Source organism: Carassius carassius, chromosome 12 (genome assembly GCF_963082965.1).
Source record: "Carassius carassius chromosome 12, fCarCar2.1, whole genome shotgun sequence".
NCBI classification, from domain to species: Eukaryota; Metazoa; Chordata; class Actinopteri; order Cypriniformes; family Cyprinidae; genus Carassius; species Carassius carassius.
Genome location: NC_081766.1, coordinates 4,810,417 through 4,928,992, shown reverse-complemented (window position 1 = coordinate 4,928,992; position 118,576 = coordinate 4,810,417). Strand labels below are relative to the sequence as shown.

At 36.9% G+C, this 118,576-nt stretch overlaps 8 protein-coding genes and 3 non-coding genes across 16 annotated transcripts; 4 read left to right on the top strand and 7 right to left on the bottom strand.

The window, feature by feature from the left end:
• Positions 1-6,657: 6,657 nt before the first annotated feature.
• On the bottom strand, positions 6,658-6,731 carry trnai-aau (transfer RNA isoleucine (anticodon AAU)). The gene has a single exon. It is a non-coding gene; the product is annotated as a tRNA-Ile (tRNA).
• A 198-nt stretch (positions 6,732-6,929) lies between these two features.
• trnaw-cca (transfer RNA tryptophan (anticodon CCA)) lies at positions 6,930-7,001 on the top strand. Its single transcript has one exon. It is a non-coding gene; the product is annotated as a tRNA-Trp (tRNA).
• Positions 7,002-7,413: 412 nt separating this feature from the next.
• trnap-agg (transfer RNA proline (anticodon AGG)) lies at positions 7,414-7,485 on the bottom strand. The gene has a single exon. It is a non-coding gene; the product is annotated as a tRNA-Pro (tRNA).
• A 2,139-nt stretch (positions 7,486-9,624) lies between these two features.
• LOC132154564 (protein SNORC-like) lies at positions 9,625-15,888 on the bottom strand. The gene is made up of 3 exons (XM_059563178.1): positions 15,642-15,888; positions 10,427-10,600; positions 9,625-10,312 (listed from the first exon to the last, which is right to left on the bottom strand). The coding sequence occupies exons 1-3, from the start codon at positions 15,724-15,726 to the stop codon at positions 10,203-10,205; spliced, it is 369 nt and encodes a 122-aa protein (XP_059419161.1). The 5' UTR covers positions 15,727-15,888; the 3' UTR covers positions 9,625-10,202.
• Positions 15,889-17,358: 1,470 nt separating this feature from the next.
• LOC132154527 (GRB10-interacting GYF protein 2-like) lies at positions 17,359-41,276 on the bottom strand. Of its 3 annotated transcripts, none has more exons than XM_059563113.1 (29): positions 41,142-41,276; positions 39,092-39,142; positions 37,994-38,132; positions 34,627-34,722; positions 34,238-34,346; positions 33,873-33,981; positions 32,107-32,147; positions 30,072-30,104; positions 29,313-29,489; positions 28,996-29,222; positions 28,733-28,886; positions 27,915-28,166; positions 27,597-27,793; positions 27,299-27,449; positions 26,247-26,413; positions 26,050-26,141; positions 25,474-25,572; positions 25,168-25,307; positions 23,626-23,723; positions 23,188-23,328; positions 22,730-22,888; positions 22,121-22,360; positions 21,755-21,883; positions 21,352-21,588; positions 20,681-20,868; positions 20,408-20,556; positions 19,837-20,018; positions 19,621-19,750; positions 17,359-18,092 (listed from the first exon to the last, which is right to left on the bottom strand). In XM_059563113.1, the coding sequence occupies exons 2-29, from the start codon at positions 39,127-39,129 to the stop codon at positions 18,025-18,027; spliced, it is 3,942 nt and encodes a 1,313-aa protein (XP_059419096.1). In that variant the 5' UTR covers positions 39,130-39,142; positions 41,142-41,276; the 3' UTR covers positions 17,359-18,024. The 3 variants fall into 3 exon arrangements, with proteins under 3 accessions (XP_059419096.1, XP_059419097.1, XP_059419098.1); XM_059563114.1 differs by having other exon boundaries at positions 27,915-28,163; XM_059563115.1 differs by having other exon boundaries at positions 29,011-29,222.
• A 2,188-nt stretch (positions 41,277-43,464) lies between these two features.
• On the top strand, positions 43,465-46,331 carry LOC132154555 (G-protein coupled receptor 55-like). Its single transcript, XM_059563168.1, has 3 exons — positions 43,465-43,588; positions 44,335-44,413; positions 45,303-46,331. Exon 3 carries the CDS (start codon positions 45,310-45,312, stop codon positions 46,237-46,239), a length of 930 nt encoding a protein of 309 aa, XP_059419151.1. The 5' UTR covers positions 43,465-43,588; positions 44,335-44,413; positions 45,303-45,309; the 3' UTR covers positions 46,240-46,331.
• A 6,054-nt stretch (positions 46,332-52,385) lies between these two features.
• LOC132154552 (lysophosphatidic acid receptor 6-like) lies at positions 52,386-54,655 on the top strand. 3 transcript variants are annotated; one of them, XM_059563166.1, is made up of 3 exons: positions 52,386-53,071; positions 53,165-53,263; positions 53,410-54,655. In XM_059563166.1, the coding sequence occupies exons 1-3, from the start codon at positions 52,585-52,587 to the stop codon at positions 53,502-53,504; spliced, it is 681 nt and encodes a 226-aa protein (XP_059419149.1). In that variant the 5' UTR covers positions 52,386-52,584; the 3' UTR covers positions 53,505-54,655. The 3 variants fall into 3 exon arrangements, with proteins under 3 accessions (XP_059419149.1, XP_059419148.1, XP_059419147.1); XM_059563165.1 differs by having other exon boundaries at positions 52,400-53,263; XM_059563164.1 differs by having other exon boundaries at positions 52,408-53,071; positions 53,165-54,655.
• On the bottom strand, positions 54,430-62,206 carry LOC132154556 (integral membrane protein 2C-like). Of its 2 annotated transcripts, none has more exons than XM_059563169.1 (6): positions 61,676-62,206; positions 59,191-59,331; positions 58,823-59,011; positions 57,963-58,073; positions 57,342-57,492; positions 54,430-55,692 (listed from the first exon to the last, which is right to left on the bottom strand). In XM_059563169.1, exons 1-6 carry the CDS (start codon positions 61,766-61,768, stop codon positions 55,595-55,597), a joined length of 783 nt encoding a protein of 260 aa, XP_059419152.1. In that variant the 5' UTR covers positions 61,769-62,206; the 3' UTR covers positions 54,430-55,594. The 2 variants fall into 2 exon arrangements, with proteins under 2 accessions (XP_059419152.1, XP_059419153.1); XM_059563170.1 differs by having other exon boundaries at positions 59,191-59,328.
• Positions 62,207-63,837: 1,631 nt separating this feature from the next.
• On the top strand, positions 63,838-65,533 carry LOC132154560 (transcription cofactor HES-6-like). Its single transcript, XM_059563174.1, has 4 exons — positions 63,838-64,154; positions 64,237-64,323; positions 64,398-64,479; positions 64,585-65,533. The coding sequence occupies exons 1-4, from the start codon at positions 64,092-64,094 to the stop codon at positions 65,031-65,033; spliced, it is 681 nt and encodes a 226-aa protein (XP_059419157.1). The 5' UTR covers positions 63,838-64,091; the 3' UTR covers positions 65,034-65,533.
• A 3,773-nt stretch (positions 65,534-69,306) lies between these two features.
• Positions 69,307-101,928, bottom strand: LOC132154565 (period circadian protein homolog 2-like). The gene is made up of 23 exons (XM_059563179.1): positions 101,720-101,928; positions 91,952-92,431; positions 83,839-83,931; positions 83,322-83,485; positions 82,679-82,800; positions 82,332-82,533; positions 81,752-81,803; positions 79,894-80,036; positions 79,506-79,584; positions 79,227-79,333; positions 78,890-79,040; positions 78,364-78,472; positions 78,064-78,204; positions 77,867-77,942; positions 77,223-77,388; positions 76,515-76,621; positions 75,857-76,042; positions 74,570-74,824; positions 72,694-73,598; positions 71,268-71,445; positions 70,661-70,865; positions 69,999-70,149; positions 69,307-69,644 (listed from the first exon to the last, which is right to left on the bottom strand). Exons 2-23 carry the CDS (start codon positions 92,335-92,337, stop codon positions 69,480-69,482), a joined length of 4,143 nt encoding a protein of 1,380 aa, XP_059419162.1. The 5' UTR covers positions 92,338-92,431; positions 101,720-101,928; the 3' UTR covers positions 69,307-69,479.
• A 10,512-nt stretch (positions 101,929-112,440) lies between these two features.
• On the bottom strand, positions 112,441-113,878 carry LOC132154562 (lectin-like). The gene is made up of 3 exons (XM_059563175.1): positions 113,102-113,878; positions 112,878-112,978; positions 112,441-112,670 (listed from the first exon to the last, which is right to left on the bottom strand). Exons 1-3 carry the CDS (start codon positions 113,463-113,465, stop codon positions 112,536-112,538), a joined length of 600 nt encoding a protein of 199 aa, XP_059419158.1. The 5' UTR covers positions 113,466-113,878; the 3' UTR covers positions 112,441-112,535.
• Positions 113,879-118,576: the final 4,698 nt, after the last annotated feature.

Below are 118,576 nucleotides of genomic sequence, written 5' to 3'. Positions count from 1 at the left end.
GATGGTCATCAATTGCATTTTTTACAGTTTTTATTTCTGTTTTCATTTCTTGAACTTCGTTGAAGAGAAACTCTGATGATTCCTTTAAAGCTTCGATGGTGACCGCATTTTTTTTATCAGGCCTGCAAGATTGTCTGCGTTTTCTTTTCTTTTTTCAGCTACAAGCCTCACAATGTTATCTTGCAATTCGGAGAGTGTAGGTTCCACTTTGCCTTTTTTTGCGTTTGGAGTGCACAGAGTTGACTCGGGAAGAGGGACAACACCTCTGTCGGAATTATTGTAGGTATGTATATCACCTATTTTGACAACTTCCATGACTTCCTCAGTCTCATACCTGTTCTCAGTGGTGAATGAAAGAGTCTTGTTTGTCTTTTTACCTTGATCTCTTGGCCTTTTGTCTGTCATCTTTTCTTTCTTTTTTTCAGCTATGCTAACTTAGATGGTCTGTTTAAATTAACTCACGCTTAAAAAAAATTGCTCAAATCGTCCTCTTGTTAAGACAACAATATAAAGATATATTTCCAGTTGTCTGCACTTAACGAATTTAACGTTTAAGGTGAGAAAATCATTTATCTTTCCTTAGCCTTGAATATCGCCAACTGCCTCGGTCGCCATCTTGCCCCACCAACCCCCAACCGTGGCATCTTCAAATAAATAATTGATTATGATGGTGAATGACGTCAAATTGACCCTTCCAATATGGCAGACGGCTAACGTATAGCGGCCCATATAAACAGTCGCTAACAAGGCATCTATGTATATATATCTATGATGATATATGACTAAAAATAGAAAGTGGTGGTCCTAGTGGTCAGCTCTCACTGTATGCAGCAAGAGTCCTGCTGTTCAGCTTCCTTTGATAATCTCAAGACTCACGACTTCATGTTCTTTCTGAGGCCTCTTTCCCAGTCCATAAATCAGCCCTGCCATAAAACATCTTGAAAGCTTTGAAAGAGAGAATGACTTGTTCATGAAAAAGGGAGACTGAAAGCTTTAGGGACGTAAGTGTGTGTGGATGTGTGCGCTGTTTTTATCCTTATCAGGCCTAACTCTGTTTCTCAGTCTGCTTAAGGGAGGGACGTCTGTCTACAGCACAAAGCACTACTGACCAGCTCATAAAGCACTGAGATAAAGTGCAAGAGCGAGTGCAGCATGACATGCCTGACAGTTGCCGTAGGTCAGACTGTGACAGTTATCATAATGTCAAGTACAAATAGGCCAGAGTACGTGCTGTACATGCTCTTTTCTCAAAACATCCTGTTGAAAAGCTATGTGTCCTTAAGCTTCAAGGTGCCAAGCATGTGCTTCACCCCTCTTGGCTTGTTAATTTACGATTAACTTCTAGCTCCACCCCCCTGATCTCAAGCCAATTAGGACACTATAAATTGCACCTGTGCCCACAGCACCTTCATTCTGGTGCACATGTATGCACTGTGCAGAGGACTGAGTTCTTTTTCCTTTGTTTTTCCCCCTGTGTGTGTATTTGACCATGTACGTGCTTTTGTTTGACACTTAACTATTATTCTGTATTTCTTAAGTTTGTCCTAAGTGTGTTTATTTTGCTGTATTTCCTGCTTAAGCATGTTCCTTAGTTATTTAGATATGTATTTGAGATTTATAGTATGAGTAGATGGCCTTATGCATTGTTTAAATTACGTTATCTCCTGTGAATTCAATGTTATGTTTATTGTTAAATAAATCATTGTAATTCTGTAGAAACCACACGCTCCCACACATACACCCCTGCATACACACCCATACCTTATACCTGATTTGGAAGGAAAATAAAGACCTTAACATCAGAGTGACTAGACTGGACCTGTTCTTATTGACCGCCCCATTGGCTTCAAGCTAGCTACCTAAGCATCCTCCTACTCCTTTTCATGGTCCTTCGAGCCGGAACTCATTGATGATCAGTGGATATGTCTAGTCACTCCCTGCCGTCATTGTCTCCACATGAGCGCCCACGTCGCCAGGCTCAGCTCCCCACACATTATGATGATTTCATCCTACAACATCATCAGCGGTCGCAACCTACAGCAGAATCACCAGAACAACAACTGCTCCATCCTGCAGATATTCCTGGTACTGGTCCTCATTATCAACCCTGGAAAGAGGATGAGTCTGAGGAAGAGCCAGAGGAGTTGGAATTGCCCATGGAGGGAGACATTCAGGAGGACATTCCACAACCTCACTTGCTTGTCAGATCTGAGAGAGTGCAAACCCCTGATGTTGAGCACCCACATACCCCTCCAATAGCTCCCATTCCTGATGCTCAAACTGCACTCCTACAACAATTAGTAGAAGAATTAAGAAATCAGGGTAGACTAATCCAGCAGTGTATGCTTGGAAGCAGCACTCATTCCTCACGGTCTCGCTTGCCATCCCCTTGCCCTGATAATCTTAACCTTTAATCAGCAGCATTTCCACAAGCCCATACAGAGGACCATAGGCCCCCTCCTCTCCTACTTCAGCCACAGCTTCCATCTCCTTTGCCTCCTGTAAGTCGTGCCCCTCCTACCCAACCTATGCCACAGTCATTGCAGAGCACGCATCCTCTTGGCTGTGTTCAGTTTCCTGCCACTTATCAAGCACCAGCCTCCTATAACCCCATGCACCCAGCCTATACACTGCCAAACCAACCTTTGCCTGGTGTTTTGTCCTATTCTGTTCAGCCGGCATATCAGTCTCTCAATGTGCAGCCCCACCACCTGACATCGGCTGCCCCTTTAAACCAACTAGTTCCTCCTAGTTGCCCCCTGCAGTTAAACCATTGGAGGGTAGAAGGTCCTTCTTTCCCTGATCTCACGAGGGAAGATGAATGTCAGTACATGATGTTAAAGATGGCCCTATCCAACTTGTTAGATCCAAGAGAATCAGAGCAATATAAATACCACATCCTGTTGGATCATCTAAAGGTAGACCAGGCGAGGAGACTTGCTTTGGCTTATGTTTATGCCCCAGATCCTTACACTCAAGCTATACGAGCCCTAGATGAGCGTTATGGTCAACCTAGACAGCTTGCTTTGAAGGAGCTCCGGACCATCATGGAGATGCCTGTTATTCGTACAGGTGATGGTAGAGGCTTAGACCAATTTTCGCTTCGAGTGCAGGCATTATTGGGCCTCCTTCAGTCCATGGGCCCTGAAGGTCTATCTGAGCTTACCTGTGGCTCACATGTTGAGCGACTTTTAGAGAAGCTTCCCCATGAGCAGTCCTGCCAGTTTAAGAGATGGATATGTTTGAGTAGACCAGGTTCCCTGTCTTATAACCTCGTAGATTTTTCCAACTGGCTACAACAAGAAGCCGCTGCCAGCCTAGGAGAGAAAGGACATTTCAGCCTATCCAGCAGAGGCCTCCACCTCCTCACCCATTAAGAAGTACAACCATACTCCATGGTATTAAAACCTCCTCTCACATGACCTCCTCTAAAGCCCAAATTCCCTCACCGAAAGTTATTCAGCCTCCTAACAACCTGGCTAAATCCTATCCAGTGTGCGCTTACTGCAATTCTACCGAACATCATGTCAGTAAGTGTGGTGATTTCATCCAGCTCACCAAAACCCAGATAACTAACTGGATCAAGGAACAGAGACGTTGTTGGCGATGTTTACGAGATCACTTTACAACCCAATGTGACCTGAAGGGACGCTGCAGCCAGTGTAATGGGGAAACACCTACACATCCTATGCAACGTAAACCAGAGGCAAGTGCAAAATCTATATCTTGACCACCCTAGTGACTGCAATAAAGTACTACTGAAGGTAGTTGAAGTGACCCTGCGCAATGGAGACCGATCCTTAGACACTTATGCCATACTGGATGATGGGTCCAAAAGCACAATCCTCCTTCACCCTGCTGCCCAAACACTTCAGCTAAAAGGTAAATCTGAGAGTCTACAGCTGAGAACTGTGAGACAGGATGTTCAGACTCTTAATGGAGCTTCTGTATCCTTCACCCTTATTCCTAAAGTGCATCCTAGTAAGTCCTATGTGATCAGTCAAGCCTTCACTGCTGAACAGCTATCATTGTCAGAACATTCTCACCAGGTGAAATTCCTCCAGCGGCGCTACTCACACCTCCCCATCAGCTCCCTATCAAACAGCTTAATAGAGTAAGGCCACTTCTCCTTATAGGGGCTGATCATACACACCTTATCATCCCAACACAACCTGTCAAATTAGGCACTCCTGGAACCCCTGTAGCAATCAAGACCCGGCTTGGCTGGACACTGCAAGGTCCTGCAAGAGATCTTTCTAGCTTACCTTCTACTTGTTCTCATTATATCTCCTTTAAATGCCCACCTGATGACATCCACCATAATGTTCAGAAACTATGGCAGATTGATGCATTACCACAGAGAAGCATGAAAGCAGTGGTTCGGTCCAAACAGGATCAAGAGGCAATACACCAGCTTGAGACCCAAACTATCAGAACACCTGTTGACTGTGTCCTACAATATGCAGCAGCCCTCCTCCGTGTAGACCCCTGGCCCCCTCTGAAGGCCCCCAAGGAAGCAGTAATGTCCCGTCTCCGCAGCTGTGAAAGGCGACTCCTTCAAAATCCACAACAGGCAGAGAACTATACTGACGAGATCCAGAAATTAGTTAATGCTGGGTATGTAAAGAAGTTGTCATCCTCTAATCTAGAAGATACTCCTGAGTCCTGGTTCATACCTCACCACAATGTGCATCACAATGGTAAAGATCGCATTGTGTTTGATTGTTCCTTCTACCGAAATCAGTGTTTGAATTCACAGTTACTTCCTGGACCAATCCTCAGGCCTTCCCTCCTTGGAGTTTTGCTCCATTTTAGGCAGCACAAGATTGCAATCAGTGGAGACATTAAATCAATGTTTCACCAGGTGCGCCTATTGCCCCAGGATAAACCTCTCCTGCGATTCCTCTGGCGTGACCTGGACTGTAAAGCTCCCCCAACTGTGTATGAATGGCAAGTCCTCCCCTTTGGCACAACCTCAAGCCCTTGCTGTGCTATTTACATCCTCCAGAGGATCATTAAAGATGCTCAGGCAGATGAGTGCATTCACCATTCCATACTCAGTAACTTCTATGTGGATAACTGTTTACAGAGTTTCCCTACCCCAGAGGAAGCCAGAGATCTCCTTCATAGTCTGCGCACTACCCTCTCCTCTGGTGGCTTCGAAATCAGACAATGGGCCAGTAATGATCCTCAGGTCATCTCAGTAATGATCCTTAGGTCATCTGTATTTGAGATTTATAGTATGAGTAGATGGCCTTATGTATTGTTTAAATTACGTTATCTCCTGTGAATTCAATATTCAATGTTATGTTTATTGTTAACTAAATCATTGTAATTCTGTCCTTTTGTAGAAACCACACGCTCCCACACATATACCCCTGTATACACACCCATACCTAATACCTGATTTGGAAGGAAAATAAAGCCCTTAACATCAGAGTGACCAGACTGGACTTGTTCTTATTGACAGCCTCATTGGCTTCAAGCTAGCTACCTAAGCATCCTCCTACTCCTTTTCACATCCCCCTGACAGGATTTCTAAATTGCCTTTTTCTATTGACATGACATGCTCTCTACAGTCCTCATGCATTATAGAGTATATATGCGTATTTTTATTGCTTTGACTGGTCTCTTTAGATCGCAAATGGCATGATTGGTCAATTATGTACAATGCCTGCATGATATTGGTCAAACTACTGTTCAATCATGACCTTCATGAGCACAGAAAGTACAGAAAATTTACTTAAGTTCTTTTATATAACGATAAACGCTTTTCTAAATCCTAAAACTACAATGTAATGTGAACTCTTGGTGGATTTAACTATTTGCTTAACATTTGACTGTAAAGCGCAAGTTTGTATTTTAATTTGCCCAAAAGATCGGCTATGCTTACCTTTCACACTTTCTTTGCACACGTTGAAATATCTTAAGATTGATATTCATTACAGAAATTCTGGTCCCTGTTGAGTGAAACAACAAGCAGCAAATAAATCACTTCATATCTCTCGGACGTATTAACATGATTGACAATATTAATATCATGATAGTTTTTCAAAATAAAAGTCTATACAACTGTACATTCAGTAATGACCATTTGAGACTCCATGCCATTACTTTGTTGGAATTCTGCAGAAACTGGCCTCTGGTCTTCCGTGCCATTTTGGGACATTAAGGGTCCTAGAGCACTGCTTTCTTTACTGGTCCTCGACTTATTCAAGCATTCCAGTTATTGTATTATCACTCACACAAAAGAAAATATCTTACATCATGAATAATCATAGACATAGGATTTAAATAGGAAGCAGTATATTTGGAACCTAGCAGATTTTTTAATGTAATTTTTGTTATTTTTTTTTTGTATCAGAGCAGTGCACAATAAATCTACAATAAAATGATGTTTTGCTTTAAATATGCATTTTGCTGATTTTTTTGTAATATAAGAGCAGTGTACAATACATTTACAATAAAATTTTGTTTTGATTTAAATATATGCATTTTACATTTGTTTATTTATTTATTTTAATTTGTTTTTGCTCTCTAGCAATGGTCTATAATCACCACATTTGATCATTAAAATTTTTTAAACCTTATTTATTAAAGTTATTTATTTGCCACTCGAAAAACTATGGCATTTGAACAATCTATCCAAAACACAACTGGCCAGTACGGGGATCGAACCCGCGACCTTGGCGTTATTAGCACCACGCTCTAACCAACTGAGCTAACCGGCCACGGTTGCATATCGTTGGTACCCACCTAGAGATTTTTCATAGAGATGGTGAGTTGGCATGTTAGCATGATATGTAAATGCATTTCCACCGCTTTCTTACGCCTTCATTTACATCCTAAAACGTAAATCCATCAAAAAATAAATTACTATGCATAGTGGCGTAGTGACATAGCGTAGTAAAGAACATAGTCTTTACACCGACCTCGTGGCGCAACGGTAGCGCGTCTGACTCCAGATCAGAAGGTTGCGTGTTCAAATCACGTCGGGGTCATACGTTTTTTGCATCTGCATAGTTGGCTTCTTTTTGCAGATTCTACTTCAAAGGATAAGAACAAGTGATTCATTACTTATTACAAGAGCTTATATATATATATTCAAAAAAAAACGAGAAACGACTATAAAACTTTTTTTCTCTCGAAATCTACATTATTTGTCAGTATACCTTTCTGAAAGTATTTATTTGTCAACTACTGACAATATTAAATGGACCTTGCATTTAGTTTTAAGCACATAGTGGCGCTGTAAGCACATGAAAGCAAGGGTGTTGACACCGAACGCTAAAGAACCGTAAGCTTTATTAAATCTCCCACATTTTTTTCAAGAAAACTCGGAGGAACAGCCCACATTTCAATACTGCGTATATCAAAAAGTAATTAAAAATAAAATAAGATTAAAAAACATTTGGGCTCGTCCGGGATTTGAACCCGGGACCTCTCGCACCCTAAGCGAGAATCATACCCCTAGACCAACGAGCCGACAATCAAAAATCTCATATAACACTACAACTCCTTCACCAAAATACTACAATGGTTTAAAAGGATTGACTTCTTTTTTTATAGGCTTAATTGTGTGTTTATGGGGTGCAGTCTAACATGTTAATGCTTCGTTTTTTAATAACACCGCAAGCACTCGTCGGTAATGTAACGGCCCTTTCCATAATCGTGAGCTTCGTCTTTCAAAATACGTTACATGTAACGTTAAAGACAGTTAATAATGTCCTTAGTTTTACCATCAGTTCAAGACCCAAAGCGGAACAGAGTCGTGTGACAGAGACAGTGATGAAGCTCATATGTGTTTGCTGTACACAAGCCACATAGGGCAAAGACAGCTGACTCCTCTGTGTGACTCTCTCTCTCTCTATCACACGCACACACACGCGCTCGCGACGAGCATAACTCCGCATTTGGGATTGATCACATGTAATAATTCAACGTAAATAGTGTCCTTCATGAAGTTAAAAAGTGTAACAGTAATCAATTTAAGGCAAATATAAAAAAATATGCTGAGTAATACCTCAAAGTAATACCTGATAGCAGGGGCGTCATGCATTCATGATTTTTGAGGGGGCACATTTTTTTGGCGGGGGGGGGGGGGGGGGTGGTCGGGGGTATAAGTCATTTTACGAAAGCACTGTATAACTGATATAGGCTTATTTTTTTTATTTTTTTTTTCCTTTTTATTCAAAACAATTCCAAACATGCTTAATATATCAGGAAATATCTCGTTTCTCAAATATGTGGTAAACGCGTTTTGCACCTTTATAGATTGCTATTTGATCAATATATGGAAATGTAGTGTAATCTATTAACTACACATAAAAACCTGACTTTTTACTTAAGTGCCATATCATGCCATAAAATATTTTTAATACGACTGAATTTGCATTTAATGTAAATTTTAATAACAATATTGTAAGATACTTATTTTAACACTTTCATTTTACAGAGAGTAAAGAACATTTACATTCAGTCTAGCCAGAGTTCAGGCACTCTCAAAAACTCCCATTAAAATCACTGAAGCACTTTACATTATGAAACGACTATCTTACTTACATTCGTACGCACATCTGCACTTTTTGTTATTTCTGATGAGAGAATTCGCTAAATAATTCAGTCAGCGAGCAAGTGAACAAAACACTGCGTCTCAGTGATGACTCTTCTGGACGTCTCTGATGTTTATTATAATAAATATTATTCTGCAATTTTTTTTTCGTTTGGAAGCTGCATTTAAAATCCACTTGGGTCAGAAATCTGAGGGGGCACGTGCCCCCTCACTTCTAATGGGCACGACGCCTCTGCCTGATAGAACACTGACGAGACTGCTTCAGAATAAATTATATTTGTGCCAAAAAAAAAAAAAATCTCCCAGGTGAATGATTGATTTACTTGGTCAAGGAAAAGCTCATGTCAAAGCTTAATGTTGAGCCCTGCTTAAACTAATAACAAAACATACTTACAGTATCTGATTCAGAAGCGCCAGATTATCGTAGCAAAATCAGAATTACCTTCTCTCATAGGTTCACGAAATGGTCGTCCATAAAATGCGTTGCTGTTCTGTTGTAAGTTAATCTTGAAGATTCCTAAATGCATCTACATTCGGAAGGCCAAATAAAGTGCTTTTGCTAAATTCGGTTACTGAAATCACACATACATTTTTTTTTGTGTGAATATTTGGGTGGCATTACAAATATTTCCACACCCTGACGAAGACATGTGGGGGCGTGTTTGAATGAGCTGTTTTAGGGGGGCGTGGCAGAGTCTTAAATTTGATAAAGAATATCTCTTTGGATTTGAGACTTTAGTCTTTGTTACTTTACAGATGTTCTTGATGCACCAATAGCTTGTAAAACTCCAAAGAGAAAGGAAAAATTTAAATCTCATCATATGACCCCGTATTTTGTTGAGGGAGGCCTACATTTCAGCTCCATTCTGTTAAGTTTTTTTAAGGACTGTCTCCTCTGCAGCTGACCATAAAGAGAATATAAATAATAAACTAATGGCAAAGCATTATAAAATAAATAAATTAATAATAATGAATAATATATATATATATATATATATATATATATATATATACACACACACACACAATTTCAGTGAAAGAAACAAATTAAACATGGTCTCTTTATCTGTTCAGTGACCAATCACAAGGTGACAGTTTCATCAGTTTATGTATAAAAGTTCAATTAAATCACTCACTCTTAGACTACTTTGATTTCGCTCAATACATACTGTACACACACATGCACACACTTTATCTTAAACTCTAAAGGACAAGAAAATTGGTATATATTACAATACAGTATCATACAATACAGTATCAGTATGAAAAAAAAAACTAGTTGCACATGGATGGTATTAAACTATATCTTAAAATGTGTCTTTAATATAATAATTCTGCCTTTCAACATTTAAGTCTAAACCTTATTACAAGAGGATATTGATTATACGGTCACCAAACAAATGAACCCATGATTTCTCTTGATTGCAGTTACTTTTTTGTTCAGCCTAATTCTGTTTTTCTCTGTCTTCAGTTTTATAGGAGTAAGAAATCACAAAACAGGTCTCAGCAAAGAGCATTCATTTCACGAAGGACCTGCCACCAATGAGACACTTGAAAATACAGTTCAGAGGAAAGTAAAAAGAAAAGATGGGTTTGAGGAAGGGAGGAAATGAAAACACTTAAATGTCCCTTAAGAGGCAGTGAACTTTCTGAGCATGATCACAATGAGAGCGAGAAGAACAGAGGCTCCGAGGAACACGGCGATGACGATAGCTGTGATGGCACCTGGCCCCAACACAACTGAAACCAGAAATAACACAGCTGTCATTACACACCCTAAAATGCATAAAAACATCAAATATAAAAGATATCTTCATCATCCACATTTCAGTGGTAATTCAGTGGTAACTTTACCTTCTTCCTCATCCAGAGTTATTGAGTATGTTCCATCCTCATAATCATAGGTGCGGGTGCTCTCCGTGGGGTCTTCTTGAAAAGGTATTTTTGTTGTCACATCGAAGCTTCCAGCACCGGATAGTGTGTCCTGATTATCATACTGCAGTGTAGGGGAGGAATCAGCGACTGTTTCTGATGGGAAGAAGAAGAAGAAGAAAAAGAAAAAAAAGAAAAAAAAGAAAACTTTAGTCAGAATCAAAGTATATTAAACAATACATATTGTCAGAGAACATTTTTGTGCAAATCATTCCACAGACAAAATATATATATATGTATTTACAAGAAAAATACACTGAACAAAATTATAAACGCAACACTTTTGGGTTTTTTTTATCTCGCAAAGAAGAAGGACTCAATAACACAGATTTTGACAGATTTGTGAACACTATTTGAGAGAAATAGGCCTTTTGTTTTGTTTAGTTCAGCTCATGAAAAATGGGGGCAAAAACAAATGTTTTGCATTTATAATTTTGTTCAATATACATATAAAACACAAACACCCACACACACACACACACACACACACACACACACATACACACACACACACACACACATATATATATATATATATATATATATATATATATATATATAGCTATAAGAGTACAAAATAAATAAATTTACAAAACATGATATATTTAGCCAAATAATAGCCACAACTAAGAATAGTAAATAAACAAAACAAACAAAAATAGTACATATTTAAATAACTTAATAGTTGCAAGTAAAAGTTATAAAAAATAAAATAACTTGGGATGATATATGTAAATATCTACATAATACAATACTACAAATAAGAAAATAATAAATTAGGAGTAAACACAAAATAAATACAAATTATCAAATAATATGTTTATATAGCTAAATTATAGCTACAAGAATACTAAATAAAAATAATCTAATATGATATATTTTTAAATAACTAAATAATATTTACAAATGAGAATACTAAATAAATAAATAAAAAGATCAATCAATCATTAAATCCGTTCACAGCCAGCAGGTGCCAAACGGGGAAAAAAGTTCTTAAGGATTTTAATTAATAAATAGATAAAGTTGCTGAATTTAAGGTGCTGAAAAAACAACTTTAATGTTAGGATAATACAAAAATGTTAGTATTTGCTAAGGTGAGCTCCAAAAGGTAATTTTTTTTCTTCCCCTGAAATTAAGCACAGGGAATGCATAGGTCTAGAGAGTGGCAAATGTTAGTCACATTCTGTACGACTCAATGAGTGTCTCAACTGCATGTTTCCTCCTCTCTTCTTCTCCTCGCATCTCTCACTAACATTCCACATCTCCTGCAGGCATGGAACAGCCATGCGACTTTTCTCACCTACACCACACTCACCAAGCCCAAAGCTGATTTCCTATGCTACAGCTTTCCCAAAGTTCCCAGAGGGCACCTTATGGACAAAGGTTCTGACCCCAAAATGAAGGGATAAAGACAGACAGAGTGAACATGGACAAACAGTGGGATACCTAGCCTGACCCTACTCGAAAAACCTAATGGCATGGGTCAAAAATTTGCTAAAATCAAACTGACAAACATAACAGAGCACTAGTTTGTTCACTGAAATGTTCAAAAATACAAGTATTTACATGCAGTGGCCACTTATACCACCTTTCAATGCAACTAAACACTAAAATGCTCATATTCCATCACAAATCTTAAAATTAAAAGTTAATATTTGGAGTCACACAATCAAGAATAGCCAGCATACGTATTTTTGGTAATAGTCTGTTTGCTTAGCAAGACACACACTTTCCTAACTTGAAGCAGGCAGTAGGTAAGGAACACCGGGGTGCAAAGCCAGGAATGCATCAATGAGCCCTTCACTTGAGGGTACAAAAGGGCGCTTGTATGGTCAGAGAGGACGGCTTGAGGCTGAGGAATCAACGGCCGAAACACAGCCAGTACACTGCAAGTCAAAGAAGCTTGTTTATGAAGCCAGTCTGTGGAAAAGCATGCATCTCGGCATCAGTGTACGTAATCTGTTGATTTGGAAAAAACACACTTTTTTGTGTTTCTCACTTCATGACCTGCTTAAATATTTATTAAGTACTGCTTAAACATTTGGCGAGAGGACAAGGCCAAGAACGTTGTTTCGTTTCTTGTATTTTAACACAGAACTGTGAGATGAAAACATGTAGACAGGTGTATGTGAATGACACAATCCTCAGCCACTGTGCCTGTGTCCTCATCTCACCTCACACCCGCCGGTCGGTCAGGCCGGGAATCATCACACTCGGAAAAATAACAGAAATGCATTAAGTTAATTTTATGAAACTTAATATTCACTAATATTATCAATTTGACTGCAGTGACACTATCAGAGAACAAACCTTAAACTGAACTGAGCGGGATGATGACACAATCGTCTTCTGTAGCGGCTTTAGCTGAATCGAATTAGTTTCACAACTGTTGAATTTTGCAACATCGGCACGATTACTGAACTGGATTGAATTAACACTGAACTGACTCGAGCTGAATAACTACTTGTGTAGAGCTGCTGAACTAAACAAACTAATTTCATAATTTCATAATTGATGTGAACCAGAAATGAATAATGACACCATTATAAAGCTGCTTTATCACACAATTTGAATTTGCTTCATATTTGAAGCTTGTATCATTGATAGGTTATTGTTGTTACCATTTATTACTGTGCATCTGTATGACAAGCTATATAAATAAATGTGAATGGACTTGAATAGGACTAGTCAACGCTGTTACAGAATTTGTTGTCTTCATCAATGTTTTTTTACCCAATAAATTATCAAAAATAAATTAATTTTAAAAAAAGTTATACCGACAAGAAGTATTAAGAGAAATCAAGAAAATTATCACGCATTAAAAATTCCCTCACACCTGAATTCACAGTCAAGTTTTTTTTTTTAAGTAAAAAAAAAAAAAAAAAATCTTTAGTGTGTTAATATCTGCATAAAAAAAGTTCTTCAACATACAATCTAAAAAATAACGTTTTTTGCAGCAACTAAACAGTTCTTATAATATTTTTTCTTAGTGTAAAGAACACTTAAAAATTTAAAGAACCTTTTTATCTGTATAAAGCACCTTTTGTGGAATGGAAACTATCCATGGATGTTAAAGGTTCTTCATGGAACCAAATGCCAAAACCTTTATTTTTAAAAGGGTGTTGTAATGCAATGTGATTATGCGGTTTAAGGTTAAAAAACAACACATTATTTTCCCACATACTGTACATTATTGTTGCTCCTCTATACCCTGCCTTTCTGAAACACGTAGATTTTTACAAAGCACATCAGTCTGAAAAGCGAGGTGTGCTCTGATTTGCCAGCTATCCAGTGCAATGTGATTGACCGAATACCTCAAGCGTGTGATGGAAACGTAATGCCAATTACCATACTGTGATGTCGTCTTCCTGCACGACCAGACAAAACCAAAAAAAAATAAAAAATCCATTACAAACAAGGCATTTGTTGCATCCAGTGGAGACATAATTACTTGATTATATTGACTTATACTGTCTTTTTACACGTTGCACGTATTGGGTCACGTAAACATAAAACCATTTTTCTGCATTTGTGATCGGAGAAACGACAAACAACAAGCGCTACTCTACACTGCCCAAAACTCATGTTTTTTTATTTTATTATTTGCATTCATCAGTGGCGAACTCTTTTAAATATGAAAACATATTTACAGGTTGTAAGTCAGAACAGCTGGCATTGTAGGTTCAGTAAACAGTCCTCCGTTAAATGCATTACACACACACACAAATATTTGGGTTGAACTGTTCTGGAACTGTGTTGTAAATACAACTTAACCACTGATTTCTAGTTGGGTCCTCTTTTGGAAGACCAAACAAAGTAGTTTTGCTTTCACAGCGAAACACACAGCGTCTCCATGACATGGCGGCGGCAGCAACAATACTACAATGAGAATCAAGAAATTCCTTCTTTTTTTGCGTGAACATTTGGGCATGTTATGTAAATCTTCCCATACAGTGACCTAGACATGTTGGGGTGTGTTTAAACGAGGCGTTTTAGTAAGGCGTGTCTTAACTTTTATAAAGAATATCTCTTTGGGTTTAAGACTTCAGTCTTTGCAACTTTAGGGATTTATGTATGCACAAATTGGCTTATAACACTCTAAAGAGAAAAGAAAACTTGAAATCGCATCATATTACCCCTATAAGAGTGTATGCAATTTATTAAAACAGACTGTGACATCATGATCAGATTTTAGAACCATTTATGATGCCATGATATCAATATAAGTGCATTCACATGAGAAATATCAACTGTGCCATCACTACTTCCTTTGGACCTTGAATGTACATGACCTCGTGTATTCTGGCGGGAAAGTCTGAGATTGCCTTGAAGAGTCATTTTATCCAACTTTATGAGCAGGTTTCTGCATTTCAATACATCTTTTGGAACCATTTTATTCAGTACTAAGAGATTAAGGTCATAAATGGCAACTGTTTTGCAATTCTGATTTTTAAAAATGGTGCTTTTTGTAGCTGTAAAAATTAACTTTGTGCTCTTTGTGCATTTGTATACATCTTGTTTTTCCCAGAGTGTAACAAACTATCTCTTTGTCCTTGTTCACACTGAACCCAAGACTAAATTCAGGTTCAACACCTAGTTGTGAAAAAGAGAACATCTGAGTTGATGAAGTCCTGCACTTATGCCACTATAAAGATACTTGGTTCTGGCATAAGTTCAAGTGTCTTGAGCAACAAAAAAAAAGCACTTTTTTATTTTTACACTGAATCTATTAACACATTTTTTTTTGTCATTTTAATTTTGTAGCCCAAAGCAACAATAATGCAACAAAAGTCGTTTTGCAAATGTTCATTAAACAAGTTTTTACTTTTTAGCTGTGCGCGTGCGTCCCTCTTTCATTCTCAGGCTATTCATGGCACTGAAAAGGGTCTTGCCAGACCATGATTGTGAAAATTTTTAGATATCATGTTTTTTTTGGACATTCTTCAACATGGCCACAAAATAATAAACTGATCGACACCTCACACATCAATACAAGCCACAAAATTCTTCTCACTGACCAAAACTCAATTTCTCACCCATAGCTGCCAATAAATCAGCACCCACTGAATCTTTCCTAAGAACTCCACACATCTATGAAAAGTCCATCACTGGGCAGATGGGAAGGAGGTGATGTTACCTGACTGCACAAAAGCCATGCAGATGGCCAGAGCGCCAATGAAGATAAGCCTAGATAGACCGCTGTAACTGCTTCTGATGCCCATGGTTCCTGGCCGGACACTTCTGCAAACTGCTCCTAGATGGGTACGTTAATGAAGCACACAGAGGACAAGTGAGGGACTACGCGAGGGAGGCAGGGGTAGCTGGGTTTAGGTGGGAGGACTCTGTATAGACAGTGCAGACTTTTGTCAACTCTTCTGGTAACTGCCCACCCTCGTCACAGTCTTTCCAATCCTGGAGCATGATGCCTTCATGTCCATCAGAGGCCTAGGCACCTTTTCTGTTGGATTTCTCATCATAGAGGAGGGTCATGTAAATGACAGTTCAATTTTATTACACCTGATACAATTAAGCTATGTGAAGCATCAGGAAAGTATGTTAATGATTCAGTATGATTATTCTGGTATGATTCATAATTACACTGAAGGGTATGGAATTTTGACCCAAAAACCATGCAAAACGTGCCAGCCTCATTAGCTGTATTTCGGTTATGCAATTATAACACTTTGGATATTACAAAAGTCCTAATAATCAATTATTAGGATTATTAGTGTATTGACAGCTATGACCAATACAATTGCATAATTTGTAACCATTTACATGTTTCTGCAAATTGGTAGCAAATTCATACAAATCACATTTATACGTTTTCTGGTTTCACTGAAGCGTAACACAAATAAATTAATAAATAAAAGCAAATACAGTCACGGGTGATGGGCTCTTTCTTAAACTCTTCAAGAATGTTTTACTGCAAGACATTCTTGCACCCTGCCACCAAACTCGAAAGTTATGAAGATATCAACTGATTATACAGTACATAATATTATTTTTAGATGCTGAGCCCCCTTGATAAACACCAGACAGGAACAAACTGCACGGAACAGCTTCTGAAGGGTCTCTTTGGGCATGACGAGACCAGATTAATCAGTCATTGAATCTGCCCGCTTTACGCACTATATATATATATATATATATATATATATATATATATATATATATATATATATGTGGGATTAAGTCCAGTTATAAACTACAAACTCTCAGACAATTAACTGTTGTCAGGAGAGCAAGTTAAAAACTAGATAAACTGAAAAAAAAAAAAAAAAAAACTTGCATTTGACGCTAGAATATTAATAAAATTATGTCTTGGAGCTATACTAAAAAAAAAAAAAAAAATGTACATTTAAATGTTTATTCGGTTTTAATGCACTTAAATTTTAACCGATTTAGTGTAAAGGACTGCATTCTTTTTAGATATTAATGCACTAAAATATTTTCTGTGGTAATTAGTAACATTTTGATTTTACCGTTTGTTTTTAGGAATTAAACAAGAATCTGAACCCAAGTAACAGGTTAAACTTAGAGACAGGGTAGCTATTAATTTCATGATTTTTTTTGTCATTCATAGCTACTGAAAATCAATTGACTGCACACAAAGAGGCACTGATAGCTAATGAAATACTTTAAAGTAGAGCATAACTTGCAGGCATTTCCAAATAATAATGGTAGAACTCCCTGAAATTTCCAGGTTTTCCATAACCGTGGGAATCTGCAATATGCATAAACATTTGCACCACCCTGCTTTGTTCATTACAGGCAAAAGCGTGCAGAACAGCCCACACAAAAGGCTGTTTGAATTATCTACTGCAATAAAAAAAAAAGTACGACTCAACTGGTTCATCATTTCCATATATTATAATACAGATGCAGAATTTAAAGTTTATTCTTTAAACAGCCTAATATTTTACAAAGAAATGGATAACGGTCTGGAACTTTCAAACATGTCCTTAAAACAGGACACTGTTGATTACATTTCCTCGAGTCCTACGTTGTTATCGACGTCCATCAACAGCGAAGTGGGAGAGGAGAGAAGGGAAGAAAATGGAAAGCACTAAAAGAATGAGGGGAGGAACAAATAAATTAAAAAAGGAAGTTGTAATGGGGATAATACAGTTTTTTTCCTCTGAACTCCGCACTTTATTCACACTTAAAGAAACATCAGTTGGGAGATGAGCATGATCATGAGCAGACACTCCATCTCAGTGGAGCATCACAGTGAAATCGGTTGGCTCCTCTCCTGCAGAAGCAAGGCTCTCTCTTTCTTTTCTCAGGGCTTTACGTTTTTGGTTCTTTTCGTGGCCGCGGGGCAGTGCTGTTATTGCAACTGTGGTTTCCTCTGGGAGGAAAAAAAAACTTGCTCCCCCGTATCTACTCCAAACTGAAGAATTGAGGATAAAAAATAAAAAAAACAAGAGAAAGGAGGACAAGGTTTGAGAGAGAATATGAGGGACACTGTTGAGAAGGGAAACAGTCAGTAGGGGGAGCTTGTTCATCAGCAGGCCTCAAATGTCTTCCACTGTCTCAATCTCACCCATGTTGAGTCTCTCAGACGAGGCATTGACAGAAAAACCTGCAGAGACATGTAAAAAGGCCATTACAGAGGAAAAAAAAATATATATATATATTATAGATGATTTTTAAATTGGCCACAGGCTTTAGGACAATTTTTTTGCATTGTAATAAATTAACCTCTGGTGGACATTATACATTTTTGCATTTTTGTAATGAGAATTTTACAAATTATTGGACCCAATAAAAACAAACAAAAAAAAACTTTAAACACACACACACACACACACACACACACACATATATATATATATATATATTATATATATATATTAGGGCTGTCACTTTTAGTTCGAAAATCGATTGCACAATTGATCGGACCAACCAAAATAAAGAATTCCGAAAGTGCAGTATGCGTTGCGAAAGCTAGACAGAAAATACCAGCAATTTTACGCGTCTATAAGATACAGTGACGTCGAAAGCGACCTCTTATGCTGCGTTCACACCAAATGCGAATAGAGCGTCTGGAAGGAATTATTGCAAATTGTTAAGTCAATGTAAAGACGCGTTTACGCACGTATGGATGTTTTGCGGCGCAGTAGACGCAAATTCGTCTCATTCACGCATCTAGTTACAGGAGATTCTGAGTTATGAAAAGGAACATTGCAAGCTGACAGCGACCGGCTTTGTGGAGGAAAATTGACCCCCACCTTGCACAGCTGTACCTGAGTGTCCGTGGGACATCAGTGCGGTCGGAGCGCATCTTCTCAACAGCTGGACATATAGTGAATAAAAAACGCTCTGCTCTGGACCGCGAAAATGTTGATCAACTTGTTTTCTTGTCCAATAAATTTGTAAATGCCCTAGCCTTTTTGCACATTTGATAATGCCTGCCTAGTGCCGCCTAGCCTAAGTGTCGGTTACGTTCAATAAAAAAAAAAAAACACACATGGCCTGTTCTCAAGTCCATTTAAAGTTTAATTTTTTGAACAGTTGTTTGAAATGGATTGAATCATTATTTAAAATAATCTTGGAGATTTTTGAATTGCCTAAATCATAAATGCAGCCGGGTTGAAGCCTGCAGTGATGTTTTTCTTTTATGGCAGCCGTCCCCTCTGCACATATATTTTTTTCGAGAATGTTGCACTCCTGTTGCTGTTTGTTATTCTGCACGAAACTTCATGCCAATAAATAAGAAATATTGCTGACTTGTGCGTTTCCAGCGCTCTCTTTATTTGATATTGATAATAATGACTGACAATTTTGAAAACTATGTTTTTTTTCACATTGTAATGTATTTCAACTAAAGGTTCTTTCAAGTAATTTTTTTTGTATGGTTTTTGACTTAGTTTTAATTATAGTCGAAAATACCAGTCAAAAATAAAGGTCAATCCAAATCTTACTTATATGTGTTTTAAATTCAAATCTACTTGCATTATTTAAGTCAAATCAAATTGTTTTGTCGGTCAACATGATTATCTTATCTGTGGCTCAATCATTTTCTTTAAGGTTCCCCGGAACTTCACTTCATAGGAATCTGAACCACTGAGTAATTTCTTTATAGATAATATCAAGTTTTGAAACCTCACCTAGAAGGCTCGGGTCGGCTCGTACCATCTTCTGTTTCTTCTTCTTCTTGCCTGAGGTGACCGTCTCAAACCGCTGCTGCTGTTGGTGCAGTACTGACGGTGACACATGGCTCAATCCCCACACAGAGTCCTGAGACACAAACGCAGCGATTTCGGTGATGTTGTCATTCATTTACATGCATATGCACATACTAGTGCAGAGGCACACAAACGCACCTGCTGTTTTAGCGGCTGGTTCTGCTGAGGTTTTTGCTGGTTAGCGTTCTGTTTGGCACGGCGCTCCAGAAACTGCTTGGCAAAGTCCTTGGCCTGTGGAGTGTCGCCCAGGTAGGCTCTCACATAGTCGTGTACCTCGTACGGTGAATCCACTTCCTTCAGGAATGATGCAAATGTGGGGACTGCGTGAAGAGGGAAAGACTGATGACTTTCAGAAACCTTTACATAACACTTTTTTCAAGAGGTTATGTATATCATATCTGTGGTTGCTACTTCATTACGTTACAGTCATCATGTTACAGGCCAAATTTCTGAACACTAAAGCTATGCTGATATTCAAAAGACTACCACTAGATGTTTTCTGAAACAAAACCTTTTAATGTCAAAAAAACAATAAACTAATCAAGATAAAAAAAGCGATGAAACATCAGAGAGGGAAGTGGTTTGTGGGAAGAAGTTTGCACATTGTATGACAAACAAATGCAAATAAGCATGATAGTTGAGGGTGAGAAACACGTGTGTGTGTGTGTGTGTGTGAGTGTGTGTGTGTGTGTGTGTGTCAGAAACTCACCGTCAAAGTTACTGGCTGTGTTGAGGGTGTGTAGAGTCTGTTCACACCACTGCATAAAGTCGTCCTGGTTCTTATTGGCTCCCTGGAAAAGTTTCAGTAGCTTCTCTTCCTCTTCCACCTTTTTACTGGCTTTACCACTGCTGCTGTTACTGTACAAGACAAAATACAGTATGGAAATGGATCAAAAAGCTTTTTTTTTTATTTTGTTTTTTTGCAAGAGGTTTTATTGCACTGCTTATAACAATACAGACACTAATATGTGAAATGGTTCACCTGAGGTTAGCGTTGCCCTTGTTCTTCTGATTGTGGCTCTTTCGTGTGGCCTGAGGTGGGGCGGCCTCCTTTACTGCTTCATCCCAGAAGCCAATATTAGAGTTCTGAGCATCACCCCAAATACTGCTGTCCATCATCCAGTTAGAGCCGACATTACTAACAGAAGCCCACACTGATGAATTGAGGGCCTAGACAGAGACAGAGAGAGATCATGCAATCTACTGTACTATGACTAATGCACTCAGATATTTTCAGGGTTTTACATATTTTCAGCTGCAAAACAGGGTAAAAGCAGGTTTGAATACTCACGTTTTATTCAATATATACCCATGCATTCAAACTGCACTAAAATATTAGCACATACAAATTAGAAGTCAGTCGATATTGGACTTTGCTGAAACTATGATAATGTGTTTAAAGAACAGCAATAAAATTGTTATTGTGCCGATACCATTGGATTTAATGATTTCAATCTTTCCTTCCTGTGACACAGTGGCCCAGAAATCTAACACCTAAAAGAGTTAAGACTTTTGTTATGCCATTTAAGATATTTAAAAATTAGGACCTTAAAATGACATTAAGAATTAAGGTTATGTGGGAAAACAATGTTCTTCTGACACCCACTTCTGAGGGTACTAGAACTATAGGCTGCGTGGGTTTTCACCACTCACCACTCGGTTCTGTGTGCGGTTCTGCTGGGTAATGGTTGAGTTTTGTTGCTGCTGCGGTTGTTGCTGCGGTTGTTGCTGCTGCTCCTTCCGTTGTTTCACCTGTTGCGCTTCCTCTCTCTGGATTTCCAGCAGAGACTTGGTGGCTGCTGGCTGCTTGGCCACATTGCCCCAGCCTGAGAGCTTCGCCTGAGGTTGCTGCTGCTGGATCCTCTGGAACTCTTGCTGCTGTCGTCTTTGCTGCAGGGACAAAGAACAGAAGAAAAGCCCTAAGGATGAGGTTTATCATCTGCTAAGTGTTCTTATACATCCATGAAATAGTTTTTGGCTCCTGTTTGGTCACATGGGAAACTGTTGCAATTTACAAGAGAAAGTATAAGCTGGGAAAGAATAATCCGTGGCATACCTCTTCCTGTGTCTGTCGTTCTCTCTCTTCCTCCAGTTTCTGGATTTCAGCGAGCGACAGCGCATTTTGAGACTGTGAGAGGGTGTTTGCTGTGGTCGACTGCTGACCCCACTTAGAGGATGATGGGAGCTGGGAACATACACATGAAAAACCAAAATACAATAACTGGTCATTCAAAGTTACCATCATAAATCCCATTTTGTTGTAAAATAATTCATAATGACTATACAGTACAATAGTAATAATAACTTGTAATTATTATGGTTATTATATTTATGAGAATTATATCAAATTAATCAATAATTACATTTACTATAACACTATTGCACTGTAAAAAACAAAAACATCCTCTGCAGGATGTGTCACCTTCATCTGTGCGAGCTGCTGTTGTTGCTGCTGCTGCTGCAGTCGACGGAGCGCCTCCTGTTGTTGCTGCCGCTGTCTCTGTAACTCCTGCTGTCTCTGAGCCTCCTGCTCTCTCCTCTTCTGCTCCTCCTGCTGTTGCCTCTCCAATGCAGCAGCTGCAGCCTCCTCTTCTAGCCTCTTCTCTTCCTCAAGCCGCCTCTGAGCTTCCAGTTGTTCCTGTTTCCTCCGCTCCTCTTCCTGCTGGAAAATATTAAACAAAAAAAGACCAGTAAGCGCACAAAACCATAACAAATGTTATTCCATAGGCCACACATTAGTGATTTTACAATGGTTAAGGGGTGTTCTTATTTCTGAAACAAAGCTTTTAGAAAACATCATCAACTGCTTGTAAATGATCCACTAAAGACTGACAGAGTAACAATAATAGGCCCAGATGAAATTACACTTTGACAAGTCTTGGAAATATTTTCATATCCAATTTAAACTTTTTGCCTACATAATCTTTGGTAATTGCCCAATAACTTATTTTACAACGTTTTTGAACGTGGCTCAAAAAATTTGACTTTAAATCCGTTTTATAGCAAAAGTTAATGGTCAGGTCAGTCTTACAAGCTTGCGGAGGAATTCTTCCCTTTGTCTCCTCTCTTCCTCTTCTCTTCTCCTTTCCTCCAGCCGACGGAGGGCCTCCTCTTGAGCTAACCTTTCCTCCTCCTCTTTCTTCCGCCGCTGGGCCTCCTCCTGCTCCCGCTGCCTCTGGAGAGCCTCCTCCTAAAGAGACACAAATGATGCATTAATGCCACTAAACATCAAAGAACCATCCACTTAGAAATCAGACTAGTAAAGTGAATAGTTTAGCTGTGTGAATATCACATGAATATGCTAATTACCTCTCTATGCAAGTACATTAAGAACAGTTTCCACAACAAAAAGTGCAGTGAGTGCTTGTATGACAAACTTATGCTAAGAGTAATAACTCTCATTCCTCTATATGGTAGCAGTTTTTTTCTAACGTAAAGCATTGTATTTGAGCCTTGATGTGCATTGCACCAGTTCTCTTCTCTCCTCACCTGTTTGCGCCGTGCCAGCTCTTCTTCCTCCAAACGTTTCCGTTCCTCCTCTTGTCTAGCACGCAGTGCCTCTTCCAGTCGCTTCCTCTCCTCCTCATCCCTTTTAGTACGAAGCTCTGCCTCTCGTCTCTCCATCTCAAGCTTTACAGTAGAAGAGAAATCATTTACAAAATGCCATTTGCATCTGTGTTAATACTATTACAATTTTGATTAAGATTTTGAATTTAAGTTTTCCTTTTAATGCAAGTTGCATTTTTAGTAATTTTGCGATTTGATCTTTTGTTTTTATAGTTCACTAATATTTGTTTTAGTCCATCAGGTTAAACTAAATGAAAACAAATAATGTTGCCTTGGCACAAGTTTATAAATCTGATTTCAATTAAATGTTTATAACAAGTAAAGCCATAAAATGACACTTATATATCAAATCTTTCCTACCTTCAAAGCTTTGGCTTTCTCCATCTGCATCTGTTCAATGGAAGACGCTTGAGGCATGGAGTCTAGTGGCAGATCCCATACGCTACTTCCTTCCCAAGCTAAAAAGACACAAAGCAAGCTTATACTTTGATTTTACAATTTAACCATTTAATGAATATGCCTTTAAACAGATGGTTCACCCAAAGATGAAAATAAACCCCATGATTTATTCACCCTCAAGCCATCCTAGTTGTATATGACTTCCTTCTTTCAGACGAATACAATCAGAGTTAAATTAAGAAAATGCCCTGGCTCTTCCAAGCTTTACAATGGCAGTGAATGGGTGATGTTCAATATTTCACTTGCCTTTAATCTTGTTTAAACTGTTTTTTGCTGTAGTATGTGAAAAAATACTAAAGTACACTTTAATAAACAAAGCAAAGTTACATTGATATAAAATAAGTTTTTTTTTTTTTCCCAAACTGTTGTTAAAATTACATTTTCTGATTTGTGACAACTTTCTGAGGTTATAGTGATGCTTTCTTTTCCAAGAAAAAATATGTTATTGGTTATATAATTTAAATTTTTTAATATTTTAAAGTATAATTTCAATTGATTTTACACACTTAAGTCAATATTATCTGATTTCAAATCGCATTATTGAACAAGGTATCGCATATCGCATTTTTCTTCAGTATCGCACAGGCCTACTATCCATTTTTCCAGCTAAAAGTAAAAACTGTGCTGACAAATGTCATGTTTCTGTTCTGCTTATGTGGCCTCCATTCAGCTGAGTCAAATCACTTGGAACAGGGTTATACCACGAGACAAAAATGAGTCATATTCAAAACTAAACAAGTTGTGTTACTGTAAGTGAGACTAGAAAACAAGCACACCAGACATACAATACAAGCACTGCAGGAAGACCAAAGCACTTTTTTCCATTTAAATCTATTGGGACACTATGACTCAAGTATGCCACCCCCGAAAGTATTTCAAGTGAGTTTGCTGCATGGTGAAAGAAAAGTAGCTATACATATTTGTTTACCGACGGGAAAAAAAAAAAAAAAAAAAAAAAATCAACCCAGTGTCTTAAAACTAGCCCGATTCCAACCCTGCATCCAACACAAGCTTGACTGATCACATGTTGAAAGTAGGATAGAGATGGCTAACAGACCATGCTGGAATAAATGCTGCTCAGTTTCACTGAAAAATATCAGATCTTTTAAAACTAAGATGTGCTCCTTTACAAAGAGTGTGCGTGAACACGGAATCGATAGTTAGCAACGAGCGCACATTCCAAGGATATTTCCAAATATTTGCATCTTAAAGGGATAGTTCACCCCAAATTATGTCTAAACAGTTGATGGTACCATTTTTTTTTCACATACCATGGAAGTAAATGGTTAACGTCAACTGTTTGGTTACTTATCTGCTTTCCAGAAATATCTGGTTTGGAACAACTTGAGGGTGTGTAAATGACAATTTTACATTTTGGGTGAACTATCCTTTATTGTACAGTAGGAAACAAATACATTTCCAGATCTAAATGTTCAGACGTACTGCTGGGAGTAGAGGGCTGCATGTTTGGAGAACAGGATGCCTGAGTGGAAGGGTTCTGCATTTCCCAAACAGATCCCGAGTCTGGAACTGACATGGAGCGTGTGACAGGAGGTAAGAGGCTCTGTTGTGGCTCTGGGGTTCTGCGGGGGCACACATATCAAACCATGAAATTGTGTCACAGAAGCTCAACCGCAATACCAGTGCAATGAAACACACCACCCACACTTTGCTGAATATACAGTCCTCTATTTGCGCTGATGAGTGATTGTGACAGGAAAACTGAAAACAAATGTAATTTAAACGCACCTGATCTTAAGTGCCTGATGGAGGAGGAGATTGAGCTGCTGCTGTTGTGGAGGAGGTGCAGAGCTTAAAACTTTCTGCTGAGCCAGAGCATATTGTTGCCTACAGAAAAAAAAGGTGTCTTAGCATCTTTCATTTTATTCTGAGTTAAGTAATAAAAGTTCACAAATTTGCACTCTTTAAGAAATTAGAACATATTCAGAAAGGATGCATTCAATTGATCAAAAGTGACAATAAATACTAGTATACTATTACAAAAGATTTCAATTTCATAGAAATGCTGTTCTAACACCTACATGAAAGAAAGGCTTCTTCTAAAATGTTCTTATAACAGTATGTATATTTAAAGGTGGAGTGTGAAGTTCTGTGTAATTAGAAATGATTACACTAAATGCAATCATTATCTACATGGCAGCCGAACTGGGCTGAAAATAATGGTTCAACGAATGGTGCAAGCTCAAGGTATAGCAATGGAAGATGGAAGAGTGAAATTAAGTTTTTGAACACATCATTTTTGGCTGTTCTTTCTGGCAATTCTGTTAGCACTGCAAAAAATAAACACTTCACTGTCTATCATACCTGAGTAAGTATTGATATTGCAACTGCTGTAGCTGATACATATTTAGAACATTCATCTGCTGTTGTCTCTTCATCCTCTCTTGATCATCTCCCTATATAAAAACAAAACAAACAAATCATAACCTTTAGGATGCTGAAAACCTGGAGAAGAAGTCCTGGATCTGGCATTTCACAGAGATACATGAGAGTCTTATTACCAGTATGGGAGGTAGTGTGGGGCCGGCTGTAAACGGCACTCGCCCCCACAACTTCATCATCTCTCCCAGGGGCTGGAACATCTCATCACAGCCTCGCTTCACCTGCAAGGTCATGGTGAAATAGCCTGCCTGAAACCACTCGGACATCTCCTGGTTATTAAATGGTCCTGTGAAAAGACAGACAGAATGGGGTCACTGAATGTGGCTATTTAGAGCAGCACAGTGACATTTTGAGTTCTTTGAGGGTTTGAGAGGCTTCATCGCAGGCAAGAGGCAAAAGCTATATGCTCTTTGAAAAGGTTTTTCATAAGATGCATGTCTTAAAATACAAGGAAAGGTTTAGTCTGGCACCCAGTTATTTTGTACTTGGGAACTTTGACAGAAAGTAATCAATTTGCTGAAAATTCTAATGTTTAAAACTTTAGAAAACATTTCGACTTCGACTTTTCACGACTTTTTTTCTTTAATTACAATGTAACACCATGAATAAAAGCTTATGCTTTAATACAAATTGAATGGAGAATATGCTTTAATAAAAACATTTAAAACTGTCTAGTAAATGCTCACTTCAAGCAAAAAGTTAATCAAATAAGTCAAATAAATGCTGTTCACTTGAACTTTCTTTTCATCAAAGAATCCTTAAAAAATTCAGTTTCAACAAAAAATATTAAGCAGCACAACCATTTTCAGCTGTGTTTAGAAATGTTTCTTGAACACCAAATCAGCATATTAGAATGATTTCTGAAGGATTATGAAGACTGGAGTAATGACTACTGAAAATGTTGCTTTGTCATCACAGGATTAAATTACATTTTAATATATATTTAAAAAGGAAATGGTTATTTTAAATTGAAATGACATTTTACATTATTTTGTTTAACAATATTTTTTATCAACTAAATTGCAGCTTTGGAAAGCATGAGTCACTTAAACAAAAAAAAAAAACACCCCTTACTTTTCACTGGTAGTGTACTTAATCTAACCAATGTTTTTGCTGAAAAACAGCTTTCAAAATGCAGTGCTAAAATTACTTTGGATACTGAATTTCCTACCTTGGATCTCTCCCTGCGGATCTTTGTAAAACCATTTGAATGCAGCCTCATGGGTAATGGGAAGAGCTGTGGGTTTGTGACCAATCTTAGTTGCCAAACGCTCATCATCCACACCGCCATCCTGCAGGTAGGCCACCATTTTCTCAGCTTCCTGTTCAAGTAAGGAGAAAGAGGATGTGAAATTCTACTTTAACATAGTTTTTCTGTGCCTTTCTAATTTTTTTTTCCACTTCTAATTTAGGAACCAGCTTAATATTCAGATTGCAAGCTCTGCTGTACAGTAAACAGCCATTCAAACCTGCTCAAAGTGCTTAAGTCCCTCATCCTCATCCATGTCAGAAGGCAGGACAGAGGGCCGGCTTAAAGAGCCCACAATGCCCATGGAGTGGGGGAGAACAGGAGCCACAGCCACTGGCATCTCCAAAGGCTTTATCTGCTGGGTTTGAGTGGGCACCGACTGAATGGGGAGCACTGAAGGTGTCGGGACCGGAAGATCTGGAAGCAGAAGCAGGTTTAACTAGAAATTCCTCAACTGAATGCTGCAGAATTTTATTTCCCAAAATATCCTCATAACTAAGAACTTGAATCAGTAAATATTTCTTCATGTGATCATTACCTGGGAGTGTGTTTGTGACATGTGGTACGGAAATAGCCTCCATAATGCTGTTTGGTAGAGTTGTGTGTAGTGGTGCTTTACTGAGTTCAGGTCTGAGTTCTGTTACTGTCGTTCGCTCCAATGCTCTCTCACTTTCTACAGCTGGTTCCGGGTGCACAGATGGAAGGGGAGTCGGGGTCACAGCCTTGGGAGGCGTCACCACTGCTGGAAACGGTACAGCAACTGGAGAGGACTCTTCCGATTTACTGCCTTCTGGAAACCAAACATAACATTTGATTTAACAATTGACAATAATTTTCATAATTTTAAGTAATGATGAAATGTTATCTGAAAATGTATAAGATTGAAGATTTAAAAATGGGGAAAAAAACTATAGTACCATACAAAAGTTTAAGGTCCCGTAAGATTTTTAAAAAGTAAAAGAAATTAATACTTTTATTCAGCAAGAATGGAATAAATTATTCCATTGCGACTAGACTTCTACATCATTACAATTCTATTCCACGATCCCTGAAAAATAATCAATTTCTAAAAAATAAAAAGCAGCTTTCAAATTTAATAATAATTTGTTTAATTTTGTTTGGAAATGTTTCTTGAGCAGCAAATCAACATATTAGAATGATTTCTTAAGAATCATGTGACACCGAAGACTGGAGTTTTGATACTGAAAATTCAGATCAGATTTTCCATCAAAGGAATAAATTAAATAGAAAAATATATTCAAAGTAGATTTAATGTTTTAACTAGATTTAATATTTCACAATTATACTGTTTTTGCATAAGTGACTACTTATATCCCAATGAGACTGCCTTCTCACCTTCATTTCTATCACTCTCGCGTCTACTACTTTCTGTGTCAGTATCTTTGGTTTGTTCTGATTCACTGTTATGCTTTTCTGTGCATTCTTCATTCTCTTCCAGTGGCCGGAAGTCCAGCTCCGCCTCTTCAAGGATCGGCTCCTTAGGAGCTTTCTAAATGAGCATTGTGGAAAAATCACCCATCAAAACACATTAATCTAGAAACACATCCTTCTTTACTACTCAATAATATAGATTAAAAGATCAAAGTTCAAGAACTCACTTCCAACCACCTCACCTTGAGTGAGAGGAAGGCCCCAGAGGAGTCAAATGTCCCTGTTTCCTCCTCTGCATCTTCCAGACACCATTCTGGCAAACTGTCTCTCTCCTCTTCCACACTCCCGCTGCCTGACCGAGGTCTACGGTAACCACCATCTTCACCCCTTGAGTCGAAAGGGAAGCGCCGACGTTGATCCGGGTGTTCCCGCCACCCTGCTGATCGTGGGCCATCTGCAAATGCGGAATTTGTTTGGATCACAATATTTTCAAATTAGTTACAAATACAAAGTTCCTGAGGAACAAAAAGGGTGTACAACAAACCTGGACTCGGAGGACACCATCGTTCATTATCCCGACGAGAACCCGCAAGCCTCCAGCCCCCATCATCATCCTCTCCATTTTGCTCATCTCGAGACATGCGCCAGTTGTCACTTTCTGAGCGAATGAACTCAAGCTTTCGAGCGTTCGCTGCACCAGCATCCTCATAGTTTGCCCGTACTTTTAGGAAGAAAAAAAAAAAGTCCATGAAAAAAATAAAAAATGTGTATGATAGACTCAAGGTTCAAGAAGAATGCCATGCATCTATTAAACACCACTGCTGAAATGTTTGGGCTCAGTATAGATTTTTTGTTTGAGCAAAAACTCATGCTCACCAAGTCTTCAATCATTTGATCAAAAATACAGTAAAAATAGTAATATTCTGAAATTTCAGTTTTCGGCAGCCATTACTCCTACTCCAGTGAACCCTCAAAATAATTCTAATACACTTTTTTTGTTGTGTTAAGAAACATTTTGCATCATCATCAAACTTAAAAAACAGTTGAGCTGTTCAATATATTCATGGAACCAGTGATTCATTTTTTTTTTGATGAATAGAAAGTAAAAAAAGAATAACATTCATTTAAAACAGAAATATTTTGTCTATATAAAAATCTTTTATATAGACATTACGGACATTTTTTTTTAATCAATTTAATGCATAATTGCTGAATAAAAGTATTAACTTCCAAACTTTAAGACCACAAACTTTTAAAGGGTAATGTATATTTTATAGGTCTGTTAGCAAAGAGAAGCACTTACTGTGATTGAGTGGAAAATGGGCTGGTGCTCCATCTATGGACAAAGAGATTCAGTTGGTTCAGTGACGACATAAAATGTGATGCATTACATCATGTGTCACACTTTATTTGAAGTCATCTGATACTTTTTAATCCCACAACCCATTAAGTGCAAACTATGCATGTAGAAAGTGCTTAAAGGGGTCATATGATGCTGCTAAAAAGAACATTATTTTGTGTATATGATGTAATGCAATGTGTTTATGCGGTTTAAGGTTCAAAAAACACATTTCCCAAATAATGTACATTATTGTTTCTCCTCTATGCCTCGCCTTCTGAAACACGTTGATTTTACAAGGCTCATTATTCTGTGCTCTGACTGCCCAGCTATCCAGTGCATTGTGATTGGCTGAATGCCTCAAGCGTGTAACGGAAATGTTACGCCCCTTAACATATGCTGTCTCCCAGGCCAGCAGTCTCTTTTAGCAGTTCAATCAATGTACTGTTTGGAGTAACTGAATAATTTGGGATATTGGTTTATTTCACATCAGAGGGAGTGTAAGGCATGTTTATAAACCAAATAAATGACTGCGTACTGGAAAGCGAACAGTTTCAAACGATTCAGTTCGATTTGGTGAACTGGTTCAACTGGTTCACTAAGGAGATCCAGTTAAATAGAAAGATTTGTTCACAATCTGGACATCAGACGAGACAAAACCAATAAAACCCATTACAAATGAGGCATTTGTTGCATCCAGCGTAATCACACAGCATAAACCATGTGTGCATTTGTGATTGGAGAAATGAAAACAACAAGCTACTCTACACTCCTCAAAACTTGTGCTGGAATCATCAGTGGCAAATTCTTTAAATATGAAAACATACTTAAAGCCTGTGAGTCAGAACCGCCAAACTGTCCTTGTGAAGTTGGAATTGCCCCACTTTATAGAAACAACCTCTGTGCAATGTGCACAGACGGCATTGTACGCTACTCTCCCAGGTTCAGGAAGCAGTGCTCCGTAAAATGCGCTGCGCACATCTGAATATTTGAACTGTTCTGGAACAGTGTTGTAAATGCAACTTAACTGATTTCTAGTTGTGTCCTCGTTTGGAAGGCCAAAGTAGTTTCGCTTTCGCAACAAAACACACAGCATCTCCACAACATGGTGGCAGGGGCAGCAACAATAATTTATAATTTTTTCAGACGCCATAATAGTCTCTCTCCCGCTTTCTGTATTTTTATTTTTTTTAATGGTGGGTGTTTACGGAGTTGACTAGAGCAATTCTGATTAGGGAGAAAAGAGGTGTGCTCACTCTACTGGTTAGTAAGACTGCCACTCAAGGCTGCCAGTTATGCGTATGCTCTGGAACAGCATAATATCGTGTCCACATCGCAGGCTTTTGCGATTAGCAAACCGTAACACGATTCGATTTCAATTAATCACACAGTCCTAGCTAAGAATGCTTACAATGTAGAAGCAAAAGCCGAATCCTGGACATTTTGGGTGATTTAAAAATCCCAGCCAGATGCATTTTTAAAAGTTAAAAAAGAGGACATGTCTAGGAAAAAGAGGATATACAGTCACCCTAACATACACGCATCTGGCAGTTAAATGTTTTTTTAAAAACAAGATTGGAGCGAGTGGAGTTTCTTCAAGCAAAGCCCATATTCCCTTTTTTAATGGACTTGCCGATGAGTGACACATCCGAGCTTTCCTCCAAAAGCAGCCTTTTTTACAAGGCTAATATCCCCCTCTCCCGCCACCACACATGCACACTTCTGACCAATCAGAAGTGACTGTGTGGTTAGGAGCCAGCTGTTCAGGGAAATGACTGAATATAATTGAATAGGTGAGCCGGGAGAACAACAACGCATTACATGATTCTTTTCTCCTAATTTTTTCCAATTGATGGAAATCCTTCGTAGCGATGGAAAACTTTTAACCCCGTTTTTTTCTTGCAATTTCTCAAATCACAGGCAGCTGTATATGGCCCTTTGACAAAATTAAGAATCTGATCCCCCTTTCACTCATGTCTTAAAAACCTTGCTTACTAACCTGGATCTTTTCGACCTGGCTTTTCAAACCTTCTGTCTCCCCTGGGCAGGACAGAGAAAAATGAGTTATGTTAGCCCCAACCAAAATGTAAAAACAACAGAAAACGAATAAACTTAATTTGTCACTTTCCACTGTTTAATCAATATCTAGGCTATTATAAACATTTGCTTACAATATAATTAAAATAAAATTAAAGAAACAGGTAATGTGATGTAATCTCAAACAAAATCTAAGGTTTGCATGAAGTTCATTCTGAGATGTCGAAACGGCCTGTCGAGGCAAACGGCTCTGCCTTCTTTGACATGGAAATCTCCAGTTCATTTTTATTCTGTTCAGTCGATTTAGGTCATACAGGAGTTAAACATGAACACTAGAGTGCTGCTTTATAGCAGAAATGTGAATATCAAAAATGACTCTGGCACTTTTTCACGTTTAATATTGTAATACTGCTTAAAAGCAATTTATTGAATGAAGTGCCATATAAATAAATGTGATTTGACTGGAGTGCTCATGCAAACATATACACATCACTATGGCCGGATGCTTTCTTTACTGCTGTTTTCTCATCACTGTCTTTTTTGTTGTGTTTTTATTTTGTTACTGAGAGGACAGGCTGCATCAAGACATTCGCTGACAGTATACTACTGGAAAGGTATTTAAACAATATTTACCCATAACCATAGAACTAAAAAATAACTTGGCCAATAGCGTATAGGCATCTTTAAGCCTTTTCACACTGAATGCAAAAATTTGCCGTGAATGTTTGGTGCAATGACAATTTTTAATTGAGACAACAGATCCCAATGGGGCTATTCACACCAGGCAAAAACAAGTTTTTTTTCTTTCCTGTGTGTCAAATTTTCTCATCGCTCTGCAATTAAACAGGCCGTCCAATTAGATCTGAGCATAGAAGAACACATGCCTGGAGCAGCTGCTGTTGCACAAAAGGGCAATAGTGGTGGTGCGGTTCCGAAAACCAGTGCAAACATACACTGCTTTTCATGGTATTTTTATAACAATTAAGGATGTTTATGACAAATCTTAAACAGGTTTAGTGTTCAATCCAACAGCTGGGGCTGCACCAATATACCTAAAATCGCTAGTTGAAACTAGACCTTCAGAAGTTGCATTCCGCAAGTGAACGATGACTTGTGGTGCCATCCCAAAGAGGGACAAAATCACCATCACAGACCTTTTGCTGGACTGTGACCACCTGGTGGAATGACTTTGAAGTCTTTGGCCATTTTCAAGAAACATCTAAAAGACACATCTTTTACTATAGCACCTGACAAAACTAATACTAGCACTTAGCTATTCTATTGCATTCTATAAAAAGAAAAAAAAAAACCTGTGTACTGTGCTAGACTAACTGAGACTTGTCACAGCACTTGTATACTGTTGCGCTTTCGTTTGTCTGATTGCTTCTATTGTTCTCCTCAGTTGTAAGTCAATTTGGATAAAAGCGTTTGCTAAATGATTAAATGTAAATGTAAAAAAAAAGTATAAAATTTACAAAGGGTATATGTCTGCCTATTATAGAATTGAAAACCGCAATCGGAAATTATTACAAGCACATGATTGATGGTGGTTTAAAGTGTGCACTCGTTCTGAAGGCACCTTTCGCCAACGATTCGTCTCAAATTTTTAGCGTTGCGTACAGTGTGAAATGGCCTTTAGTCTGCATGTTACCTTTAACATACCGCATGCCATAGATATGCAATTGCTCACAAACAGTTTGTGCTGCAGATGCAAATAATTTTGAATACCTCTCCTCCCAACTCTGGGAGCGATGCATCTCTTTGACTCCATGGCCAAAACCTCCCTCCACATCATCAAAACTTCTTTGGTAAAAACCTCCGTCTCCTCTGCCCCTCCCTGTCATGCAAACAAAAAAAGGGCTCATGAGCACATGCACTAGTCTAACCTTTGCTCATCTTAATTCTGCATGACAAATTTGGTGTGTACAGACACAAGAACTACATAGGAAGGAAAATGTTTCACAAGGTGACAAAAGTCTGCACTCTGCTCTGGTTTAACAGAATGTGCAGTATTTCCGCTGTTAGAAATGTATTTTACTGCACGTATTTTGAGAGAAAAAAAAAGGAAAGTCTGCGGTTGCAACACAGCTAACCTCGCCCCCGTGAAGAACTTCGCCCTCTGGGTGCCCCTGCTACTGGCCCTCCACCTCTTCCTGTCAGACGGAGTACTGCTGCACTGTTTACAGACATGGAGAAATTTCTCTGTGGAGATAGAAAAACATGCCGAGCAATGTATGGGACAATAGCTGCAAACTCAGCAATAGGTTGCGTGAGAGCAAGACTGCAAGTGGGCGTCCATTTCTTTTCCGTTTCAACCACAGCATGTGCCAAAACGAGAAAATCACATATACAGAAAAAACTACTTGAGTATCTAGTCAAAGCTTTTCATTGAAGTTTAACCCAACTTCAGTTTCATAGACAAGAGAGAGCTGCTAGAAAAATTAATGTGCAAGTCTTCTGAGTGAACAGGTCCAATTCTCACCTGTTCCTCCTCTGTAAATGGGACTAATGCCAATGGTGGCAGGGGCTCCTCTTGTAAAATAGGTAGAAATTCCTTATCATGAAGATCTACAGGAATCTAAAGAGGAAAAAAGTTTGGAAACATTTAAAACTGAAATTCAAAATTAAGAGCTCCAACAAAAGTTCAGTGTGAAAACTGAACAGAGAAAAAAAGTCAGTGAATTGAGGAATTTGGAAGCTAGACAAATTGGAATACTTATAACATCAATATTTTCTATGACAGTAATAGTCATATATTGTATAATAATTGCACTGTAAAATATTTATTTATAAAGAAATTTCAATACTTTTGGCCTACTTCTACACTTGCAAGCAGGGCCTAACAATGTATACAGTACATACAACTTTTTGCCTAACAATGGCCAGTGATATTATTACAGATATTTTTCCCCTGTCATGAATCTGCAAAAACATATTTAATAAACAAATAAAATATCTGTAGCCATTTTAAATTAGAGCCAACCCCTGCATTTTAATCATGGTACAAAGAAAGATGATACACATCTGTACCATGAGCAGTTTTTGATTTAAATTTGATGGCATAATTTTGAAAACCTTAAAAACAAAAACCGAATGTTCTGATTTTAGCTTTGTGAAAATATGCTACATAATAAAACACACGGGTGTGCGATATCATAATTTTTGATTGTGGACGATTAAAATTTCCACAACCTACTTTTAAAGAAATATCGTAGTATCACGCTACTGTGCATTCTTTTAATTTTAATTCTTTTCGATTCTTTCAAATTCTGGTGCCTCCATCTCAATTCTGTACAACACCACTATATTCACATAAAATGTTAACTCAGTGGTAGAGTTACACTCATGGGACACTGCACTTATTCACAATCATTTTTTGTCAGCATTTCAGAACAAGCTCATGATTAGGCATTATACACAACAATGTTCTACAACAAGGTTACGTTATATCTCAAGATTTTCTTTTAGTTGAAATCGTTTGTAAACCAACAAAACTTTTTTATATAATATTATATATAAAATTATATAAGAGGTGGGCGATGACCAAAATCTTATTTCATGGTACGATAAATTTTATTTCACGATAACGATATATATCTTGATAAATCTTTTTTTTTTTATAACTAAAAATAAGAAAAACAAGCTAATTTCAATACAATAACACAAATATAAAGTAAACTTAATTTATTCAGCTAAATTAGGCTAATTTAACATATAGTAAGACATTTTATAGAAATTAAATTAAGTGTATAAATAAAACACTGCATAGTCTTCACTGCCTCAATCAAACATGAACTGATTTTTATTAAAGATCCAAAAGTGATTCATGCAAGTGCAGTGAGTGGCAGTCAGCGGCAGGTAAATAAGGCTGCTGTCCCTTTAAGACCAACTGCATGGATCCAATATACTGAAACACATCTGGTTTTCACCCAAATATTTACGTTTAACACATAACAGACTGTGTTTACGTGAATACTCCTCACAACGGGCATTTTGACATACTTGTGTGTATTTGACCATTCAAGCACGAAAGATCTGTTTTTGCAATCACATGCTGTCTGAGAACGGGGCTTTCAGAGTGAATGAGTTCTTTTTCACTGCTAATTGTACTTAACTATAAAGTACGTCCCACTCTTTATTTTCAAAATCTTGCATGTTTCCTTGTCACTCCAAGGTGTATATTACTTTTAAGTAGTACTATATTACACAGATATATTTGCATACATCGGAATACACAATATAGCAAAATCTCTAATGATAGACACTTTATTCTGCACATGTATGTATGCATGTATGTATGTGTGTATATATATATGTATGTATGTGTGTATATATATATATATATATGTATGTATGTATGTGTGTATATATATATATATATATGTATGTATGTGTGTGTATATATATATATATATATATATATATATATATATATATATATATATATATATATATATGTCATGTCGCACCACAACAGCGAAAAAGTCTGTCTACACTACACACCACCATAGAAAATCATTTGAAATTTGGGGCATTTTAATTTGTTTCCACTGATGTCCTGAAGCGCACTTCAGCTTTCACTCTCCACATAAACGATTGGCTATGCGCCTATTAGCACACATTTATCTAGGTTAAATGTTTAAACTAACATTGTGATATGCTTAAAAGTATTTTATATCTATAGATTACATTTTTCGGCAAGTCGTAATTACAACATAGTATGACATTGTCTCAAATTATGCTCATAAGTTTCTTCATATTGCGCTAGTATCTGATAACACCAAACACCAAATCAGTAAAAGAATAAAAAATTGCACCATGAAAGGTCTCCATGATAAGCCTGTTTTTGCACTTCCTGTTTTCCCTGCTTGAGAATTTCTGTACAATAAATGGATGACCTTAGCACACGTGTAGTTTTGTTTAGAATGTCTGGTTCACTTGCAAAAAGAGCAGTGTGAAGGCAAACCGCATCACGGATGACTGCAGTCGTGATGAACAGCTATCTTTCCTTAGTCAACTGGTGTTTGGGTTTCATGTGATTACTCACTGTGGTTGTGATATTATGATAACTCAGTTTCAAGTTTAAGATAATCTTTATCAAATTCCAAACCTTGAGAGGCAAATCAACTTTTTAACACGCTATTTGTGCACACCCCTAATCACAAAGGTACATTACTTGCATGTGCTTTAAAAGCCTTGACTGTTAAACATTTAATTTGCGTGCTGTTGTCCACTTCAGCCTAAATGACTACCATTCTTTTTTATTTTATATTTTCTTTCTATTGACAGAAACTGCAGTTGAGCTTTTATTTTAGCGGAAAACTCCATCTACTATGAAGACAGGCTTACAAACGTGTTTATTTAAATGTTGTCATTAAAATGATGGAAATTATATGAATGTGAAAAGGTGTAACTGGTGTCCATTGCGTTCCCAGTTGCATGCTAAACTCACAGCACATGCAGAAATGGAGTTCACTTGCATTCACTGCATCCAAACTGAGAAGGGAAAAAACACCAGATCTTGAGCTGATCATGTGAGCAAAATGTGTATTTTGCTTTGAAACATGCAGCGCAAACCGACTTGTTAAGTGGATTAAGCCATATAGCGCTTTTGCTCTTAGCTTGTTTGATAGATACTTTATGTTAAAGACCTTTTACTTTATAATGAGAAGCATAAATATATTTTCAGTTTATTATGAATCTGTGGTGGGCCACCACAGTCTAATAATAAATGGGAAATACTGACATTCAAACTGCACAAGACACTTAAAATATAATACCAAAATGCAGTAAGAAAAATGCTACTGACAAAAAATTCAGTCAGCAAAAGCTCTCACCGGTGTCCTTACCATGTTATCTTTTACATAAAGTGCTAGCATCTCTTCTCTCCCGTAGCGATAGTCTGCAAGTTTATACTTTGGCAATGCAGGTGAGAGTGGAGGGGAGGCCACAGTGCTGCTACCCACTCCACCAGACAGGGCGCGGAGCCTGGGACACAGCCGAGAGAAAACATGCTACTACATCATATCATTACATGCCACAAATTATGAGTATTTTTATCATAAGGAACAATTTATTTTATTAATGAATTATTTTCTGTACCTAATTGCAATTAATCACACAATTCACACCTAACATTAAAATTTGTAATCAAATATCTTTTTCACATTGAATTTCCAAATTAATGTAGAAACGACAAAGACAGCATATTTTTTTTATTTCTTCAATGGGTAAATATAGCCATTAAACAGTACGGCAAAATTGGTGCTATCATTTTTAACATTTAAAAGACCTAAAGTGTTAAATTATTACAATTATTACTTTTAATTTAAATTAACTTAAAACAATGTTCACAATGAGAGCTGTGAGTATATAAATTGACCAGTAGAGTTTAAAAGCAGAAATTTGAAGCTTGTACTTTTGTTAAAGCATTTACATAAACTCTTAAATCAATGAAGATGTGCTGATGCATTCTGTGAACAAATCTAGGGTTGTCAAAAGTACCAACTTTAGTACTGAAATGTAAAAAATGTGATGATACCAGCATTTCCCGCTAGCATTTTGAGCGGATTCTTAAACAGATCTGATTGTCTATTGAACTTAGTACTTTTTTCCAGACATGGAGATGTAATCCTCCAGTTTTAGTGTGTGAAACCCCTAAACACTTAACTTGTCAATCTAATCAAAAAATCAGTGGCAATACCCTGTATACCTGTTCCTTGAGTTAAAACTATTTTCTGTGTAATTGACAGCATGCCACAGATGACGTCCATAGAGCTTAAGTTTCATTTTGCATAATCACTAAACTTCCCATAACAGATAAGGCAGACTCTTAGAAGCAATCCTGACTAAGTCTGTGTACATAATAAGACTGAACATTTATGACATCATTAAACAACTATTTACAATGCTACATCAGACCCTGATGCTTCAGCGACAACACTCACCATTCTGGTCCGAAGTTAAGTGTTTGGGTTTCTGCCATTTTCCTTGAAAGTCTGAAGAAAAGGAGAGACACACTATTAATAGCTCAGCACAAAAAAATATGAATGGACATAAGTAAAAAGGACGGAACATTTAAATAATGAGTAAACAAAAAACACTGAAAATGCCATTTATGTGCAAAGATGCTTATCAACAGAGGATTGCACATTTAACTACCGGTGCAGGTCTAAAAAGTGAAAGTCAAATTACTTAGAATTAAATGCATGCAATTTACCAAATATCTACATATACTTCAGACCTATTTACAACCAACATGTAAAACTATCTTTTTGTGTGAGAGAAGAGTTCATGATGTGAAAATACCCCTACACGCATACAAAAACGAATACACAAGGCATCCATGCTGAACTCTGCACTGGTACATCTCAACGTGTCTTAAAATATCATGTACATATCTTAATTTATGGGGCATCCCCTTTGATTTGAGAAATATATAAGCCCAATGCAAATATTCTATAATGAAAACACACAGGCGGAGCAATTCCTAACACCTTCTCAAAGCATGTGCATGTTTTATTCAGTTTTTAAGTCCCAGATAAGTATAATTATGTATACAAAATGTGACAATTATACTAACAAGCTTTCTTATGTCTATACAGTGGTGACTTTGGCAGTAATGCATTTTTTCCAGCATATTCTAGAGGTGACCCCCATATGTTCGACACATTGATGTACCCCCTTACTGTGGCAAAAGCTATTTTAGGAACTCTCCCAATTAGGAAGGGCATTCTCAGACATCTGTGCAACCCACGACTTTGCCCACTATGTAAGGCAACTAACTTTTTTCAACCTTGATTTGAACTGATAACATATGCATAAGGCACATTGCAGAGGCATCTTGTCAGACCAGTCAAACAAGACCCATTTAACCTTAAGGGGAAAAAAAGATATCTTTACATTTTATTTGCATCTTATTACTATACATTCTAAATTTAGTATGAAGCTATACACAGAATGTAGATTACATAATGTCTATGCAAAACAAACAGGAGTGACCTGCTGCTGCTGGGATTTAAACCACGTGTGAAACCAAATGAAGCAATCCGATCCAGTTTACACATGCTCCCATCAACAACTAACCAAATACATATTTACATACATATAAAAAAGCCCTTTGATCGGATTAGCATAGTTATCGATTTCCACCGCTGTTATATGGGTAGAACAAGTCATTTTTTGTATTTTAAAGGCTAACAGAAGGTCAGAAAAGACACTCGTAGGTAACGTTAACGATAAAATATTAATATCATAAGTAGTTTGAGGAGTCAAGAAGGTTAGTTTAAGTGACCATGTGGAATTGCTCTCCGTCAAGACTTGACATGTTTTTATTTCCGCAACCTCAAAAGTAAATAATGATTCAATAATAATAATGATCATGTTTCAGTGAGGTTTTAATGATGACGTCCCTGTCGTCCATGCCTTCATACAGCCTGTAAAGCACTGCAGTCCACAAGCCAGATCAGGAAAACACGAATAAATCCGTTTAGATGTAACGTGAACTATTGAATTGACAGCTGCAGATGTCACGTAACGTTAACCGTTTAAAGAGGCGTTTTAATAAAGGCGAAATATCCTAGACTGTCTATCGCTGGACATCTCACTTTCTGAATTCTAACTCCTACCAACTTTAAATCAACCCACACACCGCCATGAAAATGTACGAACTGTCAAATAGTTTAGGAATAAATGCGGAGCGCAGACGCATATCGAGGTTAAGGTGTGAGTGAGTTGACACGAGTTTTAATCCACGCGGCCTGTGCTCACAGGCTCCAGCCACACCGCGTTCCACTACAGCTGCCTGTGGACAGCTGATAGCATCATCAGCGGCAGGCCGGTCTAATCGAGCCAGGTTCTTCCAGGCCTAACAACCATGCGGACTACAATAGCGCCGGTCCGCTACGTTGGGGCGGGTCTATGTTACTGACAGTTAGCGTAGGAAAAGTTAAGTTTTATTTTAGAGCAAAACCATGTACGCCGGGCCCGCTGTCTTACCTCTGCTTTTACTGACAGCGCTGAGTTTGTGTGCGAGTTGCGTCCGGTTGCGTCTCTCGTTTCGTATCCACAAGATGGCTGAATCAGAGTCACATGACAACACGTATGCTGAAAATTGCCCGGATGAGAGCGAGCGTGCTGACAGCAGCAGTTCTTCTCAAGAGCGAGCGCGCGCACGCACGCATACATACCTACGCACGTGCTGCAGATTGTAGTCTGCTTTACAATTATACTGTCAGTCATTACATTTGCCGTTTTCGCAAGTATTTTATTTTCAATTACTGTATTACATTAGCACTGTATTATACATTAACATTAGTCTTCTCAAATAATTGATTTCAATAATTACAATAAAAACAAACAAACAAAAAACTATAGGGGAATGATACAGCTAAATATTCTGACAATTTGAATAATCTATGGTGTGTGTATTTGTATTTATGTAATGTTCTTTGCTATTTGTTCGCTTAATTTTTATTAGCCTACATTTTTTTTTATTATATTTTCATATTAATAGCCTAATGTTCCTATTTTTAGTTCTGTTTTTTTCTTAAAAAGCCTACTAACCTAAAAGAATAAAACCTCAATGCTAGCCCTAATCCCAAATAACTAGTTTTGGCTTTTTATAATTAAAAAAATATATATTATTTATTTATTTATTGAAGTAAATTGTATATGATTACCTGTTACAAAGGAGGTTTTTTGGAACTTAAACAAACTTCTGGTGGCAGTTTGTTCCCTAAAAGTAGGCTTGTTGCTAGGTTATCAAATTCATAATGTAAAGTGAAGTTGTCTTGTTTACATCTATTTCTACACCGTTACTGAGCTATATTCTAAAGGTGTATAAAATCCCCTGCTGAAATGCAATTTGCAAAACTCATTTCTTTGATCAACTTAATCATTAAATGGATAATACAATTAACAAAACAATTACATTTGTCCTTTTTCTATTACAAATATTTTGTTTAATGCTATTCTATGCATTTAATATACTAAACATGATTTATCTTTGTCTGCAAAACAAGAAAAGTGTGTAATATTATGTTAAATCTTGACTGATTATTTAATCAGTAATCATCATAATTATCTTTCTCACTTCTTCTAGCATCGATGAATGTAAATATCACCTGCACTCTAATCTTCACGCTATATCTCTGAATGCAAGCAAGAACATGAACAGATAAACACTGTGTCACGCAGCAATGTAATTCTGAGAAATGACACTAGAATATTGCATTTTAAAGTTCAGTATCTATTTACTGAGTAAGGGTTATGTGGTGCCACTGAAACTATGTGCCACTGAACTATTTCCTCTGAATTATAATGTGATCCTCTTTGTCTCCCATGCAAGACTTGTGAACACAACTGATTCCTTTTTTCATTGTTTATATGTTGCCTGAAAATTGCCTGTAAATCCATATTACTTTTCAGCTTTTATTTATTTTATTTACTTTCGGTAAACTTATTTTAACACAACATTATTTATAAAACAAAGATGTGGCAGTGAACATGTCAAATAAAAAAGAAAAGAAAAGAAGAAAGATAACCAGAAAGTTGTGTATGATCCAATTGAGATTTTGATATTGTCAAATAAAGTTTTTTAGGCTATTTTATTTATATATATATACTGTATAAGGAAAGTGTACACTGAAAAAAAAAGTCTTCTTAGTGACTTTTTAATAAAAAAAATATATATATATCTAAATATTCTTAAAACGTGCTTGAGAAACAACACTTTATAAGGGATTTAGAATTATTTATTGAGTATTTTGTCTTAATGCACTGGCAGAGGTTTTCAGTTTCTATAAACTTGTTACTTAAAACAAAGTTCTACCGATGCGTAAGACAAAATACACTTAAATTCAAGACACAGTCAATGAAAACAAGCCTTGGTATCTAATGCAATACTGATTTTTAAGTACATTAGTATTTTTTTTAAGATTTTTCCGATTTTTAATTGGTAAATAAGACTCATTAAAAACTTGTATTTGTTTGTTTGTGCCGTGTATATTCTGTAACTGGTCACCTTTTTGTATTTATTTCACCATTTTAATCATGTCTTCATTTTAAATGCTCCTGTTAGTGTATTATACATTTTAAAAGTGCAAAACACCTTACATTTAATAGGAGCTCACAATAGCCACATCCATACATGTAAATTAACAAGTAAAATGTTGTTTAAAATAGATCAGGATGAAGTAAAGCATGTCACATTGCAGGGTGTGTTAACTTCCCAAAACTATGCATATGATCTGTGATTATACTGACTAAGACAAAACGAAGTAGCCTACTTAACAGGCCAACAGGAAGATATCAGAAAGTACCAAAGGCATGTTTCTGTTAGCAAGGATGTGGTCACAGGCAAAACCTCTGAAAACAGAAGTACGACTATCTACAGTTTTCTTCATTAAAAGGAAAGTATCTCTTATGAGACAATTGTCATCCTGGTAAGCACAGACACCCCTTATTTCATTTAACTTTTTTTTTCAGGTCATAACAACCTCTGTTTTGAAGTCAGTTTAGAAATTGCACAGAGACATAGTTTCAGTAAATGAATTCTCTCTTCCAGTAAGATTCGGTGTTAGAAAATTGCTTGCAGGTTCATTTAAATGTTGTGTGGAATTTTTTTTTATAGCGGTATGATATATGCAATATAACTAGAATGTAAATACTACACTTATGCTTTGTTGTATACAGGTGGGACAAAACTTCATTATTTCGTTCATGAGATTAATGGTGATTTTTGTACACCAGACATGCTTTCGTGAGAGATGCAGCCCACATGTCTGAAAAAGGGAAAGACTGTGGTTTATTGACATGCATGTCAGACTAAGATGTAAAAGTAGACGAAATGTCAAAGAGGTTTAACGTTCAGCGTAAGATGAGGGTCTTGCATACTCGCTGTATTACATAGATAATACAGGAAGGAAAAATACATCTGCCAGTTTGTCCTGCATAATTCCCTTTCAACGGATTTTGCTCTTGTGGTTTATCGGCTTAAACTAATTTTGCTGACCTTTGGCAGCAGAGGTACGACATTTACAGCTATGCTAATTTCTATGCGTGTTGTAAGATGAACGCAGTTTGTTGTTGTGTGTCTGTGCCCAGAATTGGGGGTATTTGGTAATTTCATTGTTACACAGTCACCATTTCCTTGCCATTTTTTTAACTGTCATATTTTGTTTCTTAAAAGATTTACTTCATGAGTGTATGTACCACGGAAGACTACCACCATCATTTTCATAAATTATACTTTGAAGTGATCAGCGAAGGTAAGAATATCTACTAATGAACTAAAGGGTGGCAGAAATTATATATAGAACTATCGAATGAATTACAAAAAACTGTCAATCTTAACATTTATAATTTTCTCATATTTTTCTTTCAAATAACTGTATTTTTAAACAATAAACGAATGATCACATTATAGCCTTCTCAATAATTTTTACATCAATATATATTACTCAATTTAAATACAGCAACTGTGCAAAATTGCACCAATTATACATTTTAGACTGTAATGATAAAAGCATAATATTCAGACAATTTTAATAATCTGCGGTGCAAAATGCTTAAAGCAACTGATTGTAGTAACTTATATATATTAATCTTGCTAATATTTGAAATCTATGTGAAACAAGAGTGAAGTTTTTTTTTTTTTTTTTTACATAAATTTTATCTCTCTCTTGTTTTGGCAGCTGGAAAGATCTGGAAGAATTATACAAAAAAATGAAGGGTTTATCATACAGTGTAAATAAATGTTGATCATCAGCAAATTGACATCATGTTCATTTTTATAGAAGTGGAAACTTGTTCAAAATGAAAACAAAAACAGAAATTTTAAGCCCTGTAAAATGTCTGATGTCGGAAGTAGTATGAAAGTTTGCAGCTCTTTGTGTGAAACGTCTAAGCAAGGCCATTTTAAAGCATTTAGAAAACAAATAAAGAGCAATAAGCATTTTGCATTCAGAACATCGACAATTTTTTAAAAAGTTGCTCTTTTTTTAAATCTGAAATAAATAAACCGTTGCATCAACAAGTGAAAAAATGAAACCATGACATTGATGAGTGTGCATATGATGTAAACATTTCAGTTGTGAAAGTTAGAAATTTCATGAAGATGTATGTGATGTATTACACACCTCTTCTCACCCCTGCCAGTTTCACTATGACGAACTGCTCAACTAAAGAAGTGGACACTTTAACGAAGAAGCTGGACTTGATCATTTACGTGCCCGTCTTGGTGTTCGGCTTGGCATTAAACATTGCAGCACTGTTGGTGTTCTGTCGGCTGCTCAGAAAATGGACAGAGTCCTCCATCTACATGACCAACCTGGCTCTGATGGACCTTCTGTTGCTGCTGCAGCTGCCCTTCAAAATGCACGCAGCACACCACGAGTGGGCAGAAGACAAGAAAATACTTTGCTCCTTCCTGGAAAGTCTTTACTTTGTTGCTATGTATGGTAGCATCTACACAATTGTGTGCATAGCCATAGACCGATACATTGCAATAAACCACCCATTTCGAGCCAAGCAGATGCGTTCGAAAAAAAACGCCTTGATTGTTTGCATTTCCATCTGGGTGTTCGTTACGGCAGCGACTTCACCCATCTACACCTTCCGGGAATGGGAGAGAACGGGGGAGCATTTCAAATGTTTCCATGGCTTCTCTAAGAAGGGTTGGAGCACTGCAATAATTGTGTGCCTGGAGGTCTTTGGTTTCCTGTTACCTGCTGCGGTACTGGTGGTGTGTTCCATTCAGAGCGTCCGTACTCTCAAAGCCTCAAAGAACAGTGACCACAAGAGGCAAGCAGGTGTGAGAATCATCTACAGCAGCCTAGCGGCCTTCCTAGTGCCCTTCACCCCCTGTCACGTGGCCATATTGCTGCAGTATCTTGTCCGTAATGAAATCATTTTAGACTGCAAACAGCAAAAGAACATCGCCCTGTTTATACAGGTGTCGATAAACATTGCAAACGTGACCTGTTGCTTGGATGCACTGTGTTATTATTTCATTGCAAAGGAAGTACGATCCACCAAGGACACGCTTAGACTGTCCATCAGCAGAGCAAGAACCACCAGCTCCTCAGATGTTTGAGAGGGCGAATTAAGTTTATTAGACTTTCACAATGTGTGTTAATGGCTTTCAAGTGGAAGCAAAGTTGTGGTCACACTATTGAAATATTAACATTGAAAAAAGTCTACTGTCAACAGAGTGGCAACTGAGAAACACAGCTCAAAAAAAAAAAAAAAAGTATCTTTTCGTTTCAAAGTAAAAAGCTTTCTGTTGGTCAGTTGAGCCAATTCACATGCTTAAGCCTAATGCAGAATCTTTCACCCTGACACAAAATTAAAATTTGTGTGGATTCCAAGTGAAATAACTGGATTTCACCCATGAAAATATACCAAACGGTAAATGTGAAAAAACATTCTGGACTTGGTTCTTGAGGTCAATGCATGATTTAATGGACAAATTATTACTTCTCTCATTCTAGTCTTAGGTATATTCACCCAAAAATGAAAATGCTGTCATCATTTGGTCAATAATGTCATTGCAAAACCGTATGAGTTTGTTTCTTTTTGAACATAAAAGCAGATATTTTGAGAGATCAGAAATTTGAAAGTCAGTGGGCTCCAATGATTTTTGATTCCCAACAGTCTTCAAAATATCATCTCTTGTGTAACAGTGTTGGGGGTAACGCATTACAAGTAGGCCTATCACAAGTTATGTAATCAGATTACTTTTTTTAACTAGTAAAGTAACACATTACTTTTGAATTTACAAGAAAATATGTGAGCTACTTTTTCAAATACACAATGCCAGTTACCGTTTTCCCATTTATTGTCTGACAGCTCTCCTGTCCCCATGTTAAGAGAAATCGTGAGTAAGTGCAGAAACGTTGTGTGCACTGTGTAAACATGATTGTTACTATAGTTCTAGACTAAATGTGAACATGCATTAACTTATCTCACTTGTAACACAGATATCCTTTATGTATTTAATCCCATTTTATTGACTAATGTCTTTGCTGCTGACCTTTGAGGATCCAATTCAACCATATTAATAAGCAAAAATGACTTTGGATAAACATAACATTTGTGTTTGTAACACTATAGCATTTGCTTGTACAGAGGTGAATTTACATTTCCTTCAACCTGAGGCTTATTAATTTCCTTTTTGTTGTGAAATGGTTTTTTACATTTCCCAAAATTAACTTTTTATATTAAAGCCAACTGAGCAAGCTCAGCTGAGATTTAAAAAACTAATTCAAAAGTAATGTAACACACTACGTTCCATGAAAAGTTATTTTTTTAGGGAGTAATGCAATATTGTAATGCATTACTTTAAAAGTAACGTTCCCAACACTGTTTGAGTTCTGCAAGAGAAAGAAACTCAGACATTTTTTTGGGTGGACTGTCCATTTATTTTACAAAGTGTGACAAATATGTGAAGAAAATGGGAATAGAACAGAATATTTACCCTGATCTTCAGAACTGCACAGTCTGAACTGCAAAATTGGTCTGGATTGGAGTTTAAGATCAGGATTACCCATTTGTGAAACGTAAGTCTAATTTCCACAAAACTTTAGCCACTAAATTAGATGAAACACAACCCTGAAACCCTGCCCTCCAAAGCCATGACAGCAAACACCCACACAAAATGATAGCATCTGAGAGCAGTGGCCTGCACAGACCTCTGGCGGAGTACACTGTGAGTGAGTACACTGTTATATTTTTAAAGCGTTAATATGTCTTGAAAAAAGCAGTTGGATAACAATAGTGGTCCGGGACATTAAATGCCATCACGTCAAACAGGTAAACTTATCTACACAATAGTCTGCTTTTACAGGCTCATAGGAAAGGAAAATGTTTTAACTAATGAAAGAGTTGTCAGATGTTTTGTGACTGTGAAGCTGATGTCAGGCAACATGTAATTTATTTATAACCTTTTACTTCCAGACTTCCAAATTCATAGAAGTTGTTTGTTTGTCACAATGATTATGATGAACAAAACATGTAAGCTCTTGGCTAGTAAGCTTTTGTTGGGTCACAGAGCTTCTTTTCTGCATCGATCCAGAAGTCAATGGAAAAAAATCGTAATGGGTTTTTGTTGAGGAAACAATGTGAATGTGAACTTCCGAACTGGCCTACAAAAATATGTCATCACTGCGGCTCTCTATTTAATGTTATTTTCTTTTGAAATTATAATGTGAAATTATAATAATACATTTACGATGAATTCATGATCCTGAGATAAGGATTTTGACCCCAAAGTTTCTTTATTTGTCTTTATCTCATGCTAACACTGTCAACATGAAAAACCTGAGATCTTCATGCTCACACGCGACGGTCGTCTGACAAACCATCCTGAAACCTTCGCAATGACTCATAAAAGTTTCTGATGCAACATTTGGTATAGCATTACACACTTCACACTTACCTCTTCAGTTCTGCATTTTGCCTCATAAATCGGTATATTAAACGATTTGTGTAGACTTTTTTTGCCTGTTTTGTGATGAATATTAATAAAACTGTAAAATGTGAACAGGTTCCCTTTGAGCAAGAGTATGGCACTGATTTCCACAAGTTGTGGGTAAGAATGTTTGGGTACAGAACCATGTGCCAGTAGTTTCACTTAGTCATATAGTGAGTGTCCTCTCAAATCTGGAATTCAGCAGTCTGTTTATATGATATATGAAGCGAGGTAACAAGCCCTCTTCAAACTAAAGTAAAATGAGAAGCTTGAAAGGAACATTAGACAGTTTTTGTAGATCTATGCAAATGATTGTGTTATATTTTATTCCAATTTTGTATCGTATATTATCATAATGCTTTGGCCGTGTGCTTCTTCCTTCTTTTTTCGGTGTACAGTATAATGAACCTTTTCCGCCAATGACCAGCAGATGGCGCCAGAATAACATCGTATATAACATCTAACAGTGAGGAAAGACAGAGTAAAGTACTGGTGCATCTCAACAAATCAGTATATGGTGACATGCCAATCAGCTAATCAACTCAAAACACCGGCAAAGGTTTCCCGAGCCTTCAAAATGGTCACTCAGTTTGGTTCACTAGGCTACACAATCATAAGGAAGACTGCTGATCTGACAGTTGTCCAGAAGACAATCATTGACACCCTTCACAAGGAGGGTAAGCCACAAACATTTATTACCAAAGAAGCTGGCTGTTCACAGAGTGCTGTATCCAAGCATGTTAACAGAAAGTTGAGTGGAAGGAAAAAAATAGGAACAACCAACTGAGAAAACTGCAGCCTTTTGAGGATTGTCAAGCAAAATCGATTCAAGAATTGAATGCCATTCAAGGGTGCAATGCCATCTGCTGGAGTTGGTCCATTGTGTTTTTTGAAAACCAAAGTCACTGAACCCGTTTACCAAGCAATTTTGGAGCACTTCATACTTCCTTCTGCTGACCAGCTTTTTGAAGATGCTGATTTCATTTTCCAGCTGAAGATCAAAAAGATGAGCTGAAGGCCATTGTCAAAGAAACCTGGGCTTCCTTACCACCTCAGCAGTGCCACAAACTGATCACCTCCATGCCACGCCAGATTGAGGCAGTAATTAAAGCAAAAGGAGCACACAAAGTTAAGCGGGATATATACTTTCCCCTGTCTCTGCAGACTGTGAGTACACCTGCCCAAACCGACTAGGCGTTTATACTTTATGCGTTCGCCATTGTAATTCTTTGAAACGACAGGGGAGCGACGAGGAGTAATTGTCCTCTAAAACCGTCGGAATCACCAGTGAGAAGTAATTTGCCATTAGGCCTACAAGTGTTGTGATTAATAAGTTGATGAATTCATAATTTATTTTTCTACAAACTTAAAACAATATTAAACTATTGCCTGTATTTTGCATCGAACACTAGTATTACAGATGATAAATGGTGAAAAGTTTCCCAATAAGTTAGACATAATAAATATTTTATTAATATTTATTAAAATCCCCTTAAATTTCAACGTTAAAGTATGTATGTTATATATATATATATATATATATATATATATATATATATAGCCTGTTGAGGAAGAAAAGGATACTACACAGCTCAACATTCAGTATGAACACATAGCCTAATGGTACACAACTTATAAAGTATCATGTTTTAATTAATTTGATATATATTTATTTTTTAATGTAGCCTATGTGTACGTTAAAAGTACCAATCTGGCAGTGGGAACTAAATTAAGGTTAATGTTTTGGCATATCATGTTTATTTTACCAATCAGATAAGAGTCACTGGAGAGTCAGCGAGAGCCTCATGTGATTGGCTACAAGAAGGTGGTGGACCCACCCTCTCCTTGCAAAACTCAGTCATTGAGAGAATCATGCCAAAATTGTAATCGCAGAGAAAAGAAAGACGGAGGTATACATATCGGTTTATTTCAGGAACTTTTTGCTACACGTGCACAACATGTCATTTAGACGTTTGCAGCAGTAAGTTTTTTCACAAACACAGACTGATTCTATGCAGCTGATCCGTTTCGCAGTTCTTTAAACTGTTGTTTTCACTTCCAAATCACTTTTCATGCTTGCAAATCCTAGCTTGGAAATCACTGTTCACAGGCTTCCAGCACTTTTGACCGTATTTTAGCGAAAACAACGTGCCAAAAGTGCAAAAGTGTAAGAGCAGAAAAATGGAAGTCAGAAGAATGCAGATCATATTTATTTTGCTTTAGCATGAAGCTGCAGTTTCTCAATACTTGAATTACACTTATGAGTAACAGTAAAATGCTGCAAATCATTTTTTCTTACGCATGAAACGCTATTTACACCTTCACAAAGCTAATCTTGCGTATGCAAATTTAAATTACGCTTACAGTTTTATGTACACTTCCACATTTCCTACTCTGCGTATGCAATTTATTTGGCATTAATATACCTTCATAGAGAAACCGCGCCAAAAGGACTCCGCGCGCAACTTAGTCCGAGTGAGGCCGACAAACCTGTGAAACACCGACCTCCAGATGGCGCCACGACACTAAAGCTTTTCCTACAACTGGGTAGGTTACATGAAATGTGACATACTATACATCTAAAACAATAAAAGGTAATATTTAAATAATATTTATAATATTATATTTTATAATATTTATAATATTATATTTATATAATTAATATTATAATATTTATAATTTATATTTTATAGAATAGAATTCTTTATTAAATGTGATAAACATAAAAAAACATTACCGTTAGAATAAATGTTCTAAATAATAATTACATACATGCAGCTACATTACATATCCTACATGCAGCTACATAGATATAAAGTTTAACTTAAAAATATTGATTCCGAAATAACAAAATGTTTTTTTTTGTCAACAAACGTGCAATACGTTCATCCTGTTTGCACTTAGCGTCTCCACAACCTCTCCACCCACAGGGCTTTCGAAAGGCAGTTGTGTCTGTGCATGTGGTGCTGAACTGACCTTTTTACGTCAAGACAGTATCAGTGAGACTGTGGTAAGGCAAGCCAGTTAGATAGATGTTTATCGCTCTTTTCTGAAAGCAGATGTTAGATTGTCAGTTTGCTGCCATTTTTATTATATTTACTGCATGTACTGTTTATCGTTTTACAGTTAAACAACTCAAAGAAGCACTACAGGCTTGAACTAAATAATCTACGTTTATAGCAGAAATACATTATTTCCTATATTTTGCAAATAGTTTGCATTCATGGTGACCATGCTGACTTAAGCATAGGCCTACTGCAGATTGTTTTTAATGATTTTTTTTGCTTGAGTGATTTTTGTGTGATTAGAGCGTGTGGGTATGCTGTTATTATCTGCAACGCTATCAGAGAAGTTCACACGCTGAGATGTTTACTATTTCTATCAATACATGAAGGGAAAGATTTAATAAATAATTAATTTTTGAATGCTTTTGAATTATCTTAAAGGTAACATGGACATGATTTTTTTGTTTCCACAGTTTCAGATTAAAGGTTCAAAGCTTTCACTGAGGCGGTGCAATTAGGAACAAAAGCTATAATGTACCTTTTTACTCTTATTTCCCCTTGAATGCTAAATTACTACTTTAAAAGTACATGTACCAAAAGTGTACATATTAGTACCTTTTGAAAGGGCAGCATCCCAGTGATAGTTTGGAATTTCTACCAAAATAGTTTTTTTTGAGACAAGAGGTTGTAACAAACAAGCGCAAACTTTGAAGTTTGCATCTAACCTGATCTAATTAAACTGGTTTGCACTGGACTACACGTCAAAACATCAACCCCCCAAAGTAGAATTTGCTCCTCTTAAATATCTGCTTGTAAATGCAGTTCACTTACTAACACCTCCCACTATTTCCTGTCACCAACAAGTGGAACTAAAAAAAGGTACCACACAGGAAAATAATCGTTACAGAGCCATTTCACATTTCGGCAAAGCAGTTCTCTTCAATTCGCCTGTATCTTTGGAAAAATGGCACCCATCAACACAGATAACTGCAGCACATCTCATTTCAGATATCCACTTTTCACTTCCACCTACAGCATTGTGTTGCTGTTCGGATTCCCTTTGAACTCGGTGTCTCTTTGGGTACTGGTTTGTCGGAATGGCTTGAGGAAATCTGTTCCGGTGATTTACATGGCCAACCTGGCTTTATCGGACCTCCTTTTCATTCTTTCCCTGCCCTTTCGGATCATCTACTTCGCCACAGGTGAATGGAAGCTGGGAAACACTCTGTGCATGATTCCAGGGACCCTCTTTGCCGTCAACATCTACTCCAGCTCCTTGTTCATCACACTCATCAGCGTGGACAGGATGCTGGCCGTGGTGTATCCACTGCGATCGAGACAACTACGAACGGTACCGATGGCCTGGGTGTTTTGTGCGGTGGTGTGGCTGATCATCGCTGGATTGGCAGTGCCAACAGCCTTAAACCACCCTGAAAACAAGGACGAGACCTGTAATGTTACACGCTGTTTTGAGAAATACTCTGAAGACAACTGGAAGTATGGTTTCATAATCCTCTGCTTTACCACTTTCTTTGGTATTTTAGTACCTTTCTGCATTATTTTGGGCTGTACAGTGTCAGTCGTGCGGCAGCTGAAAGGTTACAGTATGGCGACTTCCTCGTGCAGCACCGAGCTGAGCAAAAGTAAGATTGTTAAGCTGTTTCTGTCTAACTTGCTCATCTATGCCATTTGTTTTATCCCATTTCACGTTGCTTTTATCCTCTTCGGCCTGAGTAAACGTCATTACTTGAATGGAGATAAATCTCTTGAAGTTTACTTTAACTTACAGACTGTTACCATGTGCATGGCCAGCACAAACAGCTGTCTGGACCCTTTGATCTACTATTTCAGCACAAAGAATATTCATGGCAGAAGCAGATGTGATTCTTCATCCAGAACCATTGGTCTCGGCCTGGTTCAGAGCATGAGTTGGAACGGACAGTAAAGCAACAAATCATCACAACTGCTTATGTTGTTGAGGTAAACAAGCTCTTTGTCTCAAAGGAAATGGTTATGTAAAAAACCAAAGTCTTAAACCAAAAGCTGACTCACGCAAGAGAGAATGGCATGTCTCTGCTCAAGTGCATCACATGCAACTCTTGTTTACCCATCATGTGCGTCTGAAAGTGGGTGAAAAGGGAACAAGTCACCAAAAGTTGAGCCATTTTGCTTCAGTACCTGCCAATGTGATATAAATACTTTAATTTGTTCTGCATTGTTGTTCTTGCATTGTTGCATATCATCAACTAAGCTATCTATATTTGCTTGTCACCTAGAACCAAGGGCTGTAGCTACTGTGAAAACTTTTGGCCCCTCTGGTTGTATATTAAAATGTTTTGCCGCATTAGCTGTATTTCTACCAGCATTACCATTGAAAACCTGTTAAGTTTGTCTTTTTTTCTGTGTTTTTGTGTCATTGAAGAATACTTTTGAACTGCATCTCTTTTTCCCCCGAGGTTGCACTGAAGTTATGCAGAGTAATACGTCTGCACTTTTACTTTTGTGTCATGCATTATGTTGGTAGAAATAAAACAAACGTTTCTCTTCTCAGTTAAGATCTGCATAGTGATGATTCATTTGACTTCAACTGATGTGTGAAAAAATTAGAAACATTTCACATGGTTGCACAAAGCTTACAGGCTGGCAGAAGGAAGTGAAAATTTCGAATCAACAGCTTTCAAGTCCACACCCTCTCCTGTTGTTTCACATGAGAGATGTTTTTTTATGTTGTGGTTTGTGGGCCAAGTGTGCTGAAAGGTCTCTTGCATGCTATCACATACTGTATCTTTAATGATCAACAGAGCGAGAGTAGGGTTTCAGCAGTTTATTGATGGATTTTACAATTTACAAAGCAGCATCAAACCAAATGCCTCATTTATTCCAGACAAAACCAGTTGTTGCTACACCAGTATGTGGAAGATGAACAAATACATTTAAATGGTACAATTAGAAAAAGTGCAAGCAATATGAAATGATCCCACCTCACATGAGGTCTAAAGATCTACCATTATTCATGGATGGACCATACATAAAAAGAGGAATAGGAACAGCAAGGAAGAGATTTCTGCACATCTGTGCCTAAGAAAATTCATCTTTAACTTAAAAAACAGCCCGTTCTTATCAGTATAGACGGACTGCATTTAGAGATGATGAAACATTTCAAACCAACATCCAGTGGCTAGTTTTTCACATTTTTTCTACAAACTTTATTCACACGTATTAAAGAGCAACACACAGAATATTTGAACATGATAAATTGCTCCGATGACCAACATCACTACAAAGAAATGGATGTCAAGTTAGGAAATCCAAGATAAGAAAACTTATATTGCTTATATCATGTTCAAAAACTCACACTATGACTTAAAAATCAAGCTTAAAGTCATACATTTCTAAAATATGAGGTATACATCTTTTGGCATTGAAGACAATTTTCTAATACTGGATTTCTTAGCTAACAGAAAGAAGGTGAACAAAATGTTTGAATAAATGAAACTCCACGAAAACCAACGGTCTACACAAACCGAGGCTTTACAGAGAAAGAAAAAAAAAGAAAATGCAAATCATTCATCAGTGCATGCCAGACGTCTGAGAATAATCTCACAGTTATATTTGAGGAAACCCCACTGAAAAAAAACAAACAAACAAAAAAAAACACCTACAACCTGAGAGTGAAATAAAACTACGATCTAGACAATGTGCTTCAGAATATGCAAATCAAAAATTCTCTAAATCTAATTTAGACAAAGACAAAAAAGAAGAAGAAAGAAAAAAAAAAAAAACTAGTTGGGTGAAACCAAAAACAAAATGTAATTAGTTTATTCTTGGAAAAACTGAACCAAGAAAACACAAATATGACATTATCTAACATTATGTACAGGCTTATCATTCTGATAAAGTGCTGTTAAGCTGGACAGATGGGGACGGGTCAGTTTTGGGTTGTGCTCAGTAGAGTTGAGGAGAAGGGAGGGAAACTACAGCAGGAGTCGGTCGCAAATCTTGGTCTCTACGACAAACGTGTTTTCAAAGTGCCGGATGCTGTGACAGTTCCTGGTCTCTCGCTTATCGACGCCTGAGGAAGAAACAGATTCGAGTTGAGTAATTTATTCCTGAAAGGCTAAATTTTCAGCATCATTACTCCAGTCTTCATGGTCTCTTGATCCTTCAGAAATCATTCTAATATGCTAATTTGGAAAGAGTTTAATTATTAGCAATGTTAAAAGCAGTTGTGCTGCTTAATATATTAGTGGAAATGGTAATACATTTAATACAAGATTATTTGATGAATAGAAAGTTCTAAAGAATAAAATTTATTTGAAATAATGTCTTAACTGTCATTTTTTTTTTATCAGTTTAATGCATCCTTTCGGATTTCTTTCAAAAAAAAAATTCACATTAACCCCAAACCTTTGAATAGAATTAGTTTCTACAATTTAACTACTAGGTAATTTGGTTACCCGAATACATAAATAGCAACCCATTTAATACCTACCCTTGTCTTTTTATTTCTAATTTACAAATATTTTTTAGTTTCAAATTGAAAATGTTTTACAGTTTGATTCATCTCGGAGTTGGTCATTTGGTCAGACATTCTCTAAGTGAAAAACACATTGAGAAGTTGAACTCAGTGGTCACCCTCTAGGTGTGGGACAAATGTTGCAAGACAAGTTCTATTTCCTGTGGTTTGAGACACCATTTGCGGAAGGATGAGTGAGAGGAAGTCCTTAAGGAACCAAACTCCCACTCCCACACCGCATGACTTCCCACACCACAGAGAGATGCCCTCTGATCCAAACAACAGCTCCCACAATGCATCAGTGCCTGACGTGCATCACATCCCCCTCTGTGTGGTTTCCTAACTAGAGATGTTCTCTACAATCGTGAGTCACGCTTACACACCTACGTGCGCACACATTAATCAGGATGAAGATCGGTGTCAATGTGCCATGCGCAAAAAAACAAAGCACACAGCACATACCCAGATCAACCTGAATGCAACATTTAATGTTAGATTAAAGCAGTCTGACTCATTAAAAAGAGGAAGACACTTGTTATCAGCAACAGATACTGTGTCGGATATACGCAAGATAACTGGGTGGATAAAAATTAGAAAAAATAAAATTAATAAATGCTGACAGACAACCACAGATACATATCTTGTAGATTCAAGTAATAAACATGTAAAAAGATAGAAGGCGAAGATAAAAACTATTACATGTTCTCTACGGTTTAAAATTATTGTTTTCTGTTTGAGTATATTTTAAAATGTATTTTTTTCCTGTAACGAGTTTTTAGCATCATTACCAGTCTTCAGTGTCTCTTCAGAAATCATTCAGATTCTGATTTGATACTCAAGAAACATTTATCATCATCCATGTTGAAAACAGTTTTGCTGCTTCATGTTCTTGTGAAAACTGATAAACTACTATTCAAAAGGTTTAAATACTTCTATTCAACAAGAATTTTTTAATGGATTAAAAGTCATATAAAAGTGACATTTAGAAATGTTACAAAAAATTTCAAATAAATACTGTTCTTCGAATTTCTGATTAAAGAATAAAAAAAAACAACAACAACCACAGTAACAGTTTCTAGCCTAGGTGAGTCTTCTTCCAAACACATTAAAAATTTATTTGAAAAGTATTTAAAAGTATTTATTTGAATCTTATGTAATACTAATAATAATAATAATAATATTCATCAAGATGTCAAGAAACTCACGTCTTTGGCTGCTCCGGCGTCTCAGTCTGTAGGTTTCTTTTCCATAACAGAGCCGGTGGATGAAGGGTCCCAGCTGACGCATGTTCCTAATGCGCCCCGTCACCACCATATCTTCCTGAATGATGTAGGTCTGGGGCAAATACATCCCCCGCTGTCAAAACACGGAGGCATACAAACGGTCACATGGGGCTACAGGCTTCATTCCATCAACACTGACACACTGATGAATCAAACAGATTAGAAATCTGTGTGTCACCTCTGCTAGGGAAGTGACAAACTCCTTTTAGGGTTTGCACGTATTGACTTTCACATTGATTTTTGTATCCATTTTTGTATTGAATTAATAAAAAATAATGATTTTGTAAATAATTTTACTAGAATAAATGTTTCTGTTTTTATTTATTAAAAATAAATATAAAATTCTACACTAAATAAGTTTTATACACTAATTTTAATTGCACTATAAAAATAAATCATAATCATCTTTTTTATTAACAATTGATTTCTGAAGATACAGTTTACCCTTCAGAAATCATTCATGAAATACTTCAATATTTGACATCAAACACAAACTGAGGCCTTTTGTTTGTGTGTTACATAACACTTTATGCAATCTGTTACCTTGACATTGACAAGCATCTCCCACAGGTTCCTGGGTGCCATGACGATAGTCGTGTTGAGCTCAATAACGTAGCACTTATCCAGAGCGATGTCGTAATAAGCTGTGAGTCCCTGTGTTAACGAGAAACAACAACACCTCCGTTAATAACGACTCTAGAATCAACTGAAAAAATGATTTGAGAGATACATACATTCATCACGGTTTAAAAGTTTGAACAAGTTTAAATTAATATTTTTTCTCAGCAAGGATGCATTAAATTGATCAAAAGTGACAGTAACAAGATTTTGATTTCAAATAAATGCTGTTCTTTCAAATTGTCTATGCATCTATGAAAACATTTATCAGGGTTTCTATAGAAATATTAAGAAATAAAACAAATCAGCATATTAGAATGATTCCTGAAGGATCACGTGACACTGAAGACTGGAGTAATGATGCTGAACATTCAGCTTTGCATCACAGGAATAAATTACATTTTACAATATGGTCACATAGAAAACAAGTCTTAAATTAAATTAAAATTTCACAATATTACTGTTTCTAATGCACTTTGGGTCAATTAAATAGAGCTGGAAGAACAAAATGTTCTGCTTTTTTACCAGACTGACATTCTCGTGGATTTACAGCTTCTGGGGAACTTGGAAACGTGGCTTTCACAGAAACGTTTGCATGTACTCCTGAGACTGGCACATTGCGCTGAATATTAAACAATGATTTCAGCAGACAAAAGGTTCACAGTCCATCTGGGGGAGCCGTGATGACTAACACAGTCTTTTGTACAGCCAGAGAACTAGAAGAAACTGTACCAGAGCTAAATGTTCAGAACTTCACTTCAAGTGCTTCCAGGAAAGATCCTCACCCTGTGGAAGTCGTGAATGATGTCAGCCGGGTCGCTGCTTCCGAAGTCGGGCACGGGCACGCTGATCTGCTCGTAGTTGTCATCCAGGTAGATGCCGACGTTCTCCTCTAGCTCCTGCCTTCCGAGTAATGGGGCGAACAGGGGGTCCTCGTACATCACCCGACAGTGGAACAAACTGTCCTCTGGGATCTGGGAGGAAAGCAGAGGGCTTCAAAAGAGGGCACTTGAACCAGTTTAGTTAAATGAAGACTGAGTAAAAGATCCAGCAAGGTGTTGCTATGGTGATCGCTATGGCAATGAACTTGAATAGGCTTGTTTGTGATAGAGTAAAAGATGATTAACAGATGCAGTGATGTCTGGCGTCTCACCTGGGGGATGAAGTAGTAGCGGTACAGGCATACAGACGCCAGGATCAAGCCTGACAGGAAGATCACCAAGCCAGGCACGATGCACCAAAGGCCTCTAAAGGAAGACTTCTTAGATTTAACCGGGAGCACCAACTCCTCCTGCTGGGAAATAAAACAACTTCATTTAATTTGAGATTTAAATGGATAGTCTATTCCTCTTTTGTTGTTCCAAACCTGTATGGCTTATATTAGTATTAATTTTTTTTACGAAAGTTGGTAACCAAATCATTTCGGGTCACACTGATTTACATTGTAATGACAAAAAAGAAAAAAAGGACATCAGTGGGACCCAAACTGCTTGGTTCACAACATTCTTCAAAATTTCTCCCTTTGTGCTCCACAGAAGGAAAAAAAATAAAAATAAAATAAAATCTTGCATTCATGTTTGGACTGACATGATTTTTCATTTTGGATGGTTTTGTTTTCCAGTCCAAATATCTAAACATTCACAAATCATTCAAGATACATTTACATGAAAAAAGAATGAGATTATTTTTCATAACCTATTAACAAATATTTGTTCTTGTTTTAGGCATTATTTGACACTTCCCAGAAATCAAGTCATTTTCAGTTATCTGTAACAAAAACACTAAGAAAATTCTTATCCCACTGACATATACATTTTTTCCTTTTAAGCATAAATTCACTTAATTTTATTAAATTTTTCAATAAAAGGAGACTTTTTAATCGAAGCAATCTTCATATTTCAAGTTAATATATATAATATTCTTGATTCGATTTTACGATTCGATTACGCGAGATACGCGTAATAATAAACAAGACAAAAATACCAAGCAAGAAAATAATTTTTTTTGCAGTGCATTACTTCCAGCACCTAACTGCGGCAAGAAATTAGTCATGGCAGCATCTCAAGACGTCAGGTGGCGTGAGCAATCCATCCGCCTCCAGTCTCTCAGAGACGCTGGTGCCGAGGACACCGGCTCGGATCGGCCCACGCAGGCTCTGGATCATCGTGAATCAAACAGACTTGCTGACAGAGCTACTATCTCCGCCTGGCAGAGTGATATTTTTAGACATGCACTGTACTTCCACTCTCCTTATTTGTACAGGAGTTCCTATCTACGTAGGGAGGACACACAGCAGCAGCGGGTAGGAGACGGTGTGTGGGAACCAGGCTGAAAATAACCGCACTAATAAGATTGGATGAATCCACGTCATTTACACTCTACTAGGGAAGATTAATGCAGGCACATGAATTTGAATGAATTAAAAATGTGACGCACTAGAGAAGGGAACGTTCTGAGTCGCCCACAAATGTCCTACATAATAAATGATTGTAGATTTCGGTTGAATTCTAATAAATAGACTTTATTTAGCTTTTTAATTAAAATACTACAGATCTGGTGCACTTTAACAGCTTCCAGTGACTCTAAACTGATGCATTCTCAGAAATGAGAAAAATTGTTAAATCTGCTGTCTGCATCATATTCCTCTTTAGCCAATTACAACACTCAGATAAAAAGACTGATGTCAGGCATCCATTTTGTGAAGGCAAAGATCCTATTTCACCCCGGCTGGCAGGATCAAGCATGTGTCTGTTCGGGTTGGAGAGAGTACTGAGCGTTCCAGGCACATCAGAACAAAAGGCTGCGGTCATCTGCACTGTTACAGTGCAAGTCAAGTGATGATAAAAGGTTTTGCAGTTGAATAGCTACTATCATGGGAACAAACAGTAAGTGTCCATGTAGAGGACACACAGACACAAATGCAGCTCAAGCTGATTTGTTCGGCACTAATCTGCAGTGAGGGATGATGTGATGTCATCCTGCTGTGCATCTCAATACTGGCTCGTATCTATCAGCTGAGCCTGCCAACATGTATAACATGTACTTTAATATTAATACATTTATAAAAGTCTGTGTTGTTCAGTTATGACATTAGACATCGGATATTTATCATTCTGTAACAGGCAAATAAAGCCAGAAACTGATGCATTGACAGAAATAAGAAAATTGGGAAATCTGCTGTCACCATCATTTTTTTTCTGTCAATTCCAATGGATGTTTTCCTGTGCATCTAAAAGCTGCATCACATCTATAATGCACAATCCATTTTTACATTATGTTTTACTTCAAACATGCACAAGCCTGCCAAAGTGAATAATATTTAATGGAATAACAATAATAATAATTTTCATCATTAATGATTATTTTTGTTATACAATAATATTATATTTAGATACTATAGATTAGATCAGTTTTGTCTTTTAATAGCCTAATTCGTTTAGAGACATAATGGCAAAGTCAAACTATTAAAATGTTGTTTTTCCTTAAGCAGAAGTTTAACATAAATATGAATTGAAATAAAATTTGCTTTTTTACATTTTGGATTTGTTTTTGCACGGAGGAACGAGACAAAACAAAGGATGGTTTCACAGCAGGCAACAAAACAATAGACATTAATTAAATAGGAAGCTGTAACTCACGTGAGAGTAGGGCATGTGAATTTCCTCTTTGTCTCCATCGTTCTCCTTTTCAGGCTTCTGTGCAGTTACTTGCTGAAAAGATATCTTCACCATTTTGACGCTGCTTCCTAGTTTTTTGCGGTTAGGAGGACGTCCAGTAGTGATTGTACCACAAAGGACGCTTCTGAGCTGTGAATGAAGCGCTCAACAGAGGGCGGGCGAACTTAAAGCGGATTCCGTCGCTTCCGGTGGACTTCAAAGTAAGAGTGCACCAATCGGCGTCTGCTTTCTAAAATTAGTATCAATTACAATTTTGACAGTATAAAAAAGGTCTCGTCTATTAACCCGTTCAGATTCGAATTATGTTCCAAAGGACAAAATGACAACGCTTCATTCTTACTCCAAATACAACCATACATAATAATCATTCGGGGAAAATCACTTTTAAATCAGCACAAGAATAATCAATCCATCTATACATTCATTCTTTAAGATTTTCAATCTACAATCCTTCCCATTACATTTTTCCTGAGATAAAATTTTTAAGTTTTTAACATACAGAATTTTAGTATATCCTACACAATGCCTATTTTGCTTAAAATGTTAAAGAAAAACCATCCTGCATAATAAATGTAACCTTTCAACATGGTATTATTGGTGCAATTTAAAGATTTAAATTATGATGTTTTGCATTATTACGCATTGATATACATAACATTATTGGTGCATAGTTAAAATATAAATCTAATCTAATAATATTTTCCATAACAATGATTGCGAGAAACCTTAATGGGCCAAGTTCATTTGTCAAATTAATAATCTTGAATGATATATCAAAAGATTATCTCGCCATGGATGTGATAAACAAACAGAAACAGAAAATATACAATTTAATAACTTGCACATATTTAAAATCATTTTTAAATTGTACTTGGATTTATATATAAAATGTATGTGTATATATATATATATACACATACATACCACCGATTTTTCTAAATCAGGCATTCATCTCCACCTGGTCCCTTCTTGGACTTTTATTGTAGAATGTTTCCCACAAATGGACGTGCATTCCGGTTCTATTTTAGCCGTTTACGGAGCTCTACTACGCGTTCTGATTTGCATCAGACTGCCGGAAGTCAATAAATAACTTGACACTGATTAATGCTTTTTATGGCTCTGATGCAGGTTATAATCTATAAATTATAATCCACCAACAGCGCAAATTAAGCACTATCAAAAAAAAAAAAAAAAAAATTCAGGTTATGAAACAGAAAATAATTTTGAATTTCATGTTTTATCATAGCACTGTGGGACTGTCGATTTAATAGTTTTAATTTGTGACCTTCGAATATGCTGAGACTTAGAATTAGACAAAAGTGTATATATGGCCCCCACACAAGCTAGGCTCAATATATTCAGTAACTGTAATAAAATAAACATAACTCATTTGCTTTCTTGTGTTCACTAAAACAATGCGATTCAATGACGTAAATATTGAGCCTTTATAAATATTCTGAATGTAAACAATTGTTTCTGACTTAAATGTTTAGTTTTAAGTAATCTTACATGGATGCTACATTTCAGCAGTACAATGTGCATAATAAAGCACTGATGATGATGTCACACATACGCACACTGACACGGCGCGCGCTGAAACCAGATCAACTCTGTGCGCGTGAACTGAATTCCTGTAGCGGGCGCACTTTTGTTCTGTTTAATAAAATACATCTTGTAATTGTCATTTTGGGGGTAAATTTATTATATTATTATGTAATGCATAGAAACTACCAATCTCTGGTTGCTTGCTATTCAGATTATGTTTTTGCCATTTATTTTTGACCCCCCCTAAAATCTAAACTCGAAAACCTCCATCTGTTGGATTTTAAATTACAAATATATGAATAAATGGAGATTTTTTATGACCACTTTGGAAATTAATTCAAAGAAATCTGAGCTGAAAAACTATCATATGGAATTGAAGTTTTATCACTTTGTTCTAAGTTTAATGTCAAGATAATGTTTTTCTCTGAATAAATTATTGACTTATGGAGTATGATATTGTCTGTTCTATCTATCTATCTATCTATCTATCTATCTATCTATCTATCTATCTATCTATCTATCTATCTATCTATCTATCCTACTTAGTGTAGTTGTAGGCTACTTAATTTTGTTCACTAGACGGTCCTCTGGTCTATCTACAGGTTCACAGGACGGGTAGGTTTAAAGTGCCAAGAAAAAGGCAAGGCTGTTGATTGGTTACCAGTCAGTACATTCACATGTAAATCAGCCCTCATAAATGTCCCCCTTCAATAGCCCACTTTGAACAGTATATGTAGTACTTGTTAGCACAGACTTTTGTCTTGAATTGGACCCGCCGACCATCTGCCCCCCATTCAGACGTCCTTTCAGCGGTGTCTAATACTGCAGCAATATGGCCCCTGCGTCCCGCAGTAACAGAGAAGAGGAGGATTTTTACGGAATAAAAGACAGAAAGGTACGCAACGCGTCTTTTAATCGTAAAAGCAAATTTATCGAAATTTTCCATAAGTTAAACGCATTTCTCTCTCCCTCTTCAGACGAGGAAGCCGCTGGTGGAGAAAAAGAGACGCGCCCGCATCAATGAAAGTTTACAGGAGCTGAGGCTACTGCTAGCCGACCCGGATGTAAGTTTATTCATCGCTTCTTCAAACATATGAATCCCACACCAACATAAACGTTATTTATTTATTTGTTTTAGGCGCAGGGTAAAATTGAGAATGCAGAGGTGTTGGAAATGACCGTGAAGCGCGTGGAAAGTATCCTGCAGAACAAAGCGAAGGGTAAGGAGAGCTGTTATCAAGTTTCATACAGGCCTGCCGCATGTATAAACACCCCGAGGCGTGTGTATTTGGGTCGTGACGTCACGCCGCTTCTCTCTTCCGCAGAAGTTGACAGTGTGAACCGCGAAGCTAAAGAGCGGTTCGCCGCGGGCTACATCCAGTGCATGCACGAGGTGCACACCTTCGTGTCCAGCTGTCCGGGAATCGACGCGACCATCGCCGCCGACCTGCTCAACCACCTCCTGGAGTGCATGCCTCTGAAAGACGAGGATCGCTTTCAGCACACACTGTCAGATCTCGTGTTGGACTCTAGTAATTGTGGCACTTGGCCTGGCGAGGCGAACTATGCTGCGTTGTCGCCCGGTGACAGGAGCGTGGTCAGCAGCGGCTCCTCAGCCTTGTCCCCGGCCCCCTCCAGCACCTCCAGCGACGACCTTTGCTCGGACCTGGATGACACGGACACGGAGCACAGCCGAGTCTCGGTGGATGCCGGGGATCAAGCGCCAAGCGTGCCAACCGTGCATCTGTCCAAGTCCATGTGGAGACCGTGGTAGACAAATCAAAGTCGATTCATGAACGGTGTATTTTTAGTTTAGAGCTTTTAAAACATGCAATAGTCTAGGAGTAACTTAACTTTATGATAAGACCACGGACAGTTCTACATAGGAATAGGGCAGCTGCAACAATTTTTTTTTGTCATCGACCTGTGGTTAACTTACCCCTCAGAAGCTCTTCTTGGTGCAACAATGTGCATTTCAGTCCAGTCTTACGCAAAAAAAGCATGTTTATTTAATTTTGTATAACACTTTAAGGATAAATAATGTCCAGGGAGTATTTTCCCATCTCTAATTATTGTAGACTAGGATGTAAATATTTCAATGTCGTGGATATAGATAGATCTCTTGACATTTAAAAAAAAGATGTATGTTATCATTACGATGAAGTAGACTAATTTTGAAATAAAAAATGGAAATGTCAGATGTTATGACATTTAATGAGTTTTATATGTGATTTGTGATTTCAATAAAACATTTTGATTTCCTCACTGTAAAAAGTGTCATGTTCAGTTAAGGTCATGCGAATTTGAGGCTTTTCTCGGAATTGAGCAGATGTAATGCAGTTTTTATACAGATGTTATTGCTTTACTAAAAAGTGTGAATGTCCGCTTTGGCTCTTCAGACGTGTAAAACATAAGTGACTGACGATTAATCAGCTGCGCGACAGAACTGACTGACACTATAGGTGTCATGTGGTGCTAAAGATCATGACTACGTGTTACAGGTCAAGTCTGTCATCAAAAATAGGTGTTTGTAGATTAGATGTATTTAATAATAAGCGGTAACTATGGTTGTAATGTTGCAAGGGAAAGATCATAAAACCTGCATCCAACGTTATAGGCCTGTAAGTCCGTTTACGTCGCTCACGGTTTCCCGTTTGACCGATTAATATTGTAACCACTTTTCAGCCTTATCATAAAAACAAATACAAAGTAAAAGTCCATGCAATTGGCACACTAACAAAGGCAAACGTTACAACAGATAGACCAAGTTTGTTATAAGCCTAGGTTTTCGCGCGGATTCTGTTTGAATTAGACGTAAACAAAAAAATTTAAATAGTACATTATTCACATTACATTGTTTTAAATTCGCAAATCACACGCATATCTTAATACCACAAAACAATTTAAAGGTTTAATTTTAAAAGGGTTAATTGACGGTTAGGCTAGCTCAGTGGTTCCCAATCCTGGTCCTGGAGAGCCCCAACACTGCATGGTTTTGGTGTCTCTCTTATCTGACAAACACACTTTTGAGGTCTTGGAGTCTACACTGATGAGCTGATGAGTTGAATCAGGTGTGTTTGATCAGGGAGACATATCAAATATGCAGTGTTGGGGTTCTCCAGGACCAGGATTGGGAGCCACTGGGCTAGCTGTAGCTACTAGGCCTGCGTGACCAAGCCAATGATAGCGCCTGACAAAAAAAAAACAAATAAAAAACAACAACACTGAATCGTGTCTGATTAAAGAATCCAGACTAAGTTTGGATAACCAGTAACGTTAGTTTTAAGTCACGTTCAGTGTCTTAGTTAATATAAATCATTAGTTTTCCACAACCAGAGCACTTTAACGCCTTTAAATCCACATGTTCTCAGAATGATGACAGGTTATAGCCTATTACGTCACTGCGTTCATCGGATCAGGGCTTGGGTTTTCGCTGTCTGAAGTTTGTTGTCTTGGTAGGAGGCCTGAAGGAGCCATTCACACCTTCTACTCAAATTATGGCAGGTGTGAAAGAGAGGAACTAGCGCGTCTTTCATGTAGAGTCTGATCACATGAAGGGAAGCTGTGCATCGGATGTGCGCTGTAAAAAAAAAAAAAAAACTATGTAACGGTTGTCTGACTTTGAACATATGGCTCAGAAAGGGCCCCTCTGTTCCAACAGTCCAGGGGAAGTCGTGGCCTAATGGTTAGAGAGTTGGACTCCCAATCGAAAGGTTGTGAGTTCGAGTCCCGGGCCGGCAGGAATTGTGGGTGGGGGGAGTGCATGTACAGTTCTCTCTCCACCTTCAGCCACCACCATAAATGGCTGCCCACTGCTCCGTGTGTGTGTGTGTGTGTGTGTGTGTGTGTTCACTGCTCTGTGTGTGTGCATTTCGGATGGGTTAAATGCAGAGCACAAATTCTGAGTATGGGTCACCATACTTGGCTGAATGTCACGTCACTTTCATTTGGGCAGGACTGTGTTGTAGGCTACACTAAAATGCAAATACATTTTATAGGCTACACAAAAGTAAATCTTTTATTCTTTTGATTTGTATTTATTATATTTGTTCTCAGTTTCTTTCTTTTTTTTCATAGTCAACTATTTATTTAGTTTGTTTTTATTGCCATACTAGTATCTTTGGCTATTTTTATGGCAATATCTATGTATTTTAAGACTCAAAAGTAACATTTGTACTAAGATGATTCTCAACTGTTATGAAAGATATAACAGCATATACTACTGTACTTTATGGAATATTTCTGTAAAATGCCCATAAATTGGTATTCCCATTCTCTACATATCTACACATTGCATCTAATTTGCATATTAATGTGTTCTCGGGGGCAAACCATAATGAAAAAAGAAGTGTAATCATGGGAATAACTAGCTTACTTGACAACATTTTCATAAGAATATCTAATTTCATAGGAATATTGATCTATAATTTCTTTCCCTATTGGTTTGTGTCACCTCAAAGTGGCTGATTAATATGCCATTTGTCCTGGTGTACTGTACAGAAAACATGTATGAAAATTATGCCGTTTTGTAACAAAAAGTAATATTTTCATGAGGTTTATGACAGTTTGAAAATTAGCAAGACTTAAATGACAATTACAAAATATGATCATATGAGTGCTAAGAGTGCTGAATTTGATCATCTTGTTAATATCAGTCATATTAAAAGAACAAGAAGAAGGTGTTTGATCAAACCTCCGAACATTTGATAGCTCTAAAAAGCCCTGAATGAGTTCCGTACAGGACATCCAGATTTAAAACTGTGGCATGGGTCTCATAGAAATACACTAAAATATAATGTCTTCTACAGAGGACAAAAGTCTAAGGTTCCAGGAGGATATAACAAACACATATTTCAATATATTGTTTAAACAATTAAGATTATTCCTGAAACATCCATCAGAGAACTTTCGGATGATATAATGATATAAATCATGATCATGATCATAATACATGTGGAAAAATGCGGTGGTACATTTAATATTTGACTTATTCATATAAAACAATGCATATAAATTTAAATGTTGATCTAAATAATAATTTACCAAAAAGTGGTTAAATTCATCCACCCTCACAAACTGTTTTAAATACAGTACGAAAAAAAACACATTAACAAGAGTAATTTGTAAAAAATAGACTTTAATTCAAATACACTTCAGCATGAAGAAACACCATATATTCACAAATTTGTAAGTGAACGAATGCAAGCACATTCATTCACAATGTGGCCATTAAAACCTTAATGCCAAGTTGACCTCCACAATAGTGTTTTAGTTTTTTCAAAACAGAGACATTTGAACCTGATATTGAAATCTACCCATATGTCCGTAATGCTGGGGATTTATGGTCATTGTGGTCGTACAGCAGGTTTTCACAGGTTTAGGTAGGGACATGGGTAAGTAGATTCAGTCTAGGGCTTATAATAGAGGAGAAATTTAACACTGAGGTTGTACATCGCAACAGACCATCAGACAGTCAATCTGAACAAGACAGCAGCACCTTAAACTCTTTAGCTTGAAATACTTCTCACATACATTAAACTAATGCTACTAATGCTACTAATGCATTGTATTAAGCTCTCAACACATTCACTATCTGAACAAATAAGCTGCAAGTGCTAAAGCAAAGTGATGCAAGTTATCATGGTTTGTGCCAATATTGTAGAGCACTTTCCAACAGTCCTAGTTTAATAAATAATAATCCAGCTCATAAACTACAAATCCTCAGTGTTAAATTGTGAATTTGAAAGGATATTGGAAAGATATCCAACAACACAACTATCAAACACCAGAATAATTGTTACAAGAGCTTATACATGATTTAGAAGAAAAACATAAAATTGTAAAAAAAAAAAAAATATATATATATATATATATATATGTTAGAAAGTAGAAATAAGTTAGTTCGTGTATATGCACATTAAGTGAAAAAAAAAACATTGAAAAGGAAATATTAATATTACAATCTAACAGTAATGGTCATTGAACAGCACAATCTGGCTTAAAAGACAGTTTAGATTGTCTGGAAATAATTCATTCACTCTGATTCATTCTCTCACTCATTCATTTATTCACACTTCAGTACACACTCACACAAACAAGCAACAGAACGAGTCTTCATGAAGGTCTGTGGCAGCGGCAGAAGCATTTATCTATGCTAAAATGTTCGCTTTGTCCGATCAGACGAGGTTTGTATTTTCACAGGTGGAAAGAGGGGTTCAGTTCAAGTGACAGGACCGGGACAGCCATGTGTTTCTGAGTGTGTAGAGGCTTCACTGTTATTGGCCGGAGGCACCGTGACATCACTGCTTTCCGTTTCTCCCATGTGCAGATCTGGTGGATCCTCTTCTGTCAGGGTTTCACTCATCTCTTCACAGCCGACACACACCTGCAGATAAACACTGACATTAGTCTGCATAGAACTTGCAACCCATTTGACTTCTTTAATGTATGTATTCTACTATTAAGAAAATGTTGATTTCATCCATCTGGAATTGACTAGATTGTGAAATGTGGTAAAAGTTACTACTTTTTGATTAAAGTTACAAGACAAGATCTAAACTATTCATAATGTTTGTGTACAGAAATATTTCTCAAGCAGCAAATCAGTATATCAGAATGATTTCTGAAGGATCATGTGACACTGAAGACTGGAGCAATGGTGCTTAAAATTCAGCTTAACATTATTTAAATGTCTCATTTGCTTAATTTTAATATCAGTTAAATATCAGTGTATACAGACCTTGACGTCGATGGCTTTGGGCAGCCCACCTCTTCTCATCCAGGGATGCACCTCCGCCAGCTCTCTCTTCTGCTCTTCTGTAAAGCGCGGCTGACTTTTCTGCATCTGCCGCAACTTCTCCCTGTCCTCCCTCAGAACCTTCTCGATGTCACTGCAAGAGGGAAAAAGATGTTTGTAATTTATTGTCAAGCCTGCGTCCATGAAAACCTGTAAAAAAAAAACAACAACAACAAAAAAACAATAAAAGTTTAAAAGCTACATACGCTTCAAACCGAATGTTTGCTTATGATTTTAAAAGTGAAAGGCGAATAAAAGGCAAACACACACACTTAATCACTTATCTTTCTACCACACCCTATTGGCAGATCTTTAACTTCCTGTTGTTTAAAAACGTGTTACACATTTTGTGTTGTGGGTCAGATTGACATGTTTTAGTGTTTGGCATTCTGAAATTCTTGAAATTCTGCATGCACATTCACTAGGTGAGAAATATTCACAATTTTCAAGAAGAATTATGTTAAGTATTTCAAGCAGTTTAAAAACTGAGTGTGGTCAAACTGACAGGAAGATAAAAGACATCCTGTTCCTCTTCTAGATTCTATCGTTCTGTTCATATGGGGGGGGGGGGGGGGGGGCTATTTCTCCTCTCTCCGCCCACTCACCGAGATGGTAACTGGTATGACATCATAACATCTTCATTCACGTTAGCCATGAGCAGCCACAGTGGGTCCTGCAGGGCATACTTGATCAGTGTTTCACTCCCATCCAGTGTCAGTGCCCCAGAGCCAGAGCCTTGCCCCTTGGCCTTATGGGATTTCTGGGAAGAATCCACACTGCCGAAGTAGTTACTGCTGTTGTTGCTGCTTCCTGAAGATGTCAAAAAAAAAAAAAAAAAAAACCGAGTAGAAAGGAGTGATGAGAGAAGTGGACCTTTTGAATATCACAGTTTTAACATGGAAAGCATGTATTTGTGAAACCAAACAGAATAGAAAATAATTTAGAGGAAGTGGGGCAAAACGTTTATTGTGGGCTAAGAATATGAGGTTCTTCCTCTTTCGGGATTGCACTTATGTGCTTATATATAAGGTTGTCAAACTATATAAGAGTACAGTATTTTTACAGTAGGTGTAGTACCGGTTTGACTTTAACTGTAATACATTTATAATGAAGTATTAATAACACAGTCGGTTATGTTTAAAGTAATCATAAAGAGGTAAAACAAGACACAAGTGTTGTATCAGATCTATCACTATATTCCCCCAAACATACCAGTTCTGCTGGCAGATCCGCCGCTTGCAGACGTTCCACAGCCGTTAGATCCAGAGCCCATGGAGCCCGAGGTGGCAGAGCCGGTGCCCGAGCGAGAGTCCTCTGGGAGAATATCCAGCAGGTCACTAGATGATGAGAACGCATCACTATGCTGACCGTCGACAGGTGCCCCTTCATACTAAAAACCAACACAAATATAAAATGTAACAAAATCCATAACGGAAATTTTTTTTTATCCATTAATTTTTTTATATTTAGTATTTATTTTATTAAAAAAAGTACAGAACATCATATCCCGTCAGATAATCCTAAATAATTTTGCATGCTTAAAGCCTAATGTGAAGAATACAACTTGCTTAAAGTTATTTTTAAAAGGTTTAATACTGGCACCTGCTGGTCAAGATAACGTTTTGCATTTGAGTTCTGCTTTGTGCAGGTGTCTCCAAACTCAGTCCTGGAGGGCAGGTGTCTTCAGAGTTTAGCTCCAACCCTAATTAAACACACCTGAACTTACTAGAAGCCAGAAATACTAGAAAGTGAAATTGTATCTTTTGTTCTTTGAAAGAATTTAATGACAGATGGCACAGCTATATTCAGCTGCTGTCTCTTTAAGACCGACTGCATGGATCCAATGTACTGATACACAACAACTGCTTACATTCACTTCAGACAAAAGCAAGGGTACTCAGCAAGATGGACATTTTGATATAATTTTGTGAGTATTTGGCTGCTTAAGTGCAATTTTATAAAAATAAAAAATAAAAATACAAAATTTGGTAAAGGTGTTTGAGGCGGCTGTATGTGCGTGCGCTTTGGATCTGACTGTGAGGGTCTTTGGTGCGTGCAAGTCCCAAATGGTTTAAAAAGACTTAAAAGAATGTGCAAATAATACTGTTTTGTTACGACCCCACAGTGACCCAATTAGGCAAGTGATACTCTATCAACTGTCCCAAAACATGCAGCAGTTCTCTTGTAGAGACGGCGAGATGCACTGATGTGAAGCCGTTTTAAGAGAGTGAAAGAGAGAAGACGAGATACCTCTGAATCACTTATGCTGTTTTCATATAAATCATTTTCAAATTTCATTTGATCCAATATTCTGTGTAGATTAATTTACATCTAACCCACATGCTATATTAAATAAATGTTTGCGGGAATTCAGGACCCAATTAAAATATATATTCTATTACACAGAGATTTGAGAAATACATTTCCATGACTTTTCCAGGATTTTCCATGACTGTACCGAACCCTGCAAAGTTGGAACTAAACTCTGCAGGACACCAGCACTCCAGGACTGAGTCTGGACACCCCTGATTTTGTTTCAGAGATTAAGAAAAGTATTTAAAAAGAACACAATGGTCAAATATGCACTGTATAATGACAGTAATGGTAAGTCACAGAAAAAGAGATTACGTTTCCCAACCTGTGGCACATCCTTTTCAGTTTTGGTTTGCCCGGTTGCACCTCCTGCTTTCTCCACACTACTGCTGCAGCTTGCCTGCGGTACAACAGATGGCGCTGTCCACTCCTGTCTCTCAGCAGAGCGTTGAGTCTCCTCTAACTGCAGCAGGTTGAGCTGCAAAGGCGAGCTGCAGCGTGACTGGAACAAAGGCGGGGACGGCGGCCCGCCTCCACCCACAGACTGAGGGGTGGGGCTTCGTGAAGGCTCCTCCCTCAGCTCAGGTGGTTTTGGCGGTTCCTCGGGACACGCGAATGGAAATGGTGTCTGTGGAGTAAAGGGGTTCTGGGGGGCGAACTGGGTCTGTATGGTGAATGTGGACTGTTGAGGGAACGGTGTCTGTGCAGCAAAACTAGGCTGAGGTGGAAAGGTAGGCTGTGAGGGGAAAGTTCCCTGCTTGGGGTAGAATGGCTGCCGTGGAGCACCGCCGATCTGTGGGAACATATAGTTGGGCAGTACCAGAGCCACCATGGGCGTGACCAGAGGAGCTGAGAATGGCGTTTGGATAGGCTGCATCGGGATGCGTGGATCCTGGCTGCACTGACTCTCCCCAAAGCCTGACAGTGGAGCATCTACCCTGGGCTGCACGCCGCCGGCTCCCGGGTACATCTGCAGCGGGTACCCGGGCATCACAGCCGGATAAGCGATGGGGAATGTAGATTGGGATGTGTCTGAGGGAGACCAGGAGGTCTGGTTGAGGCCCTGCAGCTGAGGTTTGAGTGGTGGTCTACGTCCTGAAGGTGTGCTGTCAGATGACTCGTTCGGCTTAATTCGTTTGGTCTTGGTTTTCTTGTTGCGACCCCGGCGGGTTCCACTGGTCTCAGGTGCACCACCACCACCCTGCTTAGACGAACGAGCAGCGGGAACAGCTGGAAAGAGAGACAGGAAGCAGTTATCGACTTATATCATTATACCATTTATTAATTCATATCATGTAAAGACTACTTTGATTCAGTTCTTTTTGGACTTTTACAATCAAAGAAAAAAAATTGTGATTGGAAATAAATAAAATAAGCATGGCTATCACATGTTATTATATCATAATATATAATATAATAATTGATATAGTAATAATAGCAATAAATGTTATGTTTAAAATAATAATAATAATAATCATTATTATGGTGAGTTGCTTTATTATTATTATTATTATTATATAAAAATATGAAACAAAATAAAATTGCTGCTTTATTTATTAATGTTTTTTTTTTACATTTCCCTGTAAAAAAAAAAGAGTATTATAATAATGTTATATTATTATTATTATTACTATTATAAAATACAAATATTAAATGAAATAAACTATGTGCACCTTTATTTTACTTTTGTAATAAAATCATAATATCATCTCATAACATCATACATTCATTTCATGTAAAGACTTTTTTTTGGACATTTACAATCAAAGAAAAAAATCTGTGATTTGAAAAATATTATTTAAATAATAATAAAATGAAATCAATAATATAGTAACAATAACAATCAATGTTATGTTTAATAAATAATTAATTGAAGTTATTAAATGAATTTTTGTTTATCATAGAAAAATATTAAACAAAATATTAATATTAATAATATTTATGGCTTGTCTTAATTTTTTTTTTGTAATTATCAGTTTATAGGGATTGTACATTACATGTTTGGGATGATGGTAGGTGCACACTGCATTTCCAAATGCATGTTATAAACAACACATTATAAACTACAAGCACATATGCAGAGATGTTTTGGTGTGGACTCAGGAGCTCTGAGACACTGAAAACACTGGATCATGAGCTGTTCACGTGTAATAGAAGTGCTGTGCAGACTCTAAAAAATTCAGACTCAAGTCTTTCCTTACCCTCAGATGTAACTCCTTTCTGTCTCTCCAGATAGAGGGAGCAGTCGGCATTAAAAGCGTGCACACCTCGCAGCTCTCGGAGGCGGCTGAGGAACGCCTGCTCTTCTTTCTGAGTGTGTGCTGCCAGAACATGCTTGGTCAGGCCCAGTTTCTTGTAAGCCTCTCGCTCCTGATTGTGCGGTGAGACCGTGGCCAGAGGAACAGCGAGACCCTGACCTTCAATGCCTTCAGTGCCAGGGATGTCTTCAATGATCTCTGCAAAGAACAACACAAGATGTTTAACTTTACAATGAGCAAAGTGTTCTCCCTAAACACAGGTGGCACTTGTTTACGGGGTGCATCCAGGCCTTCTCAAGTTTATCTCATGCATGTTGGGATGGGAATCAAGGGAAAATGCTAGAAGGATGCACATGTTCCTGAAGCCCTGTCGGGGTGATCTGCACCTTTATTTTACTCATCATCTCAATCAAAAGGCTTCGTAATCAATTTTTTGTCCCTATGTCAAGGGAAGATTTTACTAACTTTGAAGTTTGGAAGAGAATTCTTGCTTTGGAGAGATGTGTCTTGTTGAGGATACGACTAAAACAAAAAAGGTGTTTTACCAAGGAACAAACAAAACACTTACAGCTCTAATACAGATAAACTATCCAAAACATTGTGAGCTGCATAGATAGCATTTGATTATTTAGCTGTATCTGTTGATATGTATCATCTTTTATCGGATATTTTATTGTGGACACTCATTTCCCAAATTAGATTACTATTTAGATGATTTCATTCATCTGACACTCACTTAAATTGAAATTTTTATTTTCATTTTTTTATATTACATACAGTTAAAATGCTATTTTTAGCAAATATTCAAATAAATATAAAATGTGCGTGTTTTTATTGAAGTAAACAATATCTGTATCTGCTAATTCATTATATCAATTTAATTTAGATAATCATTTTAATGTTCTTTATTAATTATACATCTTTATTATAACAAAATGATTAGAAACAATAATTTTACAATTTATGTGACTTTACATTTATTATATATTTTTATCAAATGTATTTATATACACATACAGCATTACAACAGTGTTTATGTTTAGAATCATATTATTACCTTAGCAGCAAGCTAATGGCAAACTAAAACAATTTCATATGTAGGCAGCAGACATCAAGACAGCTCACAAGGTTTTGTAACAGAAGCATTATTTATAAGAATAGATAGAGAAAGACAGGCAGACAGACAGGCCAGACGAACAGACATACAGTTAAACTAAATAAATCATTTACCTTTCTTGTCTCCTACGTGTACAATGGTGCTGCTGTAGCTGCACTGGCTGGTGATGGACATCACACTTTCAGGTTTACTGGGCAGCGCGAGTGGTGTCAGAGATGGACTCACTACACCAGAGCCTGGAGGCTTCTTAGACTCTCCTAATGATGAGAGACCTGGCTGGTTCTTCAGATGGCCTGCCTCTGAACATACAGAATAAATCAAGATTATATATATATATATATATATATATATATATATATATATATATATTATATATATATATATATATATATATATATATATATATATATATATATATATAATATACACACATCTATTTTTTTTTTTGTAGTGTATCTTTCAACATGCCCTCGGATGTTCATACAGGATGTTCAAAACTGTATTTATCATTTGAAATAAAAAATTTTTTTGCATGTGGCGTGAGAGCGTGAACATATGCCACTGAATTTATAGAATGTAATATTGACAATTAAAAAGAATTAAAAAAAATAAATAAATGAATACTTAAAAAGAAAATTGTAAAAGTTTTTAGGTCTGTTTTAATGGGTTATTGTCAACATTTCTCTCTGGGGAAAATGAATGGGATTTTTACAATTTGTGAGCCTGCTCAATTTTGAAAAATAATCTTGGAAAGTGGATTTGTTTCAGTACCTTCAGACACTCTCTGCTTGTCTTCGTCTGAGTTTGAGGATGTTGTGTTTGAGGAGGACTGGCACTTTCTCTTCACTGTGATGGGAACGTTCCAGCTTTCCAAATACCTGATGGAGAGAGAAAGACACCATCAATGGAAACAAGGTTTACAAACAGCTAACCGGGCTGAATGTAACATAAAAACCCATCTGATCTACTACTGTTTTGTCTTTATTCCATTGTTTTGTACCATTATGACCCTATAATCATTTGATTATTGTTGTTCAAGTGTACATCACACGTGTCAAAATCCTATCCATTTTTTTTCACATCTCTTTGAATATATCATCAATGAAAATATCAGTATGTTTACAGTAAATATTTGCTAACTTTAAGAGGGATTTTTATTTTTATAAAACACATCAGTCAAATACATTAAAACTGAGCAGGATGTAAGTTTGTGTCATCTTCCATTGTTTTAGGCTTTAGGCTAAATATGTATAATGATTATTCTGATGAGAAAGGGCGCTAAATGAGACGTCACATCCTGCAAAACCTAATGTCCTCTGTCAACTCAAGAAAACAAGTTCATTTATCTTCATGGCATGCTTAATTCAGTTTCTCATACTCTCTTTGCATCACAGAATCAATAAGTGCATTACACGTGGCTAAGTGAATCGAGACCCAGTGAATCAGTTTTCCCTGTGACGTGACTTTGCGTCTTTGTACCTGATTACGCTGTCCAGGCAACTAATCTGCTGATAGGAGTAGACGGTCTGATCTTTGAAGGCCAGCTCCTCCTGAAGGCCTGCACGCGGCTCCACAGGAGACTCTCTCCAGTTCACAGGATACGCAGAATCTTTGGGTCGAACCACTGGACTTTTCTGTAGAAACTCTGCAAAGAAAAAAAAAGGCCTTCAGAAGGGCTGCACAAGTAATCACATTAAGTCACATTAACATTTGAGCTGCCTAGTGACCTAGTGTAAAAAATACATTGGGACTATAACACTGGAAAAAGTTTATTTAAGCAATATAAATAAATATATTAAATTTATGATATTATATTAAAATTATTAACATGCTGCATTTGTGAATAAGTGCTGAATGTTTTTCCCTTATTTTTTGAATCAACTAAAAATGTATCATGGAAACAATGTGAAGGGTTTTTCAATGAGATCTGATTCATTTTTGTTCCTTTATGCTCTAAGTGCCAGCCACAGATTGTGTTTTAAAATCAGAGTTCAAATCACATTTGTAGTATTTGTTAATATAATCTCTCTCATAATGGATCCCTGGTCTTCAGACACAGATTTGAGTTACACAACAAAAAACACAGACTTTGATGACAGATTGTGGTGGATATTGGTACATACTAGTAGGGCTCTTCTTGGACTGCTGCTCCTGGTTTTTCTGCATGTGAACTCCTTTGCAGATCTCCTGAAAGCTCCTCTGCGAAACATACATATATAGAGACAAATTAATCTACCAGAGCCTCAATCTATGAATAAAAAAAAGTGACCTTGAAGCATCTGACCTTCATAAATGGCTCCACTGAAATCATATGACTCACCGGTTTGGCTTTCCTGGCATCCTCTTCCTCTTGTCGCAGGCGCGTTCCATTACTGTTACTTTCACTAGACGATGCCACATTCAGCAGATGATCATTACTGCCCAGACTCCCATAGCCGCTCGAACCGTTGTTGTGGACCGGCTACAGCACACAAAAACATGTTTTTACCAGTGACCAAAATTTAATTTCTAGAGATTTTAACACTAGCCATCATCACCACGCCACCTTTGTAAATGGTTTCTGAGAAAAAATTGGGTATCATCATCACTCAGTTAATCTGGTCCTTTCCAGTTTCCGTACCTGCAGCAGGAGTCTGTGAATTTGCTCAGTGATTTCCTGGATGTCTGAATCTAAGGATTTGCCCTCAGCCACGGCCGGAGCTGCAAACACATCTTCATTCACTGGACCCCTGGTAGAATCGACAAAATTACAGTTACACTACCATTCAAAAGTTATTTCCGGAAAGAAGTCACCAACACTTAAAAATAAGTGTTTTCTATTTGAATGTAATTTATTGATGCAAAGCTGAATTTTCAGCATCATAACTCCAGTGCTCAAGAAACATTTCCGATTATTCTCAATGTTGAAAACAGTTAAGCTGCTTAATATTTTTGTGGAAACTGTGATACTTGTTTCTTTTTTAGGATTCTTTGATGAATATAAAGTTCAACAGAACAACACTTAAATGTCTTTACTGTCACTTTTAATCAATTGAATGCATCCTTGCTGAATACAAACATTCATTTCTTGTAAAAAATATATAAAATATTGTAAAATATCAAGCTCATTTCAGATACGTTCTCTTTTTGTCATCTTATGCACTCACATGCGAACTTTGTGTCTACCAATGACGAAGGAAACTTTGCGGCTCCAGGGATTGACAAAGCTGGACCAGCTGGTGTCTATGGTGATGTACTCTCCATTACGAGCACAGAAGCGGATTGAGTGTTCAAATGGCTGGCCGGCATACTGGAGGACTAATGAGACAAAAAAAAATTTGTATATCTAAAACCCATTTTATTATAAAAAAAATTATAAAATCCACCCCAATTTGTTCCTAAAACAATTGACTTATAGTTCTCTCTGATGAAGCACCTTCCCATAACCTTTAATGAACTAAACAGCCAGAACAAAGACTCAACAGAATGAGCAGCGTGACTCACTCTTCCTGTGGATGCCAAGCATGACTGGTCGATCACTGGGATGTAGGTGCAGCAGGACAGGTGTGCCAATCAAATCCTGAGGCAGGTATCCTAGTAATGGAACGGCTCTACAGATAAACATCACAAAACAATTCTGATTATTCTGGCTTTAATATGCATGATTATGAGAAATGGAAAACAGCAGGTGTGGAGTTACAGCTGTTGAGTGAGACACCTAGGGCTTAAGTTACCAGCCAATCACTGTCAGGTTCATCAACAGTGAAGCATTAACACTCTTACCTCTCATCCACATCCTGAAACACACAGCTGGGAGTGTGTGATGTGGTGAAGATTCGTTTGTCTGTGGGGATCCTTGGAGCTGAGGAATGAACATAATAAAAATGTTCAATGGTAGTGTTTATAAAATACTCTTCTTTAAATAACTGAATTTATTAGACACCAAAAAATATGCATTTATTGAAACATTACTAAGCGATAACAAATAATTCAAAGAATCAATTCTCTTTAATTCTTTGTCCTACTAATGATTCGGTTTTCCTCAGTGTTGCTATAAAATGGAAAAAAACAACAACAACAACAACAACAAAAAAAAAAAAAACAGGACCACTACATACTGGAAAAAAATGCCTTACAAAATACATAGAGAAGATTGTGTAAAAGAACTGACCTTCGTAGCCGGAGTGCACTCTCTCGGCCAGCAGGAGGCAGCAGAACTGATCTTCAGAGTGCTCCATATCCTGAACCTTCATCAAATAAGGAGTCATTCTGAAGGGATAGTACTGCAGATCTGCCTCACACTCTTTACCACCGCTGGAGAACAGGACAGGAGAGATTTACTCACACATTCAACAAAAATATCTGGTAATAAACACTGGCTTTGACCAATGTAAGCAACCTACTACAACATAGAGATTTTCTATTCCTATCTAAAACGGTATGATTAAACAAACTCATTTCATGTCTACAAAACTAATTTCAAGCATTTAAGTATAAACCTTCAGATAAAATGGTCTTTTAAGAAGCATTAATTACGTTAACGGTGTCTAAATCTTTGATTACTTTGACATTCATTTCATAATTTGCTATTTATGGAGGATCTGGCCTGCACACAGAAGTTGTAGGTTTGATCACAAGTGCACTCTCAGAGAAAAAAGAAAAAGATAAAAGGAGTCTGCTGCAGCATAGTTTCACAAAGTTAAGACAAACCGTTTTGCTTCAAATTTCGAAATTATACAATTAAAAAAACAAAAAAAAAACAAATCTGCTTTATAATTAGTCTTAAATCTCATTTTGTTAAAAGAAGATTGTGAGAAAATCATATATGTATGCTTTTAACTCATGAGGGAGGAGGGGCAAGAAAAGATAACATTTATGAATATAAGTATAATTACAACCATATAAACGCTGGCAACGTTTACTAGACTATGGACTAGTTTTGACTCTTTGAACTTTGTTCACAGCTGAATTTAGTGGCGATGCTTTCCCGTCTGTTGATGGCATTTCATTTTTAATCAGAAATGTGCATGTTTCTTTTCTAATGTACACAACTTTTTTAGTGGCTTATTTCCAGTTGCAAAATCCAGTGACTTAAAAAGTCTCAGTTTTCGACTCGTTGCCACCAATTATTCGACACTTGAAACGAAAGCCCCGAGCAATGGTGGGACTATATTCAGGACAGTCATAAATCACATATCATTCTTTCTACCGTCTGTTGCAGTAAATGACATTACTGGTTGATATGGCCTAATCTCAATAAAGTTGGCACAAGTTTTAGGTCCGTGAACTGGATCTCGCTCAGGACGTGCACTGTCTGTGGAGGATCGACTAACTGCTTAAAATTGCTGACACCGTGAATTCTCCACTGAATGAATGACACTTTCTGTTCAATTACTGGTCCTCCAACAGCAATATCTATTTTAGTTTTTTTTGAGAAGCAATTATCCAGATTACTGGGATGATTAGCTTTTTTGTATCTGTGTAAGTGATTGGTGAAGAGCGGTGAGTGATGATTATTGTAACCAATCAAAGACATATCTGTTGATCACCCGAACACAATGGCCAATCAGAAGTATTTAAGAATCCACTCAACAGTGCTCAAATTTCAGTACCGACGCTGGTACTTTTGACAATCGTAAAATACATAATATTAAACAGTAAAACAGTTAAACAGTAAAATCAGAAATTCCATGACTACACTTAACCGATACTGATTCCCGATACCCTCGCAACTGGAATTGGGAAGTTCCAGAAATCCTGTTCTACCACCCAAGTGTTCAGTCTGAGTTTTTATTAGCAATTGACTGTCCTTCGTTGCTTAACAGGTGTTTACTGAACGCATGTTTTCCATACTAATGTCAAATGTATTAGTAATCAAATCTTCCTATTCACTCAGACAAAAGCTCACCAGAATTTCTTTCCCTTAGACTGATTCAAAAAGGGGAAACTATGAATTAAATCATGGTGAACAGATGGTGCACAGGATACTTCCAACCCTCCAACACACACATACACACACAAACACTCACCTAATGCGACAGAAGAAGGATTTCTCCTGCATGCAGTCTGAAGGTGATGACTCTTTAAGGAGGAAAAACAAGAGTGATGAGTTCAGGTTTAATTCAACAGCATCTTGTCTTTCAGAGGTGACTAAATCCGCTGTCAGCTCAAGCTAATACTGGTTGCTGCAACAACAAAGACACCTCAATAATTAGCACTGGTTTTGTTAATGAATAAGAAACAGAAAGCCTTTCGTATCTGTGCACATTTGGTGCTTGTGTTCTGTCACCTTTAGGTGAAATAGGTGAAAACTGGGAAAGATTTTTTTTTATTCTTATGTCTTGGTTTTAACTTCTAAAGATATGATATTTTACATTACATTTACATTTAATCATTTAGCAGACGCTTTTATCCAAAGCGACTTACAAATGAGAACCATAGAAGCAGTCAGGTCAACAAGAGAACAACAACAGTATACAAGTGCCATGACAAGTCTCAGTTAGTCTAGTATAGAACACATAGGCAGGTTTTTTTTTTTATATATAAAATGAAAAGACAAGTAAAGGAAATATAAATCTATAGATATTATGACTGATGTGTTTGTCGTACCTGCGCCAGTGCACATGCTCCAAGACGGCAGCCTGTAAGGTGTGGTGAAGCTATAAAACACGCTAACGTCCTGCGGTGTTAGAAACTCCACAAACTTAGCATTCTTGAACACATCCTGTTTGCAGTTCAAGATGGAGGCGGCCTGGTCTGAAATATAGACAATCTTTCCAGTGATGAGTGACACTGCCACTGCAAAGATATCCTGTAAAACAAAGATCCCATGATCAATGATTATTAAAGAGAACAACTGAAATATGAAATCATGCAAGTTTTTCTGAAACAATTAAACTGGAATAAATAAATGTACATACATAAATAAATTTTTTTTATTGAAAACATATACTTACTGTGTTTTTGAGGGTGTATTCAGAGGTGATGCTGTCTATCTCCTCTATAGTATATGATGATACGTCAAACCCTGATGGCTGACTATCATTTATCATAAGCAGCTGGTAGTATTCTTCATTTACTGAAATAAAAATGTCAAAATAAATGCATTAAGCCAATTCAATTGACAAATTAAGTGTGATATGGACCTAATAATAAAAAAACATGAAAAACACATGTAGTGTATTAGCTCAGGTTCGACTGGTTACTTGTGTTCTCTCCTCTAATTAATGCATAACAAATAGCCTCAAATCTTGTATTAGATATATGGTCATATTTCACTTTTTATATTAAATGAGATATGCATTGTAAAATGCAATTTAAAAATGGACAGACATAAAACTGATCAGTTTACTGATCATGTGACATGATGTTCACCAAGTAGTTCTAAGTTGCTGAAATATTGCTTGTATTACCAATGGACCTAGTTAGGTCTTAAATGTGTTTTTATATGCACCTAGGCTTCATTTGCATTGCAAGCAAAATGAAACTCATAAAATATATTGATAATGTACTAGACATTAGGACTATGTCCCTGTGGTCAGGCAAATTTAAGGCAGAACTTATGTAATGATATACTGAACATCATAATGTATTTCTCACCCTCCACCTGTCTGACGCAGCGCAGGGCATATTTTAGAGTGTTGAGCGTCGTCGACTTGCTGCCCTTGTTCCTCTTTTCTGGCGGCAAATGACGCTTCAGCTCTTTCAAAGTTTTAAGCAATTCTTTCTGTGTCTTTGCCTTGGCGGATTCTTCGCTACTGCAGGTGCCCAAAAAATACACATGCACAAATATGTCAGCAATAAAACCCATTCTAAACAGATAATTCTATGCAATGTATAGAATACATCAAGTTTGAATGAAATTATGCTTATACAAAATTAAGTTATTTTGTAAACATTTTGAAAATAAATAAATATTTATAGTAAATATAAAAATGTTTGGCTAAAAAAAAAAGCAGTTCTTTATTGATGGGTGCAGAACAACTTAATATAAAACATAACAAAAAAAAATAAAATAAAAAATAAAAATACAATTTATAATGAAATAAAATAAAATAAAATAAAATAAATGCAGACACTGGTAGACGGGTCATGTGTGTTCATGTTTAACCTGCAGCCGCTGGTAGATGGGTTGTCCTGCTCTGAACTGGCACTCAGAAGGCTGAAGGCGTTCGTGCTGCTGGGTGGTGAAGGACTATGAGAGTTGGAGCTGTAAAAAGAGTGAAGACACATGAAGCCATCATAAAACAAGTCATAAACTACAGAAAATCCTTTATGAATAGTAATTGAGCAGATGTCATTTTATCAGGAACGATACCCTTTATTGCTTTACAATTGTGATTAAATGAAGTTTAAAATGAATAAAGTGGCCCAAACCAACAAAGAACCACACACATAATACTGCACATCTGCATTAATCTCAAATTGTTTGACATCAGGTTTGACTCAGAAACATCCCCTCAGTGCATCCCATGCAACGAACATGACGACACTATCGAGAAACGAGTCATTCAGTATGCCTGCTGAAGCAGTCAGCACAGGCTGTTGTTGCAAGAGAAAAAGCAAGCAGTAGCTTCAGCTCAAAACCTCATTCTCAAAGGACATTTTCAATCATTGAGGACAATCAAACAGAGAATAGGTGCTCCTGTTCCAGATGGAGGTCACTTGGACATTGCCTTCCATCTCAGTTATCCAATCTTCACCCATCCACTATCTTTACTTTGCCACAAAAACACGATGCCATGTGCCATTCCCAGCCAGGCCCCCATTAGCACAGCTAAGAATGGCTTGCATTGCAGGCTTCTAGTAAAGAAGTTAACTGAGACAGACCAAAGTGGATTAAACCACTCAACTTAGTGCGCTGATACTATAACAAGTCCAACGTCCAGCTGCAGGTGACATGCAGAGGGACATTAATACACCAGGAGTGATTATAAATAGCCCATTAAGTAGCTTTGAACTGAAATGGGCTTCACATGTTGCACTTCTTAGCTGTAGGTGAGTTAATTATATAAAGCACATCTGTGTTAGTCTAGCAGGGCAATGTGTTTCGATGCTACTGATACAGTCAGTTCAGGAGTCTAATGAGATTGGACAATTTGGAAGATTACTTATACTATTATTTAACTACACATGCAAGGAAGTGTGGCCTTATAAAATGCTGACATAGCCTTCGACACATTTGAACAAGTATACTAGTACAGGAATGTAAGAATTTCATATAATTGACCATTATGGATTTTTTAAAGGCTGATGATAATGGAGAACATTTTATTTTCTTATTTGAAATTATTTTTTCAATTTTGTTTACTGCTTCAATACTTGGCAACCAATTCTTATTTAGTTATGTACAATTTTCTAGTTTAAATTATTAAGGTTGAATGTGAACCAATCAAATACTTGAAAATATTTTTTGCTAAACCTATAGTTGCAAGCATGCTTTGCTTGGGACTAAATGAAGAGAGTAAAAATTAAAATAAGTGTTATTTTATGTTTTTGAGCAACATGAGAGACTTGACAGTCTTTAATATTCAATTATGCTGGAGTTATTAGAACTGCTTAAATTACACTGGGATACCATTATGGAGAAGAGTGGAGAATTTGCTTTAACTGCTTTGCTCAAGGATCAATTAATGCTTCGCATTTAGCATGCTAATATGTGCTTTTGCTAATTTATAGCCTCGTAGCTACCTAGTGCAATCTTATTATTATTCAATCATGTGACAAAATATATGAAACTGAATAAATTAATTCTGTCATCAAATCATAGAAAATCACTTTGAGACTAGTTAATTGGGTCAGACTAACTTGACTCATGTGGCACAAATGTCCATGATTAATTCATGTCCAATGATACGATAGACGGATGGATGGGTGGAAAGACAGATGGGCAGATGGATAGATAAATATATGGATGGATGGACAGACAGATGAAAGGATGAACAACAGACAAACAGACGGATGTATGAAAACACAGACAGATAGATACATAAATGGATGGATGGTTGGATGAATGGATGGAAAGACAGATGGATGAATGGACAGATGGACGGACAGACTGAAAGATAGATGAAAGGACGAAAGACAGACAGATAGATAGAAAGACATAACTGTGTGTGAAAAAGACATACAAAGAAAGAGAAATCGAACAAAAACTGTTCCAGGCCTTTCATTTTGCCTCACCCATTCATTGTATACAGAAACAGGGACTGATTCCCAAAAGAAATTCATGAATCAATGAGCAGTTAGGTAGGGAACACATCTAAATGACCCTCATAGACTGCTACAGATGCCACTTAAAAGGTAAATATGAGAATGGGAATGGGAAGCACTGTGTTCAGAGTCCAACAATTTAAATTCAAGAACAATCAATATATTCTTCGTTTTTATAAAGTCAAAGACTGACTGCTAGCTAAGGAAAAAATATGTAGAAGAGGAAAGAAAGACTGACGAAAGGAAGAAACTCCCAACTTTTCCGGAGCTCTCACTGGACCTCACCCGTCCTGTACACAAGAACAAACAGTACGCTGTTAATGGAAACCATGCCACATAGGTCTGCAGTGACACATTGATGGAGCTGGGCACTACAGCTGTCCAGAGTATCCACTCAATCACCTATTCAGAGTGGACACTACTACATTATTTGTATAGAAAACTATGCTTATAATATGGCAAAACCTGAAAGGAAAAATGGTTTGAAGGAATACAGGTGCTGGTCATATAATTATAACATCATCAAAAAGTAGATTTTATTTCACTAATTCCATTCAAAAAGTGAAACTTGTATATTATATTCATTCATTACACACAGACTGATATATTTCAAATGTTTATTTTTCTCTTAATTTTGATGATTAAAACTGACAACTAAGGAAAATCCCAAATTCAGTATCTCAGAAAATTAGAATATTACTTAAGACCAATACAAAGAAAGGATTTTTAGAAATCTTGGCCAACTGAAAAGTATGAGCATGTACAGTACTTAATACTTAGTTGGGGCTCCTTTTGCCTGAATTACTGCAGTGTGGCATGGAGTCGATCAGTCTGTGGCACTGCTCAGGTGTTATGAGAGCCCAGGTTGCTCTGATAGTGGCCTTCAGCTCTTCTGCATTGTTGGGTCTGGTATATCGCATCATCCTCTTCACAATACACCATAGATTTTCAATGCCGTTAAGGTCAGGTGAGTTTGCTTGCCAATTAAGAACAGGGATACCATGGTCCTTAAACCAGGTACTGGAAGTGTGCAGGTGCCAAGTCCTGTTGGAAAATGAAATCTGCATCTCCATAAAGTTGGTCAGCAGCAGGAAGCATGAAGTGCTCTAAAACTTACTGGTATACGACTGTGTTGACATTGGACCTCAGAAAACACAGTGGACCAACACCAGCAGATGACATGGCAACCATCACTGACTGTGGAAACTTTACACTGGACCTCAAGCAATGTGGATTGTGTGCCTCTCCTCTCTTCCTCCAGACTCTGGGACCCTGATTTCCAAAGGAAATGCAAAATGTACTTTCATCGGAGAACATGACTTTGGACCACCCAGCAGCAGTCCAATCCTTTTTGAAGCGAGACGCTTCTGATGCTGTCTGTTGATCAAGAGTGGCTTGACACAAGGAATGCGACAGCTGAAACCCATGTCTTGCATACGTCTGTGCGTAGTGGTTCTTGAAGCACTGACTCCAGCTGCAGTCCACTCTTTGTGAATCTCCCCCACATTTTTGAACTGGTTTTGTTTCACAATCCTCTCCAGGGTGTGGTTATCCCCATTGCTTGTACACCTTTTTCTACCACATCTTTTCCTTCCTTTCGCCTCTCTATTAATGTGCTTGGACACAGAGCTCTGTGAACTGCCAGCCTCTTTTGCAATGACCTTTTGTGTCTTTCCCTCCTTGTGCAAGATGTCAATGGTCGTCTTTTGGACAACTGTCAAGTCATCAGTCTTCCCAATGATGGTGTAGCCTACAAAACTAGACTGAGAGACCATTTAAAGGCTTTGCAGGTGTTTTTTGAATTAATTAGCTGATTACTGTGTGGCACCAGGTGTCTTCAATATTAAACATTTTCACAATATTCTTAGTTGTCAGTTATAATCATGAAAATTTAAAGAAATAAAAATTTGAAATATATCAGTCTGTATGTAATGAATGAATATAATATACAAGTTTGACTTTTTGAATGGAATTAATTAAATGAACTTTTTGATGATATTCTAATTATATGACCGGCACCTTTTTATTCTGATGATTAGATCCATAGACTGACATAGGTCAGGAAAGGTCTGTGAGCTGGTACTTGAACTCAGGACGTCTGAAGCGCAATGGCGCTATATGTCAGGCTGCCCATGAGGCTATTGGGACCGACCGACAGGTGCTAATATTTTTAATCGGAATTTACATCATGGTAATGTGATATAAAAATATTTAATTTCCTCTTGTTATTATTTTGTCTCATTCATTTCTTGATCTGAATGAGCACTATAAAACAGCATTCATACTTGGGTATCATGTGATAATGATTCATAACAGTGTCCTGAGAGACCTTACAGCATTCTGACGCACTATGCTGCCTGAAAGAAAACAGTATTCACTAATTTTATCTTATGAGGAGTAAATAACTAATAGTTTGGTCACACTTTTAACCAAAAAGAAATTAAATACTGACGTTGTAATGTCATGTGAAACACATTGGAAAATTCAACAACGATATGTTTAAACATAGCTTAAGAACATCAGTTTTTATATATTAGTTATTGGATTTAATATATTATCACAATATTTTCTGTAGTCAATGCCAGGCTTTTTGTAAATAATTTAAATTAAATAAAAAATATGAAAAATTACTCAATATAAAATATCCAAATAAAATAAAATTATGAAAAATGGGCTAGATATGGCCTTGGCAGATAAATATAATCCAAAGAAGCAGAACCAAATATAACTCTTGCTGACTTTATTTAATGTCTTTGTTGGAGCACAAATATTTAAAATGACCAAATGAATCCAGAAAGAATAAACCTAATGCCCGTGTTCGTGTTAATGAGATATCTCAACAACTTTTCTTTTTTATCTTTTTATTTGCCACTTCCAACATCTGTAAAGTCTGCTATGGCAACCATGATCATCACAATTCTATTTTTAAATCTCTTGAAGGTATTCACAAGGAAGCATCCCATTAATGGAGGACCCGAGATGGAGACAAACAGATGAAAGTAGGAATTGGTGCCAACAGGTTTTGAATGAGTCAGCAATCAATGCACTTTGCCTAACATCTGGTGAAACAGGTGACAAAATCCCAATCAAACATTCATTTTGTTAAGCATATGTTACACTCTTCTGCACCATAAGCGTCATGGTCACAGTTTAGTTTGGGGACTAATTCTCACTTTTAACTAACTACTAATTATGAATTTTGCCAAAAACTTCAAATTTGTTGCTTATTAATAGTTAGTAAAGTAGTTGTTAAATTTAGGTATGGGGTAGGGATCTAAAACATACTCATGCATTAATTAGGCAACTGTTTATTAGGCTTTGTAAGAGCTAATAAACAGCCAATATGCTAGTAATATGCATGCTATGAAGCGAACAGTTAATAGTGAGAATTGGTCCCTAAACTAAAGTGTTACCAGAGTCAATAAACCAATTCTCCACATTAGTTCTCCCACTCTTCACTGTATGTTTTAAATTGAATGTTTCTTAGCAACATTGCTCCAATAAACTGTAAATTATAGTCCACAATATGAAGCTGGAAGTGCACATAAATTACATTGTCACATGTTAGACCAATCATAGTCATATATACGGGGGAGCTTTTTTAAAAGGCTAGAAATGACGTCGGAGTTACTTAGGATACAGAAAAACTCACTGATGTTGATGAAAAGGTATTCAAATTCTGTGGTTTACCATCTATTGGCAAACCAAAACACTACCAGAGCACTTCAGTGGTTAAACAAATGGCACGAGTGTCTGCATGCAACCTCTTGGCATATGGTTGATACAGGACTAAGTCAATACTGTAAAACAAACAGTCTCCAAGGAGATGAATCTAGAAATTGCGCAATCCAAATTATGCTTGCACACTAACAAGAAATAAATAGTTAACTATGTTATAAATATATTATTAAATAACAATGTTATACATTGTTAAAAGTACACATATTGCATGTAGTCTGTCAATCAGTTTGAGGTCATTACAGCTGCATTCAAATCATAATCTTAACTTTGCAAAGATATTTTATCTATGCACAATTAGTTCAAAAAATAATGCTATTTACAATCATAAATATATAAAGACTGTAAAATGCTCAATAGTGAAATGTAAAGAACACATTGACAGCAGTAATGCTGAAAAGTCAAATGCTGGTGAAGCAGAACTTTGCCCTCAACAACTGTTTAGTTCCTAGACCATTATAAGCACACTACACTACACTACCTTTTAAAAGTTGGGAAGCATAACTTTTTTCAACACTGTTAATAATAAGAGATGTTTTTTGTGCAGCAAATCAGCATATTTAAATGTTTCTAAAGGATCATGTGCCACTGAAGATTGGAGTAATGAAGCTAAAAAATCAACTTTGCATCACAGGAAAAAACATAAATTTTAAATTACATTAAAGTAGAAAATAACTGTTTTTCTTTTTCTTTTATATATTACTGTTTTTACTGTAACTTTGATCAAATAAATGAAGCATTAGCATAAGCATAATTGAATTTATTTCTTAAACATTAAAAACTTCACAGACTCCGAATTTTTGAACGGTAGTGTTTTGAACAGTAGATTCAGAATAAAACAAAACGGTTATTTTAAATGGTAATATTTTTTCAAAATATAATTTTTTTTTACTGATATTTATTTATTAAACCAAACTTTTGAATGGTAATGTAAACAGATCCACAGTAATTTGTTCTGGGCGCATACAGCTATTGTCAAAGATTTTGGCCCTGTATACACCTGGTGGTAAATGTGTAAATGTGTCTAATATTCTGAAATAAGCTTGTACAAAGAACATACAAATGCAAAATGAGACAATGGAAAATAATATGGATAGCAGCTTTCATTTCCGCTCCAAAAGCCACAAAATTATGCTGAATTCTGTGGGTTTGTGTTAGAATCAGCAATGGTAAGAAAACATTGTGCTTTTTACAGTTTTTTTTTTCTTCAAACCAAACTTACGATTTCAACCAGCAAAGTGTAAAATCCTATCTGTCTAGTGAACGTCAGTAATACATCCCATAATGTTTAAGAAATAGGTCAGTCGACAGAGAGGAGGCGGTTTGAATACATTCGACCACATGAGTGTGTTTTCAACTACCCCTGGTAGTGCTCAAAAGTAGACAAACTCAAAACATTTCCCAACCCATTAACACCTGTATTTAACATTGTCCACTTGTGATTGGATAAGAAAAATGCATCTTAATACTAGGTGTGAACAGGGGGTGTGTCTCAATCAGCTCTCTAGATCCCAAGCTACTGAATCAGTGTATCATGTACTTGAATACAGGCACAGACCTAAAGAATTGTGAGCACTCACCGACAAAACTCAGAAATTTGATGCCGTTTAACTCACCGTCTGCAGTTCTGACTCATGACAGGGACCTTTTATCGCTGGGATCACTCTATCTCTCAGAATCAAACGATGTGCAAATCGCGTATTGAACTGGGCCTTGTTTACGAAACATTTGTCACCATCGCTGGGTTCTTTGGGAAGCTGAACAAGGTTATCTTTCCCTCACAACCAAAAACACACTTCCTTGGAGACATTCTTTTCAAGCAAGTCCTGTGCAGCACTGCCAAAGACTTCCCTAACCCGAATGGAGCACGTTGATGACCATGGACTTCTTAAAAGTTTGGTTAATGTGTGCGTGCGCTCTTCAGCGAGAAGTGCCCATACAAGGAATTCCGCTCTTCTCAAATGCAAATAAACGTCATACACGGCCATACTAAAAAAAAACGCTCCAAATCTTATTCAAACCCGGAAGTACTGTATTTGGCACAGAACTACTGTCATATATCCAAACCACTTTTTGAAACCTTGGCCATGTTTAGCATGAGAATGCATTTGCATTGTGTTGTGGGTTTTAATAGGGAGTGAAAATTCCAGCACGATTGAGACAACATTTCAAATGGCTGACTCCATGATCAGTGCCCTGCCTACTGAGCTGATTGAGATGCACCCACTGCCTTTGAGGCACCCATATATATACAGACAAACAGAATACAACAAAATTACCTTTTGTTACTCCCCGATGACTCTAATAGCGCCGAATCCTTGCTTCGGCTATTGGAACTCCCAGAAGACTCATTGCCATGGGACTCATTTCCATGGGAATCATTACCATGAGACTCATTGCCATGAGACTCTGTTCCACTCCCGCTGGATCCACTGCTCTTCATCTCCACATCCTCATGGAGGGAATGTGCCATCTTTCGTTTGTTGTGGGGTGAGGTGGGAGTGTCTTGGCTGCTGTCGCTACCTTCAGATGCAAGGTCAAGTTTGGCCCCCTCTGTGAAACTGGCCATACGATGCATTGTCGACATTGAACTGCATCCGGCTGCTTCATTCTGCCCCTCCAGGGAGGAGAACAGGTACGGTTTGGATTCTGAGTCCTCAGACATTGGAATAGTTTTGAAGAAGTGAAGCAAGGAGCCAGCAGATCAGATCATATTCATGATGGGGAGCATAGAAGGAATGTAGACAACATTTGTATTTCTACGGGAATAAACACAGAGAGAAAATGAGTCAATCATCTGACATTTTTTGAAAGTTTTGTTGAATAAAGATAATTAGACAATATTTTGCTGGTACTTTGACGGGTATAGGACTGCCGTGGACAGCTGACTACCAAAGCTTTTGATATTCTTCATATTCTGTGCAGTTGTTAGTTTGCAAGAGTAACAGAAAATAGCTTTTAAGTTTAAATTTATTTATACCTTTCATGGGCATTTTTACCTTTATAAAAGGCCAAATTGTTTCATACATAAATGTACACATTATCTTTTGTGGCAATTTCTGAAATTTAATCAAATTCAAATTCTAAGACGCTACAGGGCTGTTACCAATCAAATGAAAATCAGTATAAAAAAAAATTGTGTTTGCAATGCAGAGGTGGCACAGAATCTGCATCTGATGTGGCATTTAGAATGAACCATTGAACCTGCAGTTACAAATGCATAACTAATGTTTTTACATTTTAAAACAAAATGCTGAATACTGATATTTGAAATTATATGGGAAGGGGGCATTCTTTATAAGCCTAAAATCGGCAAATTACTGCATGAGTAAGTCATGGAGTCATTCCTTTAACCAATTCATTCAAACAGCTTACTGATTCAATAACGAATCACTGTTGTGTGTTGCTCAGAGATGCAAAACAGTTCTGCTGTGGCTTTGTTTGGAACTATTTTCATTGTTGAAATACAGAAAAAACAAGAACTGCTGTGTCTAAAATGTAAGTCAGATGAGACATAACATAAACGTCATACAGGGGCATTTTTGCCACCTATTCTTGAATATTGGGGGAATTCTAAAAGTATTAAAATAGACTAATTCACGCAGTGAATGCGTGAACTCGAATTGTGCACCTGCAGTAGTCTATTGTTTATCAGGTATGTATACGTGCACTCTCTGGGTATGTTTTTGTTTGCACACCCCAAATCTCAAAAATCAAAAACCCTTGTATTTTCGACAAGTGGATGGTACGCTTAAATATGTCAAAAGAAACCAGGGCAAGATGGGGCAAACCTAATCTGGATGTGATCACTGCACAGGAGATAAAATCACCTCTTCAGTTGCACGCTCTTCTTCTAACTTGCCCCTCCCATCAAAAGTAGAACATTAAAAGTTGAAAAAGTCAAACTCACATCAAAGTGAAGCATGCACAACCCTCTCTGATCCACTACTCTTACAACCTATAGATAGGCAGGCCCCTGTCTGGTTCCAGAGAGCCTAAACTGAGCGTTCAAAGGTGGGAGTCCCTGGCGCCCCTCGTTGTGTCTGTCCAGTGTCCTTTAGCCAAACAGATGTGGCATTTCAGCTTGTAAACACTGCCTCCTTCAAAGGATTAATCCCAGCAAGTGCACATAAAAGATGCTAGACAGTTGTCTGGACCAACAACAGGCCATGACTGGTTTTCATCCCTTCATGTTGCCATTAAAATGGCAGTGGGAAAAAATAAACTCTTATCCCTTTGCTCTGAGGAAATAAATAGTAATCTGACCACAGCCAAGTTTTCTGGCCCTGGATAGAAATGAGATTGGCCATATTAATGAAGGACACCTTCAGGTTACTGATTCATGACTTACCTACCACTATTTTACCCAACAGGATTGTAGGATTGACAGAGCATAGAGTATGTTAATGGATTACCTGTCTTGCATCATTCATTCTCAAAAAAATGACCTTGTGGTTGTCAGTTGATTTAAAAAAAAAAAGTCTCTTAAAACTTAAAATCAGAATATATGTTTTTTAATAAGTCTTTTCTTCTCACCAAGGCTGCATTTATTTGATCAAAAATGCAGAAAAAACTATAATATTAAGGCTGGGCGATATATCTAATGATATGATCATGTGCATCTAGTCAGTAAATCTGGTTCCGTGATTACCACTAAATCGCCATCACCTGCTTTCCAATGGAGCGGCATTTAATAGACAGAGCCGTAGATCAATGACAAGCTACATAATATCACGTTCATTATCGAAGGCGAAACTTATGAACACTATCTAAAATTTTTTTTTTTTTTTTTTTAATTCAATAGCAATGCACATTTTAGAATAATACACTGAATTGTATTTTTAAAAATGCATAATTCTGACTTTGAATTCTGATTGGATAGGCCACAAATTATTTACACATATCTATTGAATGCTACATTCTAAATTCTACTTGGTTGCTGGCTAAGCGTAAATGTCTGCCCTTCAATACCAACTTTTTTTGTTCTCTGTCCCTGTTTGAAACACGTTTCTTTGTCATTCTCATGTGTAAATAAAGCAGGCCTGCCCACTGTATAAAAGTTACAACAAAATTGTAGCCTTTATATAATATAATCACCCACTACAACCATAATACCAGCCCTACCTGGCATATACGTCAATGGTTAATCACTTGGTGCCCTACCCAACTTACACCTGTTTGAATTATTAGCACCAATGAGACATTAATATGTCTGGCTGACTACCTTCTGTAACCCAGTAACCTACAGGGCGATAACACGCCACCGCTAACCTTTGGATTTCTAGTTATATAGTAACTCACTGGAGGCACTGTGCACTGTTAATCAGGACAGTAAATGAAATAGACAGTATCAGTTATTAAGCCATATTTTTGACAAGACACATAAGCTTATGTAAACCCCAGCACGTGAAAACGCAACTTTCAGCCTTTTAGAGTAAATCTTTAACTTTAACCTGGCAACCTAGAGACTACTTTTGTCCTTTTTAAAGTCATAAATCAGGTGATCTAGAGATGTGACCTTCAAATGACACATTATTAGCCAGTAAAGTGAACTTTATTTAAACCCTAAGGGCGTCTTCCTGAGATATACACTGCCTGGGGGCCATAAAGCAGAACACTGCATTTTAATATAATTACAGCTGACAGTCCTACATTGATATCTCTTTCTAATACAATCATATAGGTACTATTGGGAACAGTACATTGGCTTAAACATTATCTGCAGTGATTAGTAAAAACTAAACGGAAGAAACCATTTGAAACCTAATTTTGAAGCACATCAAAGCAAATTTTACATTTTACCAGACCACATTATAATTATGTGTAGCTATTAGACTAACATTATTATGTTCTTGCTATCTTCTTGTTAGCATATAAACATGAAAAACAAAGTGTAGGCCTAAATAAAAAAAATAAATAAAAAAAACTGTAATTATCTACATTATATTTTTTACCATAAATCTGGTGATGCAATGCAATTCAGAGCAATCAAGGAAACAGTATTAAAAATCCTCTCTTTACAAGACAAATTAATGTACCTCTCTGGCCTCTTAAACAAACTTTGCCTGCTAAAAATATAATGTCCAAGTCCACTGCCAGCAAAAGTCCATAGTCACAATCTAACTGCCAATTCAGCATTTTTTTTTCCAGGTCACTGACCTCAAGGACTAACAACTGCTACTTAATAGTAGATTGACTAAATTCGGTCGTGTTTGTCTACATGAAAGACAGAAGTCAAGAAATATAAATGGGACAAGAACAAGATTTCCATAAGTTGATTAATTTACAGGTTAATTAAATAGGCTTGTAGCAAATTCATTTATAGTATATCTGGTCTTCAGCATCTTTCATTGTATTCCAAATCTCAACAACATAAATCTAACATTTCAATCAGCACCAATAACAATTCAAATTTCTAAACCTAATTATATAAACATGAACCACATAACCGCCTTGCAGGCAGTTTTATAACTAAGTATCAAGTTTATGTAATTTATGTAACTGAATGTGTAGCAATGGCACATGGGCTACTCCATGCTTTATATAAGGACTTACATAAGTTTACAGACAGCTCTGAATGCAAATAGTTCATATTCCTCAAATGCTAACATTTTAACACAATTAGAACTAATTGTGATGTCACAAATATTATGCATTTATTTTTGTGGTTTTAAAGACTTCACATATACAAGAGAACTTCTTCAAATCATTCTGAACTTCAAACATCTGAATATCCTTGGATGCAATTCAGCATCAAAACCAAAAGTATATAACATACAGTTCAATGTAGATGTATATTTCAATTGTAAACGACATTTAGCAGGCTAAGAAGACACACCAATGTGATTTTTCATGATCTGTGCAGGAGACGAAAACAAAATTAACACCTTTGAACATTTAATTGTCGTGTCAGTGAACTCTTACATTTTATATTACATGAAGTTCACCAGTCCTGAAGAAGATTAAACACAGATATTGATGTCTGTGCTCCATGATGTCATGGAGCCAATCCTGTGCCATCAGGTCATAGTATGTGCAGGAAAACCGTTCTTAAGCTGTTGCTGTACTACGCAATCTGTTGACACACATTTGTGTTTTAGGACTTGTTGAGAGATTTGATCATATTTACAGATTCATGAATTTACAGAACCACCTATTTTTATATCATATTAGTTTGATTATCAGTAGAGCTCTCCAATTTTTTTAAATGGGTTGAAGAGCGAGAAATATACTATATTCAGTGCTCAGGCAAATGATTAAAATGTCACTTTTTTAAGTATCACCAATGTAAGCATTTAAGTGATTTTATACAATTAAAGTGCAGGAAAATGCAAAAGAAAAATACATTTTTGAACCAGAGGATGAGTACCAAACTGAGTTTTATTTTTTTGCGTCTTATTGTACTTGAATGGACAAATATTAGTATAGTTGTTTTTAAGGTGGCATACAAATTTGAGTCGAAAATTGTGAAATTGTGAAAAAAAAAGAAAAGAAAAAAACAATTGTGTGTGTTGCAACAACCTAAATGATTACAATGGAAGGTTACATGTGTCAAAAACAATGAAAACCTGTAATAACTACAAATATTAACATATAACTGTTATTTTTATTGATAATTTCAAAAAATTAATGAATTAAAAAATGTCATGAATGTGCCATTGTCGCTCTAAAGTTTACTTTGCCAAACAGAGAGCAAGCATACTTGTCATTAAAAAACTACCAGCACACAGCTTAATTAATTTTCAACATGCTATATATGACTCATTAGAACTGATGTAATGATGTAGCTGCTTGATTGCCGCCTAGCCTTACATAATGCTGAGGTCTTTGTGGTAGTCATATTCCAAAGTGTCCTTGTAAACAGCTGTTTGGTAATATTGCAAGCAGGCAGCAGGCAGTTAACCAAATCTTTCCAAGAAGACACATGTGATTGGGGTTACACAAGGACATGTGTGGAGACCTCCAGATTAGATGCTGTGTCTCATTCTTCTAAAACTAAATTCAGCATGTTTTTCTTTTAACTCCATGCATTATTGCAATACACAATCGAGTATTTGAGACATTTCGAGCCCTCAGTTCTAAAAGAAACACCTTTAAAAAGGTGATTCAGATAGGTGAGCGAATAAATACAGTAACTTCAGGAAGTGTTTCTTGAGGTTTCTGGGATCTCCAACTCAAGATGTGTGTGCAAAGTGAACAAAGGCCAGACCTTTATTCTGGTACCCACTTTATAACACTACGCAACAAGCATTTCCAGCCACAACTGGTTTCAACCAGACCTTTCTCTCTCTCCAGCCAGGAAAAAAGCACTCTATCAATCAATTACTTATCTACACTCTTACTTGTCTACCGCCTTTAGGTGCACAGATGGGCACCAGAGAAGGTGAACGTGGCATGGCCAGGTTAGCAGCTGGAAAATGTCAAAGCTGATACGCAGAGATTTCACTTGCTTTGTGGGGGTCAGAGTGACCCATTTCGGGAAAGGGAGGTTTATCTCAAGTTACAAACTGATGAAATCAAAGGCATAGAGAGAATTATATATGACAATGCAGTATATGAGGTCCATGTCTATAAATGAGATCCTGTCTGCACTAAACAATGATGCAATGCAGTAAAACTACGTTTGCATGCCAAACACTTGTAATAGTTGAAAGATTGCTACAAATGAAACAACAATAAAATCACAAAAAAATTGCAATAAAACTGCAGTTTAAATAAATCACATCCTCAGCATAATCTAATTCCTTGACTGTCCTGTTTCTCATCTACTGAACCACTCAACAAACTCAAGTTAAACTTGGAAAGATAATATCAACGAAAGCTTTGGCTAGATGGACTGTGCGTGTGGCACTCTGCCAGTAATAGTCTAAATACATAAAAATGCACCCGAGGACTGCCTTCGTGCGTCATCACTTCCTACCCTCCCACTGCCTCTGCTGCAGCAGCCAATCCCATATCAACTGCCAATGCTTTCAGCCTCTTGTTGAGTGAGTCTAGATATCAGACACATCACTAAAACTCCTCGCCTACACTATCTCTTTTATAGCCAGAGTGCGAAGTTCAACAATGACCTGGGTGGGCCTACAGCATGTATTTAAAACAGCTTTATTTGAAGAAAGATAGTGTTTCCACTCACACAGATAAACGCAAAGCATCTTTTATTTCAGCAATTTAAGGTGCTATGTACACATCTACCCTCAATAGGTGCTAAAATGAGAATCGATATCTTATCTAGTATTAGAAACCAAGATTATATGCGTTTCCAACTACTGTTAGGTGCAAATGACACTCAGTTCCTGATTACGTTAGTGCTGCATGCTGCTAACCATTATTCCAGCATCTCTTGAACCAAAATAGATCTAACAATTAAATATCGCACTAGGTTCTAATTTGGATCAAGCTGTGGAACATTTACTGTCTTGGCCATGAAAAATAGATTAAATACAAGACAGAAAAGCAAGAAATTTGATATTCTATCTCCTGATACCATTTAAAAAATGCAGCATCTGACAAATCAAAGCAGATATTGAAAGAGAACTTCTTAAAGACTGCAAGCAGTTATTATTTTTTATTAAATCTGCACACTTTAAATGGAATAAATCACAACATGCAAATGAAAATCGCTAAATATATTCAAATTAGCTTACATCAAGCAAAATATTTTGGTAAATGACTGCCAAAAAAGGACAATTAGCAGTCAGCTTTGAGGAAAAGACCAGGGAGATGAATATGCTGAAAAAGAAAGACCTCTTTATATAAAGTTTGATATATAAGTATGTCCATGTATATTGCATTTATGTATAATTTTATTGCAAAGCTGCACAATGTAAACCATAAATAAGGCATGAACATACTGAGATATTAACATCATGATTTTCTGTAAAGCTGCTCTGAAATGTGTTTTGTGAAAAGTGCTATAAAATTAAATTGTATTTTTTGACAGTTTGTTGTATGTCAATGCACAAGGAAGTCGATGTGATTGATACATTAGAGGCAGAGTAAGGTATTTGGAAGGAGTCAGTTTTAATAGCCAGCAAACACCCCTTCCCCACCTCGGCATATCTGACTTCAAAATCAGTTACCCAGTTACCATACGCTGCAACAAAAGTGGACAACTGCCAACTTCAGGCTATATTTACTCTTTAAAAATCAATTTAACAGCAAAGCACAGCCAGAAATAACAATTCAGTCATCATTTACTCATCCTCATGTTGTTCTAAACCCATATGGCATTTCAGCTTTTGAGGAATGCAAAAGGATATATTAAGCTGAAAAATAGTTTCAGTAACCATTCACTTTCATTGCATTGCAAAAAGACCCACTGAAAGTGAATGGTTACTGAGTGACTGACTGATTCTGCCTAACCTTTTCCTAAAGAAATAAATATAGATTTCCTGTATTCTTAGTTGAAATGACCACATACTAGAAGGGAATTTGATTTAAATTTTATGAAATAACAAACTGAAACATGCAATAAGTGCTTCATTCTTTGTCCCATGCATAAGTCTGAACTCTGCATAATTTACGGCAAGACCTTATCTAACATTCATGACTCTACTCGTGACAATTATATATACAGCCTGCAATGACGTATAATTACCACATTCCAGACCCATAGGCTACAGTAGATGAAGCTGAGATTCATTCATTTTAGCGAGGGAAATGTATGGCAAACTATTTAAACATTTATTGTTTTATTAACTATCTACTATTATGTTAGCAGTAGTTTTTTTTTTTAATTATTACTAATAAGTAATGTAATGTAAATTTTACATTTTAACTATTCAAAAATACAATATACATTAATACTTATTCATTAGAAAATATTAATTATTCCTTACAAAACTAAACAAATATTTCTTCATTACTAAAATTAGTCCTAGCAAATATTCCACTTATCCTATAACAAACTGAATAATACAACTTATTTATTAAACTATAGAATATATTCCAGTTATTACAATTTTTTTTAAATAAGTGACTGAATCCATAATAGTTAATATTCAGAGTGATAGTAATGAATAGCTGCTAGTGAAATTTGGAAGTTATTAGTTAGTATTGAATTTATTACAAGTAAAAATCAGTACTAGTTAAAAAAAATACTAAGATGCTAGTTTTAAGGAATTAATGTTAAAATGGTTTGCCATGACAATGAGGCTAGTAGGCTGGCTCATAACTACGAGTTCTTGGCTCATACTTTTAGTCTAACGTATTGCAGTCTCAGTAATTAAGGTGCATTTAAATTTTAAATGTAATATGGCTTTTTGTGGTTGAGGTAAATAAGGAGGACAAAACTGTAGTGATATGGGCTTTGTTCTGGAGCACTGACCAGAGATGACCGAATCGCTGACACAGTTATGCAACGCCTAAGTTTAATATATATAAAATATACATCTTTAACATATACATGACCTAGTCGAGGTGTTTTACACATGCAATATGCATCTTTATGAACATCGCTTTATGTTCACGACACAAACTTGTTTTTGAGCACTGGTCACATTGCAGTAAATTGGAAAGTGTTATACAACAGCTCAACCGCCGGTGTTCTGTCGATTTGTGCTGCCTTGTCGAAAAATGCTACCTCCCATTAAAACCAATGGTAGCATAATTCGATAGCGAAAAGTGTTATCTATCAGATTTTGCTTCATGCATGATATTAATAAGGTGTGAGGCTTTATTAACATGTACACCTACCCCAACCCTAAACCTACCCTTACAGTATGATAAATACAGTGTTGGTAGCATAATCTGATAGGTAGCATTATTTGTCAGAACACCGGTGTTCTGTCGATTTGTGCTGCCTTGTCGAAAAATGCTACCTCCCATTAAAACCAATGGTAGCATAATTCGATAGCGAAAAGTGTTACCTATCAGATTTTGCTTCATGCATGATATTAATAAGGTGTGAGGCTTTATTAACATGTACACCTACCCCAACCCTAAACCTACCCTTACAGTATGATAAATACAGTGTTGGTAGCATAATCTGATAGGCAGCATTATTTGTCAGAACACCGGCTCTTTAAAACATGAATGTATCCTACCTGACAACTTAAACAGTCTTGCTTTTCGTACAAGAAGCACGTCTCAAAGAAGGTCCCCGTCCTGTCCGGCCAAAAGTCCGGCTTAGTAAAATATATTCCTAAAATTCCAGTCGAGCCGCGGAGTCAGTTTGACACACTTCAGCACAGAATGCTCCCTCACACCGCTGCCCTGGATCTCTCGAGCTCGCAGCATGACCTGAATTCAAACTCCTCCCACCGCGCGCTCCTATTGGTCAAACTCCGCTTATTAGCATGCGGAAAATGCGGAAATACCAGAAGCGCGCTGTGATTGGTCGAAAGGACCGCCAGTCTCTTTACATAAGCATGTTATACGTCTCACGTGGACGCCCATGGCCAGTGACGACGTGCGCTGCGTATAGGCAAATCAGTAGTAAGAGAAAGCTGGTGAATGGGACGCTGACTAGGGAAAAGTGCGTGGTTGGTTCGGGAAAGCCGAGTACGTTGAAGTGTTATACAAACGGTTATACAAGTGTGTGTACAGTCAATGTGGTCTCGCACTGTATGCGCGAAACACGGCATGTGATGTAAGAATAGCTTGGAATATACGTGCGTGATTGCTCAGAATAATCCACTACGAATTTCAGATACATTAGTGATTGTTTACATGCACTTATAATATATATTTCTGACAATTTGTAACAATTTCGTATTCATTTCAGGCACATTTGGCATTTCACATAACATAATAGCTACATAACATCTCATACAGATGCTATTGCACAACATCTCATCTACATTATTATAGCCTATATATATATATATATATATATATTGCCTTTAGTTATCAAACTGCATATTTTGGAGCTGCAGTGTTCCCGCGGACATATTTTAACGGTTACTTTGCACATTCTTTATAACAAATCACTTTTCAGGTATTATCCTTTATGATAACTGATAGCGACTGTACCTATATGTTTCACAAAGCACTTTGGATGAGTTTATTAGAGCACACAATAATAAAACAGTCTGCGTTGGGAAACACTCTCTCTTTCACTGTTTGGACTCTCTCCATCTCCATCTGTTAGAAGATCCTGTCAATGTTATAATTGTACTTTTTCTTGTTGCATGCATTTATTTTTTACTTCTAAGAGCACACAGGCAATGTTCTGGTTTGAGCTGCTAAAACAGGCATTTGTGTGATGTGTAAACGAGATTTAATCTCTGAATTGTGTTGATTGCTGTGATAATGATTTCCAATCATACATAGTTATATTAGTTCCATCTACGATTTAAGCAATATCACATGAGCAAGAGTACTGAATATGGCACAAGCAAATGTAATAAAAAATCTTAAAGAAGATGGACAAGACGTTTTCAAAGATCTTTTTCTTCTCCTCTCTCATACACATGGAGTTCTTAATAATAATAATAATAATAATAATAATAAATACCTCTCAAATAACACCAGATGGCCCAGATGGCATGTATCGCTTCCAATATGGATCCACAAGACTGGATGTCAAATCATACCAGACCATTTCGAAGAACTCTCACAGATACAGAAACACTTTCTTTCTGTCTGTCACACTTAATTGTGTCTGAGAATAATAAACAAAAACATTATAAATCCTCAGTTGCTCTCTGTTATTCACAAGGCAGGTATTTCATTATACAAGAAAATACATGAATTATTAACAGCTGATCATTAGTGATGTCTACAAACTTCCACAAGTTTCTGAGCATTAATGAACCCTGTAAGTCTACAGACCAGTGTATTAATATTTTAAAGGATTTGATCCAGTTAGCACAAAGAGAACATTGTGTTCTCCGGTGAAACTAAATATGAAATTAAAATATTGAAAAATTAAATGTGTGATACAATGAGGTCTGATAGTGAGTGCATAAATGAGGCAGAAATAAAAGGGCTGAATGAGGATCCAAACCAAAAAAAAATCACTCTAAATGTTCAGTCAATCCAATAGGGACATGTTGGTGTTTGTTGTCCCAACGGAAGCACTTTATGCCTGAAAAAAAAAGCAATGAGTCATTGAATTGAGTGCAACTCAATCTAATAGTTCCACTTTTATCGGATGCTCATCGGGTAAAAGGCTTTTTGCTGTGTTTGAGTGTGCTTGTCATTGGTTCTTTCGGGTTTCATGAAATGCTGTGAAAGTGACGCACATAAAATATAACCGAAGGCCAAACAATCCTACAACACACACTTGAATGACCCATCATTGGAGTGATTTTCAGCAAAAAAAAGTACATTCATTGTTTTATAATGGGCTAATCTTTTTTTTTTTGGCAATGAATGATATTTCAGCGTGTTACGTCCACACCAAGAATGATCACTAGAACAATAACAATGAAGATATCATTTTAACAATCAGTACAATTCTTTGTACTAACAATACTAACAATAATGTCACAGAGGAACAACAACATTGGAATTAAGCTCAGAATTATTTTTTTCCAACTGATGAATGAAAAATATTGACAATCAGAATACACCTGACTTATTAAAGCAGCAAATGACAAAACTGCACATGCACACAAAACTGCACACACAAAGCAGAACATTATCTGCTGGTGTGGACACTTATATAGTTATAGCCACCGTTTGTGGTGTGAATGAGCCTTTATGGATGATGAAATCAAATGAAATCATATTTCTGTCACTCTCAAAAAGAAAAAAAAGTATAAAAGCTGTCACTGTGCAGTACCTTTTCAAAACAGCATCAACTTTTGTTTTTCTAAGGTTAAAAATCCTTCATTAAGAAGGGAGTCACATAATGTGACTATATATACTATGACATATACGGTAGTAATGCATCATTAGCAAAATAATCTAAAACCAAACTGATTCAGAATCAAGGCTTTTTAATGCCGGAGTTTATTCAAATGCTCATAATGATTCAAACAAATTTTGGATGTAAAATAGGCTGTGGCTCCTTTAAACTGTCTGTGAGTCCTTTGGTTTTCCTAGTACAATTTTATATCCTATTAAATTGCCCATTAAATGTGAATTATTCCACTTTTATATTTTTATTTCCTACTTTGAACTCAAACTCACATTCAAATACTTTTCTCTCTTTCATAACCAAGTGACGCTTGCTATATTTGTAATGCCATCTGTTTGGCCTAATTTGATCAAAATGTAAGCTGCAATCTTCAGTTCTATCACATAAACTCTAACATGACCTCTCATGTCTTCCTCATTAAATAATAACACTATAAAAATCATGCTGAAACATTTTATACTTATATGTGGTTTTTACAAGGCATGCTTCTTTTGTCTGTCTATTGTAAAAAATAAATATGGGTAGAAGTAATGAAGTTCATTAAAAGCTAACTATACCTACCCTACCTATTTCATGTATTACAGAGGTTCCAATTTCTTTGGCCTTAAATACAGCAGCTAATTTCCCATTTAAAGAACACAATGTTCTAAGGATGTAATTGGGGAAAGTAAAATTACATCTCCGATTTTTCATTTATTCTCCTGCACTTTATGATAACACTTTAAAAAGCTATTAAATATATTTCATTGCACATTCAGCACATAATGTCTCCTGTAGAAAGTAGCTCATACTGCTTGGCGTCTTCACCCAGATTTTCCACTGTCTGCTACATCTGTCTGGAATAGAAAAAGGGGAGTTGTCTCTTGGATCATGTTCTGAGCATTACAACACCAACCACATATATAACCCAGCAGCAGACATGAGCTGGATGGAAAAGGCTCTGGCATGTTGCCCGGTGAAAGCGTGCTGTCTTCCATAAACTCTTCTCTCAAACTTCCACCCCTTCTTTCTCTTTTCCCCTTACTGTGGAATTTTAAGCAGACAGCAGTGCCTGTACTGCCATACACGAGCCAATGGTATTGTAAGAGGAAAAATATTTTATCTGCACGTGGAGCAACGTCATAGAGCTCCTTGACAGAGCATTTTATGTATGGGATTACAAAATGAAGGATGTTTTTATTCTGCCAGCATTTTTGCCAAAAAAGAATCGAGGAATAAAAATCATCTTCACTTGATTATTAAATTAGCAATTTAAAAATCTATATTATTTAATCAGGAATCAGATGTAAAAAAAAAAAAAAAACACAATTCCATACCACACCATATATTTATTAAAGTCGATTGCAATTGCCAACAAATGTGTATATTTGTATATAAATAATTTTACATATTAAATACCATAAATCATTGACAAAAGTCAAATGTTATATTGTACTTTATACTTTCTTTTTCAAACAATTATGTCATTCACTATGCCTCAACAAATAAATTAAGTACACAAAATTGTACTGTACACAAAAAGTAAAAAACAAAAAAAACAAACAAAAAAAAAACCTTTAACAAAGTATACAAAGTTTTTAAACAAACAAGTTAGAACTTGGAAGATTTTAAATGATTAAATTCACTTGACCATCAATTTATATATATATATATATTTGTACACACACACACACACACACACACACATATGTATACACACACACACACACATAAAATTGTTCTTTTGAACATTTAAAAAAAATTAAATGATTAAATTCACAAGCATTTCCAGGGTTTTAGCTAGATCTTATACATTTTCTTACCTTTATTAAATGGCTCATATTTCTTGTCTTGTGATGAACATTATTAAATCATTCACAATGATTCAGATTCCATTGATGAAAGTGTTAATGAAGGACACCAGGCAGGGAAACATTAACAAGAATGAACTTTTAATGCCCACCTCTCTCCATGACGTAAATCCTTAAGGAAAGAAGTGTGGGTTTGCTCTTGGCTTATCAGATGGTGTGGAGGTTTGTAAAGTGCTTCAGGGAGACAACACGAAAACTCACAATCACACAACAACCACAAATTACTATTTTTGCAATATGATGCTTCCTTATTATGTAACGTCCACATAATAACTTGAATTTCCTTATAAAGTCCTATTGCCTTGTCTTAGGATTACATACACCAAAATATTTTCGCTGATGCTAAAAAGGCATCCTAATGCTGCTTTATTGAATCATTGCTGGAAAAAAAAGCTTTAATAGGATTCTTGTATTTAAGGGTAACAACTAGATCTTTAAGTAGCTTAATATGTTGCCATGTAACTTGTTTTGAGCTAATGAAATGAATGACTGGTCAAATTTCAGGTATTGTTGTGCAGTACCTTTGCATCTCTCCTCTAATGTGGATCTGTTTTCACATGCATGGATCTGTGTTGCACCATTATAGAAGGTTCTTGCATTATTTTTTAGTTTTCTAGTTTAACAGAGCTGCCAAATCTAACACCCTCCTCTAGCTTGAAAGCACTTGTAGAGCTCGAGGGACTCTTCTACTCAAAATGAACACATTACTCAGGGCAGAGTAGTTATGACCTGAGAGACATCCCAGTTATATGGAGTTGACTTCTTGCCGAATGACTCTTGCTGATGTTGCTTAGGAACAGCCATTATGAATCAGTGAATGGGAGCCTGCTGATGAGTGATCAGGAGCAGAAAATGAAAATCTTTACACTTTATAATCTATAAACTACAGAGCCATGGAAACATTTGCTTCTGACTGCTGGAAACTTCTGGCTGTGGTTACTGTTGTCAACAAAAACTATATAATTTTTTTTAATAATCATCACTGTTTTTTGAGAAGAAAAGCCCTCACAGCTGTGGTTGCCAGGTGGTAAAGCAAAGCATAAATGAAAATTATTCACAAATAGCTTTTCCACAAACTGAGGTACATATACAATTTAATAGTAACACAGACAACACTAAGACAATGCAATAAACATTAATTTAACAACAGAAGTAAAACCCTAACGTGCATAACCTATAAGAAAAAAAAAAACTTAAAAAAGTCAACAATTGTTAAGTAACACAAAGAGTGTGATTTAACAGTATTTTACTGTAAAAATCACATGAAATGTCTAGAGGTATTACAGTTTTTAAGAATAAAGAGCTGGAACTTAACCATTTAACAGGCTTTTACCACAGCATTTTCATTAGTTTCTTTACGGTTAAAATGACAATACGTTTTTTTTACAAGTTAATGCTTAGGCATTTCAATACAGGTATTAATAAGATAATGAAACAGCCACAATATTTAACTCATTAAGAAATAAACTGAATGAGAGCGAGAGAGAGAGAGAGAGAGAGAGAGAGAGAGAGAGAGAGAGAGAGAGAGAGAGAGAGAGAGAGAGAGAGAGAGAGAGAGAGAGATAATATCTACAGCTGTGCAATCTGTGCTAAAGAATAACAAATATAAAACTTTTTAAAGGTTAATAAAGATAAAATATGTCAAAAATGTTCTGCAATTTTTTTTTTTTTTACATTTGCTTTAAATGGTAGATTTTGGAAACCTTTTCTGAGTTGCAACATTGTCAGAAATGGTCTTTTTACCTTAATGAGGACACAGGTTTTCTTATAGAGAAGCACAGCATGTTGTTAATTTCTGCGAAATAAATAGTGAAACTGAAATACATTATCAATCAGAACAATTACAAAGGGGTGATTTGGAACCAACAAATAAAAACTATTACATACATATTCAATGAAACTAATTCCTGAGATCAGTTAAAACAGATATCTGACAGCTACAGGTCACTACAGTGCCTGCTAATATAGGCCTAGAATAAAATATTATGACATATGTCAAATGTTAAATGAAATGATGGTTTAAAGTTGAAATGACTTAATGATGGATTTATTGCAAACACAGATTTTCACTTCACAAGACTTATCAGCTGTTTACTTTCATTCTGACGGCACCCATTCACTGCTGAGAATCCATTGGTAAGTGATGCAATGCTTCTCCAAATCTGTTCGCATTAAAAAACATACTCAGCAACGTTTCAGCAAATATTCATTTTTGGTTGAATTATTTCTTTAAACCCCGTCTTTCAAGGTCACAATCATCTGCCTCAACTTTTGCCCACATCTAAAAAATCTAATTGACAACCAATAAGTCCGCATCCTACATTTATTCTTTATTTGATTTTTTTTAATAAACTTGTTAACTTGGATGTACATCACAACACTCTGTCATCACTTCCGTTTCATTGCGACTTTAAAACTCATGTGGGCCGATCCAAGTCTGAGTGTATAAACAGTCCATGACTAACTGTCCAGAATAAACGCAGTGCTTTCTGTGATGAATGATCTCATTCGGACGCATCATGGATCTGAGCTGATGCAGAAGAGAGTTTCCCTTCAGAAAATTCATGCTCATATAAAGTCATTACAGTCCAAACACGAGAGGTGTTTTTGCCTCCCACACCCGATGAGCCGGCGGAAATGCATCACAATTTCACCCACTTATAAATGCATATCTTCTCACATCCCCTGCGCACAGACACACACATGATCACACGCCACCACAGTCCTACTAACACAAACCCACGGCACTGGCAGCCTTCATTTGCCCACTGAATCATTACACGTTTTGTAGTTTTCATGTCAAGTCTCAAGTGCTTTACTCAGATTGTTGAAGATACAAAAAACAACCTGATATACACTGATATAAATGTAACATTATAAAACATATAATCTATGCTGATATAGCACTAATATAACCGATATGTTTTAAAGCATACCGTATATAAATATAACTGATATATGTATGTATGTATTTATGTATCAATAATATTACTATATATCAACATAGAAATGCATGCATGTAATGGCCAATAGTACATTTATAGTACATATAAACACATACATGCATACTTCTAGTTAATATGCTTTTAATATGTTAATATTAAAAAAGGTTAAAAAATTATCTAAAACATTTTTTGTTATTATTAATTATGTTATCAGCATAGCAATTTTAAAAAAAGCATTTTAAAGTCTACTATATATATATATATAGTACAGACCAAAAGTTTGGACACACCTTCTAATTCAAAGAGTTTTCTTTATTTTCATGACTATGAAAATTGTAGATTCACACTGAAGGCATCAAAACTATGAATTAACACATGTGGAATTATATATGGAATTATATACACACAAAAAAAGTGTGAAACAACTGAAAATATGTCATATTCTAGGTTTTTCAAAGTAGCCACCTTTTGCTTTGATTACTGCTTTGCACACTCTTGGTATTCTCTTGATGAGCTTCAAGAGGTAGTCACCTGAAATGGTCTTCCAACAGTCTTGAAGGAGTTCCCCGAGAGATGCTTAGCACTTGTTGGCCCTTTTGCCTTCTGTCTGCGGTCCAGCTCACCCCTAAACCATCTGGATTGGGTTCAGGTCCGGTGACTGTGGAGGCCAGGTCATCTGGCGCAGCACCCCATCACTCTCCTTCTTGGTCAAATAGCCCTTGATGCCTTCAGTGTGACTCTACAATTTTCATAGTCATGAAAATAAAGAAAACTCTTTGAATGAGAAGGTGTGTCCAAACTTTTGGTCTGTACTGTATATACAGTATATATATATAAATAATTTGCCCTGTCCCCTTTTTGCCTGAATAACACAATGCACCCAAGTTGGCATGCACATAATAATCATTAGATATTGACGTCAAAACCTTAATTTGTTTGAACATTTTTGCAAACCCTAAAATGTTGTTTATTTGCAGGTTTAATTGAATAAATAAAACTCAAAGTGGCCTGAAGGTCCCAAAAACTTGGGAAAACAAATAAATTAAGTAAAAGCATCAATAAGATGCCACCACGGTAGAATTGAATCTACTGCACTTTCATGGAGGAGGTGGGAGCTTCAGATTCCCACATTTGTGAACACGCTTGAGAACCACACACGGTGTGACTTGACGCAGATGGTGGGCAGGGTTTGTGTTTTTAACTCAGAATGCCGTATTATGTGCGTCACAGACACATATATTTTCGATTAGGCCCACAGCTGATATGTTTTAACACTGCATGGCATAGCTTTCAGATTATACAAATGAGAAACTATTACAAACATGCATTGATAGAATTTGCTGAATAGAATGAGCCTAAAGCTTTTTGGCATGAGGTATATTACTGTTGTTACAGAACACTAATAAATTGGCAATTCCAGATGTATATGTTCCCTATATATATATATAGTGCATTTGATCTCTTATTAGTGCTCAGTTTTAGTTCAAGTAAGAACCTATGACTGTAGAGTTACTATTGAAGGTCAGTTCTATAAATAACTATCCAAACAAAATGATTTCAAAGTAAAATAAATAACTGAGCAATCAGCAGTTGTTAATTAAAGACCCCGTTAAATTATTTCAGAATTGCATTTCTCACACATTTTCTGCTGAATCAGGAAGTTGGAGAAAAATACGTCCATTTCACTAAAAATTTAAAAATAATAATGTTCTGGTAAATCATGATTTTCAGTTGTAATATTGATTGTAAAAAAATTTAACTGGTCTGAATACACAAACGTATTGAAATGCTTAGAAAGCCAAATGGACAGCATGGGCAAACGGGGACACTAGCCAAGACAATGAACCTTTGGTGCCCCTGAAGCTTTTGGTGATCCCTGAGTGCAAGAAGAGTGACAAAGTATGGTGACACATACTTTAAATTCGTTCTCTGCATTAAACCATCCAAAGCGCGCACGCACGCACACACACACACACACACACACACACACACACACACACACACACACACACACACACACACACACACACACACACACACACACACACACACTGGTTTATTGCAACTTGGGAGTCAACCATAGTCATCACGATTCATGAGCTGTGCTGCTCTCTAGTGGTAATGACAAGGCACTACAAGATATTAACAAAATACGTGGTGAAAAATACAGGCCTACTCTGCTCACCATCTCACTTTTTTAAATAATCATGATTTAATTAATTAATATTCATCTGAATTGTTTTATAATAAAAACTCTATACATGTTAATCTATAAACCTTACAGATCGGCTGCAACCTCATTGCAGAGTAGTTTTGTAGATACGGCCTTTATTGCGCAAAATCTGTGTGATGGCGCCCTCTTCTGACGGGTTGTCTCTTAAACTACAGTTTTTAAACTCTATTCGGGATTAGTTTTGCCAGGGTAAATGGAGCAATGTAATTTCTACCTCACGACGCCTGTAATATTAGTTGCCAATTCGCACGGGATAAGAAATCTCTGTAAAAAAAAAAAAAAAAAGGCCTACCAGCACCTGTTTGTTGTCGTGCGTCATCGTATGTTGCCTCCTCCTTTTTTTGAGCAACTGAGATAGTAACCCCCCCCCCTCTCTATCTATCTATCTATCTATCTATCTATCTATCTATCTATCTATCTATCTATCTATCTATCTATCTATCTATCTATCTATCTATCTATCTAGTGGCCTAAAGGTTAATAAACTGAAAGTCTCCCAAATTAATTGAACCCACAAGAGCTTAAACATTAAGCCCCGGAACCATCTGCTTGGAAATACATGACAATTAATCCATTTAATAAATGTCTTTAAAAGCAAACAGTGCTAATCGTGTAGATGTGGCAGTGGGACGTTTATCCTGTAGCCTGGTTATGAGGATGAGTGTCTCAGTGGACCTCAGTGAGGTCCATGCCAACTGGGACTTGAAAGCCTTAAAGCACAGTAATATGCTCATGCTTATAATGGGGAGGGAGGGTTTCGAGCCATTTGAGCATACTTACCGAGCAGCAATTCCATGTATATATGTCCCATGTCTAATAGGAGAGTGGTAGTGATTGGAGCTATTTGACAGCTGACCGCATCAGCTGATCACAACCTCTGCCTCTGTGGCCTAACTGAACTAACGCTCGATTTGTGCACTTCTATGCATACTTCTGTTCTATTTACATGATCTATTGTTTCTAAAATATGCTGACAATTCTGAAGCATCTTTAATACACTTTAATAGGTTTAAATGGGTACACAGATTACCGTCTATCACTTTTATTATTACAATTCTCTGTACGGTTGCTCTGCTGATGAAACACCTCTCCACCTTCACTCTTTCTCCAGCTTATTTTACTTTCACCTTCCAGTCCCATGCTCTTCATCTTTTTACTTATCTGGAAAGAATCACATAAAACATGGAAAATCATGCCACACTTTTTCGGATATACGTAACAACAGAAAAAACAATTATGAGACAATTATGTGAGATGCTGGTTTGCTGTAATTTATTTTAAGCCATTTTTGTTTTCGTTAAAACAGGTTCACTTGGGTGTAACAATTTAACAATGAAATTGAACTGTGTGTTTAAGACGAATACAAACCTCATTCAGAATGGACGTCTGTAGAGAAGGATCATTCAATGAGCATTTTCCATTACAGGCCAATTTCAGTCGGACAATCTGATTTCGAATTAATTTTGCATCTACAGAAATAAAGAGTTAAAGTCATTCTCAACATAGAAGATACATGAATAAATCAAAACTTATCATAGTTGTTTCAAGGCATTTTGTTTTAATAAATTTATTTTGTTAGATGTTAAACTCACCTCCATAGCAGATAAAAGGCTGCTGTAGATCACAGCTGTATTGAGCCCATTTTCCAGGATCAGTTGTTGACATGCCAACACAGTCACCAGATCCTGAACTCTGGGATGGTTGACCTGCTGCCCAGTGTCTGAAGAAGAGACTCAGTTTATCAGACCATTCCCAAGAGTCCTGGAACAGACCAATCCAGATGTACCATCCAGATAAAAGAATCTGATTTATCTGGTTATTTTGCTCAGAGTTGTTGATTGTGGGCAGGTCTCTGTAATTCTGTCTGCAGTAACTCTGAGCTTCACTCCAGGTTTTAGCGCTCTGTACTATGATGTATCCAGAATTTTCTACTGGGAGATGCAAAGAAACAATCATGCAGTGCTTATCTTTTTTTGTCCCCAGTCAAAATTCACATTCACAAATTTAAAAGAACAGGGAACTCACCAAAGCACACAAAATATTGCTTATAGCTACATGACATATCATGCCAAACACCGTCAAAAGTAGCTACACAATCTCCATCCCCATTTGGCTGTCCTGAAGCCCAGTTATAGTACTGAGAAGTTGTGTTTTCTCCATTAGACCAACCCCAGCGTTTCTGTGTCCCCCTCTTCAGTCCAATCCACACTGATCCACTGTATCCAGCATCCGCTATATTTACCAGCCTGTTCACATCATCCATGCTGTCTACAGTAGCCAGATCAGTGAATCTCTCTCTGCAGTAACTCTGAGCCTCTGGCCACGACATTCTCACATTTATATAGTGATACTGACGAGAAAGAGCAGAACTGCTCGGGAAGAGCCCTGTTAAATCAACATGTTAAACCATCTATTTGTGAACACATCATTATAAATACAGATTATAAATGACCACACCAACCTGACAGCAGAAGCAGCACAAACAGACTCCCGTCCATGACTGCTCACACAGATCCTCTCTGCTGTACAGTACATGTGCTACGGTTGTAAAACTAGGAAAATAAGAAGAACTGAAAGATGATTAAACAAATCACCAATAAGGGGTGGGGTGGGGTGAATACATACAGAACACTGTACATGATGTGGATTACAAATTTTCTTAGTTAAACATCAGAGAGTGTCGACTTTCCAAACTTGGAATTTGTAACTAGAAGGCTGCTGGTTTGTTCTCCATAAGCAGCATGGCTAAAACCAAGTACACTTAGCATACTGTAGCACAAGTAACATGTAAATAAGACTGCCCCATGCTCCTCAGCTTTTCAAGTGAAGAGATTTGTAGAAACTGTGGTTCCTAATTATTGTGATCCAACATTTGCCTCGCATTTCAAGATGAAAAGACAAACATTTCAGGTGAAGCATATTCCACTTCTTACCTCCGAGACTGTGTTTTGATCTATATGACCTTATTTTTATTGTGAGTAAGCCTATTAGGCTTATCATTATTGCTGATCACTGTTGTTGTGCTATGATATTGTAATATTTATCATTGTATAATAAGGGAAATATAGAAAAGTTTATGAAAGTGTCACTCCACAATACAACAGAAAAAATATAAATATGTTTGGTATTTTTTTGTAACATTAATCAGTGTCTAACTCACCTTCCTAAGTAAAGGATATGGACCAGAAGACATTGCAATTACTAAATGATATTTAGACAGACTTAAAGAAGTTCCAGATCTATACCTTTGCTCTTATTATTTCAGTTATTTCGCCTTTAATGTAAATGAACATGTGCAAACAATATTCTTGCTATTGTGAATTTATTTTGATGTTAATGCGTGGTTTATATACATGTTGCTGCTGATTGGGCTGACATTTTTAACACATCCACCAAACAAGAGAAAACGTATCTAAACTCTGCTGCACACTGTTACACACCGTTGTTCAAACCGGAAACTGTCGCACAACGTTGCGCACCAGTTTGAGCTTAAACTTGCTCCTGTTCTACTTCGAGAGGTTAGAACTGTCCGTCTGTGCTTTTTCACTCCTCCCCTCACTGCTTTTCTTAGTATAAACATCATTCAATGTAAATTGTGATAATTGTAATTAATCATCGTAATTACAATTTCAAGGGAATAATCAATAATTATGATTTTTGTAATAATCGTGCAGCCCTACTACCTAGCCGTCCATCCATCCATCCATCCATCCATCCATGTAATGTGTAGTGTCCTAAAGGTTAATGAACTGAAAGTCTGGCACATTCAATATAAATTCTCAGCATGCATTCTTAAAATGTATTTGTGCACTTCTATGCATACTTCTGTTCTATTTACAGGATGTATTGTTTCTAAAATATTCTGACAATTCTGAAGCATCTTTAATACACTTTAATATGTTTAAATGGGTACACAGATTACCGTCTATCACTTTTATTATTTAAATTGGCTGTACGGTTGCTCTGCTGATGAAACACCTCTCCACCTTCACTCTTTCTCCAGCTTATTTTACTTTCACCTTCCAGTCCCATGCTCTTCATCTTTTTACTTATCTGGAAAGAATCACATAAAACATGGAAAATCATGCCACACTTTTTCGGATATACGTAACAACAGCAACAACAATTATGAGACAATTATGTGAGATGCTGGTTTGCTGTAATGTATTTTAAGCCATTTTAGTTTTCGTTAAAACAGGTTCACTTGGGTGTAACAATTCAACGATGAAACTGAAATGTGTGTTTAAGACGAATACAAACCTCATTCAGAATGGCTGTCTGTAGAGAAGGATCATTCAATGAGCATTTTCCATTACAGGCCAATTTCAGTCGCACAATCTGATTTCGAATTAATTTATCATCTGCAGAAATACAGAGTTAAAGTCATTCTCAAAATAAAAGATACATGAATAAATTAAAACTGATCATAGTTGCTTCAAGTCATTTTGTTTTAGTAAATTTATTTTGTTAGATGTTAAACTCACCTCCATAGCAGATAAAAGGCTGCTGTAGATCACAGCTGTATTGAGCCCATTTTCCAGGATCAGTTGTTGACATGCCAACACAGTCACCAGATCCTGAACTCTGGGATGGTTGACCCGCTGCCCAGTGTTTGAAGAAGAGACTCAGTTTATCAGACCATTCCCAAGAGTCCTGGAACAGACCAATCCAGATGTAACATCCAGATAAAAGAATCTGATTTAGCTTGTTATTTTGCTCAGAGTTGTTGATGGTGGGCAGGTCTGTGTGATACTGTCTGCAGTAACTCTGAGCTTCACTCCAGGTTTTAGCACTCTGTACCATGTTGTATCCAGAATTTTCTACTGAGAGATGCAAAGAAACAATCACGCAGTGCTTATCTTTTTTTGTCCCCAGTCAAAATTCACAGTCACAAATTTAAAAGAACAGGGAACTCACCATAGCACACAAAATATCGCTTATAGCTACATGACATATCATGCCAAACACCGTCAAAAGTAGCTACACAATCTCCATCCCCATCTGGCTGTCCTGAAGCCCAGTTATAGTACTGAGAAGTTGTGTTTTCTCCATTAGACCAACCCCAGCGTTTCTGTGTCCCCCTCTTCAGTCCAATCCACACTGATCCACTGTATCCAGCATCCACTATATTTACCAGCCTGTTCACATCATCCATGCTGTCTACAGTAGCCAGATCAGTGAATCTCTCTCTGCAGTAACTCTGAGCCTCTGGCCACGACATTCTCACATTTATATAGTGATACTGACGAGAAAGAGCAGAACTGCTCCAGAAGATTCCTGTTAAAATCAACATGTTAAACCATCTATTTGTGAACACATCATCATAAATACAGATTACAAATGACCACACAAACCTGACAGCAGAAGCAGCACAAACAGACTCCCGTCCATGACTGCTCTCCCTGAGCCGCACTCCTGTTAAAAACCACTGACTGCTGTTTCTAATAGGAAAATAAGTGAAACTGAAGCCTTACCTTTCTTCACAGGAGTGACGAATGCACACAGAACACTGCACACAGGTGCTGTACTTAATGTTGAAAAACGTTTTACAGAATTTCCTTAATTAAACATTTAGACAGTGTGGAATTTGCAAGCTTGTGCCCGGTAACTAAACCGCAGCTGGCTTGATCTCCATAAGCTGCCTGAAAAACAAATTTTCAAAGAAACTATGAAAACAAGTAAGACTATTGTAAGCTTTTGTATCAGCCATTGGTCATCTGTGGGCATCAAAATATGCATGCAACATACTTAAAAAAGAATTCAACATGATTTAAAAAAAGAGTAAAACCTTGTGTACATAATAGATATAGTTTAACCAAATGTTGCATTGATGTTAGAAATGAAACATTTGGATTTGTGCAAAATGACAGTGGTACATGAGCCCAATGACTGAACTGGAAGTCTGCTGGAACTGCAGTCTGCAGGATGCTAGCTCTCCAGGAGCAGGGTTGGAGATCCCTGGCTTAGTCCATTGCTGTTCACTCTGCTGACTCACAACTGTGAGCAACTGTGAGCAAAACCACATCATTAAAGTCAGCATACAGAGAGGAGATGCATCAAGTATCAGGCTGGTGCAAAGTCAACAACCTGTGTTTGAACATGAATAAAAGAGATGGCTGTTGACTTTAGAAGAGCACACATGATCAACTCTCTGCTAAACATCAATGGTTCCTCTGTGGAGATCGTCAAGAGCACCAAATTCATCTGTGCTCATCTGATGGTGAATATCACCTGGGGCCTGTTTAAATAATGAGTTGACTTACTCTGAGATGGGAAACTCTGAGCTTTCATGTTCAGAACAGCTGAATTGTGTAAGTTTAGTCAACTCTGAATAGGTTGACTCTGAGTTTAGTCCATGCACCAAGAGTATTTAATATATTAGGTTTTTCTTCCAAACAATTCATTAAAGGTCCGCTAATTAATGTTACATTTACTGCAACTTTTACAATGGATTATACTTCTCATAGTTACAATGTATTACAAGTCTCAGATCTTGCCATTTTTCTGATGCTACTTTACTTAAAGCGGTCAGAGACCACTTAAAAGTAGTAGTAATAATAATAACAACAACAACAACAACAACAACAATTTTTTTCTCTCAAACAACCATAGGATCAGATCAGATGAATGTGTAATTGCTTTGAACAATTTTTGTTGTATTATCAGTTTGATTATTTTGATGGTACACTTAGACAGCTGATGATAAGTAACTCTTCAACTACATATCAACTAATGGTCATCAGAGTATTAGTATATCTGCTACTGTAAATGCATTTTGATGGTCAATCAACAGATAAACTGTCTATGTTTCACCTTATTCTAACATACTACACTCTACAATTCTTGAGCATACTAATACTGTAATAAGAGTTAACTGGCATAGTTGAAAGTTGCTTATATTCAATTGACCATCAAAGTGTACCATCAAAATAAAATGTAACAATATAAAACATTGCATTTTTTTTTTCATTTGGAGTATTAAGCTCACATCAATTAATTAACATTAGCTCCACAGGAAACACTCAAATAACACTCAACATCTAACCACTCACAAGCTGTAGTAAGAA

What these genes read in the sequence shown, in the direction of transcription:
- LOC132154564 (XM_059563178.1), bottom strand. Translation starts at nt 15,726, where the DNA reads ATGGGCATCAGAAGCAGTTACAGCGGTCTATCTAGGCTTATCTTCATT. An exon ending in CATGGCTTTTGTGCAGTCAG is followed by an intron (nt 10,601 to 15,641) that starts GTAACATCACCT and finishes TCTTCCCATCAG; the next exon opens with AAACAGTCGCTGATTCCTCC. An exon ending in AACTCTGGATGAGGAAGAAG is followed by an intron (nt 10,313 to 10,426) that starts GTAAAGTTACCA and finishes TTCTGGTTTCAG; the next exon opens with TTGTGTTGGGGCCAGGTGCC.
- LOC132154565 (XM_059563179.1), bottom strand. Translation starts at nt 92,337, where the DNA reads ATGTCTGAGGACTCAGAATCCAAACCGTACCTGTTCTCCTCCCTGGAG. An exon ending in ATGCCAGGAAAGCCAAACCG is followed by an intron (nt 77,943 to 78,063) that starts GTGAGTCATATG and finishes TATGTTTCGCAG; the next exon opens with AGGAGCTTTCAGGAGATCTG. An exon ending in CCAAAGCCATCGACGTCAAG is followed by an intron (nt 69,645 to 69,998) that starts GTCTGTATACAC and finishes GTTTATCTGCAG; the next exon opens with GTGTGTGTCGGCTGTGAAGA.
- LOC132154527 (XM_059563113.1), bottom strand. Translation starts at nt 39,129, where the DNA reads ATGGCAGAAACCCAAACACTTAACTTCGGACCAGAATG. An exon ending in TGTCACAAACACACTCCCAG is followed by an intron (nt 27,794 to 27,914) that starts GTAATGATCACA and finishes TTCTGCTTCCAG; the next exon opens with ATCTTCCGGTCCCGACACCT. An exon ending in CAATATCAATACTTACTCAG is followed by an intron (nt 25,573 to 26,049) that starts GTATGATAGACA and finishes TTTTTTCTGTAG; the next exon opens with GCAACAATATGCTCTGGCTC.
- LOC132154556 (XM_059563169.1), bottom strand. Translation starts at nt 61,768, where the DNA reads ATGGTGAAGATATCTTTTCAGCAAGTAACTGCACAGAAGCCTGAAAAG. An exon ending in GCTACTACTTCATCCCCCAG is followed by an intron (nt 59,012 to 59,190) that starts GTGAGACGCCAG and finishes CTTTCCTCCCAG; the next exon opens with ATCCCAGAGGACAGTTTGTT. An exon ending in AGATGCTTGTCAATGTCAAG is followed by an intron (nt 57,493 to 57,962) that starts GTAACAGATTGC and finishes GTGTTTTGACAG; the next exon opens with CGGGGGATGTATTTGCCCCA.
- LOC132154562 (XM_059563175.1), bottom strand. Translation starts at nt 113,465, where the DNA reads ATGATTGTTTCTTTGCATCTCCCAGTAGAAAATTCTGGATACATCATA. An exon ending in GCCTTTTATCTGCTATGGAG is followed by an intron (nt 112,979 to 113,101) that starts GTGAGTTTAACA and finishes TTATTTCTGTAG; the next exon opens with ATGCAAAATTAATTCGAAAT. An exon ending in AGACGTCCATTCTGAATGAG is followed by an intron (nt 112,671 to 112,877) that starts GTTTGTATTCGT and finishes GATTCTTTCCAG; the next exon opens with ATAAGTAAAAAGATGAAGAG.
- LOC132154552 (XM_059563164.1), top strand. Translation starts at nt 52,585, where the DNA reads ATGGCACCCATCAACACAGATAACTGCAGCACATCTCATTTCAGATAT. An exon ending in TGAAAACAAGGACGAGACCT is followed by an intron (nt 53,072 to 53,164) that starts GTAATGTTACAC and finishes TTGGTATTTTAG; the next exon opens with TACCTTTCTGCATTATTTTG.
- LOC132154555 (XM_059563168.1), top strand. Translation starts at nt 45,310, where the DNA reads ATGACGAACTGCTCAACTAAAGAAGTGGACACTTTAACGAAGAAGCTG.
- LOC132154560 (XM_059563174.1), top strand. Translation starts at nt 64,092, where the DNA reads ATGGCCCCTGCGTCCCGCAGTAACAGAGAAGAGGAGGATTTTTACGGA. An exon ending in ACGGAATAAAAGACAGAAAG is followed by an intron (nt 64,155 to 64,236) that starts GTACGCAACGCG and finishes CTCCCTCTTCAG; the next exon opens with ACGAGGAAGCCGCTGGTGGA. An exon ending in TACTGCTAGCCGACCCGGAT is followed by an intron (nt 64,324 to 64,397) that starts GTAAGTTTATTC and finishes TATTTGTTTTAG; the next exon opens with GCGCAGGGTAAAATTGAGAA.